General features: G+C 39.4%; 3 protein-coding genes and 1 long non-coding RNA gene across 5 annotated transcripts; 2 read left to right on the top strand and 2 right to left on the bottom strand.

Annotated features, from left to right (window-relative positions):
* Positions 1–15,370: 15,370 nt before the first annotated feature.
* LOC146563052 (uncharacterized) lies at positions 15,371–22,534 on the bottom strand. Its single transcript, XM_085295405.1, has 3 exons — positions 22,360–22,534; positions 16,843–17,744; positions 15,371–16,457 (listed from the first exon to the last, which is right to left on the bottom strand). Exons 2-3 carry the CDS (start codon positions 17,565–17,567, stop codon positions 16,220–16,222), a joined length of 963 nt encoding a protein of 320 aa, XP_085151531.1. The 5' UTR covers positions 17,568–17,744; positions 22,360–22,534; the 3' UTR covers positions 15,371–16,219.
* An 88-nt stretch (positions 22,535–22,622) lies between these two features.
* Positions 22,623–23,083, top strand: LOC146563051 (uncharacterized). The gene is made up of 3 exons (XR_014894707.1): positions 22,623–22,724; positions 22,809–22,865; positions 23,039–23,083. It is a non-coding gene; the product is annotated as an uncharacterized LOC146563051 (long non-coding RNA).
* Positions 23,084–24,450: 1,367 nt separating this feature from the next.
* Positions 24,451–72,691, bottom strand: LOC146563050 (phospholipid-transporting ATPase ID-like). The gene is made up of 28 exons (XM_085295404.1): positions 72,494–72,691; positions 54,507–54,597; positions 53,285–53,343; positions 49,716–49,829; positions 48,208–48,306; positions 43,347–43,408; positions 41,633–41,705; positions 41,205–41,275; positions 41,006–41,088; positions 40,021–40,179; positions 39,850–39,938; positions 38,352–38,542; positions 38,021–38,229; positions 37,781–37,824; positions 37,138–37,303; positions 36,732–36,920; positions 36,485–36,600; positions 35,361–35,525; positions 35,156–35,267; positions 34,962–35,067; positions 34,747–34,882; positions 34,139–34,322; positions 33,788–34,011; positions 33,153–33,236; positions 32,746–32,991; positions 32,508–32,646; positions 29,784–29,914; positions 24,451–29,118 (listed from the first exon to the last, which is right to left on the bottom strand). The coding sequence occupies exons 2-28, from the start codon at positions 54,547–54,549 to the stop codon at positions 28,789–28,791; spliced, it is 3,624 nt and encodes a 1,207-aa protein (XP_085151530.1). The 5' UTR covers positions 54,550–54,597; positions 72,494–72,691; the 3' UTR covers positions 24,451–28,788.
* A 5,736-nt stretch (positions 72,692–78,427) lies between these two features.
* Positions 78,428–127,125, top strand: cnnm4b (cyclin and CBS domain divalent metal cation transport mediator 4b). Of its 2 annotated transcripts, XM_085295401.1 has the most exons (8): positions 78,428–79,866; positions 97,620–97,763; positions 98,222–98,356; positions 100,222–100,391; positions 112,105–112,201; positions 117,367–117,429; positions 122,807–122,985; positions 125,269–127,125. In XM_085295401.1, exons 1-8 carry the CDS (start codon positions 78,465–78,467, stop codon positions 125,524–125,526), a joined length of 2,448 nt encoding a protein of 815 aa, XP_085151527.1. In that variant the 5' UTR covers positions 78,428–78,464; the 3' UTR covers positions 125,527–127,125. The 2 variants fall into 2 exon arrangements, with proteins under 2 accessions (XP_085151527.1, XP_085151528.1); XM_085295402.1 differs by lacking the exon at positions 117,367–117,429 and having other exon boundaries at positions 78,429–79,866.
* Positions 127,126–136,140: the final 9,015 nt, after the last annotated feature.

The following is a 136,140-nucleotide window of genomic DNA, read 5'->3' as shown; positions in this document are numbered from 1 at the left end:
TCAACAGTGTTTTTCCTGCAGAGGGTGACTCTCCCCTCACAGTTACATTCACCACTCTGGATCCAAAAGCCAGAGAATTTTACACAGTATGAGTTTATTATGATTCACACACAGTTTTCATGGAAATAGACAGTCATAACTACAATAAAACAGAATTTAAAGTTCTTTAAAAAAAACTGGAAAATATATTTCTTCCGGTGCCCCCCGTGTGTGGCAGCCTGTTACAGTAGCTCTGCTCGTTCTGAGTTATCTTATATATATATAATGAGTAAAACCATACATTGCACAAATGTTTGCTTCTGTTACATCGGTGTATTTATGAATTTGTTTATTTTCTGACAGGGGTCAGAAACAACTTGCTTTAGCTTGAGTAAGGGCATAATTTTACTTTTTCTGGATTTCAAATCCAAGTTTTTCACTAATATTGAAACTACACTTGGCTTCAATATGACTGGCACAACCATACCCAAGCATGGATCTTGAACACTCCCAACAACAACAGGTAAAGGTGCCTCCGTGACTGATAAAAAAATAATGAGTAAACTGCCCAAATAAGCCGCATGTCTGTGCTTCACCACAGTTTTTCTTTAGCACAAACTCAGTGAAATTGAATTCTGTTTTATTATATAGCACCAAATCAAAGCAACCGTTGCCTCAAGAGAGTTTAGATTATAAGGTAAACACAGTACAATAATTCAGAGAAATTCCCTAGATTGAAACAATCCACTTTGAGCAAACACTTGGCGACAGTGGGAAGGAAAATCTCCCTTTTTATAGGAAGAAACTGCCTGCAGAACAAGGCTCAGGGAGGGTCAGCCATGTGCAGCGACTGGTTGGGTGGTGGGGGCTCTCACATTTTAATGAAGATTGTGCACGAGACGCAGGGGACTGTAGACATGAGGACAGTCACAACCATGCCTGGTGTCCATATGACCAGGAAGGGTTGTGCATTAATCATCAGATGATTAAGGGGACAAATTAGTTTAGAAATTATAATCAACATCTGACTATGTGGGTTTTTTCTCTGCAAGTCAGATCTGATCAAACCACAGGTTTACTCTTTAATAAAGCTGATTGTTCAGACTCTAAATGAAACGCTATCAGTGATACCCACTTTTCTTAACCTTAACTTTGAATCCTACTTATTTGGTAATAGTTAATAAAGCAAATCACGTTGCTGAAAACACTTCATTTAAGAAATTTCAAAACTAATTTAAGTGTTTATGCAATAGAACTCTGATGGATCCAATGCCAAATAATTAGCTAATTGTATCCAATTACACAGAATATTAACTATAACGTAACAAAAGCAGTTTTCTCCTTTGTGGAGCTCCCATTAGTGGCATCAGGCCTGTTCTTTCTGAGGAAAACCAGACTAGCTGACCATCCAGTCCCGCCCACGTGCCCACGTACACCATGGAATCCTGGGAAAGAGGCAAATCATCATGAGACAATGTGGATGTTCTTCCATCCTTCGTCAACAACAAGCCTTCTATCATACAAACAAAATGTGTGTGTGTGTGTGTGTGTGTGTGTGTGTGTGTGTGTGTGTGTGTGTGTGTGTGTGTGTGTGTGTGTGTGTTGGGCAGAAAAATGAAAGTGTTCTGAATGAGGTCAACGCACCAAAGAAATGTTGCCGTCCTCTCCTGTCCTCGCTTACAGAAAATGTCAGACTGTTCCAGGAGCTACTGAGTGAAATGGTTATTTCTTTTTTATATGGGTCTATATGAAGGCAAACAGTGCATTGTAAAAATATATAAGAGATTCATACACCTGGAAGAAAAGTGGGGATGAAAAGTTTTTTATTGTAATTTTATTTGTATAACTTTTTTTCTCTTTTTTGCACATTTATGTCTGCTGTACTTGTGTCTGAGGAATGAAAGAAAGAAGTTGGAAAAAATTAAATGTTGGATGCAAAATGTTACTACAAAGGTTCAGGTCCAGCTCCTCTCTACTACAAGCTACTACGAGATGTTACATTGGGAACAAAGCCTCATATCAGTTTTGTCTCTACAGCTTTTCTCTTAAAAGGTTTTCTATTTGGTTAAAATTGTGTCAACTTGAACCCAACCAAAAACCCTGGCCCTGAACCGACATGGACTGATGGTGACCTGGTTCACTTCCTCCTGCAGTTCCTTTGAAATTCCTTGAGAAAATTGTTACTGATGTCATCCCTCTTGGTTGGACAGTCATTAAGGAGGTGTTGAAATGTGCATCACAGCAGATTTTTCGTGTGGGTCTGATGAAATACGGGCAATCACTTATTATTACTTATTTTGTTTTGCTTCTCTGCTTGCGTGGTTTATTACCTTCTCTCCTTTCTGTCTTCCCCCATGTGACCCAAAAATCAATCTCAGTGCACTGTCATCAAGGATATCTCATTTCTAGGAAGCAAGAAAGAGGAACTAGGAGTGAAGATGCACAGACTTATCCTTCACAGAAGTCTACTTACTAAGACTTAGTCTTTTACTAAGAAATTACAACACAACAGGAACACATGATACATAAGAATACATAAGAATGATGCGTCACCTTCTGAATACAGTTAAAGATAAAACGTTTAAATGTTTAATTGACATTTCTTAAAGGTGATCGCTACAAAAGCATGGCTACTTAACTTAATTATACTTGTTGCTTCAGTTCCGCTCTCCTTGTGTCTCCGCATAAGGTAAGTAGGTAAAGAAAGGACTCGAGGTTGTAGAAACTGAGAAATGTGATGGGTCTCATTATATACCTCTGCATCATGCATTCTGAAGTGCATTCCAGCTCATCCTCACCACATTTCATGTTATTCCTTTTGTTGTTCTCTTTTTTGATAGTAAGTGCTTTGGATCACCATCATTCACCGTGTCAGGCCATGACACGTCACAGGAAAAGTGATAGCGACCTCTGCTAGTTCAGAGTAGACCTTTGACCAAATGAGCTGATGCTGTAGAGCTCAGGGTAGCGAAAGGGCTTGGAGCACCAACCTGGATTTAGTTGATCTTATGTTTCTGGGATTTTTCCCCCTTTAGATCTTGCGAGACTGACAGGTGGACACTTCCCTCGGATACTTTGAGGCAAATCTGTGCAGGATGACTGGTCTCTATGGCTACAAGGTTGTTTCATTGTTCATGGTGTTTTTAAGGTGTGTGCACTGATATCAAGTACAAAATCACCTCTTAACACACCTGTGTACACCCACCCACACAATCATAAAGGACATATTAAAGACATTGCAGCCGACTCACCGTGAGAAACTATTTTGTTTCACATCACGTGTTTGAGTGGAGACTTTTCAAACAATCAACCCTGATAGGACGTCCTGAGCAGGTTATTGCTTCAGATTTTTAAAGCTTTGTTTCAGCTTTAGGCCATTTCAACCATGAAAGTGTAGAGGTGGAAGAACTGTAAAGTTGATTTTTGCACTTGAACAACGTTTTTTAATGCTGTGAAGTCTGGATTATTTATTAATTATGTAGAATTTTATGTGATTCAGTCATGGCCAGTTCATCAACAACCACTAATTAAGCTAACATGCATGCATGCCTTTGGACTGTGGGAGGAAGTCAAAGTACCTAAAGGAGGCACAGGGGAAAATACCACAGAAACTCACTTCTTTCACACTGGGTTCATTTTTCAGCCCTGGAGGCACCCTTGTGGTTTGAAGTTACCTCTTTAATTCCAGCCCACACAGGTGATTCTCAAGAAATCATGTAAGGGGTTTACTTTTCAAATATTCCTCTGAAATGAGAGAGACATACATTTTTTTCCTCTTTCATTCTGAGATGAGTGGGAAAATTATATGACAAAGGAAACCAGAGGGGATGACTTCAAATGATTTAGGAGGAACTAGACAACAAATGAATCCTCAGGTGCATAGGACTTCTGTCTCCTCCTGGGGTCAAACAGAAGATCTCTAGCATGTTAGGCAAATGTGTAAACCGCCCCACTAATCTACTGAATGAGTAAGATTTGATTTCTCCTTTTTCCTAAATAAAAAATAATTTTGTGCAATTTATATATATTTTTAGTCTGTAAATAAGGCTGTGTGTACATGGTATCTTTGCCTCTGCACATTTAATCAGAGAATCTTTCCCAACCAGGTCATTTTCATCAGTGACCTGATCACTTTTGCACATATGTGGAAACCAACATATCAATGAAACATGTGACTCTTTCTCTCTTGTATGTGGCCAGATACATATTGTGTGTTAGTACTATGCCTTTTTACTATGCCTACTTTATAACTGACATATCTGTCCTGTAAGGTAGATTTCTGATCCAGGTGATGTGTAACAGCCTCTTTAGGCACAAATCTTACTTCATATGTTGGTGCTACAGCTCCACCTGCCGAATCCAACAGGTAAAACAATAAAGTGGATTATTAGTATGGGTTAATTTTTATTCAAAATGTGCCAAATATAAAGGCGTAATAATTCAGATTTAAAATAAGAACTGAGAAGGCTTGATCCAGGATCACGCACATCAGATTGGTAGGTTTGATCGAAATCTCCCTCGCTAATTATCACTAAATAACAAACTAATAAAATATCAGACTTGCTAATCAAGAGCAGACAGTTACTTCCGATTACAAGTAGAGAATAATAAAACAGTTCACCCTTAGCAGAGTTATGAAAATGGAAACTGTCCAAAGAAGCCAAAATCGATTTTTGTACCAGAGCGTAAACATGTTTTTTTTGGGGGGGAAAGAGACTGGAATTCATTGTATCAAGTTATCATCGATCAAAAACTAAGCTAACATGCATGCCTTCGGAATGTGGGAGGTAAAGAAACCAGAGACAGCACAGAGGAAACATGCCAACTCTACACGGCGGTAATTTTTGGTCCTGGAAGCTCTGCAAGCAGGCGAACCTTATGGTTTGATGTTACCTTTTTAATTTCAGGCCACACAGATGATTCTGAGGAAATTGAGCAACATGGTGTAGGTTTACGTTTCAAATATTCCTCTTGAAATGATAACAACAGAAAAGTATACATCTGATCTTTCCGGCTGCCCAGTTTTCCAGCCACATAACTGACTACAGATAAATATATGAACTGCTCTATTTATAAGTGTTTAATACTTTGTTGCCCTGTTCAGAAGTCATCTTTTTTTGTAAAACAACCCTTTAGCAGTCGGTTATCCACATTACACTAACATCTGCATGGAGCAAGGCATTGCTGGAACTGTTCCTGGCTTTTTGATGCCGTAAAGTTGTGTCTTTAGTACTTTTATAATCTTACTGATCAGTCAAGTACTTTTAGCAAACCACATTTAACTACACGTACATACAATGCATACAATACATATTCATTTTTATTTATTTACACCTTAAGCACTTTACAGCTCACATTCGTGGAAAATTTAGCACCAGATACTAGTAAAACTAACATGCATCTTTCTGACTCTGGGACGAAGCCATCAGGAGGGACGTGGAAAACATGTCAACACCAGATAAAGGCTGTTTTTGGCACTTCCAGATCGGGTTGGATGGTTTATAGTTACCTTTTGAAATCCAGCCTACACACATGATTCTAATAAAATCTTTGAACATGGTGTGGATTTCAGCACATTTTAATATTAGAGCACATTTTAATATCATTTCAATATTTCCCAGAAAGCTTCAGTTTGTCAACCATATCACTTACTTCAAACATCACTTTGATGGACCATATAGACCAGGGAAGGGCAACTCCAGGCCTCGAGGGCAGGTGTCCTGCAGGTTTTAGATGTGTCCTTGATCCAGCACAGCGAGTTGCCCACCCCTGATATAGGCCCTACATTTTTTCTACATTAAAAAAAAAAAACTGTTCTGGGCATTCAGCCAGAGACGTGTAGCGGTTGATAGGCAACAGTTTAGTTTGGTTGTGACGCACTTTGACGTCACAACCAAGGGATATTATATCTCTCTACCTCTATCTTGCTATATATATATATATATAGATATATATATATAGATATAGGTATACATATATATAAATATACATCACTTGTAGGGCAATTGTTCAACAACATTACACCTGAGAAGTGGGATGAGTTTCTGTCAGGTTGCCCAGACGACGTCACCACAGAACAGCTCTCTAATTTTGTAGGAAACATGGTGGACCTGTGCTCGCAGTCGACAGCTGCAGATCTGAGGTCTTCCCAGGGCACCCCTGCACTCGACGTCTCCTCTGTCACTGCCACTGCTGGCAGAAAAACAGTCAAGCCAAGGCAGACGGCTCTTGAAATTGCATGTGGATGTTGGTTCAAGAATAAACTCAAAAACCTGTGGATGTGCTGCAGGCAACAGTCAAGTCCTGCCAGCCCCGTAGATGCAGTTGACCGTGCCACAGGATAGCCAATCAGTGTACCAACTTGGGAATTTCCTAAGGATTACGCCGTACACCTAGACATTTTGATGGTGTCATTTTACAGGCCAAAGAAAAAGCAGTGCTCCTCCCTGGTGAAACTTTCAAGGTACAAATGTTTGACAAACTCTGGCCTGAAGTAGAGTCTAAAGAAATGAAAATCACTGAAGACAATATCGAAAATGTATAAACAGATATAATTACAATAATCCATAATTATGTGGATATGCATATTATACAGTTTTTATTGAAATATAAGTCCTCCAGAAAGGCAGGAAAATCCCTGTAACTTACTTTAAAATGAAATATGTTCCCTAAAACGGTAGACAGAGCTACAGACCCAATGGCACCCTTAGCCAGTTAGCTAGCAGCTATGACCAGCACTACTTATACTCCCGAACGCTATCGTCTACACTGTATACCCAACTTACTGTTTTTGTTGTATCAGTCTGCGTCTCCCAATTAATTTCTGTTTCTCCTGCACCGCTTAGATGGCAAAAATGCGCGTGCTCTTTGCGAGCTCGTTCTAGCTCGTAACCAGCATCAAGGGTGATCATTGGTTAATGGTAGTCATGTGACTGATGCAAACCAGATCCTTATGTTCAGCAAAACTTTGATTAATAGTTAAATATTAATAATAATTAATAAATCCTGTGCTGTCATGTAACCGGCTCTCCGAACACACATGAGAACAAACTGATTTCAAGGGGAAAAAAAAAAAAAAAAAAAGCTCAAATTTTAAAAAGTTGTTTTTTTTTTGTTTTTTTTTTTTTAAATGCATTACCTCCTTAAGTCATTGTATGACAAGATGGATGGTGTCATAATATTTTAGTATACTTTTGAACTGAGGAGAATAAAGAGTATTTTACTTACCAATGTTGTGTACTAAGCACAAATTAATTAAAAAAGTTTCAATTTGAGTTTCAATTTAAAATTTGCCAAAATGTTTGAGCAAATGTTGTATTAGGTCATAATTGTAAGGTTAAGGATATAAAGAAGCACATTTAATGAGTTACAGTGAAAGGAATTGCCTGTAATATAAACAGAACTTTGGATTTTTCTATTGATGGAAAAATTCTGTTAATGATAAAAAATATATATATACTGTGAATAAATGGAATTTTCTGTTTTATAGCTGAAGGTAATGTCCATAAATAGTACAGAGTATACTGTAAGTGTACAGAATTTTCCATTTTATCATTTATGGAAAAGTCTGTTAACTTCCTTAAACTGAACAAACAAACAATAAGAAAAATCATTCAAACTTCTGGGGTGTGTGAGCTGTTTTAGCAACACTTTGGTTCACTATTGCATGATGTAGAAGCCCTTGATTTTATTTAAGTTTTTGTTGAAATTCAAGCAATTCAAGTCTTTAAAAGTGTAAAAAGTGAGTTCAAGCGTGAATCAAAGTAAAATAAAATTTCAGGTCAAAAAAGAAAACAACAACCAAAACCTCTATAGTTCCTGGGCTAAAACAAGTCATCACTGAAATTATGTTCACTGCTCTCTTGGCAAACACACTGTGCTGCTGCACTTATGATATATTAATGAGACAATACTCTATTTTTGGGAGGCTAATGGATAGAAAAGGTGAAAAGAAGAGAAGTAACAAAGGAAGACCGGCCAACAAGGACTGTCACAACCCGGCTCATAGGAAGTGACAAACAAATGGGAGACCACACACAGGCTTTTAAAGACTGTAAGACACATTTAATGAAAATAAGGTAAAGCAACTTAAACACAAGTTAAAGGACATAACAGCCATAACTGAAACTTCCAAATAAACATAACACGTGCCAGAGGGAGCCAAAAGCCAGCCACCCTGGTTCAGTCAAGGTGTCTTTATATACACTGGGACTGGCCTCTCAGGTGTGCTGCATCAATAATTGGGTCAGCTCCACCTACCTGCAAGAAACAGGAAAAGGAAAAAGAAAAACACAAGGCCAGCCCACTGGCCGTCACACTTCCCCCCAAAGAACAGGGTCTCACCCTGAATTGGCAAACACATTTACATTATGAATTTGCAGCTAGAAGAACTAACATATTTTAAATTCATAACATATACACACACACACACATGCACCCTCACTTTCAACACCTTTTGTATGCTCAAAAATCATCTTCAGTTCAACTCCAACCTCAGCAACCTTGGTACCTAGGAGCAATTTAAGAGGAAGGAAAACGATACTGGAGAGGACATACTTCAAGCATATGAGGAGTGAAGCTGCTGGTTACAAAGGGGCACGGGACAAAGCATCTGCCAAGACATTATCTTTGCCCTTAATGTGCTGGATATCCAAATTGTAAGGCTGCAGAAAGAGAGCCCACCGCATGAGCCTCTGATTTGGGTTCTGCAATGTGTTCAAGAAAGTGAGAGGGTTATGGTCAGAAAATACCTCAATTGGCCGAGCAGAATCTAAATATACCCTAAAATGCTGCAAGGCCAAGACTAATGCCAAAGCTTCCTTCTCAATGACCGAATAATTCAGCTGATGGGAGTTGAACTTCTTGGAATAGAAACTAACTGGATGTTCCGTACCTTGCTTGTCAGCTTGGACTAGAACAGCACCTGCACCAATGTGGCTTGCATCCACATACAGCTTGAAGGGCTGATCCAGACGAGGGGCTAAAAGCACAGGTTCAGAGCACAGTAAAGCTTTTACATCCCAAAAAGCTTGCTGGCATGCTGCAGACCAAATAAACTTTACCTTGGCCCTCAACAAATCAGTCAGAGGAGCAACCACTGTTGAGAAGTTTCGACAAAAACAGCGATAATACCCGACCAGACCCAAAAATCTCATGAGTTCTTTTTTTGTTACCGGAACAGGGAACTCTTTGATAGCCAACACCTTTGCATCAACTGGCCTCACATAACCTTGGCCCACAACCTTACCAAGATAGGTCACAGTTGCTTTTGCAAATTCACATTTTGCCAGGTTGATAGTCAGATTTCCCAGAACTAATCGTTCAAACAGAGTGCGAATGCGATCCAGATGATCCTCCCAGGTGTTACTATATACCACCACGTCATCTAGGTAAACAGCACAGCCTTCCAGCCCATTAACAACCATATTCATGAGTCGCTGAAATGTAGCTGGAGCATTGCGTAAACCAAAACCCATGACTGTATATGAATAAAGACCAGATGGCGTGATGAAAGCAGATATTTCCTGAGCTCTGGGAGTCAGCAGCACCTGCCAATATCCCTTCAACAGATCAAACTTGCTCACATATTCTGCTGCACCAACTTGGTCAATACAGTCGTCAATATGAGGCAAGGGGTAGGAATCGGGTTTGGTCACTGCATTTACCTTACGAAAGTCTGTGCAACAACGTGGTGATTTATCAGCTTTTTCAACCAACAAGCATGGGGAAGCCCAGCTTGATGACGACGGCACTGCAATGTTGTTTTCCAACATGTAATGAACTTCCTTATCGATTATTTTCCTCTTTTCCTCAGAGACCCTGTAGAACCTCTGCCGAATTGGTTTTGTATCACCCACATCAATATCATGCTCTATCAAAGTTGTTTTAGAAGGTGTGTCTCCAAACAAGGTTGGATACCTTGTAATTAATGCAGACAATTCTGCACATTTGTCAGCAGGCAAATGGCCCAATAGCACATCCAAGTTCTGAAGAGATTCTGAATTCTTCAGACGGCCAAGCAATAAGGGATCATCAGGTGCTGCCACATCCTCCCCCCCACAAACTGACTTCGCCACTGTACAAGCCGACAACCCTGGACTCGATGTAGAAGGAGAAACGAAAGAGCCCGACAGACCGACGGATAAGGGACGAACATGATAGGGTTTCAACAAATTAATATGGCAAAGTTGATTTCTTTTCCGGCGATCCGGGGTATCAATCAGATAATTCTGTTCAGACAGTTTTTGTACCACAGTGTAAGGCCCAGCAAACCGTGCCTGGAACGGTGACCCTGCAATCGGCAGTAAAGCCAAAACCTGGTCACCTGTACTAAACTGCTGCTCTCCAGAACGCCGGTCATAAAAATATTTCATCTTGACCTGAGCCTTCTCAAGGTTTTGTTTGGCCAACTGACCTGCCACATACAGTCTGTGCCGAAAACCATTAACATAATCTATCAAGTTCACTGGTGGTTCACCTGACAACCACTTATCGCACAGCGCTGTCAACGGTCCCCGAACTTTGTGACCAAAGACCAAGTCATTTGGGCTAAACCCAGTACTCTCCTGGCACACTTCACGCGCTGCCAACAGAAGCCACGGTAAACCTTCCTCCCAGTCACTCCTCATTTCGGTGCAATAGGCACGTAACAAGGACTTCAGTGTTTGGTGGAAGCGCTCTAAAGCACCTTGGCTCTGTGGATGATAAGGAGAGGCTTTATTATGCACAATATTCAACAGCTTAAGAACTTGTGCAAAAAGATGTGACGAAAAGTTTGATCCCTGGTCACTCTGAATAATCTTCGGTATGCCAAATACAGAAATAAACTGTGTCAAAGCCTTCACCACAGACTTAGCTGTGATGGTACGCAACGGATATGCAGCAGGATAACGCGTAACCTGGCACATTACAGTTAACAGATACTCCGAACCAGATTTTGATCGAGGAAGAGGGCCCACACAGTCAATGATCAAATGTTCAAATGGGTTACTCACAGCAGGGATGGGACAAAGTGGAACAGGTTTAATAGACTGATTTGGCTTACCTACAATTTGGCAAGTATGACAGGTCTTAATGTAAGCTGAAACATCACGCTTAAGACGTGGCCAAAAGAAGTAGCGCAAGATGTAATTATAAGTCTTCGTCACTCCCAAATGCCCAGATTTGTCATGAGAACACTTCAACACCTCGTCACGGTATTTAGTTGGAACCACAATCTGGACAACTGGACTCCCAACACAGTCCAACCCTTGCGGAATCCACCTACGGACTAGTACCTCCTTCTGCAGAAAATAACCAGAGGCCGCACTTCTAGCGTCATCACTAGGTTGCACTTTGTGAAACAGCTCAGTCAGTGAAGCATCAGCACGCTGTGCGTGAATTAACTCTTGCTGGGAAACTGACAAATGTTCAGGAACAATCAAATCTGGTTCAACCTGACACTCTTCTGCTTGAGTTACAGGCTCTGCATCCCTTTTAGCTGCAGCCCTCGTAACAGCACAAGCTGCAAAGTCAGAAAAACCCTGTTCACACTCATGGGACTCATTCAGAACTCTAGATTTAACAGGTAAAGAATTGTCAGCCCAGACTCGATTTCCAGCCAAATCATTCCCCAAAATCACATGTACGCCCTCAAGTGGCAAAGCAGGACGAACACCAAGGCAGATATCATCATCCACAAAACTGCATGACAGCCTGACTTTATGCAATGGGGCACAGATAGTGGTTAAACCCATGCCTTGAACAAGCACACACTCACCAGTATCAGTAACCTGTGAAAATGGCAACACGGAGGCTAAGATAAAAGAATCCTTCGCGCCTGTGTCACGCAAAATCTTTACAGGAACTTTATGATTATCACCCGGGAGTGATACAAACCCATCTGACACAAAATCCTCAAACCCCGAATAGCTCTCTGAGTCAGACTTAGTCGAAACTGGCGTCTCCCGAGAGACTACTGAAATTTCCCGAGCAGGAATGGTAAGAGCCGCAGGCTTAACCTGTTTACCTGTACGTGCCAACTTGCTTTTCAACAAGGGACATTCTGCTTTCCAGTGTCCATCGCCATGGCAGTAGTTGCATGCTTGACCAAACTTACTGGGCTTCACACCACCAATGGCCTTCGCAGGGTCCGATGACATAAACTTAGTTTGACAAAAAGCTCTAGCGGGAGCACCAACTGGAAAACAGTTTCTACCAACCTGCCCCTTATGTGCCAAGACATATTCATCTGCCAATTTAGCAGCGTCAGAAACGGTTGTCACTTCCCGTTCGGCAATATAAGTGGCAACCACAGGAGGAACACACTCTTTAAACTGCTCCAATACCATCAACTCACATAAATCCTGGAAAGTTGTCACTCCCAGTGCCGAACACCATCTGTTGAAGTGTTTAGTTAAATCCCTCGCAAACTCTATATGCGACTGCTTATCAGACTTCCTCCATGATCTGAAACGTTGACGGTAAGCTTCTGGTACCAACTCATATGCCTTCAGAACTGCATCTTTAACAGTAGCAAAACTCTGACAATCAACTGCACTGAGTGCTGAATAAGCTTCCTGAGCCTTTCTAGTCAACACAGACTGTAACATAATCACACAGTCAGCTGCTGGCCATCCTCTCAATTCAGCAATGCGTTCAAAAAGGGAGAAAAAGGCATCTGGCTCTCTTTCATCAAATTTCGGCACCAAGCGCAAATTACGCACGACATCAAAAGTTTCAACTCCTTGTGGAGAAGACTCTTTAGCCTCAACACCACCTGATAACTTGCCCGCTTTGATTAGGTCTAACCGATACTGCTCTAACTCCAACTTTTCCTTTTCTAAAGAATACCTTACACGGTCTTTCTCCATTTGTAAGAGTAACAACTCCTTTTGCTGCTCAAAAGACAAAGCAACGGCAGTTGAGACCACAGACTGATCAACCTCAGCCACTAAGGTCTGCATTTTACGTGACAACACGCCTTTCTTTACTAATGCAGCCTTCAACACTCCTTTAATCTCATCTTTCAACCGTTTATCTCCAATGTCGACATCGTAATGTTCAGCAAGTTTCAGGAGTTGTTCTTTAGTACAACTATTCAAGAGTTCCTCCGATGGAGACTGAACAAAAGCATCAACAGTAGCCATAACAGCAAAGTATTGATTCTCGACATGCAATTTAAAACAGCACTCTCCCACTAACTGCCTAACCAAAATCTACTTAACTAAAGCCTAGTCTTCATGCAGTTACTTACGGTGGGTACTTATGCACTAAAAACCACCAGGAAGAGAAAGGCAACTGCACAAACAGCGACCCCCTCAATCCTGGGGACGTGCTCCCGAGACAACTGCTCTAACCGTGTTCACCGCAACAGAAATTTCAATGAATGTTTCTCGAGGGAGAAACACTCCTTCAACCTAACAGGGAAAGCACTGATTTCAACTTTGCATATTCAATAATCAACACAGCTCATACGCTCCAAAGTTGACACAAGACAGCACATCAACACTAGCTCAAGTCTACAGTAAACAGTATTAACATGACTGCCTCCACTCAATCTGCCTAACCCAAATGGCCTCCCAAACACAGACCCAAAATATCAAAGCACCACAAATAACCAAACTGATCAGCAATCAACTCAACAATTGCCTACAAGGCAAGACCTAGCCAAGACAAGCAGCTGCAAACAGACCAGCTCTCAATCAAATTTTAGAAAGCTTACCAAACCAGGACGATCCCAAACGAGCCCCCATTTGTCACAACCCGGCTCATAGGAAGTGACAAACAAATGGGAGACCACACACAGGCTTTTAAAGACTGTAAGACACATTTAATGAAAATAAGGTAAAGCAACTTAAACACAAGTTAAAGGACATAACAGCCATAACTGAAACTTCCAAATAAACATAACACGTGCCAGAGGGAGCCAAAAGCCAGCCACCCTGGTTCAGTCAAGGTGTCTTTATATACACTGGGACTGGCCTCTCAGGTGTGCTGCATCAATAATTGGGTCAGCTCCACCTACCTGCAAGAAACAGGAAAAGGAAAAAGAAAAACACAAGGCCAGCCCACTGGCCGTCACAGGACACAGTGGCTTCTTGTTTAGACATAAACTTTACTTTATATGATGCTATTGCTCCACCTGCCATAGCCAGCCAGCAGGTACCATCAGAGAGATTAATTTAATTTGAAAGTGGTTTTCCAAATAAGGTTGATACAGTCCAACCTTGATACAAATGCAAAAAACAAAAACAAAAACCCAAGCAACATTTTGTATTTAAAATATAATAAATGCATAATAAGGACAATGACAAATTAAAAACAAAGAAATTTATTTTAGTATCACAAATTTTTTGCAAACTTTCCCTAAACAGTTACATAAAATATATAAAATCATTTATTTTTCACTTCACCATTTATTCACAAAAGAACCTGAAAGACTTTCTCGTGCATTTTAAAAAAGAAAAAAAAAAAAGAAAAAAAAAAAGAAAAGAAAAAACCACACACAACAAAAACAAACAAACACAAAACAGGAAAATAGGATGGTAAACTTTTAAATATATTCACGCTGTCAGTCATAAACAACTGTTCGAATCTGCAGTTAAAACTTGGTTTTTGGGTATACATTTTAGAAGGCATGGCTGGGGGGGGGGGGGGGGGGGGGGAGCAGCAGCATTTTCATCTTTGATTTGCAAGTCAAAATAGTTTTACAACAGGTGTTGCTTGATGTCAGAGGTGTAGATTAATATAATATCAACTGGAGTGAGAATCTGCAGTATTAGAGCAAATATTTTGTATATTGGGGCAACATTCACCAGACATCCCACAGCTCAGCCGCTTGCTGAATGTAACAGAATATGACATGCAAACCCAAAGTTCACACATTTAAAGGCGATTTTACCCACATACCCCCGTTTTGCCTTTTCAAAAATGAGCTGCATATCCTTGGATAATTTATAACAGTTTAGTTCATAGTACTCACAGCATAGAAAAACAAATATGCATATAATTTTAAAAAAAAAAAAAAAAAAAAAAAAAAAAAAAAAAAAAAATTCCTTGTCAAAGAGGAGAAGAGTTAAGTGGATATTGATCTAAAACTAAATGGATAAGCCTTCAAGTCATTCCATTGTGGCTATGAAGAATTAAGCAGCAGATAACTCGAACCCTAGACATATTAAAGTAAAACTACGTGCATGGAAAACCCTACAGTGTTGATGCTGAAAACACAAAAATGATCCAGCATCTATGAAAATGCAATGTGCGCAAATTGCGGTTCAGGTGATTTGCATGAAACCCAAGCTGCAGCTCCAACTAAATGAAACCTGTTGTTAGCAATACACGTATGAATCAAACGTGCAACATTCACACTTCAGGTTTCACCCCTTTAAAGTGCTCAAAGTTTCCCGGGGGGGGGGGGGGGGGGGGGGGGGGGAACTGTGCTGCAAAAATAAAACAACACACGTACACAGAGCAGAACAAGGAAGGAAGAAGGCAATAGCTTGTGGTAAGTTTAAAGAATCTCGTGGTTAAAGTCAGGCAACCAGACCAAAACTATAGTCTATAATAATGGCTTTAACTTATTAAATGATAGTAACAAAATTGCAAAACAATTCTTTTTAGCGGTTAAATGTAAGCCATGAAGACTTTAACATGCATTTTGAACCTGACAACCAGTTTTTGCTTAGTGCGTCATCCCTCATCTTTAATATAAAGCTTTTTTTAAAACATCAAACACAAAGATTTGCAAAAATGCTACAATGAAAATCAACTGGATCTACTTTCTTTCCCACTACTGTCCGTTCTTGACCATTTCATGGCTTGAACAACAAGATGTTATGTTAATCAAGTTATCAACAGCAAGCTGATCATGTAGAGCCTTTGGCACAGGGGAGGCAGATAAAAGTGCATTGATAGTTTGTAAAACTAAGGAATAAAACAAGAAAAGATACCTGGGCAGTTATTAGAAGCTGAAGTGTTATGTTCACGATTAAAAGTCCACCTTCTTCTAGCTTCTCAGTTGTCTTTATCCAGTTTCCGCAGTTTTGTATTTAAAAAGGAGCTCTTTGCTTTGAAGCTCATTGGCTAGTTATAAGCTGTTTAATCCAACACCGCCTCAAATAGTGATGTTTATTGCACATCTGGATCAGTCTTTAAATAGCAGCAGGAAAAGCTGTTGCTTTGTGTGATTAAGGAGAATTTTTTTTTACGTGACATGACACCAATTTTTATAAAAGACTTTGCAGGACAAGATGTCACTCAGTTAATTGCGGTAGGTGAGGAGGAAGATAATGACACCAGTCAGAAGCACCATCATCATCACCACAGATGTTAGGAGTAAGGCACGACACACCGGGTGTCTCGTCAGTCTGAACACAGTGCCGCGTGAATGACCGTGACCTTCTGCGTTCCCACTGGGAATGCCCACGTCCAGAGAGCGGTGGATGGATCTCAGAGACGTTAGCGACTGCCGAGGCCACCGACGTTGTCCGTCAGTAGACCTTAAAAACAAAAATTAAATAAATTCAAACTAAATGTTTTATGCATTTATTTAAATAATTTAGTTCTGCGCAGTTACCAGTGCAAAAATATTTAGAAAAAAAATACACAATCCATCTATACACACACCTTTTGCTGATTAATAACTGATATATTGCTCCGATCCAATTTCACAGCTCTACTATCACCAGTAAAATACATTTCAGATAAACAGCGCGACTTGTTGATTTCACTCCAAAACAACATTAAGATTAATATGAGTATTAAAATATTCCTGCTATTCAGTTTTTCCTTTGCAATACTGGGGAAATCTAGTAAGAAAATAGTTGAACTTTCAAAGAACCACTTGGACAAAAAGGCAAGAAGAAGGCTTTCACCCTCACTGACCTTTTGACCTCCAGCTTCCCTTTGCTGCGGAGGAAACGGATGCTGTAGACTCTCTGCATAGCAGCTGGAAGGTAAGACAAAACATCTGAGTCTGTGGCCAGTTTTGGCAGGCCGAGGGAAGGCAAGGGTGTAAAGCTGCGGCACAGCGGACACTGAATGGCGTTGGGCTCGGCCGACTTGACGTTCATGCGAGCCAGGCACTCCAGACAGAACGTATGCTTGCACTGCAGCATCTTGGGGCAGCGGAAGACATTGTTGAATTGACTGAAGCAGATGGCACACTCCAAGTCTGGACAGTTTTCCTCAGAGCACTGAGTTGGGAGGGGAATGGGATGGAGGTCTGTGGAGGGGATGATCACAGAGATCTGATATGAAGACGGGGTGCCAAACGCAGAGTAGGGATTTGCTGTGAAACCAGGTTCTGGGGTAGAGACTGAAGCTAGATCAGACTGAGACCTGGCTCCAACACTGAAGTCTGGATTTGAAGCTGGAAGCGGGAATGTAGAACTTGGCGATCGGACCAGGGTTTGGGGACCTTCTTGGTCTGATGAGGCCTCGTGTGGAGGAATGTTGTGGCCTGAAACTGTAGCAGAACTATTATCTGGGTGGATGACTGGAGAAGACTGATCGCACGATGGCGCTAAAGCCAATTCGTGGGGTGAACTTCGAGATGCTGCGGCACCACTCAAATGAGAATCAAGATATTCATTTCCGTAGGGATTCATGTCTCATGTGCTGACGCGCTGACAAGCTGACAACACAGGAACAACAAAGCTGCAACGAGATGAAGCTTGAGCCTTCAGCAGTAACCAGGGACGAGACGCATCAGTTATGGATTAACAGACTGGACACAGGGATGCTGCTGCTCCCTAATCTTCAGATCATCACACCCTTTCCACACTCTAAAAAGGAAACACACTGTCAATAACCAAAACTACCACTATTAAATCTTATTGCCTCAATTGAATCTAAACACCGACATTAGCATTTCCCCTGTGTGAACCATTAAAATAAAGTTATTCCCAGTTTGATGCCAATGTTCCCTGCCCTACACTAATATCTTTTTAATATAATTTATAATAGAAATAACATTTGGACATTTTCTTCAGTGTGGTTCTACCAGCAGAGCAACAGCCAAGGTCAAAGTCAGATACCTGTAATATCGACTGGATATTTTGTAACATAGCAACCAGAGTGTCTCAGCTGACAAGATACTCCAGATTCCGAAGCACTCACAGCTGGAGTTTTTCAGCATGGTCAAAAAAATGTTTTTGTGTTAATGCACTCTTAGAAAAACCTCTTTAAATAAAAATTAAAAAAAAAAACAAAAAAAAACACCTCTTTAAATTTTTTTTATTTTTATTTTTTATTTTTTAAAAAGGGACAGGGATAGCTCAGTAGGTAGAGTGGTGGCCCCATGATCAGAAGGTCGGGGGTTCAAATCCACTGAACGGCTACCCTGAGGTACCGTCCCTACACACTGCTCCCCGGGCGCCCAGTGGCTGCCCACTGCTTCACTGAGTGAATGGGTTAAATGCAGAGAGGAATTTCCCCACGGGGATCAATAAAGTATACATCATCATTATTATTATTATTATTATTATTATTATTATTATTATTATTATTATTATTATACTGAAAGACCAACTGTGACCCAAGAAGCGAGGTTAACACAATATTTATGTAAACACAGGTATCGAGGGGCATAAATGTGTACTGGATACTATTGTTTAAATACTGCAATCTGAAGAGGCAGAAGTAGCTTACGCATCATATTTATGGCTGTTGTGGGCACTTAACAATTTTGCTCACCTATATCAGTGCTGCTGCTGGTGAAGCAGACACAAGAGTGCTTCTCCTTAAAACATCAGATCTGCATAAAACTATATTCAACTATTTTAAAACTACCAATTTCCAAGGGCCTGTGCATAAAAAAAATACGCCACTTTCTTAGAAAGTGCAGAAAAGGACAAACTGACAGTTTGCGAATTCAAAATGCAACAAAAAGCACCAAAAAGCACAAAAGCTTTTCACTGAAGCCATTCCAGCTTTGCAGGCAAAGCACACTTCTACATTCACATTCATGCTGTCTCAAACACAAAGTCCACATACACTTCTCTACCAAACTTTTGACCACACGTTTGATCTTTAAGACCTCAGTCTGAAATTGATTGATTGATAGGTAATTTATTTCAACATGTGAACAATATACAAGTACATTTAGAAAAGAAATAAGAGAAAAAATATACTATACAAATTACATACAAAAAACCATTCTGATTAATTTACATGTTGAAAGGGAGTGGGAAGAAGTATACACTTATTTAATCCCACCCCTTTGCCATAAATTATCAGTGAATATTTAGTCAGCTTCCTTACTGATATAATTTGTAATAAAAATAGTGAACAGATTTCTGATATACTATATACTATAATATCACATCATGAATTTTTTGTTTGTTTGTTTGTTTTTAAATAGAGACATTCACTTAATTTAAATATTTTCCTTTTCTTTATAGATCGAGAAGATCATATTTTTATAACTCTTTTTGAACAGTTTTATGTTTGGACATTGCTTTAATTCCATATTCAGTTTGTTCCATAGTTTCACTCCATGAACAGAAACACAAAAGCCTTTTCTTGTAGTACGTACCTTCATTGTTTTGAAGTTACAAAAACCCCTTAAATTATAACTTCCTTCTTTCAAAAAAAAAAAAAAAAAAAAAAAAAAAAAAAAAAAAAAAATACTCTGAATATTACCTGGCAGTTCTTTATTTTTTGCTTTGAATAGAATTTGTGCTGTTTGGAATTTCACTATATCGTCAATTTTCAATATTTCAGACTGCAAAAATAGTGAGTTTGTATGTTCCCTATAACCTGCATTGTGGATGATTCGAATTGCTTTCTTTTGAAGAGTAAAAAGTGAATGTAATGTGGTTTTATAGTTATTGCCCCAGACCTCTGCACAATAGCTTAAGTATGGTGAAACCAGTGAACAGTAGAGAATATGAAGTGATGTTCTGTCGAATACCTGTTTTGCCTTGTTTAGTACTGCAATGCTTCGTGATACTTTGGAATGAATATATCTTACGTGAGCTCTCCAGTTAAGTTTTTCATCTATTATTACCCCCAGAAATTTATTTTCACTGACTCTTTCAATATCAACACCATTTATTTGAATCTTTGCATTTGTATTTAAACTACTATTTCCAAATAACATAAGTTTAGATTTATTCAAATTTAATGATAATTTGTTTTTATCAAGCCAGAACTTCACTTTACTTATTTCATTAGTCATATCCTCCAATAAATTCTGCAGATCATCACCAGAGCAAAAAATGTTTGTATCGTCAGCAAAGAGAACCATTTTTAATACTTTGGACACTTTACAGATGTCGTTAATGTACAAGTTGAAGAATTTTGGACCCAAAACTGACCCTTGGGGTACACCACAAGCAATGTCCATACATAAGGAGCAACCACCATTTATTTTCACAAACTGCTTTCTGTCACTTAAATAACTCCGGACCCAATCTAAAACTACCCCTCTGACACCATAACGTTCCAGTTTTCTTATTAATATATCATGATCTATAGTGTCAAATGCCTTTGTCAAGTCTATGAATAACCCAGCCACATATTGCTTTTTGTCTATGGAATTTGTGATGTATTCTATTGAATCTAATAGTGCCGATGATGTTGATCTGCTTGATCTGAATCCGTACTGACTCTCAGTGAGTAGTTTATGTTTATCTATAAATTTTTCCAGTCTGTTTTTAAACAGTTTTTCAAGAACTTTTGAGAATTGAGGTAGTAAAGAGACAGGCCTGTAGTTTGTGAAATGGTGTTTGTTTCCAGATTTGTATAGAGGTATAACTTTTGCTATTTTCATTCTGTCTGGAAATCGACCAGTTTGAAATGATAAATTACAGATGTATGTAAATGGTTTTATAATAGCCTCAATGACTCTTTTAACCACTATCATATCAATATCATTACAATCCAAAGATTTGTGATTTTTACATTTTTTGACAATTTCAAGAACTTCATTTTCATCAACGGCTGTGAGAAACATAGAATATGGATTTCTGTCAATCAGTGTATCGGGTTTTTCCTGTGCTTTCCCAGGATGAGTGATTGTTCTTGCTAAATTTGGTCCAGCAGTTACAAAGAATTCATTGAGACTATTTGCCACAACATCCATATTGTATTCTTCATGGTCATTACAAATGAAATACTTGGGATAGTTCTTTTGTCCAGTCCCACATTTTATAACACTGTTCAGGATTTCCCATAATCTTTTATTATTATTATTTCTATTTATATCTAATTGCTTCTTATAGTATTCCTTTTTACTAAATCTAAGTATATTAGTTAACCTATTTTTATATCTTTTGTATCTGATTTCAGCATCTTTAGTTCTCGTTCTTAAGAACTCTCTGTATAGAGCATTTTTCCTTTATACATGCATTTTGCATGTATAAAGAAATTGACACAAATGACTTTAAAATATACATATAGGGTGCTCAAGACACCTGGAATAGTTTTTAATTTTCAAAACTAAGGATTTCTAGCAGTCGACATTAAAAAACAAAGAAAGCGCTTACCGGTACCACCTCCTGTGGTTCTCTCACATCAGCTCTGTATTAAACTGGCAACATGTTTCCACTGGTTTGCATAGCTTTACGTAAAACTGAATTACAGTCTGTGTTTTAATAAACAACATGGTGCTAGAGCCACGTTCCACAGAGTATCCAACTGCACAGGAATTTGCATTGTCCGGTTTATTTACAAAAGGCAAATGTCATGCAAAATAACACCGGCCTGCTCGCTGTGACAGTCTAAAGCACACTGAGCAGGAATCACCTCAGATGCTTTAACGTGTAACTGAACTCCAAAAACTTTTACATGAGTCATCCTCTATGAGGTTAGTATTTTTTCGTATTTACATAAAGACTGGCATTTCCTAAAAGAGTGGACACAAATATGAATGAGTCACAAAAGCCAGTCTGTGTGGCGTTTTTAAAATTACCCCCATAAGGAGTTCATCAATATGGATACATATAAATAATGTTGCGGCATTTCAGATGTTTTCTTATATTGCAGTAGGCCAAGTTTTCAAGATGGAAACGATGATCCACAACAAGGTGTTAGGTGAAGAGTTAAGTGGGGCATAAAGTTAGCTCGGAAAACCAAAACAAAACTTGAATCTTCATCAACAACAAAATCAACACATTACACTCTTTAACCATAAAGAGGATAAAACGATGACACCATTTACTTCATGTAAAACAGCTGGAGTGGGAATTAAAAGACAGCAAAGATCAGAAACGATCAGTTCTTTCGTCACAACTTTACACAACACAAAGCCGAATTCGACTTAAACCTCTCTCGATGTGTAAAACCTCTACGACAAGTCGTTCTGCCCAGTGTATGCGCTGGTGTATAAACAACAAACGTAAAATTGTTTGATTTATGAGTGAGGTGTGGTGAGCGTGCAGAGAAAACTGCTCTTACCGCTCATAATCATCGCTATTTGCAGCCTTTTCTTGCCCCACGCTTCACCATTATGAGTCGGTGCCTCGGATAAAACGACCCTTCGGGTTTAACTGTAACTGCCAAAGTTGGTTTTGACTTCTGTCCAGCTCAACTTCTCGCTTTCGTATTTGAATGAAAGGCGGAAACGGCTTTAGTCAAATCACCCACTGGCCCAACACTCCGGCTAGGCTGTTTAAAAGCTCATACACACCTGAACACAGTGATGCTGATTAAAGGATCAACGGAGAGGAGAAATTTTCCTCCTGGTTTCACACCAAGTTTCAGCTTACGCTCAAACCCATCACTTGGAAATCAGTGTATTTCATTTCCTCCATCGTTTCCAGGTATTCATTAAAGCGAGTTTTACTACCCACCTTCGTAAATGTCATCATCTTTATTCACTGTAATATTTAACTTTTGGGTGACAGCACAAAGACAGAGGGAGGAGAGGAGAGAGCAAAGAAAGACAGAGCAAAAAGAAGCGGGTAAGAGTCGACATGTAGTCAAATTCTCCAATTATTATAAAGCTGTAGCTTCTATTTCACCCACATTCAATTCTGATGATTTCACATAACTTAGCAGTCTTTTGTCCTGTTGTCAACTGTGGATCCCCCACTTGCTCTTATAATCATAAGATTATATTTTTGTTATTTTCTAGTTTGTAGCTGAGTGAGGAGGATGAAGAGAGGGAGAGGAGAGAGGTTGTACCAGGTGAGGAAGAATGAGGGAGGAAATACTGAAGCTAGCTGGAAAAACAAGAACTAGTTTTCACAATGTAGTTTTTCATGCGTTTCATGGATGCTTTGCGTGCTTTGCAGTAGCACACTTAAAAGAATGCCAATGGACACTGCAAACAGAGCATACTGATATGGATGGCAGCATTTAACAGGATTAACTATAAACAGGATGGCTGCCACTACATTGATGCCACGGACTACAAATCTGTTCTCCATGTGTGAAACTGTGGCACATGATGCTCTGTGCTTAGTCTGTGCAGTAAAGGGAGGGTTTGCATCAATTCAAAAACTTTAATATGAAACAACTCTGTTACCAGTTTGCTTCGTGTGCAGGTCTGTGGAGTGGCAGGGTGATTTTCCAGTGTCTGTACTGAATAATGTTACTTTAAGTGCTTGATAATTTAGTGGACTGCCTCTATGTGATCTCATCTCTCGTCTTATCTGCTTTGCCACAAATGGTTCTTTAAGTTTTTCCTCTGGTTTGACAACTAAAAGCTCCACCCTAAAACAGGTGGATTAGATTGAAATCTGATCATTCGCTATGAATTATTCTTAGACGCTAAAATATCCAACTAATTATGTTGCTTTTCAATGTAACATTGTGATATTTACCCAATTGAATTGAGGTTTGCAAATGTGAAAAGGGTTGATTACATAGTATTAATGACAAGGTACATAGTGTGTTTGGTGACTGACATAAGGAGAAGGATTCATGTAGTATCGCCCACTATCACAACTCATCTATTCTACTTTAAAACTTTTAGAGAAAAGATGTGAGGGCCACTTTTCAGATTCAATGTATAAAATCTATAGTGCTGCTGAATGTTATGGAACTGAGTGACACTGAATGACAATGAGGGGAACCATTATTTTGATTTAGAGAGGGGACTGTCCCTTTGAATGATGCTCTGCAGCTTTAGTTAACTACCTTTGTTTTGGGTTTTTTATTATAACGTCTCAGACAGTGTATGTTGGCAGGAGCTCTCTGTGGTAATTTATTAAAACAAATGGAAAACAGCAAGCAAAACCAGAAAGTAGGCAGAGATCAAGGTTCACAAAAATGTCATGACATCAGAACAGGTTAAAAAATCAGCAGGTTAAGGAACATTTGAGGCGGTTACGATAAAACGGTTGTTGTAGACTGAAAGACGAAAAACATCTTCTGCTTTTTCTTATGTTCCAATTATGTGCAAGTATAACTGCAGTGGAAGAAAACTCCAGCTATAGTGTCACTTTGCAGCATTTTTATTACTTACTATTAACTTACTGAGAAAGTAGTGCAACGTATTAATAACAAAAACAAGTAAAGAGTGTAACGATGAAGTATGTTGATCTTTCAAATCTTTTTATTGCAGTAAAAACGTTTTAAGGTACAAAACAACATGAAGGAGATATCAGAAAGAGCAGTGCTAAGTTGATTTTTGTCATGTCTGAGAAACAATTGTCAAAAATCCCTTATGTTACACTCAAGGCAGCAGATGCAGTAATAATAAAAACAAACTCATAAATGCTGGAATTTATATGTATGGCTACCATTTATTTTTTTTTAATATACCACTTGGAAAAGGTGTTTTGGACTGCGACTACCCTTAATTAATTTATTATGGATCAATAAAACAGACAAAACTCTGTTAAATTATGTTTAACTGTTTATTTTAACAAGATTCTTCCCTCTTCCTAATTAAAGATGCCGTCCAAAATAAAAGCCATGCTTGTGACACGTGCACAAGCATCAAAGAGCTCTGGAGGATTTGCATTTTATTTATTTACTAGATGTCAGAAAAAATGGGAAGTTGGATCTAATGTAATGAAATTAGAAACATCTGACTCAAAGCTCAACTTGCTCTGTTGATTTTGACTTTTGGCTAAAGGTCAATTGCAGTATCATTTTCCAAAACAACAGAAAATGTTTTTTCCGTTTATACTAACTCTGAACTGTTTCTATAAAGAATGCCTGTACTGTAAATAATGTAAATAATAACTGTGATATAAACCAGTTTCACCACACTCACTTCCAGCATTAATTTCTGTGTGACTTTGTAGTTTATTCTAAAGTCACAATGTATGAAGCCTTTAAAAAGTATCGTTGGGGGTTAAATTTTACAGAGTCAACATTCACAACCGGACAAGGAACAAAAAGGGGAAATCGGACATTAAACATCATTAATTTACAAATACCAAACCAGTTTTGGACCACTGTTTAAGCTTTCAGTGATCGTTAATATAACAAATAATTGAAAATCACTGTATAAAATAACATTTTTCCTTTTTGAACTTAAAACATCTGCAATCAGCTTTGATTTGTTTTTTTAACAGCTTTATCTTTGATCAAACATTCTTAGTTGCATAAAATAAGAAAAGTAAGAAAATATCATTTTATCTGAATAATAAGGCAGCATGTGCGTTTTCTTTTGCTCCAATTTTTAGCAGGCTGATACAACACTTGAAGAAAGAGATGGTGATAAAGACAAATGCAGACATACATTACAACTTAAAGCAAATACATGAAATTCAAATGAAAGTGATTACCAAGCACGCGATCTGATAAATACAATGAGGTATAAATATTATTATTTATACAGCACAGTCCATAGGAATGATCTGAGCAGTGTTTTTAAACCCTGTTCGGTTTTAATGCACGAAAAAGACAAAAAACAAAACAGGTGCTCAGTGGCATGAAGACAAATGTGAAGCCAAATGTGTCCCTGAACGGATTAAAGGATTTCTTAATCAACTCTGTAGTGTGTGTACATTGTGATAAACCTCCCAAACACAGGTAGATGTTATCAAGTTTCTACAGCATGTCTTACTTGGATTAGGTTCTATACAGCCATCAGAGTCCACTTTCTTGTTCGATGAGGAACAGGTTCCCCTTTTGGTTTTGCTAGTTTAATGGCAGAGGAAAATCGGACATTAGTGAGGAGGCACAATCTGCCACAGAAGGTGTGTTTCAGACACACCGGGATGCCGGAACTCAATTCAGTCTGTTAGAAACAAGCTCCAGACAACATCTGGATGCATCAGCTGCTGTAACCAAAACGTAAATCAAAAGGAAGGAATATAAAGTTGCACTGCAGAAAATTGAAGACCACTTTGTGGAAACATAAAGAACAATCTGTCCTTTAATTTTTGGTAAAAAATAATAAGCCGGTAGACCGGAAACCTTTGGGTTGGTATCCCCGTGCTGTTCAAGTAGGATATGCCCTTTAACTTATTTACATTACCACTATGCTCCACATGTTGCACCATTTGATGACTACAGCACAGCCACATAAACATGAAAGGGTTTGTTAATGTATAACTGCAAAAGTTATTTTTGGTCCACTCTCTTATAATGAGATAAAGTTTGGGTTGATTTTGATTTATAAGATATTGACGTAAAAGCCTTGAACACCATTCCCACATTTGTCACCAAGCTGGGAATGTTTGGAGTCATTCAACCAAGGAGTCATATCTTCTCGTTAATTCTGTTTACACGCTGATGAATACTGATACAATGTCCAAAATATTTGTATGTACTTTTCACATATCTCTTCAATTATCTCGTGAGTTCCTCACATTTATTTTGCAATTTATCCTTAAAAGCAGCAGACTGGGATCATTGAACAGGTGTTTAATATCAATCAAATGTGGCAGAAATCAAAAACGGGCAGTGGGCTGTGGGGCTTCATAAGAAATTGACCTTTACTAATAATTTGTTTTAGGTAAGCAATAACTTACTTGAAGCAAAGAGTATACCTCATTATACTCCAGGATTTATTTTATTATTTAAATATCTAAACAGTTTGGATGTAAATAAAAAAAAAAGATATTTTTTGCCAAGTTTTCCCAAATTTGGCAAGTTTGGTGAAATGCTTTCAGCACACAAGAAAACAATAAACACAAATAAAAACAAACAAACCACAAAGTGTAAACCTGGAATATTATGGCCATATAAACATTATTATTGCTTTTTATTTTGGTGTATTAACAGTGGTGGGTAGTAACTAATTACATTTACTCAGTTACATTTACTTGAGTAACGTTTTGGAGGAAAAAAATGCTTTCAAGGAGTTTTTCTACACTGTACTTTTTACTTTTACTCGAGTAATAATATTATGAAGTCTTGTTACTCTTACTTGAGGAAGAAATTCTTGCTACTCTACTCAGTGTGAGTAACTTAATTTAATGAATAATAAACAATAATAAACAAAATAATAACCAAAAATGCACGAGACACAGACACAGACCTACAGTTTATGTCAAAGTGAGACTTCTTGTTTGTACATAAGGTTTGTTGTTTTAATGTTATTCTATCTGCTGAGCCTGTTGTGCCATTTGGAGAAGTAAAGTATCACCATGTATTGTTACTGGAAGTACTTTACCCAATTCTAGCAACATTTATATTACCTTCTCTAAATATTAGTTTCATAATGATTTTGAAAAGATTAGATTTATTATTTTGTAATTATGTTTTTTTTTTTTTATATGTAGTATTTTTATTTTGCTTTTCAGTATTAAACTTCAGATTTTTGTCTGTCTGATTGGCTCATTTTTAAACATTAAATCAGATGTTATTATCAGTTACTCAGTACTCAAGTAGCCATTTTCACTAAATACTTTTTTACTCTTACTTGAGTAATTTCTTGGACGGCTACTTTTTACTTTTACTTGAGTAAAACTATGTTGAGGTAGTGCTACTATTACTTGAGTACAATGTTTGGCTACTCTACCCACCTCTGGGTATTCAGGGCGCTCAACTTTAATAAAATAAATAAACTCATTATGGGGCAGAGACCTCACAAATTTAAATTTTGTACAAATGTTGCTACAACGCCAACGACATTTCTCTCCATTGAAATGTTTTAATTCATTTTTGGATCAATAACAGTGTTTAAATAAGTCTCAACTGACTCTATCAACATACCAAAATCTACTTTCTGTGACTTTTTGGTTTTACCAAACCTTAAATTTAAGTGATGCGATTCCTCGACATTTCTCTTATAAATTTATGAGTTTTCTTCTCTGAGTATTACACCCCGCTCCACCCCTGGGCCCTTAATATGGTATTGTATTAGAAGAAGCAGTTTATGATACGTTTGGTTATTCCCCACTGCCACTGTGACACAGCCAAAGTGCTGACCGCTTGTACAGCTTTCAAATTAAGAAAATAAAATGCTTTAAAAAGATTTTAAAAAGTCAATATCTTGTGCAACATGGCTTTGCTCGTTATTTCCTCTGCAAACACTGCTTTCCAGCTGGACTCCCAGGTGGACTGGGTAGCCTGTAAACATGATGACATATTGTTTCCTTTCCTATTTGAAGACAAAGCACCCGGTTGTTATCTATATTGACAGAAAGCTTTCATTAATCACCCTCTCATCCGCTGGCATCTTAAGAAGACGATTCATATACCCATCATAAGTGGCTACATTTGTTGCTGTAGTTCCCTTTGATGACACCATTTCAGAGAAAAATGTAAGGAGCTAAAGTCATGTACTCTTCAAACCTCGTCTTCTGTGTAGGTATGAAAAATCTTTGACATGAACTTCTCTGGAAAGCCCAAGCAAGCTCTTCATTGCAACAAATAGGACCTTTGAACACTTCTGGCTGCCAACATCATGTAGCTCTCCAGTCAGTAGTTAATTATTTGCTCCCAAATTTCTCCACAGAGTCCTAAATGTGCTGTCCATCAGGGAGCAGAATCTGTGATTGTCCTATACATTTGCAGGGAAGTCACCTCCACGTCTGGGACCTTGTTATTCTGAGGACGTCCCGTTGGGCTGTAACCGGCCGATCGTCCCATTGGACTGAAGCTAGTAGTGGTGCGGCCTGCGTGGGTGAAACCAGAAGATCGTGTCAGGGCAGGACGCCGCAGGAACCGACCCGATGTCACCAGGTCCCCATAGCCCTGTGCGTGCGAGAAGGCGTAGCCCGAACGGCGGGAGCTGGTGCGACGGATGCGGGCACGTCGAGTTGGTGGAGCAGGTGTTGCTTTCGCCTGCCTCACTTTGAACATAACCTAACATTTGGGGAGGAAATGAGACAGTTATAATGCAGGAGTGGGTGTTTTAAGGAAACATTTAGTTAAATAAGAAGCCAGAAGGTCCATCTTAAACATATTGTATATGTGAGAAAACCTTTAAAAAGACAAATCCTTTGAGAAACTCCTCAGAGAGCCGTGGGTTTGAATCTCAGGAGTAAACACATCTATCCAAATAAACTAGTTAAAGGATGAATCACGTCTTGTTTGTCTATCTTGTATCTCAGGTACACAGAATTCAGGTTGCACCCTCAAACTGCAATTCAACTCACTGACCCTTGATTCTCAATAAGCTCTGCTTTTTAACCTGTACTTGTTTTTGGCAAGTTAGCTGTTGAAGTACGATGAATTAGTTTCGAGTAGTTTTCTATGCCATGTTTCTAGATTACTTTGTTGTGAGTAAAGCGTTACTGTAAAATGACCTTTTCCCTGTTTTTTGACACTTGTTTATTAGCAATAGTTTAAAAAGGACACTGAAGATGATTTCCTCAGAAACCGAAAGTCACACTGAGAGGAGGAAGCGTCTCACTGCCCTAAACCAGCTTCCCGGCAGATTCTTAAAAAGTCTAACACCTAAAAAAATGGAGGTGTGAGTTTCCCATGATAGTCAAGCACAGCAGGTAGAGCTGCATCTCCTCTGCTACCTTATCATTGATGGTGGGGCAGAGCTGAATCATCAGGAAACGGTTGGTAATGACGGGAAGGACACACAGGATGGAAGTGAGGAAGATCGTCAGCCAAACGTTGGGCTGGTTCAGGGAGTTTCGTGCTGTTCCTGAATAAACACACACATACATAAGGTTTGTATTATTACAGGTGTGAAGAGTTTTTATTTACAGTACTCCTGGCCCAGACTTTTATCCCTATATATGAATTCTGTTCTATTTTATGGATATCAAATTAACCTGTTAACCCTCAGAGCAATGAAAACATGAAGAATATTGGATTATTCTCCTAACAACAGATGAGTCATTAGAAAGGATAATTAGTATTCGTGGAGTCCACAAATAAAAAAAGGTAATAGGTGTAATAGCTCCACTTTACTAAAGGTTACAAATGTTCATGTTGAGGCAAAATAATCAAAACAAAAAGAAAATAACTTGGGGTAAATATCATTTTAAATGTTTAGACACACGTGAACATTTAGTAAGACCAGGCTGTCCTCACATCGAAATACTCATTTTAAGAGATTGTATTACAGGTGATGTGTTAGAGTGCAGTATCTCTGTTCTCAAATTTATCCTTTCCCCCCAAAGAGGTTTTTTAATTATCTCTTATAAATATCTTGTTATTAAAATCATTTTAAATAGTCTTAAAATTATTTTTCCTAGACAACAAGCCAGGTCGCCACAGATCATTGTGACCCAAAAAGGCTCCATTGCCTTGTCATTTCAGACCTCCTTAAATACTGACACCTCAGTATCAGAATCAGAATCAGAATCAGAATACTTTATTCATCCCGAGGGAAATTAGGGGTTACAGCAGGCAGCACGCTAATGGCGCATGCGCACTCACAAAGGAACCTTCTGACCAACTTTACACAAACATCACATTGGGGAGACATGTCAGAAAGGTAGGCTGATAGGAAAAAACAACGAAAATACACTACATGAGGTAAGAGGAGGAGAAAAAAAAACTCCACTCAGACTGAGCTCCTGGTGGGAGAACAGTTTGATAAAAGAAAAAACACCTCAGCACAAAAGCACATGACTATCAATACACCATAGAAACACGAGACAAGCAACAGGGGCGGGTAAAGGGTAAGAGAGAGCCGGCGTAGACAGCGCATCCGGTCCTGCAGCATCTGCGCTGGTCCAGTTGACTGCTATCTTCCCCGGTAGGGCACAAGCATCGAAGGCGTTGGAAAGGGAGGGGGATGAGTGAGTGCTTGTCAGTGTAAGTGTGTGTGTGTGTGTGTCCAGAGTTCAGCGGAGACAGTGTCCTTCGCACTATCAGGCTAAGTAAACAGTCTGCCAGCCAACCCAGGTGGCCTTCATGGGACGGGAAGAATAGTCATCACACAGTCGTTATCAGGGAGTTGTTTTGGTGGGCTCCAGCCTTATATATAGAGGTATCTACTGTAAAACACCAGGGTGAAGCAGTGAAAGCTCTTAAGCTGGGCATGCACTGTGCGATTTTTTTCAGTCGCGTTATTCAGCTCAAACTGTACGATTGACTCGCAGGGGTTAGAAGTTCGTAGGTCACGATGCAGGGTCTCCCACTATACAGCCCGATGCTCTGATGCGACCTGAGTGCTCACACTGTGCGTCCATAAAATGAAGGTTATAACACAAAATCTGCCTCTTGCTCTCTGTCTTTCACTCACACAGACACGCACACCACCACCATCAACTCTGCTAAATTGCTAATGAAAAACATTAATCGGGCAGCTGTGATTGAGCAGCATTGTCCATCCAACTATTTTCATGGTTGTTGCGGTCGTGATAATTTTGTGAGGCCACATCGAAATAGCTCAGATGAGCTTGCCAAAGTTCTACAAGTTGTGCTTTCATCGCTTGTGTCCAGATCACACGCCGCACTGCCGTGCTGCGCCGTCTTTTCACTTTCATTTCTGTGTTTGCGTGTGCGCAGTGTGAGAGGCTGCGGTGACACCCTCACGGCGGCAGACAGGATTTCAAACAGGTTGGATTTTCTTACGACCAAACGACTGATGATCGGGAGCTGGTCGTGAGGTGTTAATCACTTCTCGTTACCCCACGTATACTACACGATGCACGACACATGATGAAGGCGAAACTCGGGCCAATCACCAAAACGGTCGCACGACTGAAAAATCGGCTCAAAATGGGCCAGAAATGGCACAGTGCATGCCCAGCGTTAGAGGATTGTGTGTTACTTTAAACGGTGTCTCAGCTTTTCCCAGTCTAAAGACACTCAGACTGTCAAATATTGTTGCACATTGTGGTAGCCTAAAAAGAAAGGCCTTTAAATCAAGAAGGAGATTTTATGTAAAAAAAAAAAGTAATGTTTCAACATTTTAAAGTATTAAAACAGAACTGTTTCAATTTAAGAAAAATTGAATGTTGATTTTGTATATAGAGAATAAGCGGGGAAAAAAAGAAGTATTTATCCCAAATTTTACAACTTTCCAAGACTATGTAGATCAATTTAGTGAGAAAAACAAACATGTTGAAAGCCACTACCACGTGACCTCATAAAGCAGACGTTCTGCAAAGATACCAAACACAATTCAAACACTGTTAGTCTTATTTGAATTACTTGAGATTAACTTTAGCCTCATATAAAAGAGTGAGCAGCCGGAGCAGACATGCAGTCAAAAAAAACACATTGTTACATTTATGGATTGGATACTCAAAGCTGTCAGAGATGGCAAGTTTGTCACTCACCTATGAAAGGGAAGGCTGATGGCAATATGGTGAACATGCCGTTACTGTACATGGTGAATGTGACAGCAAAGTACATCGCCAGGCTTCCCAACACGAAGAACGTGTTAACTGCCGTCCAGTAGGACATCTCAAACCCCAGCTATGGGCAAAGACAGCCAGCAGGTTCTATAGTTATATACGTTTTATAATAAACAAATAAACATTTGAAAAATTATGCAAAAGAAAGGTTTCTGGATACCTGGATGCTGACGGCAAACAGCAGACATGTCTGAGTGAGGAGGGCGAAGGACTGGTAGTCAGCGATGTCCTTCCCATCATCCCTCACTGTGTCATACATAGCAGCATAGGGGATAAAAAAGAGCACCAAGGAGCTGTAGCAGCTGTGGAGGGCGCATTTGAAGAAGGACTTCTTGCTGAAGTACAGGTTGAGTTGACCTGGAACATAGAGCTGAGGATGCTGGAAACTCCACACATCATTCACATCCTAACCAGCAGGGGGAGACAAAGACATTAGATCCTTTTTTAGTTGGTTTGGGTTTGTTTTCGGGGGTTTTCTTTTTCTTTCTTTTTTTTTGGCAGGAAGGAATTCATTTGAGCTCAGATTTATGGCCATGATATTTTCATGCATACAGATGATCCCATTACCTGATCAAATAGACTCATTCCCAGTACAGGTAGTGCTGTGTACATCAGATTGTAGAGCGTTATAAACCACTCATCATACACAGTCTGAAAAGCAAAAACAGAAGTGGACCTTTAACCAACTTCTTCAATTTTGGACTCAATTGAAATGAAGTACATTAACAGACTTCACATTATCATTCAAAATGTGCAGCATCGTATTTGAAATTTGTAAACTGATGTTATTTTTTGTATCTCTTATTTTCCTTTCAAAATAATTTGGTATTTTTCTTATTTACACTGACCGTACCTAGGCTCTGGTGTAACTGGTGTTATTCTGCTTCATGTCTCATTTTTTAAAATTACTGTATAAAGACAAATCGTTAATAATATGTCTGCTGTTCAGAGTTTTAGTACAGTTTGGGGGTTTTTCTACCCCTTCCATTCTCATTTACATACTAAAATTCAGATCTCACTATGACTTCTCTAACTGGTTTGTTCTGCCTTTTCATGACACACAATGAAGTGAGTGTTTATATATAATTATTTACAGATTGAATGTCATATTATGTTTAGTCTAACTTGACTACAAGGAAAATGCAGGTTAAAGGCATTTCTGCAATGGCTCGATCATAATTTTGTAACTACTCGTCTCTCACCTGCGCAGAGAAACCACAGAAGAAGGCAAACCAGAAATGGACGAAGGTGAAGGTGAAGTTTTTGTAGAAGAAGTAGCGCAAGAACTTGCACATGCGCAGGTAGGACCAACGGCCGTGCACCAGCAGGAGGCGCTGCAGGAAACGGAACTGGGCAAAGGAGTAATCGCTGGACAGCACAGCCTGCATGCCCTCCTGGCCTGAGATGCCCACACCTATATGAGCCGCTGTGTGGGGAAAAAAATGAGAATGAAGAAAGACTAATATATATATATATATATATATATAAACTTGGGAAAGCATTGGAGAACAAACAGGAGGTTCATATGAAGCAGTTTGAGTTTCTTCTGCTACCTTTGATCATGCTGACATCATTGGCTCCATCCCCAATTGCCAGTGTGACTGCCTTCTTGTACTTCTTGACCAGCTCGACCACCTGAGCCTTCTGCAGAGGAGTCACCCTGCAGCAGATCACTGCTTTGCACATGCATGCCGTCCTTAGGAACTCCAGCTCCAGGCTGTGCTCCAAAGCGTATGCCTGAGGGACAGAGGGGGTAAGAAAAAGGTGAGCTTAGAAGAAGACAGGCAATAAAAAACGTGTGACTGACAGAGCCATGACTGTTAACAAAGACTGGAACATGAGCACAAGAAAAAGGTCGGGCTTTTTTTGCATCGCTGTTTGATGATTTTAAATCATAATGTCTTTCAAAATAAAGTTTCATGGATAGAAAAAAAAAGTTCCCCACTGTAGCTACAGTACTTTTATTTTATTGGACTTCCAGAAGAGCTTGTTTCATCAAATAAACACATCTTTCATACTCAATAAAAAATTAGGCTCTAAGTAAGAAACTGAGGACAGCATTTGCATACGGCAGCAACTCGCCAGTTACAAAGTAAGCACATCTTTTAAAGTTTGAGAGTGACAGCATGCACATAAACTGAAATTGTATGTATGTATGTACCAAACTATGTCCATTGATGACCAGGCCGTACTCCCCATTCACCACCTCATCTGTGACCACTTTCACACCTTTATCCATTTCGGGTAAAAACTCTGAATTCTCAGCTGCATCTGGCTTCATGGAGGTTCGGGCATTTCTAGAAAAAAAATCAACAGTATATGAAAACCTGTCATAATGAGATAGTAAAACATGTTTAGTCTAAGATTTCCTCTGACCTCAGTTCCTGCTGGACATCCTCAAGTGAGTTGCCCGAGATGATGAAGACATCATTCATCTCTTCCCGTAGCAAGTTGCATGAGTAACCAATGTTCTCTGCGGTTTCTGCAACACAGACAATCAACATCACCGTGTGTGGACTGGAGTCTGTTCCCCATACGCATTAACTTTCATCTTATTCAAAGTTATGTACCTTGCTTGTCACCGGTCAAAACCCAGATTTTGATGTCAGCCTTAGACAGCTGCTCGATAGTCTGAGGTACTCCATCTTGCAACTTGTCCTCTATGGCTGTTGCTCCAAGCAGCTGAACACACACAGAACACACACATAATCAGAATGCTGTTCATTTTACCACACAGTTATGTTTTTACAGTATGAGCTGCCTTTATCGTCTTACCAGGAGATCCTTCTCTATCTCCTCATACAACTGGTCCAGTTTGCCCTCTCTATCCTCCAGTGCAGTGTTGGCCTCATGGTGGCGCTGTATCCACTGGTTAAAGTACTCCTCATCCAGATCCTTGTAAGCAAGAGCAAGAGTCCGCAGCCCATCCCCTGCAAATTCCTGCAGAAATTCCACATGCGTATACTTATATGGATGAACGCTGGATACTAGAAGGTACACACACACACTAATACACAAACGCACACACAAGCTCAAGGCATTTGCACATATAAACAAAAGTCAAACTCTTGCTCAGTTCAAGATTAGAGGAGCAAAAATGACAGCGAGAAATTAATCAGAACTTTCCCAAAACTTCCCTAAAAGAACAGACGTAGAAGGAGGAGGAATAAAGAAAGGCACTTTGAACATGGCAGCTTTTTCTGACGTACCTGCGCTACAGCTCTGCTGTTGTCCAAACACAAATATTTAAAACAAGGCAAATAAAGTCAAATGAAGCTGTGGTGGATATCTATCCCCATTTATGATGACTATGAGAACTGCAATTTATCTTATATCAAACCCACACAAACAAACTCCTTCCATAAAGCATGAATTTAAATCTTTTATTTCCTTTCCTGTCAGTAAGACAAAGAACGTACCGACACGTTTGTTTAAAAATAGTGCTATACTTACAGCACTTTACTTAAAGTATTATGTGAGAGGTTGTGCCTGTTACCTTTACAGCCTTATATTGCTCAAGAATTAATGTGTACTCAACTCCACTTAACAATCCACTAGTTTGAACTGCTGCTTTAAATTGAACTTAAAAACATCTATTATGTTATGTCTCTTTATTCTGTCAGTACGGCCTCAAATTTGGGTCATTAGTGGAGATTGAACCTGGTTATCTTTGCACTCGCTCAGACATTTTGGACAGTGCAAAGTATTATACAAATTAAGGTTTTTCATCATGATTATCAGAGATACTTGTATATAAATTCAATAATTTGTTGCTCCGGGGAAGCAAGTTCATCCCAAATCCAAATGCATGTAGGGATGAACTACGTACAAATGCAGTTGACATAGCCTAGCAGAGTCAAATATCTCTCTTTGAACACACACACAGAAATAATACTAACATTAAGATGCTCTGTCGTGACATCCATCAGCTTGCTGCAGGACTGGTGCAGCCTTTCGTAGATGATTGTGTCGGCACCTTTGCAGTAAAGAGACAGCTTGCCCTCTGGACTCCTCACTGCATACAAAAATGTACATACATGAAAACAAACAATGTTTCAAATTGCAGTGGAAAAAAGAGCAGTCTGTATGAGAGCTAAATAGGAAAGCATATACAGATATATAGATACATATATAGTATGTATATACCTATGACTGACATCCTCTTGCGGACATTGTTGAAATCCAGGATGGCCAGGAGTTCATAGTTGCATTGCTTTCCCATTTCCACGATGGAAATACTGTCTGGTGTTCGTGAGCGGAAGACAAATCCAAAGTTTCTGGCTGCGGTCACCAGAGCCCCCTCATCTGGCGACTGGGCCTGGTAGAAAAGCTCTCCTGGAGAACAAAAAGTTTATATTTAGCAGGGCAAATATGATTATTTATTAAAGTTCATAATTCTAGCTGCAGCAAAAAATGCTTTCACGTTGATCAGTTTCAAGCCAGAGCTTCTTTCATTGGAGGACCTCTACAATAAACTGCTGAATAAAAAAAGGACTGGAAAACACACATACTGCCTTTTAACTGCTCACTGAAACATCTGTACCGTCCTCACCTTCTTTCTTCTCCTCGGCCATGACAGTGTGGCAGAGAGCCAGCAGCCTGAAGAAGGCGTGGACCTCCGTGTTCTCCAGCTTCACCGCCTCCACCAGAGAATGGTCGTGGAAGACGAACCGAGAGTCGGCTAACGGATTGAAGGAGAAGTCTACTGTGTCTGTATACTGCAGGAGTAAATGTACAACAAGAAAAAAAGAAGTAAGAAAGAAAGAAGGATAAAGCAGAGAGGGAAAGAAATGTAACTGGACCTGCTTAGGCTGATGAGGAGAGGTGAGAGGAGTGCACACTGAGTCTGTTATAAGAACACTAAAATGTGTCAGAAACTTTAACTAATTTAATAATATAATCCTGTGAAATCACTGTAAACCTGGTAAAGAACTAAAGTTGTTTAACTGTCTAAATATAGAAATCACAGAAAGTAAAGGAGCAGCAGTCTAAAAGGAAAACTGTTCAACATACCAGGGACCAGGAATTCTGTCCAATGTTTCTCTTAACTACCTTCCTTAAACCTATCCAAAAATTCTATTTCAGGGAAACCAAACTTTACCACTGCATTGGAGACGCCATCTGTCAGTCAGTCATATGGACCAGTAAACTATTTTTTATTTATTTAATTTTTAAATCTGCATATGTAAACTCACCTCATTCATTTCTAGTCTTTGGCCTGTGTAGTCATAAACATCTCCTGCAGAGCAGAATAACATTTTTAATCAAACTTTATTATACATGAAGAGAATGTATTGAACAAAGCATCAGCTGACGTAAACCTTTGTGTGCGTGAAAAACCATCCAACTTCTCCGAATAAGGAATCCAAAAATGCATTTTTAGAAAGTCTCAGTAGAAAGTCTTCTTGTTTCAGCTTCATGACTAAAACTCTTACCATAGCATTTGCCATTAATAGTGCACTTGTTGAAGATCATGATATTCTGGGTGAGTGTTCCAGTTTTGTCACTGAAGACGTATTTGATTTGGCCGAGCTCTTCGTTCAGAGTGGTGGTACGAGCCTCAGCAGGGGTGTCATTGCGGGCATAGTACATTTTCCTGTCCCAGTCGATGTAGAAGCTGTTCCCCAGACGAATGATCTCCACACTTCAAGCAGATATTGAAAAGAGGCACGTGTAGTCATATATGCGTTTTTTTGCATTCATTTTGTTAAATTCATTGTAAAAAAGTAACACAAGGTAATAAAAGCATCATTTCACACTTATTACCTCACATAGAGAGAGATGGGCACCACAGTGTTGAGGATGATGACGTAGGACCAGAATGTGAGGAAGGATGAGAAAGCAGGATCATCCTCCAGCCTTGGCAGGAAGACAGTAAACTGTGAGCCCTCATTTCTTTCCCAGATGTAGTTTCCTATCGCCAGGACAGAGCACATGAAGGCTAGGAAACCAAAAATCTGCAGAAAGAGTAGAAAGAGGCTTTATTTTGTCATTTAGGAATACAAAAAAAACCTGTGTTGGTGTATAAACTTCAGCTACAACTCAGAAACACAAATGTCGTAGATCCAAAACAGAGACAACCATGATCTGCTTAAGCTTGAAATAAAAAGACGTGTGAGTTTGTGATGATGTCATCTGAGAGGAGTTTCAGATCTAAAAACAAATGGTGCAGAGTCCCAGGTACTCTATGACCCTAGTGGAGGTCGTCCTGAGGGTCGTTGACCCACTATTGATCATGTGAGTTGTCACATGAGCCATGGTGTGAAAAAAAGATGTGGGTCAGTACCATCACCACGGGTTCAGGGGGAAACCACTACGGGATCTTCCTCGACCTCATCATGTGACGTTGCGCATACAAGCTTGTATATAGATGTATAACCATCTCTCATTGCCGGTAATGATAAACTACCAAAAACATGATAATTTTTTATTTTAATCAAAAGTTTGGAGTTACTTTGAAATACCATTATAAATTTTTTAAAGAAAAGCTCATTTGTTTCCATTTAATAAGTTTATAATTATCGAACTACCTCAGCACAGATGAAAACTGTTCTGTTGTTTAAAGAAGCATTTGACTAATTAAGCATGTGGAGCATCAGTGTTTGTGGGAAAGATTACCAATTTAAACTGACCGACTTCAAAATAAAAAAAATGGGGTGATCTTGTTTAAGAGGTTAAAGTTATTTCATGCATATTTTGCACAAATAAAGGGAACATTTCATACAACCATGTACAGAAATAAATACATTTATGGATGCTTTATTGATTCCACAAGGCAAATTGTAGTACTTAATGTAATTTAATTATGCGGTTAAAAAAAGGGCAGACTGTAGTTTAAAGTTTGGTTTAAAAGTTTTACATTTTTAAGAATGAGTGGTACTGATTTATCCAACTAAATTAATGGCTTTGTCTTCCTTTGCTGTGGTAGTAGCTACTCCATTGCACCTTGAAGCTTTAGCAAACTATGCATGCATCCCCTTTACAGTCTCGGATACATCACAATTTTCTTGCTTTCTCCTGTTCGCGCTGCTCTACTGCATCAGATCTTTTGATTTTAAATAAATCATTAGTGTTGGTGAGGAGAATGTCCAATAAAAAAAAAAATTGTGGTGCATTAGCAGAAGGGAAATAGTGTAATGAACTGATTTAACTGTAAACTTAAACTTCAGTACCTCAGCAGCAGTCAGCTCATTTCTTCACAAATCTCATTAAAAAACAATAAATTATTGATGACCCTGAGATGTGATAAAACAAATGCACTCACAAAGAGGACTAAGATATTCATTAGACGGTCTATACTGGTCCTCTTGAACGTGCTCTTCCCACAGTTTTGCATCAGCTTTGTTTCTGGACCTGCAAAAGAGAAACAGAATGATCTGAAGTCACAAGTTTCATAATTCCCACTACAGTAGTTCCCTATTAATGTGTGTCTGACCTCCAAATAGCACCAGTCCAAAGCACCACTCAGTGTTCCTCAGGGTGCAGCCTCGCAGCAGGATTTTCTCATTGTCAAGTGAATATTTCTGACCTGCGAAGCTCAGCACTCCTGTGAAGCGGTCGAGGCGGTTGTTGGGGGGTTCACAGCGGACCTCACCTTGAGGAAAGGAAAGACACGGCCAGGTTTAGATTTAGAAAGAGTATGACATCTACCAATTTGAAAAATCAAAATACCTCCATAACGTTCACAAATTGTCTTCAGATGAATTAAAGTTAAATGAAGGTTAAAAAAAAAAAAACATGGGTTAGAAAATACGTGAGCCTAACATGAACTTTTTCTTTCTTTGCGTTTTCACTTATTCACTTTCATCTGCTGATCGTTGCTTTATTTCTGGCACTTGCTTAATTTTAGCGCTTTTTTACTATATAAGACGAGTTCAAGATAAAACCTTGATGAGAATAAAGAAACAGTGTAGAATAACTATAACTGTAATAGTAACCGTTACATGCCTCGGCTTTATTTAATTTTTTCTCTGTCTATTGTTTTGGGCATAACTGGTTTAGAAAATTACCAGCATTAATAAGCATTAATGGAAAGAGTGGCATTGACTACATTCATAAACATGTATTTTGTGTAGTCAAAACATGTAAAACTACAAGGAGGCCATAAACAATAAACAACATTTCCAGATTTCTTTACAGAAACTGTGAATGAAGTTTAACTTATTTATTATGTCTTACGTTGAGTATTGCGTTGGGTAGGTTGCCATTTATTTATTATATAAATAAAACCTTCTATGTATACTGTGAGGAATAACCTTAACAGGGTAAGTCATTTTTATTTATATAGCACATTTACATTTAACATCAAAGTGCATTACACTGAAAAAATTGTGTGTGTGTGTGTGTGTGTGTGTGTGTGTGTGTGTGTGTGTGTGTGTGTGTGTGTGTGTGTGTGTGTGTGTGTGTGTTTACAGTCTCACCGTTAAAATCTGCCAGTTTTTCAATATCATCCCCCAGGTCTCCCGTCACTGGGAGGGCCTGTCTCACCTTCAGGTTAGTTTCTCTGAGGAAGAGAAGCCGAGAAAGTTAAAAAGAGGAAGAAAGAAGACGGCTGCATAAAGCGGAAGTGAAAACAGAAGGATGTGGTTAGATGTGAAAAAGGAGGAAAAATAGACGAACCCATCGAGTTCTGCAGTCTCAATGTACACAAGGTTGAGTGGTTCACTGCTGGAGAGCAACAAGAGGTCTGCCTGAAATCACAAAGAATTTATGAATGGTAAAAATGTATGTGATCAATGACAGGATTTTATTACTCAACTAAAAACTTACGTTAGGTTTACTGACATCTCTGATTGTTCTTTTGTCTTTTAGAAAACGTCAAAATTACAATATGAAAAACTTCCCCTAAACCTAATTTGGTTATGAGTCTGTTCCTTTGAACAGACATGCTAAAAGTTCACCGAGTCAACCCACAAGAACAAAATAAAACATCCAGAGGAAGTCAACAATAAACTGTAACACAATGAAGTACAGTTTATATTCTATGTGTTGGGGAAGAGAAAAACGAACAAATAAGAAGTACTTCCACCCTCTGATGCTCTACTTACTGTAACAAACTGGTTGTTTTCTAGTTTGATGATGTCTCCCACTTGCACATTCATCCATTTCTCACTCCGTAGCCTGAGAACAGGGAGAGGTTGGTAAGTGTGTGTGCACAGTATCACTTTCCCTTTTCTTTGAAGATGGTCAGGAAACAAATGCTCTGAGGGCTCACAAATAACCACTGAACACCAAGGTCATCCTAATATTAGTCATTTTCCTTTTGCTGGATGTTCCTGCCAGTGTCCTGTATTATCTCTCTGTGTATTTATCTGCCAATAATAGCCAGAGTTTTTAATAGTTGGCTGGAACTGGATGCTTTGCCAAGTTTCCCATTACATGTTTCTGCTCATATTGGTGTTTCAGATTCCCACAGCTGACATATTTTTAGGATGATCTCTTTCTAGTTTGTAAGTTTTCTTAATATTTGCAGTAATCTTTAACATGTCAAAACAATGTAAAGGAATAATTTTCACATCAGTTTTTCAAAGATTGTAAATAATTTTCATGTATTTTTTTGTTATCATTATATAGACAGTACAATATTTTTGTTATCAGGGTTTTCTGTGTTTTCTGTATTACTGTAGGTCTTTACCTTACAATAAAAAGCACCTTGAGGCTACTGTTGCTGGGATTTATGTATTGAAAAGGTTTCTTGGATACTAATGGCACTATTGAATTTTTTAAACCATTATTACTATTTATTGTATTAATAAAATGATTATTACAACCCTGTAATCAGTTCTTTTTAATAGTATTCAGCATTTTCCTTTTTCTGATAGGATATACTTCATTTTTCCTCAAAGTTGCAAAAAACTGAAGTACAGGAGCAAATATTAAACACAACTTATAAGAAAATGGAGCTTAGGAAATTACAATAAAATATGACAAGAAAAAAATCACTCAGTAATTTACTGATAATTTCTAATTAAACAGAAAAAAAGTACACAAAATATAGGAGAGTAAATCTAAATGGAAAAACAGAACAGAATGTAAAACACAATAAATACAGGTACTGTGGTATGAGTTTGTTTCTGAATCTCAGTAGCACAGCTGCTTCCCCAGTGACTAAACACAGAATAATGAACGGGACATATGCTTTAGTGAAATAAACTATTTACTCCAGTCCTAAAAATGAAGTGATCTTTATTTTGCGTATTTAACAGAAGGCGGCCTTGTGTCAGCAGGAAGTAAACTTTTTCCTGCAGCTGCTTGTGGACTAAACAGTGAGCAAGGCAGCCAGGAGGAAATGAAGACATATAAGTTAAAATATTTTTATCCACCACACCTTTCCTAAGTAAAAATACAAATGGGGGCTTTATCTCTTATTTGATTATAACATCATTACATCATGGTATACAGGCCTTGTGATAACATCCCATACGGCAATTTTGAGACCTTAAAACAATTAGAACCTCACTTGATGTATAATGTTTAATTGTTCTGATAATAGCCAAGCGCAGTGGATATTTTTGAACCTGTATTTTCCTTTTTGCGCTCCAATATAGCCACAGGAAGCAGCTGCAGGATGGTGGGCAGCACTTGTTTTGTTGTTGCTCTTACGTCTACTATTTCAAATATGTGAGCTATGCTCTATTTGGGATCTCACAGGCACATAAGTGACATTCCACCTTCAGAGCTGAAACATCAAATACTTTGAATCCGTGCATGAGGATATGATTCATAGCACCCACCCACCCACACAAACACACACAAACTTACTTTCTATCAATAAGGACTTGGACTTTTCGGTTGTTAACTCGATTGTCGCTCCTGTGGCGATTCTGGGAAACAGAACAAAATGACAGGACTGAGTCAGAAAAGGTCACAGGAAACTCAAACTGAGTTCACTGATTTGTTGTTGTTGTTTTTATGACCAAATTTCTCTTTAAAGGTATCAGTCACCAACTAACAGAGTATGCGAGAAGAGATGATAATGCAGTGACTGTACAAAATGAAGAGGGTTTTAGCTGAGTTAAACCTCAGACTCTTAGGCAAACGTCTACTTCCCTCCATGATGACACTTCTTTGTCTCGTCTCATAGACTTACTATTTATTTCTGTATGTGAGACAGAGAGTCTGCTACTGAGCTAAAACTGAAGGGTGGCTTCCCTTCTGAAATTATATTCAGATTACAAAAGGGTTAAATGTGGTTTATTGATTGGAAACATTTACTGTTACTACTTGTTTCAAATATGAATAAGGCCCAGCTCAGATATGGCAAACTCAGTGAAGCTTTGCACAGAGCAGAAACTCATCTGTACGGCAACACATTAAAGAGATGCTGATCAGGCTGTTGAAGAGAAAATGAAGGTTACAGCCACAATAAAATAAAGTTAATGTTGAACTTGTTCTTTCTGTGTTACAACCTGAAGAGGTTCTGTCTGGATTTTATGTTCTGCTTTCTGGGAAGTCAAAGTCTTATTTTTTTTTCACCTTTTACATTCCACCTTGTTATCACCCGACCTTTTTATTCTAATTCTTTGTGAAGAGATCACATCAAGATAGTGGTTATCCAAAACTGTTAACTTCTGTTGTCAATTCTCTGGCAATTGCTGATGGCTGTTGATCAGTTGAATTTATGACAGTATTTTTTAAACAGAAAAAAAACCTGCAATTAATTGTTTTAATGTAAGTAATTTCTAAAACCAACAATTAGTTTTCTAGCAACAACTCATATGTGAATTCTCTCATCTCCAATTATCTCATTTTTTTTAACAATTTCTTGTGTTATATTGAGTTCCTGTACTTTCTGCCGTTGTCTGATATTTTTTCCTAATGTTTTGATTATCTTGCTTCCTATCTTTAGCTTTTTTATCTGCATTTGTAAGTGTTTGCCCTACCTTTAATTAGTTTGTCTTGTGTTTAGTTACTTTTATTGTTCATTTACATGCCTTTGTCCCTTTGATTTGTCTGTATATCAGTTTTCCTTCCTCTGCTTGGATTATTTGAACACGTCTCCCTCAAGAGTCATTCTGTTGGGTCTTTTCCTTTTGTGAAAAATTTAATGGCAATTTAAGTGATTTAATAGAATAGCCTTTATTGTCATTGTACACAGTACAACGAAATTGGAGTGCCACTTCCTTGGTGCAAGATTCAATAATAAATATAAATGTAAAATATAAAAAGTACAATAAAACAATCGCAAGTACTCAAACAATAGTAAGTATGATATATACTCTCACCAGTATAAAGCAGGAAGATCGAGCAATAATTACTCACTATTGGGATGTAGCATTACTTTAAATTCATTATTACAAAGTTTGAAATCTCTGCAGCTGACTTGAAACTAACTTGTAAAACTCTCCTTTTACAACTGCATTCCAAACACCAGCCATAGTTTGCTTTTGCAAGGTCATCTACCTCACCACACTTGGTCACACCTGGAATGCTGAGATCAAATTAACCCTGAACCAAGTGACCCTGTGAAAGTAGCAGACGTTTACCAGTCAGGATCTCTGCTGCTTAACAAAAAGACTTCTGTTTCTCTTCCTTGAGCCAGTCTTAATGGTTTGGCATTAAGTCCTTTTCCACTCACATGCAAACACCGGCACACATGCACATTTGTCTGGTTGACCTTAACTGCTGAAATCATTGTTTTACAAGTGCTTTTTTTTCTGGTTTGCTTCTCACAAGTTGATAAAAGAATAAGGAAACATTCTGACAATTAAATAAAAAGCCGTATCCCTTTTGAACTTGCAGCTTTCGGTCATTTGTGTTAAGCACATTGGGTTTTGTTTAATGAAATGTGCTGTCATTGTTTACCTGACTGGTAAACTGTCATTGCCATTTGTAGAGTAGACGTAGAGAGAGGGGAAGTTATTTCTTAATCAGTTTTAACTCCCAGATGACGGAATTGGCTGAAATTTTCGCAAAAATGTCTGAAGAAATATTCAATTGAGCAACAGTTTGGACATGCGTCCAATCTCTTGATTAAAAGACTGGCTTGAGTGCAGACAGCTGAAGGAAGCTGAAATAATGAAAATGAGTTGGCTATGAGAATGTGGCAGCACGCCTCTTAACTGGCACTAGAAGGCATGAGCAGATCACTCCTGTCCTCGCTAACCTTCCCGTCAAATATCACTTGATTTCAAAATCCTTCTGCTCACTTTTAAAACTCTAATTAACCTGGCCCCTAGCTACTTAACTGATCTCCTTGATCCGTACAACCCAAAGAGAGCACTAAGATCCTCCAGCCAACTGCTCCTAATGCAACCAAGGTCTCATTTAAAAACCAGAGGTGACCGTGCATTTGCCATCCCTGCCCCTAGACTCTGGAATAATCTCCCAGTCGAAATCCGTACTCCGTCCCATTTAAAAACACACTTGTTTAACTACGTTTTTGAAACAAATTAGTTTGACTTTCATTTGGCCTGCACTACGCCATGTCAATGCAATTTAAAGTATAATTGTACTATTTGTTCTTTGTTCTGCCCGCGCTGCGGTTTCATTGTGAAGCACTTTGATGAACACTAGTCTTTTAAATGTGCTATGTATATAAACTTTGACTTGACTTTGACTTGAATAAACAGTAAAATGATTACACTGAACAGTAAGCCATTAAAACAAAGTGAAATAGAGAAACAAACAAAGGCATTAGTAAGCAGAGATAGGAAAATTCATGATAATCCAGAGAAATGAGTAACGATACAGCAGTTAGTGAGCGGTGAGAATTAGCAAGTTGGAATAGGTTGAGTTTTCAAGCGTGCTTTAAAGGATTGAATGGAGTCAGAGGCACGAAGGGTAGCAGGCAGAGGTTTGGTGCTACAGAGGCAAAGGCACGCCTAGTCTGGGCTGGGCCAGAAGTAATTTAGCAGATGATCGTAAATAACAGCTGGCAGCATAGAGCCTGAGGAGGTCGGTGAGATAGTCAGGCGCAAGGTTGTTTAGGCATTTGAAAGTAAGCTGCAGAACTTTAAAATCAATACAAAATTTAATAGGCAGCCAATGTAAATCAGAGACCACTGGAGTAATGGAGGCAAACTTTCCAGTTCTGGTTAGGAGACGAGCCGCAGCATTCTGAACAAGCTGCAATCGTTGGAGGTGAGCGAGTTGGAGTCCAGAGTAGAGTTACAATAATCATATCTACTCTTCTCTCAGCTTCATTGGCAGCTCCCTCTCCTCACTTCTTTATGTTGCTGCCTTTATTCAACATGTTGTTGAATGTATGTCTTTTAGGCAACAGAAGTGCCTGGATAGAGTGGAGGCCACAAAATAATGTTAAATTTACCAAATATTACTTGCTCTAGTCTCACATCAGTACTATCTAATATCACACAGACTATGCACTAGAGAGATGGTAGATTATAGTGTGAAAAAGGTAATTTTATGGTAGGACAGACAGCCACTACAGCAGTTTTAAAGGACAAGTTTAAAAAAAAATCGAGTGAAACACAGATAAATAAGTCGTAGACAATATGTGTATAATGACAATATGTCAGGTGTCCTCTTTTTGTTAATGATTGATGCAAAGTCTGAAGTGAAGCGAGGTGCGATTCTCATTATTCAGTTTCTGAAGGAGATTCTAGTTAAAGTTTGACATGGGGGGCAACGCATAATGAGTGACTAACAGTTAACATCAGATCCAAAATCCTATTATTAAAAAGACAGTTGCATAAAAGTTGTTACCTGAAGAGGCATTGAGCTTGAGATGGGCTGTTTGATGTTTATATAAATTGACTGAATAGAGAATCCCAATAGTGATGGTTGTATGGTCTTCTTTTGGGTGTTGGGGTGCGTGGGGGATGTGTTTGCATCTTCTGACATGCCTGTTTTGCATTTGGAAGCTTAAAAGTTAGAGTGCCAAATCTCATCACAGATACGGTAACTTTGCAGATTGCAGTCGACTGAATTCTGTTTTCTTACCCCTCTTAATTCAAGCTACTTGGCTGCTGTAGAACAAACAACTCTGGCAATATGCCGAGTGTCCAGGTCTATTTACTCCAGAGGAGGCTGTAAAGATTTGTGAATGGAGTCCAATATGAGTGGATGAGTCAGTGAAGCTCACTCCTGTCTTATGACAGTGACAGTGAGGTGAGTTGCTGAGGATTTCGTAAGCTTTATTTTCGGTAAGTGTTGCGCTCAGCCTCTGCTAGCTGCTGTTAGACGGCTTTAGTGAAACTCTCTTTGAAATGGATCTAACCTTGTTGGACTCAGAGGGAAAGTGTGATTTTTAGGACGCTTCAGTCTAGTATTTGCTGCCAAAAGTTAGCTTATAACCAGCTGTTGTCTTTGTTTAGCCACTCGCTGTTAGCTGTCTGGAGAAGGGAGGGTCGCATGTCTAATCTACTGACAATAAGTAACTGTGACAGTTAGAAATGAATTAATTCTAAGTTTATGAGAAGGATAATAACAACTGATAACATATCTGTACTTGAGGTTTAGCAGGGTGCAGAATTTAAAATGTAAACTGAGAAATCTGTATTGCAAACTTAGAAGATTTGGATACAAACGTAACCTTTTTATTAGTTTCTAATTTTTCTAATAGTACAATAAAGGACATGAATTATTTTGGTTGTAGATGTTGATTTTTTCATTGCTATCTAGCCTTAAAAAAGCAGAAGACATTTTCAAATGTGCTCACAATATCATCAGTTGCATCCTTGGCAGCGGTGACCGTCAGCACGAGGATCAGGGGGACGACAGTGGTGAACCAGGACAGCGAGGAAATCTGAGGAATCACCTGAAGAACACAAAACGCAGAGAAGAAAAACTTTATTTAAACTCAGGTTGGAATAAAGTAAAGAGCCATGGGCGTATGTTTACTTACATAATGAAAAGAAAGGTGTGTATAAAAAGGATTGTGTGCATTATGCCCATTTTAAACTTGAAAAGAGGATCTTACTTTGTCAACACAACTTTTTATTAAACAATATTATTGCTATTTTTTTCTGTTTAATTATACATGTGTGTTGTGTTTGCCGAGTAGTGTTTGAGTTGCCAAAATCTGCTTCCCATTGAAATTTTGTTTCAATAGGAAATCTAAATAAAGCTATTTTCTGTTTTGTGTACTTTGGTGGATTAGATGCACTTATTAAGAAAAAAACAGATGTTGGTTATTAATCAATTTAAACTGCAGTGTCTAAGTTCCTTTGTTATGGTACAGTGGTCACTTTAAACTCTGTCGTGCAACGTGACTGTTTAGCACATAATGAGGCAATTTCCTGTTTTTGGATTACTGCACACCCTTAAATATGGTAAATGGTAAATGGCCTGCATTTGTATAGCGCTTTTCTAGTCCCTAAGGACCCCAAAGCGCTTCACACTACATTCAGTCACTCACCCATTCACACACACATTCACACACTGGCGATGGCAAGCTACATTGTAGCCACAGCTGCCCTGGGGTGCACTGACAGAGGCGAGGCTGCCGGACACTGGCGCCACCGGGCCCTCTGACCACCACCAGTAGGCAAACACGGGGTTAGTATCTTGCCCAAGGATATTTGGCATGCAGGCAGGAGGAAGCCTGGGATCAAACCACCGACCTTCTGATTAGTGGCTGACCTGCTCTGCCACCTGAGCTACAGCCACCCCGGATAAATATCACTGCAGTGCGAACCGTGGACAAACTTTAAGATTCCTTTGATGTTTTAGGAAGTGATTCTGACAGTAAAAGCAAAACTGAACATATATCAAGTTACTGATTAAACATAAAGAAGTTGTTTCAGAGGTTAATATTTTTGGTTTCTTGGACAAACTGGGAGAAGAGTTGGAGTCTAAGAACAAAATCCTTTTTCGGGAATAAGTCATTACATCACGTCTTTGTGTTATCTGTGGTTCTGTTGATTCGTGCGGCTGAGGATTGTTTCCTGTTTCTTTGCGTAATTATTCTGTTCCCCTTTGTTTGCATCACGCTGTCTCTGGGAGTTTGGTGTTATTCCCTCTTTCAGTTTTATTTTGGACGTCAGATTCTTATGTGGGTTTCTGCATTTTTAATTCCTTCTGTCTTTCTTTTCCTTCTTTAGTGAACAATTTAATTCATGTATCCTTCATTGTTTTCTTTGAGAAGTTAAAGATTAAAGTGTCATACACACTCCGTAATTAGTGTGTCAGGCAACTAACAGTGAGACAGGTTTGCTTAAAACTCACCTGGAGCACCAGCAGGAACAGGAAGTAAGCGTTAGCAATCCTCTGGAACTGCTCAAACAAGTTGAGAGGTAGGAAGGTGAAGAAGTTGTACTTGGAGGTTTTGATGGCATTTGTCTGTAAAAGACAGAAAGAAAAGGAGATGTGACAAAAATTTAAGAATAAAACTGACAGCAGAGTTACTTTTGAGAAATTCTGGAGTTTGTTGAATGAAAGTATTTGTGTCATTTTTTAAGGAAGCGCAAAGTGTTATTAAAGTTATTAATAGACCTAGGAAACAAAATTAGCTGTCCCTACTGTGAATTTGATGGTGAGCCTTCTGTTTAAATGAGGGTTGTAGTTGGAGAATGATGGGTGGAGGTGTCGGGTAACTCTGGACGAATGGTTAAACAGCCAGAGCGTTTTGTGAATCAGGTCAGTTTAGGTGGACTGATCTTGTAATTGCATCTTGGGCTTCCCCGTACTTGCTATGACATTTCTGCTGCATGGGCGCATGAGACTGAAAGTCTTCTGATGTGGGGGTCTACACAAAGTGCAAATGCAAGTGGTCAGTGTGGGATTTCCACAGAGTGATCTGTGTAGCCCGAGTGCTTGAAATGGCACAGAGGTACACAAAGAGATGAGCTTGACGGACAAATTAAATAAGATATGGCATGGTTTAAGCGTTTTCTGTGAGGAGTTACATCTTGGAAACTACTGGACAAATAAAGCCTTATATCCGAAGCATCCGGTCACTGTGTGAAGCTCTTACTCTGTGGACTGCACTTATATAAATCTATAAAACCTTAATGGCTTGCTTTATGGAAATTGGGCTCTAAGTATAAATGGTGATAAGACAGTCAAATGGTAGGTAATCACATTTAAGGCTTTTAAGAAATATTTGCCTGTGCTTTTGGTCATTTGGAAACTGAATGGCTAAAATTATGTTTGGGTCCAAAGGCAGGTAGCATAAAGGAGAGTGAGAGTACAGCTTGAATATTCCTGAAAAGATTCTCAGTAACACCAACTAATTTAATAATCAGAGCACTCTGTAATCAGCCTGAGAAAGTAATAAAGTTAGAAAGCACCTGTTCTGAGTGAGACCTCATATCCCTGATGCAGTTCTGTGTCTACTCTTCTCAATAAGACATTTTCCTATGTTTTATTCAACAAACTAAAAAAATGAGCCAAGCCTCTCTGCCTTATTTCAACAAACTTCAGTGACACATCGTACCACGGTCGCGACACCAACAGAGAATGTTTGTCATGGATTATCCTGTTACTCTGGATCTTTACTGAAAAAGCAGCAAGTCCAGCAGCATCTGCAAACCAATGTGAAACATTATATTGACTTTAAGCACAGTCAGACTTTGTAATTATTGATTAAATTAGTGACTGAAGATGAGATTAACTCATTACCAAAGGGTAAGACTTTGAGCAAACAGCCACAAGCGTTTCTATAAAGGTAAAACATATATGAGCATTCACTAATTTGGGTTGTCTTACTATTCAGTTCAGTTAAGGTTTATTTACATCAGGGGTCTCAAACGTTCGGCCCACGTCACCTACTTGCGGCCGTATATTGACGTGAAGAACTATAAAGCAATTTGGCCTTTGAAGTTACATTTTTGTTAGAGAGGATGTGTTTGTTGCTGAGTGCAGCGTTAAAATAAGTTCTTTAAAAAGCAAAAAATGATATATTAGGAAGGCAATATGAGCAGAGAGCAGAAACATGTTGAGGGATTGGTACTACTTGAACACTAAAGTGGCCTCATGTGAGATGACAGTGCCAGCAGAGGCCCCACAGCTTGAGTTTGAGACCCCTGATTTACATGGTGCCAAATCACAACAACAGTCACCTCAAGGTGGTTTATACTGTAAGGTAAAGTCCCTACAGTATTTAGAAGGAAACCTTAACAATCCAACGACCCCCTGTGAGCAAGGACTTTGTGACGGCGGGATAAAAAAAAATCTCCCTTTTAACAGGAAGAAACCTCCAGCAGAACCAGGCTCAGGGAGGGGCGGGGCCATCTGCTGCTACTGGTTGGAGGGTGATGGGAAAGAGAAAAGAAAGAAAAGAACTTTCAGAAACAGGACAAAACACAGACTAAGGGAAAGAATGTAATTACATGTTTGCAGTGGTATATACAAAAACATGGTGAATGGTTCACTGCTTAATGGTTTCCTACCATGTTTTTGTCTATGTGATTACAAGTCATCTGTGATTAAGTAGCAGCATACACACAGTAATTTACTTATCAGTAAAAGTGACGTGACTGAGGCTGAAAGCAGAGGTTCTACAGAAAAATAGATAAATAAATAAAATAGAAAAATGCTTTGCCTCACAAACGCTCGAGCTTCTATCACTGGTAAAAACAGATTCCTTAGCTGCTCAATGGTTATAAACTTTAGTGTATTAAACGATTCATTTTGCAACCTGTTTGTGGCATTAACCACTCTCAGCGTTGCTCAATTTATATTTTTTTGTAGATATTTTTAGGTCGTTGTAGGACAATGTCTCACTGATAATTACACTACATTTCCTAGGAGCATCTCTCAGATTAAGTAAAATTAACCCATTTAAAAATGTTGAGGTTAATCTGTTTGAACCAAAATACATACACAGGATTAAATATCCTCAGAGAAGTCTTTGTCTACGGTTTAATCAGATCAGAATCTGTAATGAAACTCCTCCTTAAGTATCACAGGGTTTTTCTAATGGATGTTATGTGACTCTTCTGACGTCCCTACAGATATCTGAAAGAGTGAGAGGCATTTTGTCTGCACCAGGTGGATGTTATCAAGAAGCCCCACCGCCTCGCTGGACTGCAGCTCACGTGTCACGCTATCTCTGCATTTCTTCCCTAAGAACAACCACCCACACGCTTGAAAGTTTGTTTTGACTGTAAAATGTACAATTACCCAAACAGAGGAAATGACTGTTTATGTCTGTTTTCATTTATTTGCTAATGGCTGTGTCCTCTTTAAGCCGAATGTTAGCATACAGCTAACACACAGCTTAGCGTTAATAACATCTATTTGAAACACCTTTTGAAAATTTTATTATTTACAAATTTTTTATTCTTTTTTTTTTCAAGTAACAGCATCCTCCATAAAGAGGATTCTAAATTCTAAAAGAACACACTTTATATGATGTCTGCTTTGGATACATTTTAATGATTATGTTCACAAGACTAAAAGAACTTCTTGTTCGCGTTTTGGTTTTTAAAGCGTAACATTTATTGATACACTGGTTTGGCCTTGACAGCAGCAACTCAGAGCAGAAAATGAAGGCATTTACTCAACAACAACCTCAGCTCTTTGGTTTTGGCTGACAGCCCGTATCTTGATAAAATCCAGACACATAAACACAGCCCCAAGGAGGTTTTTTTCCTGTTGTTAATATCGAGACTGACAGAAATTGTGTTTAACAGTGTTTTGTCTAAAAGATACGTGGGCGACAACATCTGTTGTTGATCTCCATCTCTATTTTAGTCATGTTTGTAGTGGACAATAGAATTTCACTTTGATGAACTGTGAGTGGAAAACTCACCAATAACACACACGCAGTGTATACTCTATTCAGCACTTACCGCATATTTAAAGGAGAGATTGTACTCGCGGTCGTTTGCTCTGATTTTCCTTTCCAGCTCTGCAAAAGAAAAGACAAAAATGAAAAAACAAAAAGCACGACCATAATTGATTTGTATCTAAATATTTTTTTTAACTGCGAGTAGATTTTTATCTTTTTCTGGCATGAAAAAATAAAAAACTGTGTAGAAACTATAAATGCTATAAATTTGTGAAACGCAAATAGCAGTGATTTTTTTCCCCCACTAGTATTTTGACTTGTCAACAATGCAATAGGGCCTTGTTTAATGATACACTGCTTTAGTGCCAAATTTATAAATTCTTTCAAATCCAGTAATACAGTATAACTTGTTATAGAAAAACTAACTTTTATGCCCTCTTTTTTACCCCTGTTCCGTTTGTTATGATGAACGCCTGTAAAATTGGAGGCAGGTGCTTTGGAGTCTGACCTGAACCCCACTGGAACCTATTTTATGCTGAATTGGTGCTTTTGGTGGTGCAACACCAGTTCTGTCCTCATGCCATAATGGAACCAGTCCATATTTCAACAGGTTTGCAGCATTTTATAGCATCTCCTAATCTTTGCTAATTTAGGAGGGGAAAAAATAGCAAACTGAATCTATGAGCTGCCTCCACCCAGTCTTCTGTTTGCTTGTCAATAACCCAGCTTCCTTTCAGTCTGCCCCGAAGCCAAGCTAATTGAATAAACAGTCTCGGGACCTGTTTATCTGCCTCAATGACTCAATTAGGGTTCACCAGAACGATCTGCTGTAAAGCAAGTTCGACATAGCTGGGCTATTTTTGAGTTTGCTGGCTCGAGTATGCAATAGTAGTTATCAATTTCTTAGTAAATCCAGGCTTTCTGCTAGTGGGCACACTAATGTGCAATATTAATGTCTATATTCCACATTTGTCCACACAGTCTACCACTTTGTGTCTTCCTTTTATATTTTATTTTTCCTTGCTGTAAGAGCTGTAACACCGAAATTTCTCATTCCTGGGATAATAAAGGTTTATTCTATTGTATTCTACTCTATGCCAAAGAAATTTTTTGTACTGAAAACATGTATAGAAATTTATTAGTGAAAATGCATTTTAAAGTGAAACCTTCAACCTAACTCCAGTATCATTTGTGAGACTGAAATCTCAGTGTAGTGAAAATACAGACGGTAAATATTATGGCGATCTGCTGATATTAATAAACTAAACCTGCTCAAACCTTACCCCTCTCTTTCTTCCTGACACAGTCCAGCCCAAAGAATGACATCTTCTTTTCCTCTTCTTCCTCCTCCTGCTATCTGCCCATCATACCGATCTGTTAAGATCAAGAGAAATCGTCATAATGTGGCTTAACAAAAGATACAAATGAGTCACTAATTATCTCCCTTACAGGGAAGTAAATTCACTCTCGAATATATTACTGCCTTTCTCCTGGAAACTAAGAGTTGAAACATCAGTGCTGTTAAAGTAGGAATTGCTGCCAGCCGTCATTAGAGCATTTTCCCGTAATGTGCTCTATGAGGTAATCGTTCCTCAAAATGCCCTTTAAAAGGCATTTTGTTTCTTACCGGAAACTATTTTCAGGCCAGGGAGAAAAGGTTTAGACATCTAAATGGAAGGTGTGTTAGGAAATGGTTACGATATAGGGGGAAAAAACTGAAAAAACACAGCTCTTAGGCTATCTAATGAAGGAAAAGACATCTTTTTTGTGCCAAAACCCCTTGCTCTAGGTCTACATCAAGCCTCTTCATACGTTTCCCATGCTGGACAGCTTGACTCAGGGGGACACTCCCCTCTTACGCCACAAATCCACTTCTTCTTTTCTCATTCAGGGCAGGAAGAGGGCAGAGCCAGGAGCAACATCTGGACGTGGTATCTGTCTCCGCCAAGTGAGGAACACCATGTGTAGCTGTTAATGCCAAATGCCGAACCTAACCACATGGATTATGTAAGAGGATACGCAAATCCCTTTAAACCAGTAACTTGTCAAAATGGATTTAGTGCAAAATAAATAGACAAATTTTATATGCAACAAGAATGATATGTCATTACTAAATCATAGAAATTTATGTAGATTTAAAAAGGGTTTGCTTCTATGACAAAAAGGTGTTTGTAATTCTGGTGGGAGCACATGGCACAATTTTAAACTCACTGAAAGAAAATTATTATTAGGATTTAATATTATTTAAGAATTTGATCAACAGCAAATGCGTAAAACTCTAATGTTTCAATAAATTTAACATCCCAAATTGAATTGCAAACTTGTAAGAGAGACCCATGATTACAGAAGTCGAGATTATTACCTCTACCAAAGAGCTGAGGTTAGGGTTGGTCGGTTGGTTGGTTGGGTTAGGGTATGGGTAAAACACTGGAGATTTTTTCAATAAATTTAACATCCCCAAACTAATTGCAAATTTATAAGAGAGAATCATGATTACAGAAGTCAAGATTATTACCTCTGCCAAAGAGGTGGGGTAAGGGTTGATTGGTTGGTTTGAACTAGAGCGTTCTTTTGAAACATGCTTAAAAAGTTTATAATGCAGTAAAAATACAGCATTTTGGGGTCAACTTGAAAGAAAAACAGATGTGAAATGCAAAAGTTAGAACTGTGAAATCTGTAATGTGATATTTAGAGTCACTTTTTGCAAGTATCGTGTCCCAAATTTTGCCAATACAAACAAATGCAATAGAACTTTAAGTGTGGTTTTAAAGACAAAAGTTTGACCTTATTTGACTTTAAAGAGGCAGTCATAGGTCCAAAGTAGTGTGATACTTAGAACCCCCATTTATCATTTCCTGACATTCCCCGCTAACATTTTTTCTAAATATTGTTTGATGTGACATTTAAACTCTCAAAATGCTGAAACATTCTTAAAAAGACAGGATTTTAAACAAACAACTTGATGCAAGTTAAAAAATGTTATGTGGAAACATCTCATACAGTTGAAGGAACCATAATGTCAGTTACACAGGAAATTATGCAACTTCATTTCTATAAGCAGCAGTAGGAATCATAGAGACAGTCATGATGACTGTTATCAGCTATCTCACAGCCTTGCTTATGGCAGAGCTGGTGTTTGTCAAAAGCAAGGCGGCATTTGTCAGAAAGGTTTTGCTTTTTCTCCCTTCTCAATGTGGGACTGCATTGCTGTGAGGATGTTGTGTTTTAATGCACTGAATAAGAAAAAATCTGCTAATGTTAAAAAGCAAATATACAGCTTGTTGTGTAGTGTTGACGTGTGACAGCGACAAGACTGACACACCCACACATACAGTGCACAAAACATTTAGCAGGTTCAAGAAATGTACAAGAACAGAGCATAAATGTGGTTATGAGAGAGAAGCAAGCGTGTGTCACAAAAGTAGTTGTGGTTTTTGAATCCCGCCTCTCAGCTTTGGTTGCCAAGGTGACGTCAGCATTGGAGCTATAAATATCAACCATATGAGTTTGTTGAAGAATGTGAGGAAAGTATGGAAATACATACAGAACACACAAACACAGACACACACACACAAAGACACTAATACAGTCGGGGTTGGGCAATTTAACATAACGAAATACAGTGTTCACATGTTTTTATTTTCTTAGCTAACGTAACATAAAAACCATTTGTAAACTATTTATTCACTGATTGAATAAAAGCTGTAACACCTCTCTTATTATCACAGGATTTTCTGTAGTGTTAACAATCACAAGATCGTGATTGTTGTTGCTAGTAACATTGTCTCAGTGTGACCCCTCTGACCAAAGTTCTTCACAAATGATGGTGTCAGGAAGTGACTGATGTGCAACTATCTTGATTTCAGTTTTGATCAGATAGCCGCCCATCAATGACTTCAGCAGCATGCATGCTGGGAAATATATGAAGAGTAAAAAAAATAAATAAAAAAAAACATCCACCGGATACTTATGCAATGCATTGTGAAACATACTTTCATCTCCAAGCATCGCACGCTGACGCTTTGTTTGAGGCATCGCAACAAAAAGCATCAGATGTCCTTCGGCTTTGTTGATTCGTAGCATCGTGAGAAGCAATATTTGATGCTGTGAGCTAATGGTCTGTTTTAAGAAGCCAGGGCCTCAGTTTTCACACAGTTTTGGAGTTTTGTGTTCAGACTTTGTTTTAGGATACTTTTAATTTTGCTTTTGCTCGCTGGTTACAGTTACGTGCCTAAAGCGGCTCGGTGTTAGTGCAAAGCAGTCTGGGTTCATCTACTCCCCTTTATCAAGATTACCCTGCAGATTAATGTTGCACATTTTAATTGCGATGTCCTTTAAAATCTCATGACCCTGAGGTGATATCGATAAAACAGAATTATTCAAATGAGAGTGGGGTAGAAAGACGAAATTAGACAATGAAACTATTTGAACGATCTTAAATCTGAATGTTTTCACATGAGGCTGTTTTTCCCACTCTACATTTGGATGGTCTCCTAGGCTGGTTAATTTGTCATCCATCTAAGACAAAAACATGGCTGATTTACTACTGGTAAATCCCTTTGCTCTCACTATGAAAATCTGGTCACTGCTGGTCTTCAGCGTCATTCAGCTGTCTCGAGTCTTGAGTCCCAGTGTCTGGCAAACTACCTCCATTAACTTGAACTGTAACTCATGGTAATAGACCTTGTTCTGCTCTGTAGGTCCACCTCAACCCGGTGGATCACTCTAACCAGACCTTGATTCATTTTAGAAAGAGTAGTTGTGCCTCCTTTTACACACACAACCTTGCTACAACCACAAATGATATATCTAATTCTATGGAAAACATTGTGGGGCGGTACTCCAGCACCTAAATCTGAAAGGTCTGTTAATGCATACTTAGAGATATTTGCAAAATAACAAGAAAACAGTGACATCCCACAGTCCGCCTAAACCAAGACATTCTTCTTTCTTTAGGCAGTCTGGGTCGGTTTAATCCAGGCTAAACTTGGTAGTTTATAGCAATGTGGTAATAATGCTCTGTAATGCAGTGGTACAGAGCAAGCTGTGGTTTTCATGGGAGATGTGAGGCACACCAAGGGTAGCAGACATTTATATTTTAGGTGATATTGATTAGTTTCGCTCACTGAATTCTATCTGTTATTCTAGCTTTAGGGATATCTTCAGTTTTGGAAATCATCCATGTAGCTTGTGACATATCTGGTTGTATCTTGTGGAAAACTCCACAAAGAGCAGTGAATCTCGGAATAGCAGCACAGGTGAATGGATCACAGCCTGTACACAAAGAACAAATGAATTATGTCACTTATTTATAAATAATTTGTTTGCCCAACTTCCAAATCCCACTTTAAACTCTGCTTATAATCTTTTTTTTTTTTAAGAAGAATTTAATAGGAAATTTTACGGTGGAAATGGTGCGCTGAAGTAAAAACTGGGTTTGACGCATTGCCCAACTAAAGTCAACAGAGCTTACTTGCTTTGTAATCAATGATAGATTACAAAACAACACTATCAGGACTCACTTTCACTGTGATAACAGACTAGTTTTGTTTGATGGAACAAGTGAGGTTTCTAAGGAAACTTGTTATGTCATTATTTACACCAAAAAAAAAATACCAGGAAGCCAGAGTTTCTCCACGTGTGCAGCTGTGAGAAACACAAACACTTATAATGTTCTCCCCTTAAATGTTCCAAAAGGTTGATTCTGCTCATCTGGATGTAACGTTTTCAGGGGGAGAAACATTTTGTCACCCATCCAAGTGACTTCTTCAGTCTCAGCTGACTGCAGGTTTCCCCAACCTTAAAAAGTACATTTGCACAATAACTCAAACCAGCCTACTGAAGGAGCAATGTCTGTGAGGTCTGAGAAATGTTTCTCCCACTGAAAACGCTACATCCAGATGAACAACCTTTTGGGATTTACTTACTTGGATGATTGAGCACGCATCAAGACCCCTTAAATGCTGGGAAACAAACCCCTCATTCATTCACTAAGTGACTCAGTTGAATAAAAAAAAATCTGTCTATTCTGCAGACAAACACAGAAGTCATGTGGGTCGACAGCGAGACGCGTGTCCAGCCTGGTGAAAGAGGAAAAAAAGTTTCATTTTATTCCTCTGCAGCCATCAGGATGACTTAGCAAGATTTCAAATGTCAAATGGTGTGGATTGTTCAAGTTTCTCTGATCCATGCAATTGGTTTTGGCAGACTGTGACTTTGCAAGTTTTACTGCTGCGTTGACACACCACAAAGACCAAACTGATTCCACTGAATAAGTTATGGATGGTCTGAGAGATTTACCAGCTGTTTTAGCTTAGAATGTCGCTAAGATCTGATCAATTACAACGTACAAGTACTGTTAACAAAATATAATTAAAGTTACTTGTACTCTGTAAACTGTTCATTTTTTTAAGGATATTAACGCAAATTTTCTTCATCTAGGCACTGCATGAGTCGCAAGATAAATATAAGGGTTTCTCCTACAACTATACACACCTGTATTGAATTAGTGATAAGTTTAGAGTGAATTTTCTTGTGAATTATTTTTTATATTAACTTTTTCTGATCTTTAAAAGAGATCTGGCACCAATATGATGTTTCATAAACTTTTTTTTGGAGTGACGCATAATGTTTCTGTGTTATTGTGCAGCGATATCAGAAGCATATTCAAGAATTGCAAAGAGCTTCACTGGTATAAAAACAAATTTAAGTGCAGACATTGACAGTATCAGCACAGGAGAATGTGTTTGTATCGTGTTTTAACATTTTCCTACGTTCACTTCTTATGTAATCACAGTTTCATGGAGATATTATAGTGGTTATAGTTTTGCAGAACATTTTTTAATGTAAGTTTGCAGATTTTCCATGTTTTTATGGATCCTGTGAAGCACCAGGCATCCACTTTTGTTATGTGTATTTTGTTATATGACACATAAACAAAACAAAACATTCTTTTGCGTTTAGTTATGTAATTCAACCTGCAGGCTCATGAAACATGCTGGAGTTGTGTAATCTCTTACTGTAAATATCACATGTTCACTCACTGATAAATCATATCAAGCACGAGAAGAGTCTGATAATTGCTTTTTATACAGTACGGTGCAGATATGGAAGCCAATAGTTTCCTGGTTGCTGAAATTTCAGGTACACGGGGGCATGGATTGCGAAAAGCTTAGCTATGTAGGGAAATTCTTACAAAACTGAATAACACAAATCAAGAACAAATCTTTCAAATCCTTTAAATATTCATCTGTCAACAAAGCCAACCAAAGAGTCGAAAAGTCAAACATCCTTAAAAACTACATTTCACATTGGAGTGGATGAAGACTTCCTCCAGTTATGGTACTTGTGCTGTTTTAATCATTTTGAGACTCACGTTTGGCTTTAAAACCAAAGTGGAAAAGAGATAAGTGAGTCAAGGGGAGACTGAATATAAACATACTGTGGTTTAAATAAAACCACTTTCACAGATGAATGCACTACTGTTTGTTTTAATTATCTTCAACGTGCACACACACAGACACAAACACTCAAGAATCAATTACACTTAATCATCATTAACATAACTGCTAGCTGCCCAATTTTAATTTACAATAAAACTTGTGCTAAACTTAATTTTATCCCAACCTTCATCAGATCTTCCCACTAAAATCGTCCAGCATAGATCATACATATATAACGCACAACAGATTTATGCATCTACAACACACAAACACACACATGCACACTTTCTCTGTGCAGTTCTCCTCTTTAAAGTGCAGCAAACACCATCATCATGCAAACAAAGGTGTGTAAGAGTATCCAAGTTGTCAGAGTCACCTGTGGCCGGTCAGAGGTCACACAAATGAAAGGCTGTCTTGTCCAATCGGTGATCTCTGGTTTCTGAGCTGAACAGAGCTCTATTATCAAAACAGACTGCTTGATTGCAGCTGAAAGAAAGACTCTTTTCCTCTGTGTGCATGAATCCAAATTACAGAAAAGCTCCCTTTGTATTTGTCCAGTCTGAAAAAGGATGGTTTTCTACTACTTAAGGCTAACAAAGCAATCAAATGACTAATTACAAAAGCGACTTGTGGATTAACAAAGGTGGTGTCTTAGTTTAAAACTTCAAAACATGTTTTTTAAAGGTTAGAGGAAACCAAAGAATTCCCAAGATAACATACGTCAGGCTTAAAATGCATTTCCGCTTCACTGAAGCGCTGTGGTTATAATATTTATGTCAAATTTATAAAGCTTCGGTAAAAGCTCTCCAACAAGCTATCAACATATCGCAAACATCAAATGTCAGTGCCATCCTGAAATAGACATCAACACTGCACATGCAGATGAGAGCTGTTGCAAAACAGTTTCCATAAAAGAACCAATCAGACGATGACCTGCAGTAACAGATAAGCCAATGCGCACAGCTGCTGTTTTTTCAGAGCCCTAAGCATGTTCCCTCTCTGTGTGTTTTGTCTAATGGCAAACAGAGCTTTGGATAAATGGGCCCTGTTTTCACTGTGGAGAAAAGGTGTGTGTAGAAAAGAAGGAAACATTTACAAAAGTTTCAGCAGTGGAAAACTCTTAATGGCTATTAAATGTTATCACAAGTTTAAGAGCTTCTCAGTCAAAGATTAAAGGAATATAATTGTTTGTCAGGTGTTTTCTGTGTCTCACAGTAACGCACAAGGTAGACTTTGGTAGCAGTACGTCACACAACACAAAGAGCTACAGCGTCTCTAAAACAGAGACATTAAAGATTAAATGAAGAACGTTGGACTATTTTACGCTTTGTTCGACTCATTTACATCCAAACTCTTCTTAGCTTTATATACTAGTGTATCCATGTGGTTGAGACGTTTGCCTAATAAGAAGAGGATCCCAGCATCTGGTGTACAAATCAGACAAAACAAAAGTGTGGAGTTATGCTATGAAGACCCCATGTGTATGAAGAAGATGTTGAAAGTAGCTGTTAGATTTATACACCAATAAGAAAAGAGTGTGCTTTTGGTTCAAATGCATCTCATTGCAAGAGTAACACTGACTGATGAAAAATGATGCGTTGGAAGTGACAGAGCCTTCTCATGAATATTATAATCCAGTGACACTTTGCCACACCAGTAGTTTGACAACACTGCATTATCTGACACACAATGATGTGTGAGATGCCTGAGCCTTCCTACATCAGCTCCTCTGAACAAATCAAACTTAGTTTAGTTAGTTCCCATAGAAAGCATCGTGTAACTCTTCCTCTAATCGCCGCATGGTAGTGGTTTCATTTTAACACAGTAAAAAAAGTGAAACAAAAAACCCAGCAGACTTTTGATGAGACTGGAGTTCAGCTCTTGTTCTTGGTTATGTTTTGCTTTCACTCGCTGTTTTACTCTAGTGACTTCCTACCTGATTATGTTTAGGGATGGGAAAAGCTCACAGATCAAAAGATGAAACAAACAATGCTTAAAGCATACCTACACATCATAGGAGCAGGATGCACAAAAAAACTTTTGGATTGTTTTCTGGGGGAAGACTAGTTTGCTTCCTACACTGGACGAATTCAGACTTACCGTAGTAAAGACACAAAATGAGTCTGTTGGTTTCTCATAACTGATGCGATTGTTTTGGGTGTTTGCGGTTATTTTTTTCCCCACCTATGTATTTTTTATCAGTCATCTCTCTGACGTTGTTTTTGATTCTTGTCTTCTTATGTTTTACTGCTTTTTGTCTCTTTGTGGTTATTTAAACCTTTGAAATGACAGCAGAGATAATGGTGAATTATCTTTGCAGTCATTTCCCACCTACTATATTTGTAGAAGGTGTCATCGTGTTCAGTTTGCATATCGTTTTACTCTGAGCTCTGTGACTTTGTGACTTATAATCTCAGAATGATTAACAGAAAAACTGAAATTTGTCTTTGGTGATCCTGGTTTTCAGGGGTCAGAATTCCCAAACCTCCACCCTAGGTTTTCTCCTGTGTCTCTATCAGCAAGTACTTGTGTTATCTGTCTTTTTGCTAATAATAGCTGCCTTACAGTCTGAATGTTTCCGTACACTTCAGCCTTTTGAGGTAAGTAGAGCTGCAACATATAATTGAGTCAAAAATTAGCCAATCACCTAAAACTATTTTGGGGATTAGGAAATTATGTCTGTCTTCTTCTGTTTAGCTTTCATTGTATTCATTCATTTATTCAGTGGGTATATTGGTTGGTAGGTAACTTCAATAGATGGTAATACTCTGGCATTAACTCGGCCTCCATTAACATCATGAGGAATCTCAGAGACATTTTTGACCAGGACATGTCCTTCAGTGTGCATATTAAACAAATATTCATTCCATTTGTGCAATATCACTAAAATTAGAAGCATCCTGCCTCAAAGTGATGCTGAAAAACTAGTTCATGCATTTATTACTATTATCAGGATGTCCTAAAAACTCCTGAAAAGCCTTTAGTTAATTCAAAATACTGCAGTGAGAGTACTGACAGAGACAAGAAAGAGACAGCATATTTCTCCTACACAGACTTATCTTCATTGGTTTCCTGTTAAATTCTGAATCAAATTTAATTTTATTGAATAAGCAGAAGCCATCTTATCTTAAAGACCTCCTAGTACCATATCACCCCAATAGAGCACTTCGCTCTCAGACTGCTGGTTTACTAGTGATTCCTGGAGTATTTAAAAGTAGAATGGGAAGCAGAGCCTCAGGCTCCTCTGTTTTCATTTGGAGACAGACACAGTCGCTACTTTTACGATTAGGCTTAAAACTTTCCTTTTTGGTGACCCTGAATCCTCCCTTAGTTACACTACAATAGGTCTCTTCTTCACTAACCTTTTTATGTGTTTATCCACCACTCTGCATTTAATCATTATTTATTGTTCATCTCTGGCTCTCTTCCAAAGTGTGTCTTCGTACTGTCTTTCTCCCCTCACCCCAACCAATCACAGCAAATGGCCGCCCCTCCCTGAGTCTGATTCTGCCGGCTCAAGAGTTGGGAGGTTGCTTTGTAATCAGAAGGTTGTCGGTTCGAGCCCCGGCTTGGACAGTCTCGGTCGTTGTGTCCTTGGCCAAGACCCTTCACCCGTTGTCTACTGGTGGTGGTCAGAGGGCCCGGTGGCGCCAGTGTCCGGCAGCCTTGCCTCTGTCAGTGCGCCCCAGGGTGGCTGTGGCTACAATGTAGCTTGCCATTACTAGTCCTTAGGGACCAGTAAAGCACTATACAAATAAATTTTTCCTTTCCAGCGTCGCCAAAGAGCTTGCTCAAGAGCTTTCTTAATTTTTTTGTATTATTGCCAGGTCTTTTCCTTACTATATAAAGCACCTTGAGGCAACTGTTGTTGTGATTTGGCACTATACAAACAAAATTTTATTGAATTGAAGTAAAGCGCTTTACCAAAGCAGAACTATACAGTGTTAACTACGCTGTGCAGTCCCATGAAAAACTAAGTACACCCTTACTACTTCTACAGGCATTAAGAGGGGAAGTAGCAGCCAGGTGCTGTTAATAAAATGCACTTGATTAACTGATCATCAGCCAGTGCGCACACTTCTATAACAGCCATGTTGGAGAAAGCCAAACACAGGATATAAACAAAAACCCACACTGCAAAGCACGGTGGTGCAGGGGTGTTAATGTGTACTTGTTCTGTAGCCACAGGACCAGTTATTTGACGCAACTGTGAACTTCTCTGCACACCAAAGTATTCTAAAGTCAAATGTGAGATGTGATTTATATTTTTAGGAATTCGACCTTCTCTCTGTTTTCTTATTCTGTTCTTATGGCTAGAAGGAAAGGCTCCATGGTATTATGTTTTGTCTTTATAAAACCCTCTGTGTTAAGATTTACTCATCTGTACAAGTTGTCATTTGCGTGGAATGTTCTGAGTGCATTCTGTGGCCATGGTTGGTAGATAACTTTGTTATTCTTTGTCAAATACCAGTAGTGCTGCTGTACTCTGTATTGTTATTTGACCCCTTTGCAAAGGTAAATTATAACCTTACAAAGACAAGCCAACTGGTTTCAGCAGATGCCGCCCACCCTGAGCCTGGTTCTGCCGAAGGTTTCTTCCTGTTAAAAGGGACTTTTTCCTTCTCACTGTTACCAAAGTGCTTGGTCATAGGGGGTCATATGATTGTTGGGTTTTTCCTCTGTATATATTGTAGCGTCTACCTTACAATATAAAGCGCCTTGAGGCGACTGTTGTTGTGATTTGGTGCTGTATAAATAAAATGAATTAAATTGAACTTATTTCTCTAGATAGACATATCAGATTTTAAACAGCAAAATCTTTTCCAAAATTATGTTATGCAACAGGGCAATGATCTCACCCCGGCAAATCTACAACGGAATGACTGAAAATGAAAGGAATCAGGGTGTTGCAATGGCCTACTAACAAGCCAGACCTCAGACCTCGAAAAGCTGTGGGATGTCAAGAGAACCCTCAATGAACTGAAAGAAAGAAGAGTGTGGCAAATTTCCTCCGCACAAATAAGAGCCTCATAAAGTCAGACAGAAAACAATTAAAGTTATGGGTGCCAGTGGTGGTGTATTTAAGGGTTGAAAAGTTAAAGAAGCAATGTATAAATCCAGCCTGATGTTACGCTACACACGAATGATCTTACCCTAGGGTGAAGAATAGTGCTTATTAATTTAGCCCACTACAAGTAAGAGAAGCTGTTGGGGGGGTATATTTCAGATTTCTGTCCCGAAAACTGTTGCAGTAACTCAACAATTGCTGGAAGTAGTGCGATCTTGTAAAATGCCCTCAACAGCAGAAGATGACTATAAGCCAAATCAGATAAATTCTGAATAAGTCTTAAAGACCAACACCCTTTCATGCTTCTACACACACTGACAGAGACTGTTATTTTAATCTTTCACTCGTGAAGTTTTTAACAAAGTGATTCAACAAAGAAAACATTTGTGCATTTTTGAGACCTCACAGTGTTTCACACTGGTCATAAAAACCAGGAGATATCAAGAGATTTATCAAAGCAAAGAGATGAAGTAGTGATAAAACAATAAGAATTCTAAAGTGATTATCAATCTTTTTTTCCCCACTATCACTTTATATCTGCAGGAATCAGCAAGGTTTTTGGTGATTCGATTCTGAACAGTACATTTGAACCCACTTCCTGACAGAATGAAACCAAAAAATGCTCATTAAAATGTATCTAGATCATTGAGTACAGCAGTTTGTAAAACTTTCACTCGGGCTCTGGATGTCACCTGGCCGCAGGTAAACCACAGGTTCAGCGAAACTGACACTGAGTTTGATGACTCTGACGCACGGTGGTCTGGATGGAGTCGTAGAAAACTAGTTTCATTTACAAGGAAAGAGTAAAGAAACTACACAGTGAGTGAAATTAAGTGATCCCCTGCTGAATTTGTAAGAGAAATGAAAATTTTTTTATGGCAGCTTATGTTAACATCTCAGGAGAGATTTTGGCCCAATAAGACCTCGAGGTGCCGCAAGATTTCAGTCCATTACAGCATATTGTGTTGCTAATGGTGTTTTTGACTTCTGGTCCCAGCTGGCTTTAGATCTTTCACAAGCTGCTTATGTGTAGGTTTGGCTTGATTCACCACTTCCACGTGGAAGTGCTCTTGTAACGTATTTTAGCTTCTGAAAACCAGTTATGTTTCTGTGGAACAGCTTGTTCCAAAAACTTTAGTAATGAAGTTCTTTAGCCCTTTGTTACCTGCATTTCCATCGTGGGCTGAAGCCCCGTGAAGATTAAAGACATGAAATAGCTGATCTTTTAAAAAAAACACTAATCTTTTTGGTATTTTATTCATGCAGCAATACAGAACTATTATGGCCAGAGGAAAAAATAATGTAAATGTTAAAACGCTTGGGGAAACCACTACCATAGTGGAAACATTTAGCAATCTCTCGCTTTAATTTCCCTTAGATGCTTATTCCTTAGCTGCAAATGTCTACGAGGGCAAGTGAAACCACAAGTAACCAGACGCGTGGAAATAACTGTTGGAAAGATTCACCTTTGCAAATATCCAACACCAGCAGATGCATTTCTACTGTAGGAAGCTGTGCATGGTGAGATGGCATGAAGTGTTTAATTGAATGAAATCCATCCATCCATCCTCTTCTGCTTATCCAATTCAGGGTTGCGGGGGGGCTGGAGCCTATCCCAGCTTAGGGCGAGAGCTGCGATACACCACGGGCAGGTCACCAGTCTGTTGCAGAGCTATTGAATAAAATATATGACCTAAAAAAGTTTTTAAAAAATAAAGAAAATGCCTTTTTATGCGATTTTACTATTAATATGTTTTAATAATATTTTGTGTATTTAATTATCTGGGCTGTATTTGAATTTTTTTTTTAAAGAAAAGAAAAAAAAGGAACCAGAAGATGCTGAACCAAGACCAACTTCTTGGGTGGTGGCTATTGCACTGTTTCCCTGCAACCAAACCACAAACACCTTATCTGAAAATATTGGTGTCTGCAAATTCTGAGAAAATAATAACAATAACGTCAACTTTAAACATAGCGAATACTAGAAAATAGCACCTTAACAGTTTTATTTACAAGTCAATTCAATATGGGATATAGAACTTTGTTAGTGTTGCTACACAAAAAAAAAAAAAAACCCTAACTTTTTTTTTTGTTTTTGTAATTAATTGTACAGTGCAGCCTGAGTCGGTTCCTGGCTATTGTTTGTTAATTTCCCACTTATCTGATTTCTTTGTTCCTCCTAACGTCAGTCACGATGTGGTCAACGGACCAAAAAAGAAAGAAAATTCAGTATGACCGGGAAATAGGTTGAATAAACAAATAACAAACTGGGTTATATGTTGGTTTGTTCAAGGTTCCTGTCAGTTAATGATTAACATCACTGTGCTCAGTAGCTCTGCATGAATCTGTGATCACATTCTCATGACTGAAAACGATCACATCTCTCTGACTTACATTTTTTCTTTTTAAAAATACAAAAAACCTTTAAACAACATCCCTCCATCTTGAGACAACGATGCCTTTAAAAGCCTTAAAAAACTGAACAGATTTCTTGCTTGTTATTTGGATAGAGGTGCATTTACAATGCAAGCCTATGCAGTGACCTGAAAAAGACCCACTGGTGACAGACATTAACAAAGCAAGAATGGGAAAGTGTTATGACATAAGGACACAATACAGTATCTGTGCTTTGAGCCCCGAGAGCTGCACCAAAAGACCCAAACAATTAACCTCTGAATTATTCACCTGACCTCTCAGGCCACCGAGCCACTCCCCATCTCCTCTTACATGATAAAACACTGACATTATGACTGACCTTTTAAACCTGATAAGATTCTCATTGTAGCATAAAGACTCAGATGTTTTAACATTAAAGACCTTCAACATGTGACAAAATGGATTTTCATGCGTGATAAATGCATTTGCGTAAGGCTGGACATTACTGAGACCTCACGTGACCTCAGTCAAAGTTTAGTCGGGGCAGCTGACGTTCAATCACAAGTTTCACATCTCGTAGCATTTTCTGATTAACCAAACAGCTTCAGTTTTCTCTTCACACAGAATCAGTTTGTAAAGGTTTTTTTTTTTTAAATCACTTCTGTTCATGACCAGCTTGACTAACTATGTTTTGACACCGATTGCTAGCATCATCAGACTGTTTATAGACACACTTCTTTGGCTCAGACAGAAATTTTTTCAGCAACTTCTAAACAATTCGTGAAATGTTTCAACAACATTTTCTCATCACTGTCAAATATAGACTTTATCCAACACTTTCATACATCATATATTAACAAAACTCACCAAAGCTTCAGATCGTCTTTGTTGATATTCACATGTTCTCATAAAAGTTGTTAAATCGGGCGACTGTGAGGTGGTAATGGCGGGGATGTGATGCAATTTTACGTTGGACGCAACATTAACACTAATTGCTCATTTGTTTTGGGGGAACAGAGAGCACAGCAGACCTGATTTTGTGCACGCACACAGGAGTACGAAAAGAAAGAGAGATGGAGAGTTTATTTTCCACTTCATTATAATGAGGAAAATGTATTGATACCAACAGGAAAGCATCGACTAATACTTAACCTTGTTTACACACAGCAGTGAATGATTAAGCCTACTTTGCTAAGTAGAGTATCACAGGATAACACAAATAAAACAGTATGAAACCGTAACTTCTGCATGTTCCTTTTTTAAATGTTTTTTTATAGTTTTTTCAATATGTTTTATATGTAAAAACAGTTCACATGAACAGTGGACCAGCAGGGGAGTCATCTTAAGTCGAGCATGCCACAAGACAGTTGCAAATATTAGCGTGTCAGCACCGTGTATTTGAAAACAGACAAACAACATTAAATCTCTTTATCATCAGCATTTAGCTAAACTACAGAGTCACGTAGTCATGCCATCTTTCCTGTTTCACATTTGAGTCAAAATTGTTATTAGCACCAGAATTAACGGGATCACTGTGGCCCTCTGGATTATTTTTCATCTCTAATAAAAAGATGGAGCAAACAAAGCATTGTTGTAGTCTCGTGACATCTGTGTAAGTGAAGAGAGACACTGAATAAAGCCTGAGCCCATTCACTCATTTAAACTGTGAATGGCTAAATGGCTCTTTTCCTACACAACAGAAGACTAGAGTTGGGTCATAAACTAAACGCACTTAACTTGGTTACATAAGTAAATTGCAATATAACTGCAACTACAGATGGATTGGGCAACCGGTATGAAAAGAGTAAACATTTAGAATCTGTGACAATTTTTAAGTGGCCAGTCGGAGGAAGAACCCGGGGGTTACAAAATAGGCCTGATTATACAGAAGTAGATGTGAAATTAACCGTAAGTTTCACCACGTGTATGACCTTAACAAATCCTTTCCCAATGAAGTCTTATTTGATACAAACTGATGTTTGGTTTGTGATTAGTGGTTTCATGGAGAGCAAAATAAACAATAAAGCCCGATATGCTTTAAAAGTGGGATCATCTTGTGACTGATTGTCATCTCTCTTTTCAAAACACCAAGATGACTTTGACTAAAATACTTAGTTCAGAACATTGGGTCAGATAACTGAGGCCAATGCAGAAGACCTTAAACCTCTTTCTTTATCTGAAGGCCAGCAGCTGGCAATAGCTGTTGTTGCAAAAACACTTCCAGCCCAATAAAAAGTCTATGAGAAAACGTCTTTCTGTCTTGAAATCCATAAATACTTTCCTGTTAAGTTTATGGGCTCTGTCACTCATTTTTGGCCACAATGTATAAAACAATAATAATATCCATCCATCCATCTTCTTCCGCTTATCTGGGGCCGGGTCGCGGGGGCCACAGCCCGAGCAGAGAAGCCCAGACATCCCTCTCCCCAGCCACCTCTTCCATCTTGTCCGGGGGAACACCAAGGCGTTCCCAGGCCAGCAGAGTGATATAATCTCTCCGGCGTGTCCTGAATCTGCCCCGGGGCCTCCTCTCAGTAGGAGATGCCCAGAACACCTCACCTAGGAGGCGCCCGGGAGGCATCCTTGTCAGATGCCCGAACCACCTCCACTGGCTCCTTTCGATGTGGAGGAGCAGCGGCTCTACTCTGAGCCCCTCCCGGATGGAGAAACTTCTCAGAAATTCTGCCCATAAAATTATGAACAGAATCAGTGACAAAGGGCAGTCCTGGCGGAGCCCATTACCCACCGGGAACAAGTCCAACTTATTGCTAGCTATGCAGACCAAGCTCTTGCAATGGTTGTATAGGGAGTATGGGGTCCAGACACCCCATAATAATATGTCCATCTTTTAAATCTTTGTACTACTGTGTTAGCTGTGGTATACTATGAAACCAGCTCATTGGATAACAGCTTGTCAATCACAATTCGTTAGCCAATGAGCGTGCAATTTGACAGTCAGGCCCATCCTTCCTTGTCATATTTTTTGGGTATGGCAGCCTTCAAAGATGTCAAAAACCAGTGGATAACATCGCACTAACTACATCCATCTTTTACACCATTTATGGTTTGAAATCAAAATGAAGGCGAGACCGACCATTGAACTGAGAAATCAGCCTGTTTTATACAAACAAATTCAGAAAGAGGCAGCGAGCTTGCCTCATGCTGATCAAAGCTTTTTTTTAAGTTTCCTTTCCATGTAAGTGGTTACACCCTAAAACATCAGGCAGGCTTACTGTTCAGTGTTGAAAAGTGTTTAAATGCTTTCGTTTTTATCTTGTATGCAGTATCAATCAAAACCACACTTTAGTTTATCTTCATTCAAAAACTGAGACAGGATGGCTGAAATCCAGACAATCCAACAGTCCATTTCTAAACCAACACAACAGTCCTGGTACAATGTAAACAAAATGTTAATGTGCCTGCTGTAAAAACTCCTTTTTAGTTGTTTGTTTTTTAAATGGGAACTCCATCCATTGAGCCAAATGTTGTTAATTTGGCCTTGCAGTTGTTGAGATGTTTCTGGGTGAATTTGGGAGATTCAGGTGGTAATTTATAGGGCTTAACGTCCAGTTACTTTTTTGCTACGCCTCTGTGTTTTGAACATACACCTCCTCAAAGTCACAATTAACACTTTAAACACCTCAGTGTTTGGCTGGGAATAGAAAAGTAATGCTTCTGCACCGTAAACTCAGGATGACTTCCTCGCAGTCTTCCGCTCTAGATGATGAAGAAATTACTCATCACTGACATCAGTGCTAAAACCGCAAAATGTGCTGACACACAATGTACAGCCATATCTTCTCAAATGATCAGTGTCACTACAGTTCCCAAGAACAAGAAACAATTCTTATTATACCAGGTGGTTTCTTTCTGAAACCAAAGAGGACAAAACTCGGGATCTGACAGCTGAGCAGTGCTGCGTGCTCAGACACCGTCTACAAAACAACAAACACACTCTTACGAGGAGCGCGCTGATAGAAAGTTGCCTCCTGAAACAATTTTCGGAAACAGCTTTTTGCTAAACCGACACAACACAGAAGTAACCCATTGTTGTGGAAGCTTTCACGATGACTGCTACTGCAGTGAGGAGGGGAAAAGAAAGCGAAGCCGATATTTTCCCTTTCGACACCCAAGAATGCCAAACTTTTCTCTCCCACCAAAATCTTTCCGTTACTTTTTTGGGTTGCTTTTTCCTGGAGAGCGCAAAGGCAGGAAAAGCAGTGGAGAGACAGCTCTCGCCTGTTCACTGCAGTTTCCCGTTCAGCTATCTCGCCTTTCTTCTCCATCTCTTCCCCCAACTTCATCTCGACACTCCCCCACCCTCCAGCGTCTCCTTGACTCCCAGACAAGGTCAGCAATACTTGAGCAGCGACGCGGTACTTACCGTGCGTCCTGGCTTGGTGGAGGTGCAGTCTGAGCTGTGGCTTCCCTGCCTCTTCGACAGTGAAAAGTATCCCAACTACGTGAAGGATTGAGAGCTAATGTTTTCCTCCTGTCCACCAACTCGCTCCTGCCTCATTCCCCTCCTTCTCGTACGCTCTCCCCTCCTCTACTTCCGTCTCCATACACTCCTCTGCGAGGGCGCACTGTTTATTCGCTCAGATTCAACTCACCAAAACACGGAAATTTACTATGACAGAAAGTTCTGAACGGAGAAGAGGCAAAGCAGCAGACTGGTCACGTTGTGTGAAAATTTAGTCAATCGTTGTGGCCCAATTGTGACCTCTAGTTGGCGAGCCTGAAACAAAACTTTTAAAAAGAAAACAGGATACCGGTTTCCTAAAAACCCACTTCTTCTAGAGGCAAAGGCAATTTAATGGTTTTCTATATGAATCTATAGGCAGCAAAACGGTGTCACACCCCCGAATAAAGGCTAAGGGACCAGGAACCAGGAAAAGAAAAAGCCAAAACACAGTAAAGTGTAAAACAATAAAGTTTTATTGACAATGACTCAACTACTCAAAGAAACACACCGCTATTTCAACCAAACAAGAGACCCACAACCTAAAATATCCTGCTAAAAAAAAGGAAATGATTCTCCAAGTAAAAGGGAAACAGTCCTGCTGCAAGAAGAGACTAGCTATTCACTATGCTTGTGTAGTCATCCAGGTCATGGTTGACTAGCTAGTCACTAGTTTCAGACATACCCTGTAAGCCAACGCTACAAGGTGACCGACTCACTGACTGAGCAGCTGTTCACCAGCTTTTATTCTGCTGGGTGGCTGAATGAAGCCAGCTGTGCACTCCTGAGCTCCTCCAGAGAAACGGGTGGCAGCTGTGTTCAGGAAGAGATCGGGTACACCCTCCCAACACAGGCCTGCTGGACTGTAAGAACCAAAACTCAAATGAAATTCATCTTTCAAAGAAAAAACAAATATATATCCAAAAATGTTATTTTATATCAGTGTTTATAAGTCAAAAAAGAAAGAAAGAAATAACACGTCTCTTTAATGCTGTTTTATAAGAATCACAGTCACTGGCTGCATGCACATAGTAGCTTGTTTAAGTGGTCGCAACTGATTCTTAAGGATGAGTGCTCTCATTTTAATCTTTATTGAGATATACTTTGTAAAAATAAATGCTAATAATAATCTCCCCAAACCTCAGCTGACACCTTTCAAATGCTAAAGGGGTTTGAATAACTTTAACTGAAGGAGAGTTCAGTTAAAGTTCAAGAAGGAAGTGGTGGGAGGACTAGCCTCTTTAACCTGCACACCTGTGACGCTCATTTCCAGACCTGTTTTTATTCTTGATGTGTGGAGTATCTTTGCCTGATTCAAAGTTCAAAATAATCCTTATTTATTACCTGGCTGCTCCAGACTGCTTTCCGTTTAAGCCAACACTCTGACTTGCTGCAACTTGCAAACACAAGGTTTGAACAGCAGGTGGGTGGAGCTTCACGGCCTGAGATGAAGATTCAAATATCTCCTTCTGTTTATTTACTGTGATACAAAGTGAAGAGTAGGAAAACGTGAAACTGAACTTTTAGAGCAGAAACAAAAACATCTTTATTTTATCATATTTGATAAAAGCACCCACATAGGCAATAAGGAACAACATGTCAGATGCATTTTAAATGTTTGTCTTTTTAAGGAAAGGCAAGTTTTCTCACAGGTTGCTAAACTTATCTGACGTGTAGCTCCTGTAGTAAAACAGTGACACATTTAACTGTTAAAATACAGCTTTTATTCCAGATTTGCCAGCTTTAACAGTTCTTTTACTTTTATTCTGCTGCAGCTGTGGTAAAGAATGTTTCATTTTTTTCATTGTACAAAGTAAAAGCTGACCACGTTTTCTATTAGAAAACTCGTATTTGTTAAACTGGTGCTAAATGTAGTGTAAAAATGGCAAACGCTATCCGAGTAGTTAAATTGTCTTTCACTTTCTTTAGCTGCTGCACAAATCTGTTTAGTACATTATTGAAATCTTCAGGATGTCTTGACAGTTTCTCAAAGTCTCTTCTTTCTTACACCTTCATTTCCTGAAACTGGCATTTACGACTTTGTTTCCTTTTGTTTTTACACCACTGACATGTTCCTTTCTTTTTCATCTCAGTTTTGTTTGGTTGAAAGTTTCTGCAGCATTTCTCACAGCTCCCTGTCTGAGGTTTCAGTTTCCTGAATACCAAAGGAGGAAACCACTACTGCTTAAAGCCTAAAGTCTAACGCAACTCCAGAAAACTCAGAGAAAGGTTGCAATGTTCAGCAGCTGCAACTAAATGATTTTTATCAGTAATTGATTATTATAAAGGTGAAACGTGCCACAGTGATGACTGCATAGAGTATATGTACCAGTAGGAAAGGTTGAGGACAACATTTTATAAGAATGTATAAAACAAAGAAATTAAATGTTGCCATATATTGTAATCTAACAACGTATTAACACTGTTGTGTTCGTGTGTGCTTCTGTGAACTGAGATCTCTACTGCAACAACCTTCTCACATTTTGGCTTTTTTATGGAATTCAGGCTTTCACGTCACTTCTCGTCATAGACCGCCATGCACAATGCTGAAAACAGCATTGTGCATGGCCACAAGGTGTCGCTAAAAACATATTTTTAAAAAGCACCTTCATGTTCAAAGTTTCATATGTTTTATTCTTCATTTGTTTTCAGTAATCATCCTTTTCAGATGGCTCGCCTTTACTTTACACACATAAATTATTATTAAAAACATAAAAATCCATCAGCAGTCAGTGACTGCAGCCGGGAAATTCTTAACCACTTTGGTCATGGTCTTCCTCTAATTCTTCTTTGTCTTCTTACTCTTTTCCAGGAGTGAACACGTCATTCAAATAAATCATTTGGACACATTTGAGTGGTTAAATGTCTCTTTAGGTACTTTTTTTACTAGTAGCTTGCCACAAAAGACAAAATGTGTTCCCATTTCTTTAGTTGAATCTGATCAAAATGCCAAAGATAGTTTGACAGGAATACATTAGTATTTTTACACCAACAAGGTGATTCCCAAATAGCTATTCACAGAACATTGTGTGTCCTTGAAAAATATTTAATGAAACAAGTGAGGGGCATATTAAAGAAGTGGCAGGGCTAAAAGTAGCTGATGAATAGTATCTGAAAGTCAGGTCCTTGAGAAATAGGGAGAAAATCCAACAAGGACAAGTTACAGAACCTGAGAGATGCATCAGGCCTTCAGTTGATCCATGTACAGTTCACTGTAGCATCATCAGAAGGGGTCTCAGTGGAAGTGTGGCTGTGAAGAAGCTATTTCTAAGGAAGGGAAATGGGGAAAAAAGACCGGGTACACCAAATTATACAAGAACTCAACTGAAAATCAGTGGCGACTCATATTGTGGAGTGACAAATTATGAATGCAGAGAAGTACACTGAAAAAGGAGACTGGCTATTTCTTGCAAGTTGTCTTGTGTTTTAAAGTTAAGTGTTAATTTACCTCAGTTGTTTAAGTTGCTGCCAAAGAAAATCATTTGTGCAACCAATGTCCACTAGTGAATTAAGTAAATCCAACATGTTCTTTTTTTCAGTGTATGGTCAGAATTTTAATACTATCACTACTATCAGGAAAGCAAATGATGGACCTTACAATGGCTACATTTTTCAGCTTGACACAATGAAAGAATAAATAATAAAGGTTCATGTTGTTCAGTTCCTCGAATTATAGAAACAGAAACATGTGCGAGCTTCTTCACAACCCTGTGAGGAGGGCTAGGTAAGTTAAATAAAAATTTGAAGGAAGTTTAAATTAATCAAATGAATAATGTGGCTCTTCATGTACTTCCAGGTTTTTCTCTAAAGAGAGATTTGTGTTACCATTACACATCGTACAGTGGAGAAGATTATAAAAGGATTGGTGACAAAACACTTTATTTCTTCATCACGTCCTCTAAAGTCTGGAGAACTTTTGTTTTTTATGTTTAGAGTATGATCCAAAATAAAACAGAAATAAGAAAAAAGTACACACAAATTAAACAAAAAAACAAATAAAAGAAAATGTATTTAGAATATACTAAACACCTCTAAATTCTACGTGCAAACATGATTACCATACAATGAAATGAACATATTGGTTTGTTTGTTTGTTTTTGTTTCTCAAATATATTCAATGTAACAAAGCCAAAGAGGTGTCTTTGCAGTATTTCCATGGATGAATGAGCAATATGTGATTCTCTGTTGAAGACAAGTTTAACTTACAGTGAGATGCAGGAAATCATGCATATCTTTGCTAAAACAAGACTTGTTTAAGGTTAACATGAGGAAATAAAATGGAGTGATAGTGTACAGGCATCAGTATACAATCCTCTGAAAACAAACTAATCCAAACAACATCTGATTAAAGGTTGACAAAAAGGCTACAAGTTACTGTCAGAAGGATGGAGGAAGGCAACAGTTTTAAAAGATGTTCAAGAACTAGAAGACCTAAAGGTGGGAAAAGAAGGAGTGCAAAGAGCCTGAAAACAGGTTCAGATAAGCTGTCAGATGGGCCAGAAACATTTTCCAGCCTGATCTCAGCGGAGAAAACAAAAAAAGTTTTCTGTCACTAATTACAAGTAAATGCAGAGAATTTAATCCTTTCACTGCAGTTTTCACATTTTACAAATCCATCCAGTGAACTGAATTAGATCCTGTATGGGTGTAGCTGCATGCCTGAAGGCCTTTATTATGTATATACACAATTCTGAGCCTCATTTTTACTTAGAATCATTCGATTAGAATCATTCTCATTTCCTTCACTATTTTCACACCAGCACGTTAGGCTGCATTCACCACGGTTTGACCACTAGATGGTGCTCTGCCCTCAATAATTGCATTTACATACAATGTCAACAAAAAAGTAATTCAAGATTAAAGTAATACATTTACACACGTGGTTCTATTTACCAGCATCTTTTCGTTAAAAAAAAACCGTGTAAAAACTAAATTTTAAAACGTTTTATTTATTTTCTCAAAATGCTAAGAGGCATGTGTGTTTCAGAGATTAATCCTTTCATTGTCTTTGGTGTTGTATCTTATCCACCGGTGAGTGTGTCTAGTTTGGCATTCTATTCACTTGTGACCCAAGATTTTTCTTCTTGCCTCAAATATTCAGTTTGCACAGCTCACAGCACACAGAGGAGTGTTAATAGCATTACTAGAGACAGTAGATAACATTAACATGCATTGTATTTCAAATCAGTGACACTACTTACCCCTTCTAATCTCGTTAAACTGATTTCATTAACTGTCACATTGTGCATACTGCGATTACAAAGGTTCTGTAGACTAAATCATTGACTTTAAACACATTTCTCTGTATTCTACTTATTTTGATACTGCTTCAGCATTTGTATTTTAATTCGACGTGTCATACGGGTAAACACAATTAAGACAGTTGATACTTTTATGACTCAGTTTGGGTTTTTCTGTGCCATAGAGTAGCTAAATATACAACTTAACTGGTATTTTCTTCAATAAAAATGAAGTTAAAGACCACGTTAATTACTTTGTAACACTGTTTATCTTTTTTCACAATAATTAAGTTTGATATATATATATATATATATATATATATATATATATATATATATATATATATATATATATATGTAATCGTTGTGGGAAAATATCATAAAAGGTGATTATTGGATGACTTGTGTATTTAAAATTTGTTTATCGTGAATGTTTATCATTCATGCGTTGATTTTCGTCTGCTCCCACACGGTCCACCTTTAAAAGAAATTTCGTCAGTCGACCTTAAAAAAATGAAACTGTTGGGGCTCGGCCCAAGTTTTAGTGACGTAAACGCTTCCGATTGGGTGATATTTATATGTAAATTTGGAGGCGGGCTTGTGGAAACGAGTAGGTGACGTCAGTTCGCCTGTTGGCAGAGAGCGAAACAAACATGGCGATGGATTCGAGTGGCTGGGGATTTACGTTAACTTTATTCGTGTTTTCATACGTTTTTGCGACGAGGCTGGTTGAAGCTTCGGTTTCAGACTCGAGGGAAACCACGCGGATACTCGGCATGAGGCTAGAGAAGAGCGACAAGCCAGCCGAGACCACCGAAAGGGGAGATATTCAGGTGACCGAGGGGAGCGACATCTCCTTAAGGGTCTACGGGCTCCACTTGTTCCCCAACAGCTCGGATATCATCGGGTTCGGTAAACTGTTCGTCAGTAATAAAGAAGATGATGATTTCTCAGATAAATGGTTAAACAGGACTTGTCCCAAAGATCAGAATGATATTGATGTTAGGGGACCCATGAAGGTAAACGACGAAAACACCTCAGGGACAGTCTCCCTCAGCATCAAGCAGCTCCGTAAGAATGAGATGGTGAAAGTGTTCGGCTTGTGCGTCCTGGACGCCCGGGATCAGAAGTGGTACCTGATGGACGAAGAAGACGGCAGGCTGCGCGTGGTGGAAGCGAAGAAGTCCCTCCTGCCCATCTGGCTGCAGATTATCCTCATCTGCTTCCTGCTGGTGCTGTCCGGTATGTTCAGCGGGCTCAACCTGGGACTGATGGCGCTGGATCCGATGGAATTGCGCATCGTGCAGAACTGCGGCACAGAGAAGGAGAAGAAGTACGCGCGGAAGATCGAGCCCATTCGTAGGAAGGGCAACTACCTGTTGTGCTCACTGCTGCTCGGTAATGTCCTGGTCAACACTACGCTCACCATCCTCCTGGACGACCTCACCAAGTCCGGGGTCGGAGCAGTCGTCGCCTCCACTGTCGGCATCGTAATATTTGGCGAGATTGTCCCCCAGGCTCTTTGCTCCCGACACGGATTAGCAGTCGGGGCGAACACTATCGTCCTCACCAAGCTGTTCATGCTGTTGACTTTCCCTCTGTCCTGGCCCATTAGCAAACTCCTCGACTGCGTGCTGGGCCAGGAGATCGGCACCGTGTACAACAGAGAGAAGCTAGTGGAGATGTTAAAAGTCACCGAGCCCTACAATGACCTGGTGAAAGAGGAGCTGAACATGATCCAAGGAGCGCTGGAGCTCCGGACTAAAACAGTGGAGGATGTCATGACGCCAATCAACAACTGCTTCATGATCCACAGCGACGCTGTGTTGGACTTCAACACCATGTCCGAGATCATGGAGAGCGGCTACACCAGGATACCCGTGTACGAAGACGAGCGCTCCAACATCGTGGACATCCTCTTCGTCAAGGATCTGGCCTTCGTGGACCCAGACGACTGCACCACCTTGAAGACCATCACCAAATTCTACAACCATCCGGTCCACTTCGTCTTCCACGACACCAAGCTGGACGCCATGCTGGAGGAGTTCAAAAAAGGTTTGTGGAAATCTTGGTGCTGGTGATATGGTGTGATAACGCAGGAGTGAAACCTGTGATTTGGTTCAGCAGTGTACGGTGCCAGCAAATGTTTCTGGTACAGCTTCATCCACTTCTTAGGTGCATGGAGGAGACGATGAAGTAATCAGAGCTCCAGCAATGTTTTCGCTTATAAGACCTCTGAAAGCCACATGCTGAAAAATGCAGTAGTCAAGCTGGTGTTTTGGCATCTTCAAGTCAAAGTCAGGGGTTAAGTTTGCTCTCAAAAATATGACTGGTCGTTTTTTCAACTCTTTTCAGTAGAAGTGTGACACTGGTTATTTAAACCTTTCCCTTTATCAAATCGCTTAATTTAAGAGTAAATGAAAGTTTAATTCCTGAGATATATCCTACCTGCACCACAACTCCTGCATGTGGGTCAAGTATTTTGTCTAGAGATAGTCTCTCAGTGGTAGATGCCCTTTTTCTTGAAAAACGTATTCGTTCAAGTTTATCAAAGTGTCGTCTTAATCATTTGCTATATCTGTCTAACAGAAGGTTGTTGTGAGGTTCCATAAGTAGGTTTATTTCTCGAAGTAGTTGTAGTTCTCTTGATCACTTGACAGACAGAAAGTTCTCTGTTGAAAGCTAGGCAGGTTTGTGTTTTGAGATACCATAACACTTCCCAGTTTTACTTCTCTCTTTTGCCACACACACACACACACACACACACACACACACACACACACACACACACACACACACACGCAGGCTCACGTGTTCACACTCGCTCTCAGGACGATTTACAAACACTGACGCTATCTCCCGCTGCAGTATATTTTTCCTTCCTCAGGCTTCTCATCTGAAGGTCAAAGACACAGACACACACACATACACACTGGCTTACTGTGTCTAAATCTTGTAGTATCATTAATATCCTGTCATTGGACTTTGTTGGAATGTTGTCTCTTTCACTGTAACAATTCATTTAGCTCTAATCAAGTGTTGGAAATTGAGTTTTGAGTTGCTGTAGTGGTGCATAGTGCTGTGTGATATTTGGCCAAGATGTATCTGCAGCTCATCGAAGTGAGCTCGGCTGGCAAGGTGGGAGGCTATGGTAATAAACTGCAGTGCATACAAAAACACACACACTGTAAATCTAGGTGCTTACAGTGTTGAAATCTTGACAGAGAGATTTTCTTTAAGTAATTTTGACAATATGAGAAGTTTGTGTGTTTAAAGTCTTCAGTTTGAAGGTTACAGTGGAGAAAATGTTCGGGCCTCTCGTTGCTGTTATGAGTCATAGTTGATTCCAGTACCGGTACTTATTATTTTTGCTCTTCTTTATTTCTCCCTCTATTGTGACAGAAAAAATAACCATACATTAAAATAGATTTCAAAGACTTTGATCTCTTCTCTTTATCAAGCCATCTTGTGATTAAAAATTTGAGCCAGAGCAGAACTGATGTAACACAACAGATAAACATCTGTTTATGACATCTGTACAAGTCGTCTTATATGCTGACAAGCTGATGAGATTTAGCAAGGGCAATAAATTTGTGCATCTTTTTCTCTCGCCCCCGCTAGTTTCGGCAGATGGCCACCTTCCTGTTAGGTTTCATTTTTTCTCCCTGCTCTTGCTAAGTGCTTGCTCATGTGAGGTGGACGGATTGCTGGGGCTTCCGTCTATAACCTTCTATGATCTTCACCTAATCCTAAAAAGTGCCCTGAAATAACTGTTGCGGATTTTTGGGGGAACTTGACTAAACCTGTGCAGAGTTGAATGCTGGAACAAAAGAAACACAGCAGTCTGACCTTAAGGTTAATCATCTTTTTAACACAATTAGAAACACTTATAAATTAACTGGAGTATTGTTTTTTTTTTTAACCACATTAAAATGTTAAGTCAAATAAGTATTGCTCTGCCAAGCAAACGTTATAGTCAGTGTAATTTAATTAAGGACATAATTTGAAAGACTCTCAGCAGAAAGTTAAACCAAGTACTTTCAAATGTCATGCCTTTTATGTAGATTAGCCTGCTGTGAGTAAGACTCAGTGCTAGTCACTGCATTTCTCCTTGATGACATCCTAGTCATGCAATGTGGAGGGGCCAGGATTTGCATGTAGGTTGTTGGGAAAGAGGCTTTTTTCACACAAACTTCAGCCAGTGTAGAGAAAATCTGGGTTAGACATTCTTTGAAGCTGCTCTTTCCCCACACGTAACACAAAACCTTCAGGTGCATTCTCACTACTGTTTGGTTTATGCTAGAATGTCTCCTAGAAAGAGCATCTAGGTGGCAGGGCACTTGATGCCCATCATCCTCTTTGTTCTTATATCAGAAGCTGGCCGTATAATGTCTGCTCTGACTAAGCTGAACATTCGGTTCTCACATCTGCTTTTCTGGGAAATGCAGAGAAACTTTCAGGGCTGCGGTCCACCTTGATGTGGTGAGCGATTTGTTCCATAAAACCTAGTGAAATTTGTCTGTAGTCACGAAGAACCATATCATTTCTGAATCTGTACTTTGGGTCAGTTGGAGTGGGGGTTCACAGTGCGATTCATGGAAACAGCTGAAATGCATACCTAGCTGTTCTGTTATGGTTTCAGCTAATTCAAGACAGGCAGCACAAGTAATGTTATTTACAGGAGATGATAATCTGTGGTCTGAGAGCTGCTGTTATGCGAGTTGATGTTATCTATTTCCGCTAACACATATCTGTTTGTTTTTATATGACTATTGGTATGAAAGCTGGACAGTTATAAAAAAAAAAAAAAAACCTCAAACGTTCTTTAAAACTGTTTTTAACAGTAAGGGATGATTTAATATTTGCTATGTTGACATTCTTGCAAATACTGCAAAAACACTGCAGAGTCTGAACATACCTCAGAGTATTACCTTTACCATGTCAGCCTTCACGCTGTGACTGAGGAGCCTATGTTCAGGCTGTGGTGGACGGCTTTAACGTGGTTATAGTATGTGCAGGCTTAATTTCCTGTGCACCCCCTGCTTCTCCTGTGACCCGGCTCCCTGCCTGCAACTCGAGTTCCTCTCACTGCAGCTCGGCATCAGTTACCACAGCGATGGCATCCTGCAGCTTCGAAGCGCACACACAGATTTTTCACAGGGTTTTGCTCCACGTAATCAAAACCACTGAATTTACATTTTGATTTTAGAGTTTGGCTATTAAGTCATAGTCAAGACTGTTTTGAATAGATACCAGTGTCTGTTACACACTCACACACACACACAGGAAATGAGTGTGTGTGTTATTCCCACTAGCCTTTTCTGTCAACATGACGTGACATTTCAGATGGACTATGAAGTGACCTTATTAGATGAGATCAAATTTTAATGACATACAAAAGCAGACATTTGTTTCCCTAGTAGCATTTTCCAGTTTCCCGTGGGAGATTTCTGAGGTACTCGCAGGTCGGATGAGATTAATAATCTCTCTAGTGAGTTCTAGATCTACACCGAGGTCTCCTGTCAGCTGTGTGCCTGGAAAATCTCCACAGTGGAAGGTGCCCATAAGACATTCTGATTAGATGCTCCAGCCACCTCAGCAGGCTGCCTTTGACACAAAGGAAAGGTAGCTCTCCTCTGAGCTTCTGGATATCTGGAGATCCTGGTATCTCAGGAGACAAGGATTGCACTCACTTATTTTACATAGCCCAGCCGTCCTATAGAAGAAACTAGTTGCTTCTGTGATAATTAACTACTACAGACATAAGTCCGAACACTCACTGGTAAATTAAAACCTCTCATATAAGTTTATGGAACATGGTTAAAGGCCATACTTCTATTACTCGTTCCTCTATAATTTAATGAAAAGGTGATGGTAAAATGGCCTTGCTTGTGGCTCTTGTGTAATTGGCTTAGTGCACACTGGACATCAGGCAAAATTTAGAAAGCACACAAACACAAGTGAACCGCGAATTTCCTGGAGATCCACGTGCACTCTGTCAACAGACTCTCACATGTTGTAATTCGTGTATTTTATTGGCTTGCATTTTGCCCCTGAGGAGTTGTCTTTTGAAAATGCCATTAGGATTAAGTGACAAATGCTTTAGAAAATCTTTATTAGGAATACTAATCTTGTCACAATGAAGGATCGCCACAAGCAATATCATCATGCACGAAGTTGTCATTTTAAGTATGAAGTGAGTTTACTAGTAAAATCATTATATTTTGATACTTGAATTAAGCAAAATGATCTTTATAACCATCCAGTGAAGTAACGGCACTGTGGAAGATTGATTGTGTGTAATTTATGACATATAGATTGTTGCCATCTAACCACAAGCTCAGTGATGCAAAATCTCCACCCAGTAACCACAATAGCATTACTTTGTGGGGTTTTTTCTTGTTTTGTTTGCATGTCTGGAGACAGATTTTTGTCAGTGCAATAGTGTCTAGTAGTGTGTAACTGTGCAATATAACTCAAGTTAGCCTCCTACAAAAGCACAGACCTGTTTTTCCAGATGTTGTCCAGGGTTCTTGTGTGAAATGGCTCTGGTCTCAGGTGTGTAAAATAATTCAAAGCCAGATAAAGGTTTGAGTTTGAAGATGGGTGTGGCTGGACACACGAATGCAGAGTAAAGGGAACCTGTATGTCCGTCCTATGTTCTCTTTACTGTATTTGTAATTCTTTGATGTTTTCTGACTTGTGTATAAACCTATAGTATTTTTAACGATGGGTATGATCTTGAGTCTCTGGTGCTTTTGTTGGTGGTTGTCAAGGCCGTCCACATTGTCTGCAGTTTATCGGCGTTCGGGCACTTATCTGCCCCTCCCACCCACCCTGTTATTGTGTGCTCTGGTTTAATGACCGTTTGTCTGTTAGGCTGTGGGTATATTTCCAAAACAGATTAAAAATGAGATTTTATGGGCCATGTAGTGGTTAGAGTTTGGTGTAAATGAAGGATTTCTAAAATAAATTCATAAGATTAGCTTGAAATTCAAACCCTGTGAGGTGAGTACTTTTAGAACAGCTGACAGCTTTCTCCACCTCATTTGGACATAACAAGAAAATCGAAACTTCAGAAGTTTGTGATGGTGGGTTTGCACTGTTTGTTTACTTTTTTTTTAAAATCCGTGAATTACTCGGGTAACTAAAAAAATTAAGAAATAATTAAGTAAGAAAACTATTGGCAAATAAGGATGTAGTTAAAAGCCACAGATGTCTGTATGCGTTTCTAACATCCACTGTATAAAAACATTGGATTTAATATGAAAGGCACTGATGATGTTCCATATGTGCACATAGTTTCAACCACCTGACAGCACGAGCAGCTCCTGGGACCACTGCGTTTGGGTCAAAGCCATGAAAAAGAAACAAAGTGCTGCCGATAAAAAGAACAGGGCCAAGGACTCTTATTACACTGCATTACATTCTCACATGAATGCAGTAAACAACATGAATGTCAGGTTCACTTTTCTAGCAGGCGGTTTGTTTGCTTTGCAGACAGCTCAGCGTGAAATTAAGAACTGCACGCTGAGTCCACGCTGACCCTCGTGGTCCCTCGCAGAGGGGCGAGGAGGATATTTGTTTTCTTTTTTGTTTAATCTAAACTTAACTGTTGGCTTTGACGTGCCCTGACACATCAGCCTCTTAACTTCTGTGCCTGTGAAGCAAGCACAGATACACTCGTGCTGGTGCTTGTGATACTCCCTGCACATTTGCACAGACATGGATATACAGTTGTGATCAAAGACATACACACATCACGGGGTGTTCAACAAATCCTTCTTAAGATGGCAAAGAGAAACTATTAGTTGTAATCAATCATGATCACTAATGAAAAGTAAATAGGTCTTGGCCTTGTATAGTTAAAAGACCTTGTAGAACCTTCAGCACCATTTAAAAAGGATTTAAGTGAGTGCATGTATGTAATCGAGCCTGTACGTATGCTTTTGATGCTGTGTGGATTAGAGAAAGTCTGAAATAGCTGTGAACATGAGCCCGGGAACCTGCAGTATTTACAGCTTCTATTTGAGCCTCTAAGGAATGTTTTATGATGTTGAGTAAAAGATTACCCAATCTCAACATGATAGGGCTGTCAGAACAAACCTATGTCCCCACTCCTGTTTTTATGGTGGGTGTGTCTCTCGTCTCCCGCTTTCTCGCTCCGTGCCCCCCCCATCACTGCCTCCAGTTCTTCCCAGTTTCCTAGTTTTTGCCTCTTCCCATCTGTCCTTGTTTTTTTTGTTTTGACTTTCTAGAGAGGAAGAGTTCCTGTAACTCCTGGTAGAGATTGGGTTTACTGGAATACAAATAGTGTTATGGTTCTAGAAAAATGTACAGTTTTGTAGAAAGCGGTTGCCAGGTTGTGCAATGACTGTTAGTTACAACTAAAAGCTGGAATTGTACAGATAACTGAACCTTGTACAGACATTCACACAAAAAAAATTGGTTTTTAATTAAATGCTGTTTATGAATCACTTTGAAGTTGGACCTACTTACTGCCCTTGCATTCGTTTTGCTTTATGTGTTGTAAAAATATTATTGTCTTCTCCCACTCTTTTTATAACATAACAAAACAAACTTTAATCTTACATTATATTCATATTTTTCTTTTATTGCTAAATGTCACGTCTATAAATATGTGAATAGTCCACTTTAATGGAATGCATTTATATAGCGCTTTTCTAGGCACCCAAAGCTCTTTACAATTCCACGATTCATTCACTCTCACATTCACACACTGATCCAGGCAAACTACAGTTGTAGCCACAGCTGCCCTGGGGCAGACTGACAGAAGCGAGGCTGCCATATCGCGCCATCGACCCCTCTGGCCAACACCAGTAGGCGGTAGGGTAAAGTGTCTCGCCCAAGAACTCAACGACCAGGACAGAGAGAGCTGGGGGATCGAACTGGCAACCTTCCGGTTACAGATGAGCTTCCCAACCACCTGAACCACGGTCGCCTCCCCTTTAAGACACCTACATATTTTACAGTCACAGCCAAAAGTTTTGAAAAATGAGTTTGCTGCTTCAGTGTTTTTAGATCTTTATGTTGGTTGTTTCTGTGATGTATCATGGTTAATTACACGCACTTTATAAGTCCTAAAGGCTTTTATTGACAATTACATCACGTCTATGCAAAGAGTCAATATTTGCAGTGTTGCTCCTTCTTTTTCAAGACCTCTTCAAATCGCAATGGCATGCTGTCAGTCAACTTCTGGACCAAATCCTGACTAATGGCAACCCATTCTTTTTTTAATAATCAATGGTTGGAGTTTGACAGAATTATTGGGTTTTTGTTTGTCCACTTGCCTCTTGAGCATTGACCACAAGTTCTCAATTGGATTAAGGTCTGTGGAGTTTCCTAGCCATGGACCTGAAATATCAATGTTTTGTTCCCCAAGCCACTTGGTTATCACTTTAGCCTTATGGCACGGTGCTGGAAAAGGCATTGTTCTTCACCAAACTGTTCTTGGATGGTTTGAAGAAGTTGCTGTCGGAGGATGTTTTGGTAGCATTCTGTATTCATGGCTGTGTTCGTTGGTAAAATTGTGAGTGAGCCCACTCTGTTTGATTAGAAGCAGCCCTACAAATGGGATGCTTTACTATTTGCATGAGACAGGACTGATGGCAGCACTCACCTTTTCTTCTCCGGACAGTCCTTTATGCACTTACCCCAAACAATTGGAAAGGGGCTTCATCAGAGAAAATGACTTTAACCCATTAGCAGTCCACTCGCTGTATTTTTTGCAGAGTACTAGTCTTTCCCTGATGTTTCTTTGTTGTTGTTGTTGTTGTTGTTGTTGTTTTTTTCCACAGCGGTGGATGCTCACATTAAACGTGGTCAAGGTTTCAAATGATCGGGTCAGTGTTTGTGTCAGCAATCCTAATGAGCCAAAAGCTCAGGCTTCAGACTACTCTAATCACTGTTTTAGATTTCAAGCTAGTTTTTCCCGTACTCCTGTCTCTGTATGATGTCACAGAGAAAAGGATATGCCGCAAATGTCAGTCTCAGACAAACCACAATCTTCCTGTTCAAATCTTATCTTTGAATCATGCAAGTGATCAGAAAAAAGCTGGCCTAAAGGAAGGGGTGGCCTTAAATGGAGATGAGCTGCGGCACTGTTTGCCTCTTTGCACCTGATTTCCACTAGCGACAGCTGCGACCTCCAGTAACAACTCGCAAACTTCTCAGCAAATACTTTTTTTTTTTTTCCATAGAAACCAGTGTTTCATTTACTGGTCTCTAGGCCTTTTTAATGGTTCTCTGACAGGGCTCGTTTTAGGTAGTGAGCGAACAGACCAGTTGCCCCAAATCCATTGAAAATAAAAAATGAAGTCCCCTTAAATAAAGAATTATTTTGAACTGTACCGTGTATTTTGAATTTCCCCTATAAATCTGTAAAGGTCCTGTTATTATTTGGTGGCTGCACATACTGTTCTGTCTTTTGTAAGAAAAAAGAGCACCTTTTCTTTTTCTGCTAGCCAGAGCTCACCATTTTTTATTTATTTATTTTTTGGTAAGTGTGCATACTTGGCACTTGTCCATGTACACACACAGACCTGATTGCAGTTTGCAAATGGGTATGTGCAAGGTGGTGGTTTCTTGCGGTTGCCAGCTAAATGGGTTCCTTTGGTAAGATAAATATTGTTATTTATCCAGGATTTTGTGTCTTTTTAACATGGCAGTAATGGAGGATTACTGGTGTCGAAGCCAAACAAGTTCACACTGTAATGCTGAGGTTTACAAAACCATCTTTAGCTTCTGAAGTCTGTATATTTGGCCATGTTAGAGTTTTTGGACAAAATATTTACCTACCAACTAACTACCCAGCTGGCGCTCAACTGCAGTCTCCAGTCCTGTCATTTTTTTTAACAGGTAGTTGTGCCTGTATTCATCTGTTAACAAATATTTGGCTTTCTATTTTTAAGAGACAGACCCTCAGGTGTTCTGCTGAGTCACAGAGCGTAAATGCACACAAGCACACACAGCGACGCATCGAATTTGACTCGCTCACACGCTTGTCAGCTGACTTTAGTGTCTACAGTGACTGAATATCATTTATGGGGGATTAAACCCACGTGAATGATGGGTCTACAGCCATTTTATGGCTCTCTCCATAAAAGGTTGCTTAATCGAAAAGACAGTCAGCCATCCAGACGTGAAAATATTTGATCTGTTAAATGGGTTCAGTGGAAGATGAATTCAAAACCCGTCCTTACATTACATTTTCTATTTTTAGGCTATGATGCTAAGCATATTTCTCTCATAGAGCAGTGTTCCCATTATGAAAGAGACCAAGTTCTTACACATCTATAAGGTCAAAACGTCATGAACACTTTTGAACAAATCCTTGTCTGTGCTGGCTTAAAATTGACATGGAGAGTTCCTTCTTGTACTTGGGAGCAGCAGTCATAACAAACTTACTACAACACGATAAGCGTTATCAATGTACTGCATTAAAATTGTCACTATTTGCAGCGGGAGACAGAAGTGGCAGGGAACTTGTGGAGAACCTTTGTTTTGTCTAATCAGCACTTATGCAATCAACAGAGTTTCTCTGTTCTTATCAGCCATCCCCGTCTTTCTCTCTTCCTGTCTTGTCCCTGTGGCTGTGGCTTGAGGTGCTGACAGTGCGACTCCAAGTTGGTGTATATGTTTTGTGCACGTGCGCGTGTAAGTGTGTCACATCAACACTTCCCGGCTTACTGCCAAAATGATATCAGTCAGCACGAAGAAAGAGCAACTCAGCAGAATTGTATTGTGTCTCAAACATAGCCACACATGATTGCTTTGTCTGTCAGTTCAAATTACCCGTAAGTGATATAGCATGTAAAATAAACACAACATTGTCATTCCTGACATGTTTTGGATGAGAAGAGTGAAGGTTTTGGTTTTGGATTACACCGGCTTGTTTGTATTTGGGAGTTTTTTGGCATGTTATAAGTTCATGTGCAGTTTGGCCTCGAGGGCCGGTGTCCTGCAGGTTTTAGATGTGTCCTTGACCCAACACAGCTGGTTTAAATGGCTAAATTAGCTCCTCAACATGTCTTGAAGTTCTCCAGAGGCCTGGTAATGAACTAATCATTTGATTCAGGTGTGTTGACCCAGGGTTAGATATAAAACCCGCAGGACACCGGTCCTTGAGGCCTGGAGTTGCCAGCCCCTGGTCTAGTCCCGCTCAAGCTGGTTGCTGAGAAGATGCTGTCCAAATCTCTAATCAGTTTTGGACATTCTCACCCATTACATCACTCTGTGAACACCAAAAGAAGCTGTTTCAGTCACAGACACCTACTTTGTGCCCACTGTCATTACGCCCACGTATCACGTCCCTGAAGGGGCTTTCAGACTGGATGCTAAAATGTCACCTTTGCACTCTGAAAATTATTATTTTCAAAGGCTTGTGCCAAGCAAGGTGTAAACATGTTGTTTCGTGAGGTTTGGGAACTCGTGTGGATCAGGATTCGCATAACTTGAGCTTAGACAACTTAAGAATGAATCCTCCGTAGTCAACAGGAACATCCAGGGCATCCAGCCGACAGCAGGCAGGGGGGACAAAATATATACTATATGTGCGAGGTGGATTCTCATGCTAAGCACAGCCAAACATTCAAATGATGAGCTCAACATATCTACATATAATCCCTATTCTGCTCTAATTTTTGGTTTCAGACAGATGTTCACAGATGTTTGATGTTGGAGAAAGGGGTTAATGCATAACACACCTTCAGCTCTGCCAATTGGAACAAAGTTGGCTGAAAGGGAGGGTGGGAGGCAGGAGAATGATTTCATTCAGACAATGAATGAAGTGAGGGTACCATCAAGTTCATGTTTGAGATAAATAGGGGTTATATTTTGAACTGTGAGCCATGCAAAAACTACTCAAGTAGAGTCTATGAATAAAAGCTTGAAGTGAGCTTAATAGATCTCTCGTTCAAGGCAGGATGGTGGAGAGTGGACAGGGAAACTGGGAAAGAGAGGTGGGGAAAGACATGGAGTAAAGCTATTAAAACGTATTAATTAAGATAATGAGCAGGAGAATTATAGTGCGGTGAGCCCAGTGATGAGAGGCGATACATGTATCGTGTCTGAAAGCAGTTAACATGTCATTCTATTTTTTATTTTTCATAAGTAATTTGTCTCAACACTTGGTCATATTTTTAAATAATCTTCTACACTACAGTACTTAAAAGCCATTTGTGTTTATTACCAGATTAAATTGTTTTACTGTGCGAAGCACTCTTAATATTCACTGCATTTCATTGTAATTTTGCTGCTTAAAGTAGAAATGCTCAGGAGGGTGAATAAAGTAGATTCTGTCTCTCTGTCGAGGGTTTTGTTTATAAAAGAATCCGCTATGCTCAGCAGCCATTACTTTCCAGCCCTGCTGTTCCCTAAGATCACAGTAGCTCTATCTGCACGGGGTTCCAGTTTTAACTGGAAAAACGGGTTTGAAGAGTTTGACCTGTCCCACATAACGAGCAAGTGTATGCATGTGTGAATGTGCGTACATGCGTCTGCTGCCGTCCGGGTTTGTTTCAGCCTCTCACAGTGGATATGTTTTGAAGTTGTTGGCTGTGGTCCTGCTGATATGTGGTGGGGTGTGTTTTGTGTGTGGGTAGAATAAGTGTGGCATTCCTTTCTCATTGCTCTCCCCCTCATCTTTTTGTCACCAATATTTCATGTCAACAAGCAGGCCTGGTTCACAGGCTGGTGACATAGAAGCTTGAGGGCAGAGAAACAAACTACACTGTCATCTGACCTGCTGGGACTGTGTGTGTGTGTGTGAACGCCATTGATACATTCAGTTTAATTAGTGATCTATCAAACTGATAAGAGCAAACTAATTTTCAGATGTCGTATGAAAATAGAGCAGCTGCATTAAACACTTTGGTACTAAATGCTGTGGAAGTGCTCCACAAAAAAGGGAGAAGCTGCAGTTAATAGTTGAGCAGAGCTCAGTTCTTATGGTAAAGGTCAGATTGTTTCTCAGTTCCTGTTTTAGCAAGCTCTCCTCCTGTGCTTTCGCATGCTTTGCTTACTTTATCTGCAGTTCTAGAGAATGTCTGTGATTAATGTTTTTTCTCAGGCTCAAAAAGAATTTACACCATCTGGCTGTGGTGGGTTTTTTGGAGGGTACAGATTTATCAAAACAGTCTCCTGCTTTGTAGCCTGCAGTCGTCCTATTCAAATGACTGAGGACATATTATGTTCTAGCCGTTTTTTTTATTTTATTGTTTTCTCTTTTTTTTTTAATAACGAGGTTCATCCATTTAGTGCTGCAAGTAAATGGCATTTTCAAAGCCACTGGACAAGCTGAAAATAAAAGCTGCAGACACACTTGTTCTTTGTGAGAAAGAATTCACTGTCTTGTCTATTGGATTATTTTCTTTGAACAGGCCATTTGGTGGGTGACATTCACTTACCAGCACTTAACTTTAAGATAAGATAAGATAAGATAAGATAGAACTTTATTAATCCCTCGGGTGGGTTCCTCTGGGAAATTCGACTTCCAAAAAAAGCACAGCACCGACCAAAGTTACAGTTACAGAACTGTTATATATATATATATACACACACACACACACACACACACACACACACACACACACACACACACACACACACACACACACACACACACACACACACATATATATAAATACAGAGACAAATATAAATAAAATATACAAAGGGGATAAATAGAATAAATAGGAATAAAAAATAAAAATACAAGTGAATTGCACATTTCAAGTATTGAGTCTATTGCACTGTTGACTATTTACAAAAAGTATTGCACAAGGTATTGTACAGTGAGGTGCAGAGGCACTACAGCTTAGTTGTTCCCCCCTCCTTTGTCCTCCTGTTTCCCCTCCCTCTCCCCTCCAGAGAGGAGTTAAACAGTCTGATGGCACACAAACCACACAAACAAGGTCTCCACAACACAGCACTGGCTAGACATTTACTTAACTGCATTTTATAAGCTAACCATTGTGATTTCTCAGGGTAGGGTAAATCACTAAATTAGCAAAGTTAAAGACAAAACGTCCAGAAAAACCAACCTGGGCTGGTAGCTGATATATTTGTACAGTTGTCCAATAAATATTGCATAGATTTGAACGGTACTGACACTTTTTTATCGATATTGCATAAGAAATTACCTTGTTACCTGTAATAGCTGAGTGCTAAATCTGTTTAGTCACTTGTAAATCACTGAATTCAGAGTTTGTTCTCTGCCACCCCATTTTCACATGTCCAAGACTATGAGAAACTCAGTTAACCTCAGTTTTTCCCATGGTTGTTGTATTATTTATTCAATTCAATTTTAATTTAGTTTAATTTAATTTGTATAGTACCAAATCACAACAACAATTGCTTCACGGCAGTTCATATTGTAAGGTGCAATATAACCCTAAAATAATACAGGAAAGACTATAACAATCAGATTAAGAGCATCGCTTGACAACAGTTGGAAGGAAAAACTCCCTTTTAACAGGAAGAAATTTCTGGCTGTATTTTCACTTTTACTAAATAAAATAATTTAAGTCATTTTTTTTGGGGGGGGGGAGTCAAAGTCTAAAGTTTTTAAGTTGTCAAAGTCAAGGAGCTCCTAAGGTGTCAACTATCACTTCAATGTAACAGTGTCTCTGTGTAAAACAATGACAGAGGGATGGATTTTTATTAGAAACACTCTGCTGCCATTTCTGATTCACCATTTGATAAGTGAGATCTGAGTGTTTTTGTGGGAGCCTGAGGTGAGAATGCTGCTCTGTTATCCTCTTTTTTTTTTTTTTTTTTTTTTGTGACAGATCTCAAAAGAAGATCAGCTGGGCAGACAGATGGTACGGATAGTAGCTACGTGTGTTTATTTTTTTTAACCGTAGCCTCAGCTCACACAGCTCAGATAATGAATGCATTAAGCAGCCAGTGTTCGGATGAACCTCCTTGTGTGCAAAGTTTTTCGTGTCTGTTAATATCTGTAGACTCTCCAGTGACTCTCAAGTAACTGGGGCTAAGTGTATCTCCTGGGGTCCTACTTCCTCTGAAATATTGACTTGCCAATACAGTGTGGGGTCACACACACACACACACACACACACACACACACACACACACACACACACACACACACACACGGAGCATATTTTTCCATTACAGTGCTTCTGTTTTCATTGCTGCAGTGATCTTCTGTGGAAAGAGCAATAATCAGCTAAAGAATGTATACTTCTCAAATACCCAAACCACTCTGTTACCAACATTTTTTCCACTCATATTTCGGGATAGTTTCACAGAGAACAGTTATAGATAATATGGTGATCTCTGCAGCTCTGAGTGAGCACAGAAGCCCCGCCCATCACCTCTTCAAATCTTCTGTTTTCAAGGGGCAGCCAGTCAGAAGAGAGTTGATGTAAAAAGGGGGGGGGGGGGGAACCAAGGTCCACTGTAGGATGGATAAGGATAATACTGAACTGTAGATCATGCAGATCGACTCAAGCACAGTCCAGTAATTGATACAGGGCTAAATATAAAGCGATTAGCTTATCTTTTCTATTGAGGTTTCTTAAAACTATAAAACACTACTGAGTTTGTTATTTTAATTAGAGGTTGGCTAAAATGTTAATTACTAAAGAAAAGATACAACTGAAGTGCTGAAGTAGGTAGGATAGCTACTTTTGAAGTTAGTTAAGCTGCTCTCATATTACCTCAAACTCAAAGTTTTATGGCTTCTTTTTCTTTCAGTCATAACACTTTTTTGTTTCTTTCATTTTCCCATACAGTTGAGAAAATGTAATCAGGAAGAATTTGCGTGGGAAACCCACAAAAGGGAACATATAAAATATTGTGATAGATAAATGATGACTCAAGATGAGATCCTGCCAAGATGAGAACTGCTTGCAATTTCTGTGAGCTGACATTGAACAATGTCTTCCGTCTCTCACCCCAACCGGTCTCCACCCCTCCCTGAGCCTGGTTCTGCCGGAGGTTTCTTCCTGTTAAAAGGGAGTTTTTCCTTCCCACTGTCGCCAAAGTCCTTGCTCATAGGGGGTCATATGATTGTTGGGTTGTTCTCTGTATCTATTATTGTAGAATCTACTGTACAATATAAAGCGCATTGCGGCGACTGTTGTTGTGATTTGGCGCTATATAAATAAAACTGAATTGAATTGAATGTTGAGCTTCCTCATGAGCATCCAAAATAAGTAGACAGACATCATCCACCCACCCCTACTTGCCATGTCTTCATATCAATGACTTTTACTGTAAAGCCGGCCTAGTGGGACACATTCTTCAAAGCTCCTTTATTTTTAATCGTGAGTTAAAACCAGGCAAGGTCAAAGCTGAGACTGTGAAGTGTGTGTCAGTGTGCCAGCAGCATCCATTTTGCAGGACAAACAGCAAGGACATGCTCCCGGAGAGGAAAATCCCAGTGCCTTTGGTCTACATTTAATCGCTGGTCATTTGTAAATTCCATTCATCACACGCTTCCCAACAAAGACCACTGATGGACCTGTGTGGTTTCTCGCATTCAGAGCCTCTTCTAGTGTTTCATCCTTTATCACAGCTTAAAAGCTTGAAGTTATGTGAAAAATGTGAATAAATGTTGTATTTATAGTGTAGCAGATGGTTATTTAAATGTTATTTAATTGACCGTAAAGATAGCTCGCCTTTTATTTAGGAATTAAATTGTCAGAGTTGTTGGCCAGCAGCTCAGATCTAATCTCTTAATGGCTTGTGTGTGTATGACTGTGTGAGAGATGGAGTACTGCAAACTAGCAATTTGCATGTCAATCTCTATGTTATATATGCAAGAAAAATAAGGATTTGAGTCCAACTTTGACATAACACATCTCTATCCAGTTGTTATTAAACACATTGGATTTGAAGTTATGTGGGGTGGAAAAGTAAGTTAAATGGTAAATGGACTGATTCTTATATAGCGCTTTTCTACTCTTCCGGAGTACTCAAAGCACTCTACATAACATGCCACATTCACCCAATCACACCCATTCTCACAAGCACTTTCTCTATACATAGTGTTTTCTAAGTACATTCACACACATCCACACCGAAGGATACTTGACATGCAGACTGGAGGAGCCAGGGATCGAACCACCAACCTTCTGATCAAAACTTTTATTTATCTATTTTTTACCAGCATAACAGAAAGGAGAAATTTATGACAATTCACCCCAACAAAATTGTTTCATCTGTATTTATGGGATGTCTTGAGGGCCCTCTTCAGGTTGTTGCGTCACAGCTGGGTACAGTCAGGACTCTAGCTGTTCAAAAACATTTATTGCAGGCTTGGCCAAATCAAGGCTTCAAAGGCCGGTGTCCTGCGGGTTTTAGATCTCACGCTAGGTCAGCACACCTGAGTCAAATGATTAGTTCATTATCAGGCCTCTGGAGAACTTCTAGACATGTTGAGGAGCTAATTTAGCCATTTAAATCAGCTGTGTTGGATCAAGGAAACATCTTAAACCTGCAGGACACCGGCCCTCGAGGCCTGGAGTTCCCCCACCCCTGTTATTGGTTTATTTATGTGCTTTTTGTCTTGTAGCATTAGCTTCTCCCCCTCTTCATTTTATTGAACTGACCAATCAATGGAAAGAATAAACTTTGTCAGCCATCAGAGTTTGTATGCCTTTATTTGAATAAAGGCTCGAGTTTGTCAGTCATTGAGACTTTTCCTGCCAATTTTGGTTCTTCTGGGTAGAGTCAAGGAATTTACCCACTTGGGGACCATTGCTACTATTCTCTGATGCTTCTCTGTCAGGGTGGTGAATAATTCAGAGCTTCCCAAGGCTTGTTTGGCACTGCTGCCAACCAGTGACCATCTGCACTGTGACGGGTTCTTCATTTTAGGAGTTGAGCAGGGGACACATGTCTCATTGTGTACGTGTGTTCTTATGTTGTACAGTAACATTCATGACCAAAGTCCGGACCTAACTTTAACTGCAATGACCTGTACACATTAACAAGCTATTTGTGGTGCAAGAGAAAGGTGTGGGTCAAGGAGTTCATGTTAGAAAAAAGTTGTTATCAGATAGGAATACACCGAAATGATTGTCTTGATAGCGAGACTCTGACGGGCTTTTATGTTGCAAGATAAAGCTAGACGTTGTGTCGCAAATATGTTTTTTTTTTCACCCTCAATAACTATGACTGAAAAAAAACAATTAATACAATAATAAAATAAAATATTGATATTTTATATTGCATGATCGTTTAAAAGAGCATGAATGAACCAGTGAGCATGCATATTCTTTTTAGAGGTTAGATAGAGCTGAAACAATATTTAGCTGTTAACCTGAATTTATTATGTCAGCATTACTAAGGCATAACTACATTGTTGACATCATAACTAGATTTTCACTTTATTACCTATCTCTGTTTATGGTGCAGTTTATCGAGTGCCAAATCAAACTATCCTCCCTCATCTTTTTTTACTCTGTTTACAGAAGAAACCAAACATCATGGGATCATAAACAGTGAGAAAGGAATTTCGAGTAAAACATGTGTGGTACTAATACTGTCTGTAATATTTTAAATCATTGCATCATAGGTAAAAGAGCTCCATGCACCTCTTTGTTGCAACTCTCCTACTCCTACTCTCCTGCTACTCTATAATTAAATTCTATAAGTTTTTAATCAGTTACAATAGGACATTTAGAAGATTAATGAGGGAAGATGTTTTATCCCTATTCTTACAACCCTTCTTCTTGTGGATTTAATTATAATGCCTTACAGAATGGTTAAAGTAATCCTCTGATAATCCAACTAATGAGGCTCATTCTCTGATTTAGGAAAATCCCACCTGGCCATTGTCCAGAAGGTGAACAACGAGGGGGAAGGAGATCCTTTCTACGAAGTGTTGGGGTTGGTCACCCTGGAAGACGTCATAGAGGAGATTATCAAATCAGAAATTCTGGATGAATCCGACCTTTACAGTGAGTTTGCTTTTGTTTGTCTTCCTTTATCACTTTATACTAAATTTGTCTTAACTTTCAGTTTAAGTAACACTATTAAATCTTTGAAGTATTACTGTTCAACCTTTGGGATGAATACCTGACAAATGTCAGGTTTCTGTTAACTGAATGAAGTGTAAATTTCACACACGTGTAGATATCCATATTTAGTATACACATTCAGTAATGCGCATACACTCTTATATTGTACATATATTTATTCATATAATTCTCAGATTTACCAGTTCTTATACTTTGCCTGTTCTTATGTTATTGTATTTTTACACACCTCTGTTGCATGTGAAGCTTGCACACAAGAATTTCAGTCGCATGTACTGTACCAGTGTACCTGCACATGTGATGTGACAATAAAAGTGATTTGATTTGATCATTAATAAATGTTGCTTCTTCTGTTTTTGATTTTTTTTTGCTCTTCTTAGCTGATAATCGCACGAGGAAAAAGGTGGCACCCAACAAAAACAAGAGAGACTTCTCTGCCTTTAAACATGAGAGTGAATCTAAGGTGAAGATCTCTCCTCAGCTGCTGCTGGCTGCCCATCGTTTCCTGGCTACAGGTGAGAAAGGAAGTGTGGAAACAGGAAATGACACACATTCACTGTCAGTAATCGCAGTGTTACGTGTACTCAGTAGATTTATGGTAGGCTTCCTTCATTTTGATGGATGTGTTTCAAAAAAACCATCATAATGTAACTTTATTTTATTTTATCATATGAAATGCACAAAAAACACCTTTGGGATGTCGGTAAGTGAAGGATTCTGTCATGTGACCATCTGACAGGAAAGACAGGTCTATTCATGCAGTGATGAGTGATTTATTTACTTTTAGGATCTATTTAAGACCGATCAACATGTCTGCCTGTGCCTGCCATCAACTCTGGACAGACTCTAGCCAGCTGCATGTAATGCTACCAATGACACACATCTCTTGAGAAGTCGTAGGAATCTATCTGCTAAGTGTGTGTTAGCTGATATGAAGCAGTGGCTAACTGCATCGGGGAGTTAGCCACTGCATCTGGCAGTTAGCCACTGCTAGCATGACATAGCACTTCCTTCCCTGGCACACACTGTGGTATTCACGTCTGCTTTGTCTGGAGGCATAACGTCAGTGTCTGCTGACTTATGTTCACATTAATGATTCTTTCCCAGCAGATTTGAGAACATGTCTCTAATGCCTTTGTGCACTGCTGCTTTCCTGCAGTATGACTGATGGTCGACAGACACATTTCAGACAGTAGAACGTGCATTATCACATAAATGCTTCCGTGTGGGTTTAAGGACTAATAACTGTTAGCTTCACCAGTCTTGACGACTTTGCTTTTTGGGGTTTTTTTAAGGATATTAAAAGCCATTAATAGTAGACATAAAATTTAAAAGCTACACCTTTGATTTACGAAATCATTGAAAACACTGAATCCCAGCAACAGCAACAATACAGATGAACACTCTGACTAACTATGTAAACCATAGTGAAAGGAGGTTGTTTGCCTTTCCGATGATGAATTCCAACATTGGCAATATACAGTATGCCTCACTTCTCAGTGTGCAGTGACCATGGCTTTGTTTGCAGTTTGGGTGGGGACCAAAGCACTTACAGCTGAGCTCTGATTGCAACAGCCTGACGGTTGAGAAATCCATGTAAACCAAATATATTTCAACAGTTCTTCTTCTTTCTCATTTACTTAAAAAAAAAAAAAAAAGGAATGCCAAAAAACAAACAAACAAGGACACCATGCATTAAACATCTCTGCAGCGTTTTTGCTCAATAAACACTTAAACCAAGTGTTTAGTTATCAAAACAATGTATTATTTTTATAAAACTTTATTTATTTTTCATTGAAAAAGTGTTTCAATTGTAGTTAATTCAACTATTCAAAAGCTAACATTATTTTAAAAACAATCCTTTGACAAAAACGTGTCGCAAAAACAAATCTTATTAGATTGTTGGACCATGAACAAAATGTAATTATCAATTCGTCCATACCTGAATAATCTTTAAACCTTACAGCTGTCACCAGGCGTTAAGAGCCACACATGGGTAACACAATAGTGTCATATTGTGTTTGTTTGTCTGCAGTTTCAGAATTGTTGATTTTCATTTAAGTACATCTGGATCCTTTAATTGAATAGTTGGTGGCCTACCTACTGACAACGTAACATATGATGCACCTTAAACTCAGCTTGAGTAACCTGTGTTTTCATTATGTTTATGCTGGACTGTAAATTATAGGTTGGCCTAACATGTGGATGAAATTAACCAACACTGTTTAATTTCATGTTTACTATTTTAAGAAATGCCTTGGTCTGTTTTGGTCAGACTATATACTTAAGAGTACTTACATTTAAAAAAAAAAAGTGTCCTTTAGTCTTCACTAATAAATGGTGTAAAATATCTGTTGTTCTGCTTTTTCTCTTTCGGCAGAGGTGAGCTTGTTCAACCCATCTCAGATTTCAGACAAGGTGCTGTTGCGAATCCTGCGTCACCCCGATGTGATCCAGGAGATCAAGTTCAATGAGAACGATAAGCGGTCGTCCCATCACTACATCTACCAAAGGGGCAAGCCGGTCGACTACTTCATTCTCATCCTGCAGGTACTCAGTGATTCAGGGAAATACATGTGTATTTGACTCCTTTGTTGCTTCAGGCTAGGTTTGGAAAAATGGTTGGTCCGAATCCAAAAATCTGTAGTTGCTCACTCTGCTGTCAGATATTTGCTTTGAACTCTTCATTGACAGCACAGCACCAGGATTTTTTTGCATTTTGTTTAGCTGTTGTGTCAGAAAGACCTTAGAAGTACCTGTTGCTGAAGGAAACTGTGGTGTTCTATATGACAAGAGTTTTATCAGCAGATAGCATTTGTTGAATGAAAATATTGTATATCTTTACTTGATTAACAATTAAATTAATTATTAATGATGATTAATTAAGCTAGCTGTTCATCTCTGTAGTTAGGCATAGAAGAAAAGATTTTTGCCCAAAGCTTTAAATATGCTTTTACCGTTTAACATTTAAGCAACATCTTCACATCAGTGGCGGGAAAAAGAAACTCAGCAGAGACATATGATTCGCTTACCTAGGCATAAGCTGCTACGTTCATGGCACACCTGCAGTAACAGGAGATGAAACATGAACCGCACAGCTGAAAACTTCAAATTTTTCCGATGCTTTTCGTCCAGATTTTTCATGAAATATTTCAGCCTGTGTTTCATGCTTCTATTTATCAAGAAAAGACTTGTTACTCTTGTGGCAAAAGGTATAGTAGTATAGGGAATGAAAAGAAATTTGCACCCAAAAGTACTGGGCCACACGCCTCTTACCAATAGCAATAGCAATTTGTGTTTTCAGTCTCATTGCCATAGATCTGTAAAATCAAGTACCTTTCCATTCAGTCTGCTTCAATTAACATTTGTTTCAATTCAAGCTTGGTACTGTAATAAGATGGCACTGTGGCAACAAGGGAGCTTGTGAAATTCCTACTCTCCTAAATAATTTATTGTTGACTTCAACTGGTGTGGTTCCAAAGTGGAAGCATTTAGGGACAGAGCAGGGTTGCCAAATGTTGAGGATTCATCATTTACACTGCAGAGTCTCAAACCTCCTCTGGTGTTAACATTAGCCCACATGCTTCATTTCTGGATTTCCTGTAGGTGTAATGTTTAGATGACTCTGTACTTTTATCCACAGTGGGAATGTGTTGCCATATTGCCGTCTGTAATTCAGTAGTAATTATAAATAGTGACCTAATAATCAGGTTTGATTGATTAAAAGGGTGAAAAGAAGATTTCACAGTGCAGTGACCTCGGACAGACAAGCGGTGCCGGTAGTAGGGCTGCATTGGGGTCCTAGACGACATGCATTATATGCCTGGAGGAACTGATTACATCACAAACTCGCTGCTGTCAGATTGCTTCAATACACCAATCCCAAAACTGACATAGACACAACCATTTTCATCTTGAAAACCACCTCCCTCTACACGTCCATACTGTAGCGCACAAAAAAGTACCTTGCCCTGATTTTGCACATCTGCTGCACTCACTCTGTGTACATATAGACGTGCACTCAAATCCCAAAGGGTGGGAAAACTACGCTTCATTGTCTTAATGTCACTCTTTCACACACACATATTTCCCAGAGATCGTTTATGTCATTGTTCCCAAACAGTCATTAGCAGGGTTCACTAATCCGGAGATCTATTTCAGCTTTCTCCCCTCCATTCTCCTCTGTGAGATTTTCCCGGTGGGAGGCCGGATACTGTAGCTTTTGTGGACCCCACATGTGGAATAAGTCGGTGGCATTTACTGTAAGCATGCGGGGCTTACAATTTTCCACCTCTGGTTTCTGCATAGAAAGATACCACAGAAGCCTCTAACTAGGGACCAAGCAGTAATGCTGAACCCACAGTACACAGTACAGTACTTTTCTGATGTGTGCAAACACAAAACAGAGATTTGTGAAGTTTGATGGGTTGCCTCAAGTTACCAAAAAAAAAGAAAATCCAGGGATATGGATTTGGAAAGAGCTGAGATTACTTAACCTACAACATCCACACTAAAACATGGGCAGGTGCAAGCAAAAGAAAAAAAATGGCTTGCACTCGCCGGGGTTCCGCTTTAATTTATTTATTGCCCAAATAAAACTGCAACACATTGTGACACATCGGACTTTCCTGGCTCGAGCCCTCATTAAGCAATACAGAGTACATAACACCAGATTCTATAGTTGATCCCATACACACTATATAAAAGCGGGACATAGGAGATCGCCCACCGATCTGTGTAGTCTCATTTTGAAGTCTTGAGCTGCCATAATGGTTTTCTAAAACCAGATGCAGCAAGCGAGAAGTTGGTCTGATTGAGAAACCAAGGATATTACGTGCTCATGTGGTCATGACTTGCCAGTCTCAGCGTAGGTCTGGCCTAAAGCATGCTGTGCTTTATTGTCTACTTTGCTCTAAATGGGACCAAAGTTTAGAAAATGAACATTGTGCTATACTAAATAAGACTTGCAACTAACATTTGAGACTTCAAACTCATGAGAATGTTTTACTGAGATTATAAAGCAAGTGAGAGACAGTCGTTTTCCCTTTTACAATCTGACATGTCTTTGCAACTTGAGAAGGAGGTTAATACGATTCTGCATTTGTTTTGTTTTTTAAACCCCCCCCCCCCCCCCCCCCCCCCCCTTAAATAATGTGTGCCTTTTAGCTTGTTTCAGTCACAAGGCTGTAAAATAAAGTCAGTACCAGAAACTGCAGTTCCCTTAATGGCCACTTGAAGCGAGCCCTAAATGCGAGGTCCCATTGACTGCCATATTGAAATAGGTCGTCCATGAAGTTTGCTTTTGTGTGTAAAATTCTACTATTTTATTATTGTTCTTCAGCAGTTCATACGACTCATTGACCAAGCCCACTCGCCTTAGCTGATAACCATCTTCTTATCCAAATATGGTCTTTTCTGACTTCAAAATGCAGAGTCCAAAGACGGTTTGGGACGTCTTTAGATAAGGGGCGAAATACTTTCAATAAATCTCTGCTTGTTTTCATAGATTGACTCACTGCACATACTTTGAACTGTATGTTTATATGCAGACGTAATTTTTTTTTACTCTTATGTTTACATCAACATCCAGTGTGCGGTTGACTCGTGAGAATAAAAAAACCTCAGATATGATAATTCGCTGCACTTGTTCCACTCCTTTTATAGGGTCCACATGATTACTTTGCATATGTGTGTGTTTTCCTGGCAGTGATCCTTGCTGTCAGCAGACAGCCTATTTGTTTATGACCCGAGTGATTTATGCGTCTATAAAGATGCTTAGTGATTCTCACAAAACAGTCAGTATCGCAGCCCGAGTCCAACTTCTGTTGTGTTCACAGGGTTCACTCAGCTTTAGGAGATGTGCAGGCATCATCTGAACATTTTTAGATGGTGTTTTATTTCAAGTATAAATTTTCCTGTTATGTTTTGATGTTGTACAAGAGGTTTGATCATTTTATTTTTGAGAAATCTCTGTTATGCATTTGTTTCGTGGACAAACTAGTTTCTGAAGTGCTGTACACGCAGTACATTCCAGGGTAATTACATCACATCATTATTAGAGAGAAGCTCCTTCCTGTTGTGAACAAGAGATGGAAAAATGGAGTCCTGTGAGAATAAGAAATATTCCTACACTTAAAAGGAGGCAATCTTTGTGTGTGAGTGTGTGTGTGAGAGAGCGAGAGATGGAGCCTACACCATCGACACGTTAGGCTGGGGTTGAGCTTCTTGTTAGTTGACACTGACTCACACTGTTAAATCCCACTGAGGAAATGTTTGTGTGTGTGTGAGTCAATCAGTTTGCACAAACTGTTGGAGGAAACTGTTCAGTTTGACATCAGCAGTTCATTTTATGACAAACACATGCTCGCAAACCACTAAACACAAGAGGCTGGCAGGACATACTAGGCCTCGCACGTGAAAGCTCACAACCACAGTCTCCCTCTTACACACACACACACACACACACACACACACACACACACACCACAATCAATGTCAGGTGGTGCATGTGTGTGTATGTGTGTGGTTTGAGGCAGAGCCCCTGCAGGCTTTGTTATAAGTTATTAACAAACCGGTGACAGTGAATCCTCAGACCTCTGCAGGGGCTCTACTGAGCTTCACACAAACACAAATGCAACCTACACAGCAGGAAGGATCCTCAGACAGTGTGGGTCCTTATCACCTCAATGTGCCTCTGAATCTATTTTCCAGAGTTGTAATAGTCACACAGAATGGCATTTACCTTTCTTTGTGACTGCAACACACAATTCCATCCCTCCTGTAAGGGATGCCTTCTTGTTTGTGACTAGATGGCTGCAATATTGTTTATTGGTTTTCTCTCTTGTGGGAGACATTATGTTATCCCAGATAGGGCGGTTCGATATAACGATATATATCGGATGACGATATAAAAACATCTATTGTTTCATTTTACGCTATCGTTTGTTTCGTGGTGTCGCAAAATAAACTGTTTATGGCAATATTTTTTGATCATTTTGATGGTCGCTGTAGTGGCTATATTAATGTCCTAAAGTTCTCTCTTTCTCTTATATTTAATATAACCACACTACAGATGGACAAGCGCCTGTTTTTATGCGTTGTCGTTAGCAACAACGACGGTAAAACCATCGCGTGTCCACTTGTTTAGTTTCCACATAAACCTTTCACAATAAAGCTCAAGAGACTTTTCAAAATAAACTGAATCATGTGAACTAGTATGCAGAGTATTGACGGATGAGAAGCAAAAAAGACCGTCAGGTGCTAAAAAATAAACCTTAGACTCAAACGTTAGAACAGGCTTTTCCCCGCAGCACGCCGTGCAATAAATACTCACAAAGAAAACGGCGGCCTTTACAACTTATGTCTAAAAATATATATTTTCACGCTACTCCAGGTACACCACGCCCAGCTGGAAACACTTCACGCAAGTCGAGCTGCCTGAGATTCACAGAATTTACAGAAAATGTTAAATTTTTGTGATTTATATCTTGTTTTCGGGACGATAGATGTCTTATATCTGGATATGAGATTTTGGTCATATCGCACAGCCCTAATCCCAGAGTGTATGATTTTCCTTGACTATAAGAAACAAAAGCAGGTAGTACAAAAATAAGAGCTAATTAGAAATAAACTGTTGATATACTTCATATTAGGTTTTAATAAATATTCTGCTCTACGAGGGTTGTCTCCTGTGGAACTGGCTCCAGATTTGGGTTCAGGAGGCCTCTCTATTTGAAGATTAGGCTTGAAACTTTCATTTTTGATTAAGCTTACAGTTAGAGCTGCATTGGGTGACTTCTGCCACCCAATGCAGCCACCCTCTGTTACACTGCTATAGACTTAGTTGCTGCGGGGCTTCCCCTGATTTCTGATAAAACGCTTCCGGTCGCCGTGTGTGTATCTGAAACTGCTTCTCTTTCCTGAACCTTAAATATGTCACAGCAGATGGCTGCCTTTCCCTGAGCCCCTCCTGTCTGTCCTCTAAGGTCCTCAAAATGTTTCTTTAGTGACATCAGGTCCTCATTTCAACTCTGTGCCAGGACATCCTCTCTCACCTTGCTCTCTTAAACCTCTTAACCTCTGCTGTCATACTTTCACTGACTCCTCCTTTCTTTTTGAAGTCCTGCTTCCTTGACACTGCCATTGCTATGCTTTGTCACTGAAGTGTTTAGCAGTCGCAGCACAACATAAATGATCATTCAAGTTCACAAAGATCGGTTTGATGCATAAGCTGTCGTTACTGACAAATATCACAGTGCTGATGAGTCCTAACGTGGCCGCTTGAACTTTGGCCAAGACCCACCTACAGTTCAGCAAAAACACACAACCAGAAAACACACCTTCGTTGAACTTTAAGCTGAATAGCTGAACAGCTCAAAGTTAGTTAGAAATGAGCACGAGATGTGTTGCTCTGAGGTTTATTACCACCCTCGGAAACTAAAGCAAATTGTGGTGTACTAACACATTGTGTTGTGGGTCTCTTTCTTCTGCAGTAAGGCCCATATGATGTGTATGTTTATGAATTATGGCCTGTGAGAGCTCCATGTAGTGACAATTGTTTCTGTTGTCCTTTTGGAAGGACAGGCTCCGTCTCTGAGACAAAGAGAAGTGTGTAACTGTTATAGGACACTTTTTTTTTTTTAAATTTTTCCTTTTTTCCTCTCAAGTATCACTCGTCAGTCATTCAGGAACTGTGTGTGAAGAAAATTTTAATCAAAGTGGTTTTCATGTATTTGGTGAAAGGACAAGGTGCTAAATATTAACTAGAAAACAAATGAACATAAAAATTAATCATTGTTAAAACGTCGCTTTTCACGAATACTGGATCAGACATTCTAAATTCTGAAGATTATTCCAAACTTTCCTTGAATGGTGATCTTCAGTGAAGTTCCTTTTATCCTGAGATGGGCCTTAATTTTCAGCTAGTTGCTGGCTGAAAATGTACTAGCTGTTTGAAACTAATATTTAGGGGAGAAATATTCAAAGCCAATCTTTTCAGCCTTTTTTGCAGGTCTGCTAAATATACACGTGTTTTATGCATAATTCCTTCATCCACAGCTTGACCGCAATTTCCAGTTTGACTTCTACTAGATTTTTAAATAAAGGTTTAAATAATCGTTTGCTTCACACAGTAACATGGTCATTTTTTACAGTTTTGGTTATTTAAAAAAAGATGATCGGCATGAAAGTGTTTCTGTGCTGCATTCATTTTTACAGTTAGACTCTTAAATGTTTCCCTTGTGTTTTAAAGCAGTGCACCTGCCTACTCCTTGAGCCTTTCTTAAGAGTCCTCGAGCAATGAAGGACGTCAGAAAGAAAACATTTTGTGCAACAGGGCAGATAAGACTGATTCACCTGTGTCAAAGAATTTGATTTATGGAAGTCCAGTGAGTATCAAGATATGTAAGAGATAAACACCAGAGAGAACATAGATTTTTTTTTTTTTCTGGAAATATAATGTTACTGCTCTTAAAATGTATTCTCAGTGGTTTGATCACCACGAGGCTAGTGTCACTTATGGTTCTCACTCACTTTGTTCTGGGCAGACTAGAGCAGAAAGTCTGAGCTTTTATCTCATACAGGAGCTTAAGAGGGTTTCGTAATTAAGGTTTGAGACAGTTTTTACTGCAGATCTGACTGAGACTTTTAAGAAAGACTTTCTTCTCATATCCCAAATCTGAAAAAAATGACTTTGATACCTAATAAACCAGCACTGGTGGACGGCTAATGAAAGTGCTCTGCTTTCATGATGTTTTCATGTCATGACTGTGCTTTTGCTTAACGTCGGGTCTGATCAGAGCACCGGCAGACTTTACACCTCTCGCGTTTGTCCTCTGCCTCCCTCTGTTTCTATTCTTTCTCTCCTCCCTCCCACGTTAACCTCCATTTAAATTAAACACCAACCGTCCAGCAGCGTGTGTGGCTTATGTCGCTCGGAGTCAAGCTTCAGCATGTTTCTATGTGTGTTTCTTTTTTGTTTGTTTGGTTTGGTTTGGTTTTTAGCATGCATATGTTTCAAGCTCACTATTTGACCTTTGCCAGTATTCACATACACACAGACATGACTAACATGCCAGGAGATGATTGACATCTTTCACAGCTCTGATATACTTGTAAGAGGCAAAACGCTGGTGGCAGAGCAGGTTTAACAATTTCATTAGCAGTCATAGAAGGAAGTCTCGCTACTGTAAACCTTGTATACTTGTGGGGCAACGGTAGAGGAGTTGTTCGAGGGATGTCGAATCTTCCTGGTGGTTGTTTGTTTTCTTTTCTGCTTTGCCAGTAAAGGAGAACAGTTAGAGGAGGCTTGCAGCGAATGTCTGCTCGTCTTTCAGTAGCGGGTTGTCCTTGATTAAGGCATTCGACCTCCGATTACTCTGCAGGAGCCTGTGGGTGCAGTGAGCAGGTGTGAATGATTCTAACCAGACAAATTTGGACCAAGACATTTTGCCAAAGGGAGTCGTGCCAAGTCAACGTAGCCTTCAAAATAAAGCTAAAATGAAAATTCGCCCACTGAGAGGAAGGATTGTCCTGATTTGGGAAATGTAGTTTGATTTTGCCCCCATCCACCCAAAACATGTTCTTGAAATACAAATTTAATCTAAAAGGTCAAATAGCATTACATGTTAATGTTGGCTTGTAAACTGTAGCATGCAGCCATGTGGGAGTATCCAGGACAAGCCTGAAGGTGTGACTGTACCTGAATACCAGTCACCAAAACATGTTTAACATTTGCACAGCCATTTGATCTGACTTTTGACTTCTCCCTTATTCACAAGGAGTCGCCACAGCAGGTAGTGCTGCATATTTAATTCTCTGCTAATGCAGCCCTAAATGGATTCATGTCTCCTCCTGGGATCGAACACGTGATCTTTCATTTGTTAGATGCACTAGTGCAAAACTATAATTTGTAGGTTTTTTTTTAATCACAACTCTCACTGGAATACACTCAGACAGGTCACTGTCAGGACACCCCCACTTCAAATACAAATACATTTTCTTTAAATGAAACTTTACCAACACCCTCATTCAGTATATAGAATAAGCTTAAAGCAAATAAAACATAATGATTCAAATAACCGTTACAACTGCTGCTTGTCTTTGGCATCCATGAATCGTCCTTCGCGGTCTACGTGGGCCTTTGATGAGCGAATAGGTCGGAAGTGCAAAGCTGTGAAATGGGACGGTCTAGCCTTCAGATTTGCGTCACCAGCTGTGTCTGTGGACTTTAATAAACTCAGCCGTCTGCTCCTTGCTCCGTAATATATAACAGGACACTGGAGCAAATTCTCGACCATCTCGCACTTCTGTTTAATCAGTTTTCTGTTTGACGTTTATTCAGCTGTGCGAAAACTATCACCGTCATCTCTTTGTGCTCAAATCTGCTAATCTGCTGGCACTATTTGCAGTTATCCCCAGTAGGGTGATAATTGGTTCACTTTTGTATGACATATGATGGCGTGATGGTTAAAAGCTACACTTCAGAAAAGCGTCTGCCAATTAAAAAGTCGCACATTGTCTCTGGGATGGGGAAAGGATAAAAATGCTGTGCAGTTTCAGATAAAGAGGAACCTCGGGGCACCCTGTGCTGCAGTTAGCAAGCAAACAAAGTGTCAAATAATTAATCACCTGACAGGTCAGCAGATGATTGGTCATTGTTTATTGTCCTTTAGATGTTACCCCCTCTGCACCCTCAGTTCGTCAGCTCGCTGTATAACACACAGTTTCACAGGAATACACATCAGCACCATATGTAACGAATTTAACCCAGTTAACCTCAAATCGTGTGTGTGTGTGTGTGTGTGTGTGTGTGTCTTACTGTTACTGTTTTCTTTCTCTCATCTGTGTTTATGTTAATCAGCATTTTTATCCATTCAATCACCAGATTAATCATTTAATTATTTGCAGATCAAATAAAGAATTGGCAATGATGAAATAGTCTTTTTTTTGAGAGCAAACAGAGTATTTTAGGAAGAGCGAGACCTCAAAAAGGTAAACAAGACTAAATATGGATACACGAATCAGGTTGTATGTGGTTGGTGTCCTAATTGTTTCTAGAGTGTTAGGCTGTGGTGTAGATTTCTGTTCTGATCACTTTTGACATCAGTTGTGAAATGCTTCAGACCGATGTTGTAAGTTTAATTCACCAGAGAGTTTGCGATCGAAACCGCCCACCTGCTAACTCCAGTGACGGATACACTCTCTCTCCCTCTCATCTCTTGTAACAACAAAGCCAGGTTTCTAAATTGGCACGCGCCCTAAAATAGCACAATGGATGGTTATATCAGATTAATTGTGTTTGTTGGCTGCTCGTGGTGAACCAGGAGGTCTTAAAGGGAAATCCACAGATAATTAAGTTAAAACAATCATTTCTGATTGTTAAGTTTTTATGATTTTGATTGCTGAGTTATTAATCTGTGTCTGCAGGTTTTACATGCTGATGATATGCATTTCTATCCACATAAATCCTTAATAAACTCCTGAAACATGAATGCAAACCTGCATTTTTAGAGCAGTGCTTACCTTCTGTTTTTGGTAAAGTTGACACTTTATTAATGTCATTTCAACATTAAACTGAAATATTAGCCAAAGACATAAAATATTTTATGGCTGCTGTGTTTGGAAGCTTTAAAATCTGCACAAAAATTCCAAATTAGGTTTAATCAACACTTAACAGCAAGCTCATTCAGATGTTAGAATTTAAGTCCTAAGCTAATTGTCCTGCTGTATTTGTCACTGCTGTAAGCACGGCCCACCCTCTGTCCTGTGCCCATCTCCTTCTTTTGTTGTCCTTTTATTTTACCACCTGTTATGTTTTCATCAGCTCAGTCCATTTGCAGCGGGGTGGGAGGATGGAGTGAAGGAGGGATGGCAGCATGGATTAACTGTGCTGTGTTGTTGCTGCAGTTCACACATTCCAGCAGGACGATCCGGGCCAACAGCCTCCAACACAGAGGCCTCCTTAACCCCCTTCTGTCCTGTCCTCTGTCCTCTTATCCCTCCATCTCCCTCTGTGTGCCCCTAATCTCTCTTCCATATCTCTTTACAAAGAAACTTGTGCTACTCTAACTCCCCTTTCTCTCCATTGCATCACATCCTCCCTCTGCAGACAGCAGCACTGCCAGATGTGTATCATGTTTCACAGTGTTTATTGACGTCTGATCAAGCCCAGAGTAAACCTATTTCTTCCCACAAGTGATGCAAAACATCTCCCGAGTATGGTCACTAATAACTGCTATACGGTTTTTTCACCTGCTATTGCACCGCCCTCTAGAGGCCAATTTGTATAATTTCACAGAAAAGAAAAGAAAGGTCAGGGCTGCTCAGCAGAAATTATGATCTTCCAGTGCTTTAGGACTTAATTAGGGGAAAGGATTGACTGATTTAACAGAAAGTAAATCAGTATCTCCAGTAATATTTTTAATCAAAATGACCAAACATAGCCAGTGAGTCTGTTTTTAAATATCAGGAATTCGTCCTTTTTATTGTCATACATGATGGCAAACTGGATAAGGCTTTGAAATACTTGATGGACAAAATCAAAGTAAATTTTTTATTTTTATTTTTAAGGTGTGCCACACACACACACACCACTGCTGTGTTGTTATATAACCGACACTGGGGTTAGCGTCTTACCCAAGGACACTACAGCATATGCAGGGACTTCAAATTCAAATTTTATTTGTCACATACGCAGTCATACACAGTACTATATGCAGTGAAAATACGATAACAGTGACTTGTTAGCCTGTGATTAGCGAGAACAGGAATAATAGGAAATAAATAAATGCCTTTTAAATAAAAACTCTCTCTCCTTCTCTTTCACACATATGTTTAATCAGTTTGCTGAAAGTTTAGTTCTGTCGTGAGGATATGACCTTGTCTAATACGCACAGCCCCAAAGGATTCACTACAGAACATTTACATGCCTCAAGTCATGAGGCAATTTTAGAGCCACGTTATGTTTCGCTGCATTTATGTCAAAATGAGTAAGGTCTTTTGTATTATTTTGGCATAGAAACATTAGCTTCAGATTAAATGGATAGCTGGAATCTAAGAACATAAATGTTCCGAAATGCTGCGGTCATTTAAATAGAAATAGATATTTTAAATCATCTATTATGTCTGCCTTAATTTTTCATTGGTTCTGAAATATTGCATGTGGCTCAGCACAAGGCTTGAGGATGAGTTTTCAGAGTAAATCCACATGAACAGTTGCAGCCTTAACTGTTAAAAAACATAAACGTCTGTCTTGATTTTGCAGGGTCGAGTGGAGGTGGAGGCTGGAAATGAGAACATGAAGTTTGAGACCGGACCTTTCTCATACTATGGTATCATGGCACTCAGTGCTCCCACACTGGGTGAGTCCAGAACACATTACTGTATTTCACACACACACAAAGAGCATTACACCAATATCTCAGCTGGTACAGACGGACAGCTTTGCAACATTATTATGTGGCCCAGGATTTCTTTTTAGTGCGACACAGCATGTTGCTTATCATATGTAGTATATGATAAGCAAATTAAATACATTTAACAGCTGACTACGTAAAGTTCTATTAGTTAGTAGTATTAGTATTAGTTAAATAGCAAGAAGGAACCACTACAGAGCAAAGTGTAAACATTTACAGGGACAAAAAAGAAAAAGCATCTAAAAGTACACAAAAGTACACAGCACTCTTCTTTGGCCCGTCCCCCAGGTTCCTGAAATTCAGTCTTGTTTTTAAAAAAAACAAAAAACAAAACATACATATCACCAATCAGATTCCTGCACTTTATTCCCACCTTGGAGAGGAATTAGAAGTCTTCCAGCTCCACCTGGTGCACAGTTTAAAACATTACAGTTGGCAACTTCAAAGGGCTCGTAAAATACAGTCTGGTGGCAAATTAAAGGAAAAAAATAAACCCGTGAAACTAGAGCGAGGAGAGCTTTTTGGTACCGTGTTTTGTGTTACTGCAAATCACTGACCTTTAACTTACATTGAAACATTTTTAGCTTGATGGGAGTGGTGTCTTCCAGAATCATAGCACCACCAACATCAGGACACTAGAGGTCACTGAATGTTTTGAGTATGAAAATGATCTCAACCAGTGAATCACCTGCAGGTCCCATACGTTAGACAGCAGTCTAAGGGATGCACCAATGTGTGCTGATACCAGTGTTTAAACATCACACCTTGACCAGTGTTGAATGTTATTCCCACGTGACTTTAAGCTCTTTACCGCACAATACTTAAACATAAACAAGCACAACTGATTCAGTAACAGATAAATATGATGGGCTCTCTCATTTGCAGATACCGACTGATATATCAATAAATATGGTGAATATTGGCCAATAACAATATTCTATTGACATTTGGTGCCTCTGGAATCTGTGCCGAAGTCCAGTGAAACTGATCTGGATGCATGAACACAGTTTAAATTGTTTATTATTCAAAAAAAATTAATGTTATTAAAATTGTTGGCTGGCAGGAGGGAACGTGCAAAGCAGCTTGTCAACCATCATGTGTCACAACAGGAAACTGTACGTGTGCGAGTTTCTATTACTGCTTTTTTTCATGCACACAGTCACAAACGTTTTGTGCTTGAGACATTTTCATCGGATTCACATAATTTGTTCATAAACACTTGGTGCACCTCATAGTAACTTATTACATGTTTCATATTTGAAAAACAAATCTGAAAACTCGCTGTTTGTCATACGTGAACTGCTGGTAAATTAGAAGTAACCATAGGTCACGTACTTCATGTAGCTTAAGCGTTACAAACATGTAATGCACGCTCACGTTTCTCACGTCCCTTTAACAAGAACTATGTCTTCATTGTACCATGTGTTTCTGCACGTATTCAGCATTAAAAAAAATAATGTTCTGGGTTCACGGAGGCCATGGGATATCACATGTATCTGAAAGGAGAAATGACTGCAACAGTGATTGTGAAACAGCTTTGTTGATGACTTTTTTTTTTTTGCCTGTCACGTTTGGCTATTTTGCCATCAGAATTATTGTCTAAAGGTGAAGAAAGATGCCCAACGGATTTACTTTACCAAATGGACCATCCCAGCCTTGCTGTAATGGTCTATTTGATTCACCTTTTATTGTTTATTTTATTTTATTTTCACTTGTTAAATACGGGACCGACTTGACTGGGGAAAAGAAAGGGAAAGAAAAACAGCAGGGAAGAGGGACGGGGATAAAGGGCAAAAAACAAAAACCAACAAAATAAGCAGACAAAAAATACATATATCAATCACCTGGATCACCTGTTGAGAAAGAAAAAAGAGAAAACAAGCAGGAGAAAAAGAGAGCAATACAATAAACAACATCACAATGATCTATGGGAATATAACAGTAAATACTAAATATTAAACATTATTGTGCAGCACGTAAGATCGACAGCGCACAGTGTGCTGTGAGGTAGGAGCCAAAAAGGGTGTAGTTTGTGTGTGTGTGAGCATCCGTGTGTACACCTGTGAGCATGAGCGCGCCACAGCCCCGTCCTCCGGGGCATGAAGCAGATATGGAGGAGATCAAGACTCCAGACATCCAGAGGCCCTCAGAACACAAGAGACCAAGGAAGACCAACAGAGGGGCAGCCGCGCCACTGTCCCAGAAAGAGCTGAGGAGAGCCCCAGACCCAGGTAGTGTTACCCTTTTCCCTGGGGTGGAGAGAAGCAGACTGCCCCGGCTCGGCAGCAGCGGGGAGGCCCCACTTTCCAGACCCCGATCGGGCGGCCATCTCCTCCTCCTAGCCCCCCTGCTCCGACAGGCCGCAGAGAACGGGGGTGTGTGAAGACTCCAAACCTCCTTCCGCCCGCTCATATGTAGTGTTGATGCATGTGTGTTCTAAGGTGCATTTAAAACCCAGGAGGGCATTGAGCTACCTGCCAGAGAGCAGCAGGTAAGCGCATAGCCCCTCCTGATGTTGTTGATGACTTTTGAACTCTCTCCCTTCTATCATACAGTGTCTCATAAAGTCATGCTTTCAGTTCATTCAAAACTTGTCAAGAACCGTAGTTCAGCAGAGACAATACGCCAAGGTGCACGCAAAATAAACTTTATTTCTAACTAAGCGTGTCCCAGAAGGGTTAAAGGAAAACACGCCGAGTAAATGGGAAACAAAGGGGCCGGGAGATAAGCAACTCGGGAACGCCGTAATCAGGACCATGAGAGCCTGCAACAGAACGAAGAGGGTGACTGGGGAGCAGGGGAATAACAGCATACACAGGGTAGAGTTATTAATCTTACGATCAGGGCTGGGCCGTGGGAACCGGAGGGAGGGGTGAGGGTCCGTGGGAGAGCTGCAGGGAAACAGAGGAGATGATGACCGGTGGTGATCCGAACTCCAGGCGGGCAGGAGGAGGCTCAAAACATGCCGAACGGTTACCTGAGCACACAATGAAAGGATTAGCGTTGTTCAGAGCAATCAGAGTTTCACAACCACCATCACCTGGGCACCAAGTTACCGCTGAAAGGTGACTAACGGACTGACGTGAAGCAGCTGGCTGAGCGGGATTAAATAGTCCACCTGATGACTTCCTGGAATGGGATGCAGGTGTAGAGTCGACAGCCACACCCGTGGGCATCCCATAAGCTCCTTGGACACCGGGCCGCGGACCATGACAAAACTTCCTTCCTTTCTCTGCCAGTTTTATACACAGTGTCTATTTCTGCTTGTATTCAGTTGCCAGCTTATATCTCTGCTGTTCAATCGAGCTGCATCAGTCTTTGCAGCACATCTGTTCAGTATCTGCGGGGAAAATCTCGGTGTGCTCACCTTCGATGCTGGGGTCAGACAAGATATCAGCCTGATAGCAGCTTGATCTGACAGATGTGGGACGTTGCATCAAAAATCTCTCTAGACAACTTACCAGAACCCTTTTTACATAATCCAGGAAAAATACACTCAATCTAAAATACTGCGAGGCTGAACGGGTTCAAACTGAGCTTTTTCAATGTGTTTAGCAGAAAAGCAATATAACAAAAAATGTACATTTATAAAACTTAGATAAAAGAAATTAGCTGGTAATATGCTTTAAGGACTAAAGAAATAAATTCATTCTGATATTAAATGAATTATCATTTAATGTTATACTTTTTTTCCCCCATAACTCTGTTAATATATTGGGACCCAGATGAAGAGATAACACTGTGTTAGTACTGTGTTACTATGATTTAAAAAATGAAGAACTGAAAGTCTTTTGTTTTCATTCCCAACAATAAAAAGTTGTGAGAGAGAATCAGTCAGCTTTCTAAAATCATCATATGCACACACATGAACACACACTGGCATTATGAAAATATTGGACCAGAACACCCCTTCAAAGCTCTACCTCCTCCCTGTATCCTGCAAAAACCATAGCCTTGATTATTTTTCGTCATGTTTTGAATTTGAGTATATTTATCATGACGCTCAAAAGTATTGACAGCTATTGATTACTGAAAAGTGTCAAATGTGAGCACCAAATTAATGCCGGGTTAGATTTACAATGTTTTATTATTTAGTACTTAGTATTATTAAGAAGCTCTATAAAAATAAACACTGTTTTCAAATGTTGTATTCATTAGTTCTGATCTGATGATCTGACATAAGATTTTCAAGTTGACCGTACCCTAACTGATTCTAATAGATAAAAGCTTTTTGGTGCTCAAATTGGCATGTGAATAAAAGTTAAGCTCCAATTCTGTCTGCTCGCCATTGCACGGAGACTGTATGGACAAAAGCTAAAGGCTACCTAAACATTACACCTATAGGAAGTGCTCAGCCACTGACTGACTGTACAGCTTTTGTGCTGATGTTAATACCAGAGAAAGATGGGAACTGTGTGGTTATTGAGTCAGCAGACCAGTAGCACGTACACACTAATGCTGCGCCGCAGTGTCATGTGGTCTGCCACTTTGTGGCTGATTTGCTGTGGTTCCTTTATCTTCTATTTTGGTAATACCACTTACAGCTGAGAGTGAAATACTCAGAAGCATGGCCCAATACTTTCATCCACATAGTGTAGGCTGTGAAAACCCCAGAGCAGTGATTGAGTTTCCGTGTGTCTAACATTGCCACATTAAATCACAATTTAAATCACAATGAATCAGCATCTAATCTGACATAAATAATCTGATTTCTCTTCTGTATTTCCTTTCAGTTCCATATTCAGAATAAGTGGTTTACTCTCTTGATTGCCTCAGATGGTGAAACATGTGAAATACTTGTATTTTCTTATTTTCCTTTGTCATCTTCTGTCACTCATTTCATCAAATTTCTGATCAATCAGACTTTCAGAAGAAGCTGAGTAACGAGAACCTGAAAATTTCACTTCACCTTCAAACGGTGTAACCCGACGTGTGGTGATTCTTTCAGTGGAGCAGAGTTTCTCCCGGTTTTGCATGTCCTTGTCCAGACTGGAAGCAGATCTGTCTCTCACTGACTGTCCCTCCCTCGCCTTCATTCCTCTGCCCCCTCTGTCTCTCCTCATCAATATTACCTCCTCTATCCTTCTTTCCTTCCTTCTCTCCTCTCCCAGTGGCTGCACATCGTCCTCGTCGCCTCTCCTTTAAGAGGTTTTCTCTGTTCTCTCGGTTGCCAGGTAAACGCCGGCATGTCTGGGTCCTTTAACACAAAGGACACATGGGTACTGGGTGGATGGGTAGAGCTTGAGTAGAGGGGGGCACTAGCTTTGACTCTGTTGTACATGTTGGGCGAATTGATGCCGGATCACTAAGAGAAGAGAAATTCTCATGGCAGTGCTCTTTGTGGGTTTAAATAATAGATCACAGATAAGACTTTTATATACAGTCCTGTAATTTTTGCTCAGTCCTCACCTGTCCTCACATCACCATTTGATTGCCCAAAGGTGCAGCACGTTGAGGTTTCAGCCCACAGATCAGAAGTACAGCGTTAGCTTTCTTCTCTGTGTGATTCAAGGCGGATTTGCCCTTTAAGGAGAGCAAAGATTTAGAGGTTAACAGCTACTTTTTGGCAAAGAAACTCTTTGATCAACCAAAGCAACCTCAGATCAAACTACATCTGTATTTTATTGTTACAATTTTGGGCAGTAAATGAGCAGGAGGAAAGAAGAAGATGATAAATCAGTGTTTTCTTAATGTAGGCCAGCATTAAGTTAAATTTACTTCATTATAAACAACTTAATCTCTGTTTAAATTAACTTATTTGTAAAAATCCGTTAAATCTTTTTATTTTTTTCTCTCTCAGCCTGAACGGTGTTGGTTTGTGTTGTTACCACAGCCCACTTTGTGAACTCGAGAATGAGGCAAAGTAGGATTTTTAAATTGATTGAAACCCAGGGAACTCGATGCCCCAGTCAAAAGTCAGGTTTTCTGGTAATCTTGGGAATGCATTAACCGAGGAAGTCATCTTGGATTTTCACATATATTATCATAGGTGAATCTGCTCGGAGGCTAAGGGACAGCACGAGCGACTGCCAGTATTTCTAGAGTGTTATGCATTCATTTAAAAGAAAAAAATGGTTTTTTTTAGTACTCATAGCTTTGTTTAGTCACAGTCACATGTGTAACCAAAATGGCAATAACTTACCTTTTGACAACCTCTACACCAAATATTAGCCATAGCTCGTTTTTAACCCCTAAATATTTGAATAGGCTCTGCTTTCAAAAAGCAGCATCAGTTATTTCAATTATATGAAGTGTAAAATAATCCCAAATTGCCTTTTATTTGTCTCAAAAGTGTCTTTAAGGGTGTTTTCAAAAACGTTTTTGGATAGTTTGCTTTAGGCTGTTATCCATGTAAAGTATGTTTAGAGTGTTTTAAACTAGATTGGAGAGACTTGAAGACGGATGATGGAGATGTGGAATATTGTGACTTGGTGGTTAGAGAAAAAGAATGATTTTGGTCTGTACAGTAAGCTAATTTTGCACATTCGTTGATTCATAGTAGCACCGAGGCGATGCAAGTGTGAAACTGGCGTCTGTCGAAATTTTTGAAATAATGAAAGTTGATCAAAGAGTTTATCAACCAGAATGTCAGCACACATCTTAAACTGGGAGGGAATGCGGGGGGAATAACACGATCACGTGGCATATCTAAAATAAAACTCAGAAGGACGGGACAACATCATGAGATGCACAGAAGGGACATGAATCCCCTCGGGGGTTAAGCTGTCTGCTCTTTGCACACTGCTCCTGATAGCTTCAGATGGGGTTGTCTTCTGTTGGCATCGCATGAGTTTTTAAGTATAACTGCTAATGCAATTTAAAAAAGAAAAACACAACGAGCTCCCAAAAGATCGATTCTCTTCATCTGGACGTACTGTTTTCAATGGAGAATGTGGAGCTATTAAGAAGCAGCATGTGAGCCTTTTAATTCAGCTCTTTTTGTTGTCCTTGACCTGACGATGTCACGAAAACACTCGTTTCAAATCGACTAAAGAATATTAATAGCTGTAATAGACTGTAGTGTTTTTAAAGCACAGTAAGAAAAAAAAATTAAAATGGGTGTATGGTGATTGTTATTTAGAATTTGGTCCAATCACTTGTCTGCCTTACTGTTAAAAGCACCGATTCACTGTGCGAGCACTACTTCACAGGTAGAGGGTAGTTCTTTTAAAATTTTCAGAGTTTTGTTCTCAAAGATCCAGTAGGAGACTTTTTGGGGGGTTTGACACAGTGACCAGGGCCCGTATCCCTAAAGAATCTTTGTGCAAAAAGTGGCTCCTAGCGGCCAAATTCTAAGAAAATTCTCAGAGTCATGACGTTTTCTTAGAATTTCCCCTAAAAGTGACACGACAATCCCAGTTAATATAAAAGCTATTCCTCAAGATTCCTAGCGCTTAAAAGGGCTCCTAAGGCAAGATCTGCTAAGAGCAGGGAAGAGGACTTTTAGTGGCTTAGGAGTTCCCCTAAGCAGCTGCACAAAATGGCCAACAGAAGAGGCAGGAGTGATGTCCTGCAAACACTGGATGACAGGGAATTATTGAGATGCTACAGATTGGATCGTGCAGGAATCATGTTTGTGGTGGATCTCCTTAGAGATGCAATTACTTCACCAACTCGACACCACAACGCTATTACACCGGAGACGAAAGTAATCACAACCCCGAGGTATTTGGCAACCGGGAAAATGCAACAATGCAGCAGTGATGACTTGGGTCTGCAATCACAGACATTGCTAAAAGCTGAGCCATGTTACCCTCGTTAAGACCACACTGGACTTGTAACGTTGTGATTTCTACTTCATTATGGACAGCCCCTTGAGATAGGCCATCTTGTTTTCAACGGGGTCCATATGGGAGTGAAAGTACAAAATATGCCAGCTAGGATATTTATATGAGCAAATAAGACACGAATCATTATTTGAACAGGGTGTAATGAGTTTAAGTTTTCACATATTTTAGATTCTAATGGCTATAACCCCTACAGCTTACTATTCATTTTCCAGATATTTTCTTGAATGTGAAATATTATTTACAATTACAGTCAGCATAAGATTAGAGTATATAATATGTTTATTGATTTGAGGGTACATCCTTTGCTCATTATCACCAAAAGCTCATTTCCATCAAACTTGTAGGATCAACCAATCACGGCTTTTGAAATGATGACTCATACCTAGCAACGGGGTCAACCACACCTCCTCACTAAGATAGGATTTTCCATCCATTCCTTGCTCAGAGTTCACTGAAAATGTTCTGGAATCACTTCTAAGCTAAAACTCCTGGCAAGGAATTTTTAGGTTAAGTTAGGAGCTCTCTGAGAGGATTCTCAGAATCTTTAGGGATACGGGCCCAGATCTCACAATAAGGTTTAAAACTTTTATGTTTTTAGTACACGTGGGCACAGTTTTATAACATCAAAGCATCATTAATAACTCAATCCAGACTAAAGAGTGGCTCTGTTCATCCTACCACTGAGCACATTTTGAACACAGTAAGTCAAGAAAAAGGTTAAAAATGACACTTACTTATGTCATTAAATGAGTAATAATGAGTAGAGAGCTATCCCTGTCCCCACACCTCTGAAATGGTTGTAAAACTATGTATGTGCTAGGCAAACAGCATGATTGGTTCATACTTTTCCCATTTAGGCTTTCAATTGTGTCTTTCCAGGGAGGGCCGGGGTATCGCTATCTTTAGCACTTGCGTTTTTAGCTAGCAGAGAGCATATGTATGGGGGAGAAACTTATGACCTCATTAAACACTTTCCTTATGAGCTTCCTGTTTCATTTTCAAGTGTAATTTTATACATTAAGAAAAAAACCATCATGATGTATTTAGGAAAAATTAGACAATAAAGCCGGATATGCTTTATCATTCCTCTCCCTTGAGATAATCAGATCCACTCCTTCATTGTTACATGACAGTTTCACAGAACTAAGATGATGCAAGTTGAGAATTCATAATTCTCACAGATCAATGGGATAATGTCTTTTTTTTATAAGGTACTTTTATATGTAAAGAAAGATTTGAAATTAAATAGGGTGCTAACTTGTGAGTGGTTGAGTGTCGTTTTCAGTTGTGGCTGCATAATAAGTTGACAGGATACAACTAAAGAAAGGTTCCCTACTGGATCTTAAAATGATTATTTTAGACAATTATTGTTTCCTGATGAAGTGACATCTAACCACTAACTTAAAAAGTAGCCATAGACAACCAGGATTAACTTTAGAGCTCAATTTCTTGAAAGCTAACACACTTGACATGTCTAGGTAAAACCGTTTCCTATGACTCACTGAGGCCCCCTACTGGAAGACTCACGCCAACTGGTAATAACACACATCTGGTAATGAGCTTGCGTGTGAAGCGCGTGTGTGACACATCCAGGAGTATCATCAGCTGGATGACGTCCGTGAATGTCATCATTGTGATTACACTATGAGTGAGCAGAGGGTGAACATAACAAGTCTGAGGGAAGTGGGAGGTGCATGCTGCATGTTATGGCCATCTAGAGCTAAAATGAGCTGAACTAATGGCTAAGCTGTACTGGTTACATTATGATTGTTATTATGTGTCACTTTATAGAGTTCCGTGGAGGTTATTGTATGTAACTCTATACGTCATATGCTCTTGAGTTGAAATAATGTGTCATTTAATCCATTAGTTTATTATTGATTAGCTCTGACTGGGAGTATTTTATGTTTTTCTCAGTTTTATTTCGTTCTAAGTCAAATCTTTTACATTTTTCAATAGGACTTAAATTTCTGTGACTCTCAACCAGTTGCTCTTAGAACTGAAGAAGCTTCTTGGATGAACTGTCTTCAACAAAATTAAAGAAGTCCAGTCATTTTTTTTAATATGTCACACAGAAATATTAATTATTCTAAACACAGAAACCTTTCTTCTATCAAAAATTGAATGTAGGAAAGTTTTGTCCAGGGAATTTCCACCTGGAAAGTTTTACAATTGTTGACTAACCAGTGAACAGTAAAATTTGAGGTTTTCAGCAGTTTGTTGTGAGTTATCACTTGAAAATGTGACACATATTTAAACATTGACTCACACTTATGTTTAACAGATTACAGCGTCAAATATTGCTTTCAGCTCTCTTAATAAGTCCTTAATAAGTTTGATGGTGCTCTTGGAAAACTTTTAGATGTTGTTGGCTTTGACCACAGCAGGATGCACGTCTTTGCTTCGGTGCTTAGAGTGGATTAAATACCTAAATATTAACTTCCTTTTTTCTCCTTTACTTTCATAGGTTTAACTTTATTTCTGTTTAGGTGTTACTGCTGCTATTGCTGTGCATCCATTACACATTGTGTGTCAGTAATCACTCTCACTCGTTAATTATTCTTTATATTAACCTGCATTTGAAGCTACACTGCATCTTGTGCCTCTGAGGTCTCCACCATCAAAGGCTTTGAAACAGTAACATCAAGCCCAACCAACGGCATGGTTGGCCCGATAGGTGTTTATCACACAACCCTGTCTTTAAATGCGTAACAGGACCTGGTGCTATTAACCTTTCCTGCATGTGTGTGGGTGTTTGCAGAGTTTCGTTCACCATCCCATATCAGCGGCTTGAACCGAACAGCCTCGATGAGCGGAGCCGACCGGATGGAGTCACTTTCGGTCAGCGGCAGCAACAGTCAGCTCAACAACAGCATCCCCATGCAGCAGTACATACCAGACTTCTACGTCCGAGCCCTCACTGACCTACAGTTTGCCAAGGTTGTTTTTTTTTTTTTTTTTCTTACCTCCAAATTAACAATCAAGGCCTTTTGTCACCACATAATCTTTCTCCAGGGACTAGAAACCTTTAGGGGAAGTCTTTCCGCCATAAGGACCAGAGTCTAAATTATGTTTTAGAATTCCATTTTTAACTTTTTAACCAGTTCATGGGGAGTGGGTGGAGTGGGTTTGAACAAGCCTTTCCAAAGTTCATGCAGGATTTATGGTCCTGTGTTGGTTACTATCTTTGGCTATCTAAATAGTGGTCATTCAACCAATGCAGTAGCTTCAGAACATGATGGTGCTATGAATATTTATCTCTGTGAAGGTTCTCAGTCATCCGGGTCATCGTAATCTAAGGAGCTTGGAAAGAAAAGCGTGTGGACTTCTTTGAGTTGCTTGAAGACGTTTCACCTCTCATCCGAGAAGCTTCTTCAGTTCTAGGGTCAAATGGTGGAGAGTCCCAAAACTCTTAAACACAAACTTAACAATGTGGTGTATGCTGTACAGTGCAGTGAGGAATGCCCAGACCTCTACATTGGAGAGACCAAACAGCCACTTCATAAACGTATGGCACAACATAGAAGAGCCACCTCCACGGGACAAGACTCGGCAGTCCATCTGCATCTAAAGGACAAAGGTCACTCTTTCGAGGATGCCAGTGTTCACATTTTGGACAGAGAAGACAGATGGTTTGAAAGAGGAGTGAAAGAAGCCATTTATGTCCACTGTGAGCGACCATCTTTGAACAGAGGCGGGGGTTTACGACACCAACTGTCTGCCATCTATGATCCAGTTTTGAGATCCCTTCCCAGACACCTTAACGCCCACTCACATCCTGGACCATCTGACCTCAGGAAATCACGTGATGGGGTGGGGCCAGTTTTCACAATGAGCTCACCTGAAACCCTGGCTGATTGTGACCCACGCCCATTTTCACACCTTGGCTCATGTGATTAGTTAGAGGATCATTAGGGGGTCCATTGTATCTCTCGGTGGGTCACTCCCACAGAGCTTAAATCTGGGACTCTCCACCATTTGACCCTAGAACTGAAGAAGCTTCTCGGATGAGAGGTGAAACGTTTTCAAGCAACTTAAAGAATTCCAGGCGATTTTCTTTCCAAGCTCCTTAGACTATGAATTGTTATCATTCTTACTGGGTGAAAAGCTTGCTGAACGGGAAAAGGGGTTGAAGAGGAAGAAATGCATCAAAATCATATATTAGAAGCAAAGACCGTAACCGCAGTGGACACTTTTAACGGTTGGTTTCGCATCACTGCAAAGAAATATATCATAAATATTTTCTTCTCTGCAGAACAGACCAAGCTAAAGGACCTACACCAATACAGTGAATGAAATGAGCTTATGTTACCAGTTTTTCTGGAGATTTGTGACACTGGTGACGGTAAACAGCTACAATATGTAGACATGGGTCTATGAAGTTCTCAAAAGTATAGGAGCTCTGGGAACAAGTGCTAAAAATAGTTCTGATTTTTATATCAGGTGGCATTTAAAATAAAAATAAGGCTTTGACCTATCAGCGAAGCATTGCACTTGATTTACACTCGCCATTATTGCCTTCACAAACAGATGTGCATGCAAGAAGTGACATCACAGCTGCTGGAATGGTGTCTTTGGTGTCGTTTTTTACTACTTTTACTTCTCATGCTCCTCTCAGTTCTGATTACCTGGTGCAACCGACACAAATGCCTGATTGTGTGGGTCTTTACCAGCATTTCAATGGAGTTCAGAGATTCCCAGTTGATACAGATGGATTTGAGAGTGCAGCTTTCTTTGCAGAAGACTCCAGCAAGTGTGGTGAACGATGGCAGTGCTGTGGTGATGTCCCACAATCAATATAGTGATAGGGAAAAAGTCTAACAGATGGACTGACCAGAAACATACATTTCCTTGCAGCGTCAGGAAAAAACTTTTCATCACACGCAGCAAACAAAGGGAATGATTCACTTTAGCCTCTTTGTCAGTAAAGAAGTACAGAGTTTCCTGCACAAATCACACAGTTACGTGCACTATCCTTACATTGATCCAGTTAGACATCACAGTGACGTTATCCAATTTCTCGTAAAGTCAGACAGAAATTCTGTTTAAAATGCAGGCACACCTTTGGTCTTTAAAATTGAAATTTCCAGGACATACAGTTCTGAAAAGTTCTGTTGGCATGCAGTTTTAAAAGTACTCAGTAACTGATAGAAATACAACTGTGCAGGTCTTTGCTAACATATTAAGAATGATAACTATTCTCATTATCCCTCATTTTTTCAGATCACACGAGCTCAGTACCAGAACGGCCTGATGGCATCTCGCCTGGACAGCACGCCGCAGTCCCCCGAGAGCAGCCACAACACTATTCGTATGGATCAGACGCCTCCCACCACCATCGGTAACACCACCATTACGGACCTGGGAGCAGACTCCACCCCTACGGAGAACGGCCCGGACGAGACGACGCTTCTCCTCCTCAATGAGCAGAACTCGCCACACACAGGCAACCACCACAGCCAGGTGGAGAACAGAATCTGACAGCCTCCACTGGTACCAGCCCTCCATACTCCTACATTGGCCCACGTGCACTACTACGCCCGGTTGTATGCCGAGGAGGGGAGGATTGTGTGTGAGTGTGCGTGTTTGTGTGAGTGGGAATGCAGGCACAAGCTGATGAGGCCCAAAGAGTCAAGCCACGTTCATACTGTGTAAATATGCAAAGATTAAACACACACACACACAATCGCGCACACACACAGAGCAAACACACACTGATGAGCCAAAACATTTTGACTGTGCTTAAAGGATGAACAGGATATTTACGGCCATAATGTTTGGGCTCATCGGTGTACACACACATACCAAAGTCTCCACACCTCTACCGATCGATGGAACTAGTATCGCGTCAGTGTTTGCACATGCCTCTTGATCTGAAGGACCTGTTTGTCTGGACCAGAAAGCTCCTCCATTTCTCGTTCAGAGGTGTTACCGATTATTTAAGTGTGTGTGGTGTAGTGTGTGTGAGAAAGAGTGTGCGTTGCTTCTAAATCACTGTCCCTAATCAGAGACTCAGGGAGACTCCGCCCTCCTCCTCATTTCCGGATGTACGTAAAAGCAAGTGTGGTCGAAAGCCCCAAACCAGCCCATCGCCGCATGTGTAGCAACCTGCATCCCCCTCCTCCATACAGCTAGAGGACAAAGACAACCCGAGCATGTCTGCGGAGTTCACACAAAGTAATACGTGTACCATAGAAATTTATAGTGAGATATTTATTGGGGGGATATTGTGGTTAAATGAGGATGGGGATGGGGTGGATTTCTATCTATAGAGATATATTTTCTCTTCCTTGTTTCCTGCATAGAAACAGCTGGTAGCCCAGAGCCTTTATCCCAGAGTTGTTAAGAGATTTGCCGCTGATAGACCACCAGTCTGTATTGTGAACAAGACAATCAACATGAATATTTTGAATGTGTTAAATTAAATATATAGGGTACGTTAACTGTGGCTGCCCTGCTCTCCAAATGCCATATCTGTGTCACCTTTAATTCTGTTCCTCTGAGGACAGACGTGGAGTTTCTAGATGGGTTGCAGAGACGAAGGCGTTCGAGAGCAAAGAATCCTTTCCTACTTTTTTTTGGGTTTTTTTGTTTTGTTTTGTTTCTAAAGACGATGGGTAGTCTGTGTCTGTGCGTGAGTTTGCGTGTACGAGACCAAAGCTGGCCATCATCTGACTTGTTGGGAGCAGAAACCAAAAGTGAGAAGCTTGATCACCTCCTGACTGGAAAATACTTTAAGAAATCTGAGAGTTTATTTATTGAGTTTAATGTCTGTGTATGCGTGTATATATTCCTGTTGATTTGAAGGGGAGAAAATGCAATTTTATTTCACCGTTTTGGGAGATTTTACATGTTAAAATGTTTCTTTCCATTCAGTGATTATGTTCGGGTTTGCTTTTTGTTTTTAATGTAGGAAAAGGGGGTCACTCTAACATAGTTTTTGTATTTGTGTCTCCAAATGCAACATTAGCCACATTCTGTCCGGTTTTTTTGTTTGTTTGTGTGTTTTTTGGTTATATTTTACCAGTTATATTTTACTGTACGCTCAGACAACATCTTAAAGAAGAATCTGAAAATCTGTTTTCTGGTGGATTTTTCTTTCCCTGAACTCTAACAGGAGCACAACCGTGTTTCGTGGGTATTTCTTTATTTTGTGATACTCTGCTGCTTTTAAGACACCCGTTGTAGAATTTTATTTACACACTAACAACTACATGTAACAGATGTTCACTTTTTGGTACTTTTTATTAGGCTATACTTAAAAGATGGTCATAGCCTTTAGGTTTGAAACATAAGCCCAATGTGGAAGTGCCTTAATCCTGTGTTCTTTCTAATGGCCAGCAGGGGTGACTTCTCTGGTTGCAAAGAAAATATAATTATATAAAAGTTTATGAGGAAATAAATCTACTTTAAGACCACAGCAAAAAGGTTCCTTTTGAGTTTGCAGTCTGAATTGCAAGTTTTTTATTTAGTATAATTTGATGTTTGTTTAGTAAAACAAGGTCCCAATTAGAGTAAAATTGTGAATGCATTAGCTCATGGCTGTCTTTGATAAACAGGTTGGCAGTCCTTGGGCTCGCAGTTCCTCCAGTTGTCAACAGTAAAAATAAATGCACAACTTCATTGAAGATGAAGATGATATAAAGTTTATGGTTGCACCGCCTTTACTTTTTCTGTCATCTTTGAGTAGCAAAGATTTTTTTACAAGCAACAAGTTTCCAGCTTTGCTCTAAAAGATGTGACCAAGTCTTCTGGGATATGCAGGACACCAGGAGTATGATACGAAGCAAGCGAAAGGAAAGATGATCACAAGCTGGTGTTAAAAAAATTGATTTTTCCTTTTATTGTTGCGGTTTTTGAGATCGGGAGCATTAACATAACACCCAGCAGCAAAAATGATTTTGAAATTTGAAGAAATTAGTATTACTACATCTACTACTACTTGTTTTCTGGATGAGGAAATCTGAAACCAAAAGCATTTCCGTTATTGTGGAATTTCCTATCTTGTTGAAGTGAGATGTCAATGAAAGTGAGTTTCAGCAGTGGTGGGAAAGGCCAGAGAGGTCAGTAAATTTCCAAAACTTCAGCAAGTGCAACACATGATTAGAATTTTAGTGTCTTTAGAAAATAAACATTTTTGACGTAGTTACATGTAGTTGACTTAATGTTGTTTCACAAATTATTATTATTTTATTTCTTTCACCAAATACAAAAGTGATCCTCTAACATTTCAATGTTAGATGATGCATTTTATGTCTCAGTTGGCAAACCTACAACTTTTTGCACCAAACCAGGTGCTTTGTGAGTGTGACTTGTATATTTGAATCATTTATTTGGCAGGTTTAATTGCATGTTACTGCCTACCAAAGACTAAAGTACAGCACTGATGCTGCTTATAAAGAGGCTGTGGCTGTTGGCTGGCATCTTCTGTGCAAATATTGCAGCTAAACAGTTTTGGGGAAATGCATTTCAAGCAGGCTGTGAATGTATTTGAGCACATGGAAATATATTTAGAAGGAAAAAAAGTGCTGCTTGAATGAGATTTTTCATCTCTTTTTCACACTTAAAATGCCACTAGATAACGCTAATGGGAAGGATTGTCAATAAATGGTAACTGAAGTCATCTATTTAATTATTCATCAATCAACTATCCAGGTTAGTTGACACCAATTTAAATCAAATATTGAAAGAAAACCAGCAGCCTCTCCAACGCTTTAATGACAAGCCCCAGTGAGTAAACACTAGTTCTACTTTTGAATCTGCATTAGCTTCATGTGCTCATGTTTTACTCCGTTTCCAAGAAATGTTTGTATTTCTTGTCTTTTAGGCAAAAAGTAAGAATTTTGCAAGTGACAAAGATTCAAAGAGTCCATGGTTTTTGTGGTCTAAAAACAGAAGCAGCACACAACACACAGTTGTGTCACAATGCTGCTGGTAACCCAAATTTCATAATCATATTATCACTGACTTCATCAAGTGACTGCAATAATTTCACTCCCCTGTCCACACAGAAGCTAAAGGACTTTCTCACTGCTGTGTTGGCTTCACTACTTTTTAATGACTGTACTTTTTTGTGTGTTCATTCCTGTTTTTCCTTTTTCTTCCTTGTTTTTTTTACTTAAACACCACAGAGACACACGCAAACACACACTCCTATTTCAAAGGACTGTATTTTTTTCCATGTTCATGTTGGAGTGGCCCCCCATCCCACAACCCCTGCTTTAAATTGTTCTGGGTTTGGATTTATTATGGTGCACGTGAATGTGTTTGTCAGTGCCTATATAATGTGTGTGTGTGTGTGTGTGTGTGGGGGGGGGGGGGGGGGGGGGTTCTTTTTTTGTACCTCAGAACACTGTTAGTGATTGTGGTAATAAATTTTTTTTATTTTTTTATTTTTTTTTGTCTCGAGTTAAATTTGGGAACAGAGCGAATGGAGCGACTGGCATTTGGGAAAAAATACTGATTGTCCTTCATTCTCTCTGGCATGCTTTAACTTAAATATAAATAGACACAAGGTGTAAATACTGTTTTATAATTTCTGTCTTAATGAGTTTTGAAAATGAAGAAAGTTATTAATAAACCTGAGATATATTTCTCTACAGAGCTTTGTGATTGCCTTGTTTTGTTTCTGGGGCTGATCTGACATTTTTTTTCCCAATAATGGACACATACAATACTACGCTTTTTAGTCCTCTATACTGTTTAAAGCTATAAATATATTTAATGCAAATCTAATTTTTCACCACTGACTCACAGATTTGACTTCTTGTTTTTGATAAAAACAAAACATTGCCTCAGCAATCAAAAACATATTCCTCTAGCTCAGAGGTTCCCAAAGTGTAGGGCCCGCCCCCTGGGGGGGGGGGGGGGGCGCAGGGGGGCGCAGAGCCATTGCAGGAGGGGCGCAGTATGGGGGGAAAAAAAAGAAAAAAAGAAAATGAATACTTGGACACTGCTAGCATAATTGACAGGTTTTTGACGGGGCTCGCACGCAAACGCAAAGCAGGATATGAAGCATCGCCAAATATGTTTCCAAACCAACTTCATTCTAAGCCAAAGACAAGAAAATATGGTGAAGCTTATCTTCCCTTTGGCTTCACCTGCACAAGTGTCAAGGCAGGTCTCCCCTGCAGAATTGGTTTTCCCTTCGTCGGGAGCAGCGCTGGGCTCTCCAAATAACAAACAGAATCCCACATTCTTGATTTTTAGTTCACAAACACTTCTTGGCTAACTACTCCTGACATTTTGGAGATGTTTGCTCTTTATACAGTAAAGTTACAGCGGGATACAAATAATATCAGGCTGATCCTGCCACAATTTGTCCCGCGGTTCAAATCACGGACAAACAGTATCCCACAGTTGTTTATGTTTTTAAACCCATTTTGCACAGAGAGGCATTTTTTGAAAAATGTATTGATAGCAATGTTGAATATTAGTTATTAGCCATGAACCATGAAACAATTGGAAGAAAATTCTATTTTTGGAACCTTTTGATCTAATACAAAAAATAAATAAATCTGAAATTGCATAAAGAAGTTCACATTTGTATCGTATTTACTACATCAGGCATTTATTATTTAAAATGCATTGTGCATTTTTTTTTATTTAATTTTTTCAGGGGGAAGAAATCAAACGGATGATGTAGAAGTCTTAAATACCTGCATTTCAAAAATGATACACTTGGTTTTGAATGGTTGAATTTAAATGGTTAGGATATGGTGCATAATTTTTACAATAATTCCAACTAGTTTTCAGAGTTTTCAGAAGCACAAGTCTGGATTGATCACATCTGCATCTGTAGATGTGATAAATGGGGAAGAGTAGAAACGCAAGGAGAAGAATAAAACCAAAGAGCCCTTTGTGGTATTGGTCACCATGTTTTTTTCTTCTGACTTGGAAAGAAATTAAATGATCATTCGTTGAAGCCACAATAACGCTCAAAAAATCATTCTTTTCCATCACAAACAAAGTTAGACTTTGGTTAGAGTAAAATGCAACTAAAAAAATGTAAAAACAAAGATTTACTTTAATAATTAATCATTTTACATGAGTGAAACTCCACTTTATGCCAATGTAAATACATTTAACTACACAATCCTTGATTGTGTTTCTTAGCCTTTTGTGTGACACCCCTGCAATTGCCCCCATGGTGATCAATCTGTAGAGAAACAAAATGAGACAGAAAGACACACACCAGGCTGTCAGGAGGTTATTAATTTATACAGAGTGGCCTACTGTTCCCTCTCACTCCCAACTTTATTCAAGTGTTCAGCTGGAAAAAACTGGTTCTCCCCAGTTCGCTGTTTATTGCTTGTAGCCGCGTCACTCTCAACGGCAACACTTCAGCGTCTCACCACATGCCAAAACGTTCCCCTTTGATGGATGCTGTTCGCTTTGGATGTACCCATACACACCTGATTCACCCAGGCTATGGTGCGTGCACACACACACACATTCTCGTTTTGCTATCTTAGTGAGGACATCTAATTGACCATAACATAATTGGAACCCTGACACTAAAAGCAAATTTTCAGTTTAAAAATGCCTTCAAGCTCGTGGGGACAGGCACTTTTGTCCTCATAAGTGACTGTTGGTCCCCACAAGTATAGTAACGTTCCAATTTATGGTCCCCACAAAGATGTCTAAACAGGCACACACACACACACAGAGCTCACCTTTTTTGTGCAGCTACTTGAACATAAAATCTGAGTCACTTATTCTCCAAAAACACTGTTTGTTGTTCCACTTCTAAATGCATGAATATATGGAAACTCAAATGAAGTGTCCTATATTGCTAATCTCATATAATACTCCAGCATTTATTAGTATTTATTTTATAATGATTGTTCTTCAAGATGATCAGTGATATTTTCAGGTCAGAGCTTTTAATGTTGTGGCTAACCGGTATTGATGAAAGCATACATTTTCCCTTTTTTTTAAATGACCAATAGAATTACACTGAAACTATACTGAATTGGTGTCTAATGTCTTTTAAACGTAACCTTGTTAGGTCAAATCATCCACTCGGGTTTTGTTCTGGTATTCTTAAGTTTCCTAGGAGGCTAATTGCTTTGTGGTGAGCCTGTTGAGGCTTGAAATTTTCCTCTTCCGTGTAGTTCACCAGTCATCTGTTGTACACAAGCACTTCATTTTAATGATTATCTGATGTTTCCTGTTGCACCGGTAGTGGGAGAAAAATTTCCCTTAGGGTAAGGCTTTGGAAAGGCAGCGATGAAGAAAGGTTTCAGCTGATGAATGAGTCAACCTACTTTTAATTCCTGTGTGAAAACTTAAAGTCAAGAAATTGAGGTTAAATTTGTTGGAGCATTAAAAAGAGCCCAAGAGCGTCTTACAACTAAAGTCTGATGTTGTCAATTCTAATGAAGATGCAGTCACTTTGGAAAAGCTTCTTTTGTTTTAAACTTGATTCATTTGCATAAACACTGATAGGACATTTTTTTTAATTTTATATTGTCATTTTTGCAACATTACTTGGTATTGCTACAATTGAAATACATTCATAAAGTAGTTGGAGCTGTGTCACCTCGAACACTATTTAAGTAGATTACGTACAGTGGCTGTAGACTAGATTTTACTGGAAGTTGCTTATATCTTTTTCTTTCCTCCTTCCTTGTTGATGATTCTCAGAAGTTGTCTAATACAAAAGATTATCAGCTGAATCTGATACTGAAGCATGGATTACACACTTGTCTGTACTGTCCATTATTTGTTATTGCTAGAGCATGGTGTATTATATAGGAATGATGTGAATCAGTTGTGAAGGAAGTAGAAGGCGGATTGAATTTCAAACCGAAAAAATTCCAAAGCTACTGGCTGTGTCAACACCAGGGATTTTAATTGTGAAAATAGCCTAAGGGAATAATGTGATCTTGTATAATAGAAACAGTATCAGGTCTGATACATCACCTAGACCTGCTATTAGAAGGTGGAGAAAGGAGAGGAGTAATGATAGCTACGGGGCCAACCTCATCGTATTGTCATTAGCCGTAGTGTGCCAAGAGAGATTTCCGGATGATTGCAGTTTCACTGTGATGCAATCTAACCCTGTGTTGCAGTCAAACTCAACTGGCTATATCTGGTGTGCTCAGGAAGAGTCTGTGACCAAAAAAGGAGTTTGTGTTGGAAAATGTAACAACATGTGTAAACACACCTGTTGCCCTATGTAGTTTGAATTATCACTGATAATAAATTACCAGCAGTCTAAATACTTTACATGTTGTCTAGGAGTTAATTTAACAATACCCTACACCAAGGGTGTCAAACATAAGGCCCAGGGGCCAGAATCAGCAGAGCAAACATTCCAGTCCGACTCATTGGAAATGCTGTGGAAAATGTAAAGGATTGCATAGATTTTGCACTTTTTACTATATTTTAATACATTTCACAGCTTAGAGTGGCTGGAGGGCCAATCTAGTGATCAAATAGCAAAATTTAAAAAAAAAAAAAAAAAAATTCTGAAAATGTCATGTTTTTTAAACTACTCTGCCACAGAGGCTTATAGTGTTTACCAACACAGCAATGCTGTTGAACAACCTCTTTTTTTGGACATCAGGAACATCAACAACTAATAACATGCAGTCTTTCGGAAATTGCCCTTGGGTGAATGGCTTTCCTGCTTTGGCGATTGATTCACTAACTGCATAACTTCCATCAACAGCAGCATCAGTGTCCTTAATGGCTTTGTGGAAAAGTTCTTGTTTCTTCCTTTTGGTAGCTGCTCAGCTAGTTTTTTCCTGTCATTGATTATATTCCTTCAGTATGGCAAGTTACACATAAGGCAGCTCGCACTTTCACCAAACTGCAATGTCCATCTTTCTTGAAATATCCGGTCTTGGTCTGTCTGACATGTCTGATTTTGCTGCTGCCTACTTTGATGACATAGTCATTTTCAGTTCTACCTGGGAAGAACGCCTGCAACACCTGGAGAAGGTATTGGCGCGTCTTCAGTCTGCAGCATCGCCTGTAAATCCAGCTAAGTGTAACATTGCCAAGGCTGAAACTGAGTACCTTGGGTTTGTGATTGAAAATGGAGTGAGAAAACCTCAAGTCAATAAAGTCACCGCCATAGAATCCTGTCCCTTGCAAGAGACCAGAAAACAGCTGAGATCATTTTTGGGTATGGCAGGATTCTGTCACCGGTTTATCCATCATTACTCTGCCAGGGCAGCTCTGACAGCTCTGACTGGTTTCTGAAGTCCCAATAGGATCCACTGGATGGAGGAGGCTTTTCAGGACCTACGACAATCTCTGAATAAGATAAGATTTACTTTACCAAATTAGATAGGCAAAAAAAACCTCTTAATACTCCAAAGAAACACATGACAAGCAACAGGGTTGGGTAACGGGTGACAGACAGCCAATGTAGACAGTGCATCCGGGCCTGCAGCATAAGCGCTGGTCTCCTTGATCCACCGTCAGCATCGGAAGGGAATAAGCGTCGAAGGCGTTTGGAGGGGGAGGGGGGATGAGTGTACATCAGCATGTGTATATATATATGTCTCTGTGTGTGTGTGTGTATATATGTCCAGAGTTCAGCTGAGACAGTGTCCTTCGCCCTGCCAGGCTAAGTAAACAGTCTTCCAGTCAATCCAGGTGGCCTTGCATAGAACAGGGAGGAACAGTCTAAACACAGAGCCCAGTCTTGCACAGCCCTGATTTTGAGAGACATTTCACTCTTCAGACGAAGCCTCCGAGAGAAGTTTGTGAGCTGTTCTGTTACAGGGACTGCTTGGAGAACGTCATCCAGTGGCCTTCATCAGCCGCAAGCTGTTTCTGAGGGAAGTACGATACTCAACCATCGAGAAGGAGGCACTGGCCATTAAAATGGGCCCTGGACTCCTTTAGGTATTATCTTCTGGGACAGAAGTTCGTATTGGAAACAAACCACAATGGATAGAGAAGATGAAGGACACAAACGGAAGGATCACGCGATGGTACCTTGCGATCCAGCAATTCCGATTCACCATCAACCACATTCCCAACAAGCATAAATGCACTGCAGACTGTCTCTCTCGCAGTCCCAGTGAGACAAGAGGGGGAGTGTGTGATGGGCTGCAGTGACAGCCACACAGTGGTAATATCCACTAAGTATTAGTGTAGAGGCTTATACATAACACAACATTCACATTTTTTCTTTCTTTAAATATAGGATTTAATTCACAGGATAATAAATGACTGGTTTTGGTTTAGAATTAATTCACATACTCGCATAACACTGTATTCTAAAATATGTGTGCACGTTTTAGTTTATACTGTTATCAGAAATAACAAATATATTCAAAATAATCACTCCAGCTGTTAACACATTTTTTAAAAGAAAAGAAATTTTAAAAATTAGAAAGAATGAAGGCAGAAAGAGGCAAGAAAGCTGATTCAGCAGCCAAATGAAAGGCCAAAGACACAAACAACATAAGACAACTGAACTGCATCATCCCATTTCCTGCAAATGTTTGTGAAGACAATGTTTGTTTCTGTCCTGATGCGTGGTTTTCAGAAGAGAGAACTGAAATTTTAGGGCGCAGGAGGAAACAGACAGAACAGAAAACGGTCAATAAGTCAAACCAAAAAAACCCACCTGGTAGAAGTTTGAGGCGCAGTACAGCGAGCTAAACGGACTCTATGAAAAAGACCAAAGAGAAGACAGGACTATACCTTATAAACACACTGAGTCAGTGGGGATGAGATGTAAGACACAACTTCTACAGTGGAGTGGGGAAACAGCCAAACTGCACATGCTAAACAGTATAAAGAAGACTCACACTAAACATAGCAGAGATAAAAAGGACAGTGGGACGCGTTGAGTAATAAAAGGATCAAAAACACATATTAAACAGATAAAACTACAGTTTTATGTGAAATTTAAACTGTTTTCAGCAAATCCATGCATGTCCTCACACCCCCCACCCCTTCAATTCACCTTCCTTAACCCCTTACCCAACTGCAGATTGGATGGCAGTGAGCCTATCCCAGCCCACGCTGGGTGAGACATGACCTAACATGCATGTCTTTGGACTGTGAGAGGAAACTCCAGAGTGAAAGCCCCAGCTGAGCAAAAGGTTTAAAATCAGGATCCTC

The sequence above is a fragment of the Mchenga conophoros genome, linkage group LG12 (assembly GCF_057382185.1).
Source record: "Mchenga conophoros isolate Kocher_MC1m ecotype Shallow Benthic linkage group LG12, M_conophoros_male_GT1.1, whole genome shotgun sequence".
NCBI lineage: Eukaryota > Metazoa > Chordata > Actinopteri > Cichliformes > Cichlidae > Mchenga > Mchenga conophoros.
Note: the sequence above shows the minus strand (reverse complement) of the source record. Positions and strands in the feature narration are given on the sequence as shown.

Coding starts and splice junctions, on each gene's coding strand:
- LOC146563050 (XM_085295404.1), bottom strand. CDS start 54,549: ATGTCATTCTTTGGGCTGGACTGTGTCAGGAAGAAAGAGAGGG. Junction 32,992..33,152: donor GAATGAGTCTATTTGATCAG/GTAATGGGATCA, acceptor CCTGCTGGTTAG/GATGTGAATGATGTGTGGAG. Junction 29,119..29,783: donor GCCCCACCATCAATGATAAG/GTAGCAGAGGAG, acceptor CCCAAATGTTAG/GTTATGTTCAAAGTGAGGCA.
- cnnm4b (XM_085295401.1), top strand. CDS start 78,465: ATGGCGATGGATTCGAGTGGCTGGGGATTTACGTTAACTTTATTCGTG. Junction 97,764..98,221: donor GGATGAATCCGACCTTTACA/GTGAGTTTGCTT, acceptor TGCTCTTCTTAG/CTGATAATCGCACGAGGAAA. Junction 122,986..125,268: donor CTGACCTACAGTTTGCCAAG/GTTGTTTTTTTT, acceptor TCATTTTTTCAG/ATCACACGAGCTCAGTACCA.
- LOC146563052 (XM_085295405.1), bottom strand. CDS start 17,567: ATGAATCCCTACGGAAATGAATATCTTGATTCTCATTTGAGTGGTGCC. Junction 16,458..16,842: donor GGGAAGCTGGAGGTCAAAAG/GTCAGTGAGGGT, acceptor TTTGTTTTTAAG/GTCTACTGACGGACAACGTC.